Source organism: Durio zibethinus, chromosome 7 (genome assembly GCF_047325235.1).
Source record: "Durio zibethinus cultivar Kanyao isolate XHJ-2024 chromosome 7, ASM4732523v1, whole genome shotgun sequence".
In the NCBI taxonomy this organism is placed as follows: Eukaryota; Viridiplantae; Streptophyta; class Magnoliopsida; order Malvales; family Malvaceae; genus Durio; species Durio zibethinus.
In genome coordinates this window covers 2,889,596-3,033,774 of record NC_143168.1, presented here as the reverse complement: position 1 = coordinate 3,033,774, position 144,179 = coordinate 2,889,596, and positions in this window count along the sequence as shown.

Sequence of the window (144,179 nt, the reverse complement as noted above, 5' to 3'; positions counted from 1 at the left end):
GCGGGACCGACAACACACAGGACCGACAGCACGTAGAGGGGGATCAGGCTGATCTTCGGCTTACGCATTTTGCCTTTCCGACCGGCTCAGCGCCTGCACGCTCATTTCGTGGGTTGACTTAGGCATACGGAGTTCATTCTCGGTCTAAGATCAGACCGGATCGAGGGTTCCGGTAACAGGAACCACATCACATAGGGGAGGAATAGGCCAGTCCCTGACTTACGCATTCTGCCTCTCCGGTCGATTGAACGCCCGCACGCACGCTCGTTTCGTGGGTTGGCTTAGGCATACGGAGTTCATTCCATTTCTAAGCATACGAAGTTCATTCCCAATCTAAGATCAGACCGGATCGAGGGTTGCGATAGTAGGACCAGCTGCAGGATCGACAGCATAAAGGGAGGGACTGGGTCGATCCCCGGCTTGCGCATTCTGCCTCTTCGGTTGGCTGAGCCCCCGCACGCATACGGAGTTCATTCCATGTCTAAGCCCTAGCTAGATCAAGGGGTGCAGTAGCAAGACCAGCAGTGGGATCAGCAGCATGCAGAGAGGGATCGGGCTGATCACTGGCTTGCTCATTATGCCTCTCCGACCGGCTTTTTCGACCGATTGAGCGCCCGCACGCTCGTTTCATGGGTTGACTTAGGCATACGGAGTTCATCCCTAGTCTAAGCATACGGAGTTCATTCCCAGCCTAAGATCAGACCGGACCGAGGGTTGCGGTAGTAGGATTGATAGCACGCAGGGGGGACCAGGCCAATCCTCGACTTACGCATTCTGCCTCTCCGGTCGGCTGAGCGCCCGCAGGCCCGTTTCATAGGTTGCTTAGGCATAGGGAGTTCATTCCATGTCTAAGCCCCAGCAGGACTGAGGGTTGTGGCAGCGGGACCAGTAGCACGTAGAGGGGGACCGAGCCGATCCTCGACTTACGCATTATGCCTCTTCGACTGGCTTAACGCCCGCACGCTCGTTGCGTTGGGGGGGCCGGGGGGTGTGTGCGCATGATGTGCGATGGGTGCTAGTACTTGGCCCTTATATTGGCCCCCTATCCCTCATCAAACCTCGAGAACTCATGCCCCCTTAAAGAGCATTTGAGATTTTATAGGTTTGTTGCCAATAGCCATTAAAGTGTCTGAAATGGGGACACTTTTTTCAAACGGTCACAAAATCTTCTCCACTTCAAGTTTTTAGCTGAATTTTTTTGTGCATGCCAAAAAAAAAAAAAGGATCACCTCTACCAAATTTGAGGAAAAAACTCTTTCTCAAAAAATTTTAAAAAATCCCGAACGGCAAAACATTTCGAAAATCATGAAAAATAGAAAATGGGTCATCTTGCCATGAAACTTCACATGAAGGCTTAGGGGACCATTGTATGAATTTACAAGCCATAAAAAAGGCATTGGCATGGCAGAAATATGAAGATGTGCTTGAACCCACCTACCACCTGTTTGATCCCCGGCTTGCACATCCTGCCTCTCTGGTCTGCTGAGTGCCCGCACGCTCGTTTCATCGGTTGACTTAGGCATACAAAGTTCATCCCCAGTCTAATCATACAGAGTTGATTTCCAGTCTAAGATTTGACTAGACCGAGGGCTGTGGTAGCAGGATCGACAGCACACAGGGGGGACCGGGTCGATCCCCGGCTTGCGTAGTCTGCCTGTCCGATCGGCTGAGCCCCCGCACACCTGTTTCATGGGTTGGCTTAGGCATAGGGAGTTCATTCCATGTCTAAGCCCCAGTCGGATTGAGGGTTGTTGTAGCGGGACCGATAGCACGTATAGGGACTGAGTGCTCATTTCGAATCGTAAAAAGTTTCAAAAATTGTGAAAAATAGAAAACAGGTCGTCTTGCCACTAAACTTCACATGGAGGCTTAAGGGACCATTGTATGAATTACAAGCCATAAAAATGGCATTGGCATGGCAGAAATATGAAGATGTACTTGAACCCACTTACCACCCGTTCGATCCCCGGCTTGCGCATCCTGCCTCTCTGGTCGGCTGAGCGTCTGCACGCTTATTTCGTGCGTTGACTTAGCCATACGGAGTTCATCCCCAGTCTAAGCATATGGAGTTCATTCCCATCTAAGATCAGACCAGACCGAGGGCTGCGGCAGCAGGATCGGTAGCATGCAGGGGGACCGGGCCGATCCCCAGCTTGCGCATTCTGCCTCTCCGATCGGCTGAGTGCCCGTACACCCGTTTCGTGGGTTGGCTTATGCATAGAGGGATTAGGTCGATCCCTGACTTGCGCAGTATGCCTTTCTGGCCGGCTTAGCGCCCGAACGCTCATTTCGTGTGTTGACTTAGGCATATGGAGTTCATTCCCAGTCTAAGCATACGGAGTTCATTCCTAGTCTAAGATCGGACCGGACTGAGGGTTGCGGTAGCAGAACCAGCAACAGGATTGACAACACGTAAGAGGGGATCGGGCTGATCCCGGGCTTGCGCATTCTACCTCTCTGGCCGGCTAAGCACCCGCACACTCGTTTCATGGGTTGGCTTAGGCATACAGAGTTCATTCCATGTCTAAGCCCCAACCGGACCAACGGTTGTGGTGGCAGGACCGGTAGCAGGATCGGCAGCACGTAGAGGCGGATTGGGTTGATCTTCGGCTTACACATTATGCCTCTCCGGTTCGCCTCTCTGATCGACTGAGTGCCCGCATGCTCGTTTCATGGGTTGACTTAGGCATACGAAGTTCATTCCCAGTCTAAGATCAGATCGAAACGAGGGTTATGGTAGCAGGATCGACAGCACGCATGGGGGGGGATCGGATCGGTCCCTGGCTTGCGCATTTTGCCTCTCCGGTCGACTGAGTGCCCACGTGCTCGTTTCGTGGGTTGGCTTAGGCATACGGAGTTCATTCCATGTCTAAGCATACAGAGTTCATTCCCAGTCTAAGATCAGACCGGGCCGAGGGTTGCGGTAGCAGGACCAACAGTAGTATTGGCAGCATGCAGGGGGGACCAAATCGATCCTCAGCTTACGTATTCTGCCTCTCTGATCGGCTGAATGCTCGCACGTTCGTTTCATGGGTTGGCTTAGGCATACGGAGTTCATCCCCAGTCTAAGTATACGGAGTTCATTCCCAATCTATGATCGGAATGGACTGAGGGTTGCGGTAGCAGGGTTGGCAGCACGCAGGGGAGATCGACCCGATCCCCAGCTTGCACATTCTGCCTCTCCGACCGACTGAGCGCCCGCACGCCCTTTTCATGGGTTGGCTTAGGCATAGGGAGTTCATTCCATGTCTAAGCCCCAGCCAGACCGAGGGTTGTGGTAGCTGGACCGACAGCACGCAAAAGGGGACCGGGTCGATCCTCGGCTTCTGCATTATGCCTCTTCGGTCGACCTCTTCGACCGACTGAGCGCCTACATGCTCATTTCATAGGTTGACTTAGGCATATGGAGTTCATCCCCAGTCTAAGCATACAGTGTTCATTCCCAGTCTAAGATCAAATCGGACCATGGGTTACGGTAGCAGGATCAACAGCACGTAGGGGGGACCGAGCCTATCCTCGGTTTACGCATTCTGCCTCTCAGACCGGCAGAGCACCCGAACGCCCGTTTTATGGGTTGGCTTAGGCATAGGGAGTTCATTCCATGTCTAAGCCCCAACCAGACCGAGTGTAGTGGCAGCCAGACCGACAGTACGCAGAGGGGGACCAGGCCAATCCTCAGCTTGCGCATTCTACCTCTCCGGCAAGCTGAGTGCCTGCACGCTCGTTTCATTGGTTGACTTAGGCATACGGAGTTCATTCCATGTCTAAGCATACAGAGTTCATTCTCAGTCTAAAAGATTGTGCCACGGTGCACATACTGGGCTTGGGCATGTGCTGGTGCCGTATTTTTTTTGCCCGGGGCACCATCACCGGAGCATCGTCGGAGAGTCTAACCGGCGGCATTGGGGGTTCCGAGGATTGGGGGGTCGGGGGTGTGCGCACATGATGTGTGATGGATGCTTGTACCTGGCCCTTATATTGGGCCCCTATCCCTCATCAAACCTCAAGAACTTATAGGTTTGCTGCCAATAGCCATTAAAGTGTCTGAAATGGGGACACGTTTTTCAAACGATCACAAAATCTTCTAAACTTCGAGTTTTTAGCTGAATTTTTTTGTGCATGCCAAAAAAATTCAAGGATCACCTATACCAAATTTCGGGACAAAACTCTTTCTAAAAAAATTTTAAAAAATCCCAAACCATAAAAAATTTCAAAATTTGTGAAAAATGGAAAACGGGTTGTCTTGCCACGAAACTTCACATGAAGGCTTAGGGGACCATTGTATGAATTTATAAGCCATAAAAATGGCATTGGCACAACAGAAATATGAAGATGTGCTTGAACCCACCTACCACCTGTTCGATCCCCGGCTTGCGCAACCTGCCTCTTTGGTCGATTGAGCGCCCATACGCGCGTTTCGTGGGTTGACTTAGGCATACGGAGTTCATCCCCAGTCTAAGCATACGGAGTTCATTCCCAGTCTAAGATTGGACCGGACCAAGGGTTGTGGCAGCAAGATCGGCAACAGGCAGGAGGGATCGGGCTGGTCCCCAGCTTACGCATTCTGGCTTTCCGACCGGCTGAGCGCCCGCACGCCCGTTTCGTGGGTTGGCATAGGCATAGGGAGTTCATTTCATGTCTAAGCCCTAACCGGACCGAGGGTTGTGGTAGCGGGATCGACAGCACGCAGAGGGGGATCGGGCCGATCCTCGACTTTCGCATTATGCCTCTTCGATCGGCTCAGCACCCGCACACTCGTTTCGTGTGTTGACTTAGGCATACAGAGTTCGTTCCCAGTCTAAGATTGGACCGAACCGAGGGTTAAGGTAGCAGGATTGACATGATGCAGGGGGGGATCGAGTCGATCCTCGGCTTGCGCATTCTGCCTCTTCGATCGACTTAACGCCCGCACGCACACTCGTTTCATGGGTTGGCTTAGGCATACAGAGTTCATTCCATGTCTAAGCATACGGAGTTCATTTCCAATCTAAGATCAGACCGGACCGAGAGTTACGGCAGTAGGACCAACAGCAGGATCGGCAGCACATAGTGGGGATCGGGCCAATCCACGGCTTTCGCATTCTGCCTCTTCGACCGGTTGAGTGCCCGCACGCTCGTTTCATGGGTTGGCTTAGGCATACGGAGTTCATTCCGTGTCTAAGCCTTAGCCGGACCGAGGGTTGTGGCAGCGGAACCGGCGGCGGGATCGACAGCACGCAGAGGGGGACCGGGCTGATCCCCCACTTGCGCATTATGCCTGTTCGGTCGGCCTCTCCGACTGACTGAACGTCCACACGCTCATTTCATGGGTTGACTTAGGCATACAGAGTTCATCCCCAGTCTAAGCGTACGGAGTTCATTCCCAGTCTAGTATCAGATCGGACCGAGGGTTGGGGCAGCAGGATATGCAGCACGCAAGGGGGATCGAGCCGATCCTCGCCTTGCGCATTCTGCCTCTCTGGCCGACTGAGCGCCTGCACACCCGTTTCATGGGTTGGCTTAGGCATAGGGAGTTCATTCCATGTCTAAGCCCCAGCCAGACTGAGGGTTGTGGCAGCTGGACCAACAGCACGCAGAGGGGGACCGAGGTGATACACGGCTTGCGCATTATGCCTCTTCGATCGGCTCAGTGTCCGCACGCTCATTTCGGGGGTCGACTTATGCATACCGAGTTCATTCCCAATCTAAAATCAGACCAGATCAAGGGTTGTGGCAGCAGGATTGACAGCACGTAAGGGGGGACCGGGCTGATCCCCAGCTTGTGCATTCTGCCTCTCTAGCCGGCTGAGCACCTGTATGCTCGTTTCATGGGTTGGTTTAGGCATACGGAGTTCATTACATGTCTAAGCATACGGAGTTCATTCCCAGTCTAAGATTTTGAGGCACGGTGCACATGTTGGGCTCGGGCATGTGCTGGTGCCACATTTTTTAGCTCGGGTCACCATCGCCAGAGCATCGTCGGAGCATCGCCAGGAGCCTAACCGACGGCATTGGGGGTTCTGGCGATTGGGGGGGCCGGGGGGTGTGCGCACATGATGTGCGATGGGTGCTGGTACTTGGCCCTTATAATGGCCCCATATCCCTCATCAAACTTCGAGAACTCACACCCCCTTAAAGAGCATTTGATATTTTATAGGTTTGCTGCCAGTAGCCATTAAAGTGTCTAAAATGGGGACACTTTTTTCAAACGGTCACAAAATCTTCCACTTCGAGTTTTTAGCTGAATTTTTTTATGCATGCCAAAAAAATATACAAGGATCACCTCTACCAAATTAGGGCACAAAAATCTTTCAAAAAAAATTTTAAAAAATCCCGAGCCGTAAAAAGTTTTGAAAATCGTGAAAAATAGAAAACGGGTCGTCTTGCCACGAAACTTCACATGAAGGCTTAGGGGGCCATTGTATGAATTTACAAGCCATAAAAATGGCATTGCCATGGCAGAAATATGAAGATGTGCTTGAACCCACTTACCACCAGTTTGATCCTCGGCTTGTGCATCCTGCCTCTCTGGTCGGCTGAGCGCTCGCATGCTCATTTCGTGGGTTGACTTAAGCATACAGAGTTCATCCCCAGTCTAAGCATATGGAGTTCATTCCTAGTCTAAGATCGGACTGGATCGAGGGTTGTGGCAGTAGGATCGATAACACGTAGGGGGGATCGGCCCGATCCCCGACTTGCGCATTCTGCCTCTCCAGTCGGTTGAGCGCCCGCACGTCTGTTTCCTGGGTTAGCTTAGGCATAGGGAGTTTATTCCATGTCTAAGCCCCAGCTGGATCGAGGGTTGTGGCAGTGGGATCGACAGCACGCAGAGGGGGACCAGGCCGATCCCCAGCTTGCGCATTATGCCTCTTCGACTGACTCAGCGCCCGCATGCTCGTTTCGTGTGTTGACTTATGCATACGGAGTTAATTCCCAGCCTAAGATCAGACCGGACCGAGGGTTGCAACAGCAGGATCGATAGCAGATAGAGGGGAACCAAGCCGATCCCTGGCTTGTGCATTCTGCCTCTCCGGTTGGCTGAGCGCCCGCACGCTTATTTCATGGGTTGACTTAGGCATACGGAGTTCATTCCATGTCTAAGCATACGAAGTTCATTCCTAGTCTAAGATTTTGAGCCACGGCGCACATGCTGGGCTTGGGCATGTGCTGGTGCTGTATTTTTTTGCCCGGGGCACCATCGTCGGAGCATCGCTGGAGCATCACCGGAGAGCCTAACCAACGGCATCGGGGGTTCCGACGATTGGGGGGTCGGGGGGTGTGCGCACATGATGTGCGATGGGTGCTGGTACTTGGCCCTTATATTGGCCCCCTATCCCTCATCAAACCTCAAAAACTCACACCCCCTTAAAGAGAATTTGACATTTTATAGGTTTGCTACCAGTAGCCATTAAAGTGTCTAAAATGGGGACACTTTTTTCAAACAGTCACAAAATCTTCTCCACTTCGAGTTTTTAGCTGAAATTTTTTGTGCATGCCAACAAAAATACAAGGATCAACTCAACCAAATTTTGCAACAAAACACTTTCTAAAAAAAGTTTAAAAAATCCCGAACCGCAACAAGTTTCAAAAATCATGAAAAATAGAAAACGGGTCGTCTTGCCATGAAACTTCACATGAAGGCTTAGGGGACCATTTTATGAATTTACATGCCATAAAAATGGCATTGGCATGGCAGAAATATGAAGATGTGCTTGAACCCACCTACCACTCGTTTGATCCCCGGCTTGCGCATCCTGCCTCTCTGGTCGTCTGAGCGCTCGCATGCTCGTTTCGTGGGCTGACTTAGGCATATGAAGTTCATCCTCAGTCTCAGCATACGGAGTTCATTCCCATTCTAAGATTGGACTGGACCAAGGGTTGCGATAGCAGGATCAGCAGCACATGGGGGGACCGGGTCGATCCCCGGCTTGCGTATTTTGCCTCTCCGGTCAACTGAGCACCCGCACACCCGTTTTGTGGGTTTGCTTAGGCATAGGGAGTTCTTTCCATGTCTAAGCCCCAGCCAGACCGAGGGTTGTGGCAGTGGGACTGGCAGCACACAGAGGGGGATCGGGCCGATCCCCGGCTTGCGCATCTGCCTCTCCGACCGACTGAGCACCCGTACGCTTGTTTCGTGGGTTGGCTTAGGCATACGGAGTTCATTCCATGTCTAAGCATACGGAGTTCATTCCCAGTCTAAGATTTTGAGCCACAATGAACATGCCAGGCTCGGGCATGTGCTGGTGCCGCATTTATTTCGCTCGGGGCACCATCGTCGGAGCATCGTCGGAGAGCCTAACCGACGACATTGGGGGTTTCGGCGATTGGGGGGTCGAGGGGGTGTGCGCAAATGATGTGTGATGGGTGCTGGTGCTTGGCCCTTATATTGGCCCCATATCCCTCATCAAACCTTGAGAACTCACACCCCCTTAAAGAGCATTTGAGATTTTATAGGTTTGCTGCCAGTAGCCATTAAAGTGTCTGAAATGGGGACACTTTTTTCAAATGATCAAAAAATCTTCTCCACTTCAAGTTTTTAGCCGAATGTTTTTGTGCATACTAATAAAAATACAAGGATCACCTCTACCAAATTTGGGGACAAAAATCTTTCTAAAAAAATTTTAAAAAATCTCGAATCGTAAAAAGTTTCAAAAATCGTGAAAAATAGAAAACAGGTCGTCTTGCCACGAAACTTCACATGAAGGCTTAGAGGACCATTGTATGAATTTACAAGTAGCAAAAATGGCATTGGCAAGGCGGAAATATGAAGATGTGCTTGAACCCACCTACCACCCGTTCGATCCCCAACTTTCGCATCCTACCTCTCTGGTTGGCTGAGCGCCTGTACGCTCATTTCATGGGTTGTCTTAGGCATACGGAGTTCATCCCCAGTCTAAGCATACGAAGTTCATTCCCAGTCTAAGATTGGATCGGACTGAGGGTTGCGGCAGCAGGATCGACAGCACGCAGGGGGGATCGGGCCGATCCCTGACTTGAACATTCTGCCTCTCCGACCGGCTGAGCGCCTACACGCCTGTTTCATGGGTTGGCTTAGGCATAGGGAGTTCATTCCATGTCTAAGCCCCAGCCGGACCGAGGGTTGTGGTAGCAGGACCGACAGCACGCAGAGGGGGACTGAGCCAATCCCCGGCTTGCGCATTATGCCTCTCCGGTCAGCTCAGCGCCTGGACGCTTGCTTCATGGGTTGACTTAGGCATACAGAGTTCATTCACAGTCTAAGATCGAACCGGACCAATAGTTGCGATAGCAGGATCGATAGCACGTAGGGGGGACCGGGTCGATCCCCAGCTTACGCATTCTACCTCTTCGGTCGGCTGAGCACCCGTACGCCATTTCGTGGGTTGGCTTAGGCATACGGAGTTCATCCCATGTCTAAGCCCCAGCCGAATCGAAGGTTGTGGTAGCAGGACCGGCAATGGGATCGGTAGCACATAGAGGCAGACTGAGCTGATGCCCGACTTGGCATTATGCCTCTCCAGTCAGCCTCTCCGATCGACTGAGTGCCCGTACGCTCATTTCGTGGGTTGACTTAGGCATACGGAGTTCATCCCCAGTCTAAGCATACAGAGTTCATTCCCAGTCTAAGATTGAACTAGATCAAAGGTTGCGATAACAGGATTGACAACACGCAGGGGGGACCAAGCCGATCCCCGGCTTGTGCATTCTGCCTCTCCGATCGACTAAGCACCCACACGTCCATTTCGTGGGTTGGCTTAGGCATACGGAGTTCATCCATGTCTAAGCATACGGAGTTCATTCCCAGTCTAAGATTTTGAGCCACGGTGCACTTGCTGGGCTCGGGCATGTGCTGGTGCCGCATTTTTTTCGCTCAAGGCACCATCGAGGAGCATCATCGAGGAGCCTAACCGACGGCATTGGGGGTTTCGACGATTGGGGGGCCGAGGGGGTGTGCGCAAATGATGTGTGATGGGTGCTGGTGCTTGGCCCTTATATTGGCCCCATATCCCTCATCAAACCTTGAGAACTCACACCCCCTTAAAGAGCATTTTAGATTTTATAGGTTTGCTACCAGTAGCCATTAAAGTGTCTGAAATGGGGACACTTTTTTCAAACGATCACAAAATCTTTTCCACTTAGATGTTTTAGCTGAATATTTTTGTGCATGCCAAAAAAAATACAAGGATCACCTCTACCAAATTTGGGGACAAAAATCTTTCTAAAAAAATTTTAAAAAATCCCGAACCGTAAAAAGTTTCCAAAATCATGAAAAATAGAAAACGGGTCGTCTTGCCATGAAACTTCACATGAAGCCTTAGGGGACCATTGTATGAATTTACAAGCCAAAAAATGGCATTGGCGTGGCAGAAATATGAAGATGTGCTTGAACCCACTTACCACCCGTTCGATCCCCTGCTTGTGCATCCTGCCTATCTGGTCGGTTGAGCGCCCGCACGCTCGTTTCATGGGTTGACTTAGGCATATGAAGTTCATCCCCAGTCTAAGCATATGGAGTTCATTCCCAGTCTAAGATCGGATCGGATCGAGGGTTGCGACAGTAGGATCGATAGCACGTAGGGGGGACCAGGTCGATCCCTGGCTTACGCATTCTGCCTCTCCGGCCGGCTGAGCACCCGCACGCCCGTTTCTTAGGTTGGCTTAGGCATAGGGACCTCATTCCATGTCTAAGCCACAGTTCGATCGAGGGTTGTGGTAGCGGGACCGACAGCACGCAGAGGGGGACCGGGCCGATCCCCAGCTTGATTATTATGCCTCTTCGGTTGGCTCAGCGCCTGCACGCTCGTTTCATGGGTTGACTTAGGCTTATAGAGTTCCTTCCCAATCTAAGATCGGATCAGATCGAGGGTTGCGACAGTAGGATCGATAGCACGCAGGGGGGATCGGGCCAATCCCCAGCTTTCGCATTCTGCCTCTCCGATCGACTGAGCGCCTTCACGCTCATTTTGTGGGTTGGCTTAGGCATACAGAGTTAATTCCTTATCTAAGCATATAGAGTTCATTCCCAGTCTAAGATTAGATCGGATCGAGGGTTGTGGCAGTAGGACCAGTAGCAGGATCGACAGTACGCAGGGGGGACTGGGCCGATCCCCGGCTTGCGCATTCTGCCTCTCCGACCGACTGAGTGCCCGTAAGCTCGTTTCGTGGGTTGGCTTAGGCATGCGGAGTTCATTCCATGTCTAAACCCCAGCCGGACCGAGGGTTATGGTAGTAGGACCGGTAGCGAGATCGGCAGCACGTAGAGGAGGACCAGGCTGATCCCCAGCTTGCTCATTATGCCTCTCCGATTGACCTCTCCGGTCGGCTGAGCGCCCGCACGCTCATTTCATGGGTTGACTTAGGCATACGGAGTTCATCCCTAGTCTAAGCATACGGAGTTCATTCCCAGTCTAAGATCAGACCGGCTCAAGGGTTGCAGCAGTAGGATCGGCAGCACGTAGGGGGGATGGGGCTGATCCCTAGCTTGCGCATTCTGCCTCTCCGACCGGTTGAGCACCCGTACGCCCGTTTCGTGGGTTGGTTTCATAGGGAGTTCATTCCATGTCTAAGCCCCAGCCAGATCGAGGGTTGTGGCAGTGGGATCGGTGGCACGTAGAGGGGGACTGGGTCGATCCTCGGCTTGCGCATTATGCCTCTTCGGCCGGCTCAGTTCTCGTACGCTCGTTTCATGGGTTGACTTATGCATACGGAGTTCATTCTTAGTCTAAGATCGGATCAGATTGAGGGTTGCGACAACAGGATAGATAGCTTGTAGGGGGGATCAGGCTGATCCCTAGCTTGAGTATTCTACCTCTCCGGCTGGCTGAACGCCCGCACACTCATTTCGTGGGTTGGCTTAGGCATACAGAGTTCATTCCATGTCTAAGCATATGGTGTTCATTCCCAGTCTAAGATTTTGAGCCATGGTGGACATGCTGGGCTTGGGCATATGCTGGTGTCGCATTTTTTTCACCTGAGGCACCATCGTCGGAGAATCACTGGAGCATCGTCGGAGAGCCTAACCGACGGCATTGGGAGTTTTGACGATTGGGGGGCCGAGGGGTGTGCGCACATGATGTGCGATGGGTGCTGGTACTTTTGTCACGGGCTCTGACCTTAGACTCAAAAATCGTGCGGCCTTAGCCTTGGAATCTCCTCTTTTATGCCTAAGTCAGCCTAAAACACAAGCGTACGGGTACTAGAACAACGGGAAGGGCTGATTACGCAAGTTAAAGAGAAACAGGATAAAAAGGTAGAATTCTGGAAATGCTCTTGTTTTCGCTGAAACGGAAGTGTTTGATGGTGTACAAATGAGGGAGGAGCAGCGCTCTATTTATAGTTGAGACTCCAGCTTACACTTAATGGCAATATCCCTAGAATAAAGGCTAAAATCATAGGATTATATAGATTACAATCAATCAGGATGCTAACTCCTAATTTTCAGTGTCAACCAAATCTGCCAGGATGCTACTGCTGATCCTGCCTGCTTCCAAAAGCTTCCAATTGCGTGTCCAGCACCTGGGGCCGTTCTAGATGTGGTTCAGGTAGCTTGTATGCCAGGCCTTGGTCTCACGGGTTGGCCTGCAAGTTGGACGGGCGTTCTGAACTCGTTTGCTAGGCTTTGTGTGTAGATACCCGCCAGCACGCCTAGTCTACGGGCCTCAACCTCTGGCTCGCCTGTTGGTGTGCCTGATGTGCCTGGCGTGCCCGCCCAGGGCATAACATTCTCCCCCACCTGATTGCACAACACCCTCATTACGTCTTCTACATGGTACTGCCTGATCTGGTCCTCGAACTGCCATAAGTCATCTGCTGGTTCCCAACTTGCCTCACTATCTGGAAGTCCCTTCCAGCGCACCAAGAAATCTTATCTTGGCTGATAGTTCTTCTGTCTTACCTCCCGGTCAGCTATGATGCTGTGGACCTCCTTTTCATATGAGGCCCTTGCTCTTAACGACTCATGCTTTGACTCTACCCATCTTGGATCTCCCTCATCCTCATGGAATGGCTTGAGCATTCTCACATGGAACACCAAGTGTACCCTCGGCTTGGGTGGCATATCTAGGTTATAGGCAACTTTTCTTGACTACTCGAAAAGGTCCCTCATACCTCCGGACTAGGCCTTTGTGCAGCCTCCTATGGTGTACAATGGATGCAGCTTCACCAACACCAAGTCTCCAACCTGAAACTGCACGTCCCGCCTATTCTGGTCTGCCCACTTCTTCGACCTCTTGGCCGCCTTGTGTAGACAAACTCTAGCCAAGTCAGTTTACTCCTACCATGCCTTGGCAAACTTGTATGCTACTGGATTCAGCCATGTATAACCTGCAGCAATCGAACTGGGTGTTCGTGGTTGTTGCCCTGTCATAACCTCAAATGGGCTCTGGTTCATTGCCTCGCTCCTTTGCAAGTTGTAGGAAAACTACGCAATATCTAGCAGCTTTGGCCAGTCTCTTTGTGTGGCACTCACATAGTGCCTGAGGTAGACCTCCAATAGTCCATTCACTCGTTCTGTCTGCCCATTAGTCTGCGGATGCATGCTAGTGGAAAAGTTCAAGTTTGACCCCAACAGTTTGAACAACTCAGTCCAGAACCTGCCCGTGAAACGCCCGGCCCGGTCACTAACAATGGTCTTCGGCACTCCCCAGTAGTTAACCATGTTTTTCAGGAACAATCGAGCTGCCTCATCGGCTGGGCACTCTTTGGTTGCTGGAATGAAGATTCCATACATGGAAAACCTGTTCACCACTACCATGATGCTTCCAAACCCTTCTGCTTTGGTTAGACCGACTATAAAGTCCAGAGAAACACTCTCCCATGGTCGCTCTGGCACTGGCAATGGCTCCAAGAGATCGCTTGGTTTCTTGAGCTCCACCTTGTCCTATTGGCACATAAGACAAGTCTTTACATAGGTCTCCACATCGTCCCTCATGTGTAGCTAGTAGTACCGATCTTCAATTAGTGCCAAGGTATGACTCACTCCGGGGTGGCCAACCCACCTTGAATCAAGATATTCTTGTAAAACTTCCTTACGGAGCTTTCCGTGCTATGGCACAAATAATCTATTGCCCCTGGTGTACAGCAAGCTATCCTGTAACTAAAACTGCCTAGTCTTACCTTGCTGGGCATACTCCATCAAAGCCTTAGCTGTAGGATCATGCGCAAGTCCCTCCTTGATGTGCAGCACCAGTGGCCCCTTTGGTTGGCTAATGGCAGCAAGGTTAGCCTTCCTGCTTAGGGTGTCTACCACAAGGTTCACCTGCCCCGGCTTGTACTCCATCTGGAAATCAAATTCTATAAGAAAACCTTACCATCTCGCCTGCTTGGGGGACAACTTCTTCTGCATCTGAAAGTAGCTGGTCACCACATTGTCTGTCCTAACCACGAACCTCAACCCCAACAGGTAATGGCACCAAGTGTGCAAGCAGTGCACCACTGCAGTCATCTCCTTCTCTTGGACCATGTACTTGCACTCAATCTCGTTCAGCTTCCTGCTCTCGAACATGACTGGACGTCCCTCCTGCATCAACATACCCCCTATGGCAAAGTCTGATGCATTCGTATGCACCTTATACGGCTTGGCATGGTCTGGCAAGGCCAAGACTCACTCCTCAGTCACAGCCCGCTTCAACCTGTCAAAGGCTTCCTGACACCCTGCGCTCCATTCCCATGCTTTCCCTTTCTTGAGCAAGTTAGTCAATGGCGTGGCTATTGCTAAGTGACCTTTGATGAAGCACCTGTAGTAGTTGACCAGCCCAAGGAACGATCTCAACTCAGTGACCTTGGCTGGCAATTGCCACTCTAGGATGGTGTTTATGTTGCCTTCATCCATACGTATCCTGCCACCTCCCACTATGTGGCCAAGGAATGGGATCTCCTGTTGGGCGAATGAGCACTTTTTCCTCTTAACAAATAGCTTGTGCACCCGTAACACCTTGAACACCTGTCTCAAGTGGTCTACATGCTCTCTCAAAGTCTGGCTGTAGATCACAATGTCATCCAAATAAACCACAACAAACTGATTAAATAATGACTGAAGTACCTTGTTCATAAGGATGCAGAATGTTGTTGGGGCATTCATGAGTCCGAAAGGCATCACCAAGAACTCATACGAACCATACCGAGTGACACATGCTATCTTTGGCTCATGTCCCTTCGCGATCTTGACTTAATAGTAACCTGACCTCAAATCCAACTTGGTGAATCACCTGCGCTCCCAAGTTGATCTAACAAGTCCGCAATGAGTGGGATGGGGTACTTGTTCTTGATGGTCAGCTTGTTCAAAGCCCAGTAGTCTATACACAGCCGCAATGACCCATCATGCTTGTACTGAAATAGAACCGATGCACCATAGGGTGCCTTCGATGGCTTGATGAAGCCAGCATCAACTAACTCTTTGAGCTGCTTCCTCAACTCCTCCAACTCTGGTGGAGACATTCGGTAAGGGGCTCTAGCTGGTGGCTTAGCCTCGGACACCATCTCGATCTTGTGGTCCACCTCCCTCTTAGGTGGTAGCTTGCTAGGTAGCTTTATGGGCATCACATCACTAAAGGTCTTCAGCACCTTTAGCACCTCCAAGGGTGACTCGATCTCTTTCTCCCTTGGCTCATCATATTTCAAGGCTACCAAGAAGGTGTCTTCTTGTCTGCTTATCGCCTTGGCAAATTGGATGGCTGACACCACCGCGACCCAACTCCAGACCCTCTCCTCAATGGCACTAGGCATTGGCACCGTGCATCCAAGATGCAAACACAATCGGCAAAAGGCACAAGGAGGGCGTTAATCCAAACAAGGAAATCCAACCCAATCACAAACTCATAGTCATCAAGGGGTATTACCTCAATGGTCTCCTTACCTTTCCAGTCTCCAAGCTGCAACTCCATTCCCTACGCTACTTCAATGGCTGGAACTTCCTTGGAGTTCACCATTTTGATGGTACCAGTCCCTTTCTGCACCTTTAGTCCGAGCTTTCGTGCTCTATCACCTGAAATAAAAAGATGTGAGGCACCTGTGTCCACCAGTGTGCTCACCTTCTGACCTGCAACCATCAGATCTGTAAACATCAAGCCCTTTGGCTTGTGGCTCCTCTTACTCTGGACAGCATTGAGCACCAACGACCTAAGCTTTGCTGCCCCTGACTCTAGCTCCTCGTCAGACTCTTTATCTACAGCAGCCAGCTTGCCCTTCTACGGGAAATTCCACGCTATGTGGCTCCCTCCACATAGGTAGCATGCTAGTGGCTCTCGGTCCCCCTTTGCTTTCCACTTGCCTACTGGTGGCTTCCTCTCGCCATCCTTGGTTGAACGGTCTCGGTCTCCATTCTTGGACTCCTGGTCACGATCCTTCCCCTTGGACTGCTTCTTCTGATCCCTATCATCCTTGCCCTTACCCTTGGGCTTGGTAGACTCGAACTTGTTCAGAGGCTTGAACTCTATCAAGGCCTCGGCAGTAGTCATGGCTTTAGCGAAGTCATGAACTCCTCTCCTTTGTAGCTTATGCTTCACCCATGGCTTCAGCCCATCCATGAAAGCAAATAAGGCATCCTTCTCGCCTAGATCCGAGATCTGTAGCATCAGTTCAGAGAATTTCTGGACATACTCCCTTACGTCCCCTTGCTGGCTCAGCTTGCGTAACTTTGCTAGCGCCTCATCATCGGCATACTCCAGGGAAAATTATTCTCTGAACTCCTTTTAGAACTCTGCCCAGGTTCCAATCTTGGTGCTCCCATGCCTGACATCTTTACACCTGTGCCTCTACCACAATAAGGCTACATCAGTGAGATACATAGCAGCGGTGCTTACCTTTATCACCTCATCTTGCATGCCCATGGCCTGAAAGTACTGCTCCATACCCCAAAGGTAGTTATCTAATTCCTTGGCCGCCCTAGTCCCCTTAAACTCTTTAGGCTCGAGGACATCCAATCTGGACTTGGACACTCCAGCAAACATGCCATTCCCAATGGCAGTCTTGCAAGCAACGAGCTCACTGGTAAGCTCCTCCATCTGCTAGCACATGGCCTCCATGCCATCACGCAAGGTCAACACTTCAGCCTCCAACGTTTGATTCTTTTGGGTGAACACGTCCAAGCCTTTGTTGAGAGCAGCTTGCAGCTCACTTTGGATCTCCTCCCTCATGGAGTCTAGCGATGCAATATGAGTCTCTACCCCTCAAGCTTCTCCCCCATGTCGCCCATGGTCACTTCCACCTTGGCCAGCCTATCATCCATGGTAGACCAGATATCTCTAGAACTGGCTTTCCTCCCTCTTCCACACCCATGCTCCTGGGCCTCTGGTTGTTGGTTAGCAACGTCACTTTGGGATGCCATCTCCTCTATCCTGGACAACACAAACACGTAGAATCAAACTTGCTCTGATACCAACTGTCACGGGCTCTGACCTTAGACTCAGAAACCGTGTGGCCTTAGGCTTGGAATCTCCTCCTTTATGCCTAAGTCAGCCTAAAACACAAGCTTACGGGCACTAAACAACAGGAAGGGCTGATTATGCAAGTTAAAGAGAAACAGGATAAGAAGGCAGAATTCTGGAAATGCTTTTGTATTCACTGAAACAGAAGTGTTTGATGGTGTACAAATGAGGAAGGAGCAACCCTCTATTTATAGTTGAGGCTCCAGCTTACACTTAATGGCAATATCCCTAGAATAAAGGCTAAAATCATGGGATTATACAGATTACAATCAATCAGGATGCTAACTCCTAATTTTCAGGGTCAACCAAATCTGCCAGGATGTTGCTGCTTATCCTACCTGCTTCCAGAAGCTTCCCTTGCGTGTCCAGCACCTTGGGCCATTCTGGATGTGGTGTGGGCAGCTTGTATGCTAGGCATTGGTCTCACGGGCTGGCCTGCAAGTTGGGCAAGTGTTCTGAACTCGTTTGCTAGGCTTTATGTGTAGATACCCGCCAACATGCTTGGTCTGTGGGCCTCAACTTCTGGCTCGCCTGCTGGTGCGCCTGATGTGCCTGGCGCACCCACCCAGGGCATGACACTTGGCCCTTATATTGGCCCCCTATCCCTCTCATCAAACCTCAAGAACTCACACCCCCTTAAAGAGCATTTGAGATTTTATAGGTTTGCTGTCAGTAGCCATTAAAGTGTCTGAAATGGGGACACTTTTTTCAAACGGTCACAAAATCTTCTCCACTTCGAGTTTTTAGCTTGCATGCCAACAAAAATACAAGGATCACCTCTACCTAATTTCGGGACAAAACTCTTTCTAAAAAAATTTTAAAAAATCCCAAACCTTAAAATGTTTCGAAAATCATGAAAAATAGAAAACGGGTCGTCTTGCCATGAAACTTCATTTGAAGGCTTAGGGGACCATTGTATGAATTTACACGCCATAAAAATGGCATTGGCATGGTAGAAATGTGAAGATGTACTTGAACCCACCTACCACCAGTTCGATCCCCGGCTTGCGCATCCTGCCTCTCTGGTCGGCTGAGCACCCGCATGCTCGTTTCGTGGGTTGACTTAGGCCTACGGAGTTCATCCCCAGTTAAGCATACGGAGTTCATTCCCAATCTATGATTGGACCGGACCGAGGGTTGTGACAACAAGATCGACAGCACGCAGGGGGGACCGAGCCAATCCTCGGCTTGCACATTCTACCTCTTCGATCGACTGAGCGCCCGTACGCCCGTTTTGTGGGTTGGCTTAGGCATAGGGAGTTCATTCCATGTCTAAGCCCCAGCCGGATGGAGGGTTATGGCAGTGGGACCAACAGTATGCAGAGGGGGACCAGGCCAAACCCCGGCTTGTGCATTATGCCTCTCTGATCGGCTTAGCACCCGTACGCTCGTTTCACGGGTTGACTTAGGCCTACGGAGTTCATTCTCAGTCTAAGATCAGACCGGACTGAGGGTTGTAGCAGCAGGATTGACAGCACACAGGGGGGACCGGGCTGATCCCTGGCTTGCGTATTCTGCCTCTCTGGCCAGCTGAGTACCCGCACGTTCATTTTGTGGGTTGGCTTAGGCATACGAAGTTCATTCCATGTCTAAGCATACAGAGTTCATTCCCAGTCTAAGATCGGACCGGACCGCGGGTTGAGGCACCAGGACTAGCAGCAGGATCGACAGCACGCAGGGGGGATTGAGCCAATCCCTGGCTTGCGCATTCTGCCTCTACAGCCGACTGAGCGCCCGTACGCTCGTTTCATGGGTTGGCTTAGCCATACGGAGTTCATTCCATGTCTAAGCCCCAGCCGGACCGAGTGTTGTGGTAGCAGGATCGGCAGCACGCAGAGGGGGACCGATTGATCCCCGATTTACGCATTATGGCTCTTCGATCGACCTCTCCGGCCGGTTGAGCGCCCGCTCATTCGTTTCATGGGTTGACTTAGGCATACGAAGTTCATCCCCAATCTAAGCATACGGAGTTCGTTCCCAGTCTAAGATCGGACCGGGACCGAGGGTTACGGCAGCAGGATTGGCAGCACGCAGAGGGGACCAGACCGATCCCCGGCTTGTGCAATCTGCCTCTCTGGCCTACTGAGTGCCCGCACGCCCATTTTGTGGGTTGGCTTAGGCATAGGGAGTTCATTCCATGTCTAAGCCCCAGCTGGACCGAGGGTTGTGGCAGCGGGATCGACAGCACGCAAGGGGGACCGAGCCGATCCCCGACTTGCGCATTCTGCCTCTTCGGCCAGCTGAGCGCCCGCACGCCCATTTCGTGGGTTGGCTTAGGCATAGGTAGTTCATTCCATGTCTAAGCCCCAGCTGGACCGAGGGTTGTGGCAGCAGGACCGGCAGCACGTAGAGGGGGATCGAGCCGATCCCCGACTTGTGCATTATGCCTCTTCGATCGGCTCAGCGCCTGTACGCTCGTTTCGTGGGTTGACTTATGCATACGAAGTTCATTCCGAGTCTAAGATCGGATCGGATCGAGGGTTGTGGTAGCAGGATCGATAGCACGCAGGGAGGGCCGGGCCGATCCCCCACTTGTGCAATCTGCCTCTCCGGTCGGTTGAGCGACCGGACGCTCGTTTCGTAGGTTAGCTTAAGCATACGGAGTTCATTCCTTGTCTAAGCATACGGAGTTCATTCCCAATCTAAGATTTTGAGCCACGGTGCACATTCTGGGCTTGGGCATGTGCTGGTGCCGCATTTTTTTCACCCAGGGCACCATCGCCGGAGCATCGCCAGAGAGCCTAACCAACGACATTGGGGGTTCCGGTGATTGGGGGGCCGGGGGGTTGTGCGCACATGATGTGCAATGGGTGCTGGTACTTGGCCCTTATATTGGCCCCCTATCCCTCATCAAACCTCGAGAACTCACACCCCCTTAAAGAGCATTTGAGATTTTATAGGTTTGCTGCCAGTAGTCATTAAAGTGTCTGAAATGGGGACACTTTTTTCAAACGGTCACAAAATCTTCTCCACTTTGAGTTTTTAGCTGAATTTTTTTGTGCATGCCAACAAAAATACAAGGATCACCTTACCAAATTTGGGGACAAAACTCTTTGTAAAAAAATTTTAAACAATCCCGAACCATAAAATGTTTCAAAAATCATGAAAAATAGAAAACGGGTCGTCTTGCCATGAAACTTCACATGAAGGCTTAGGGGACCATTGTATGAATTTACACACCATAAAAATGGCATTGGCAAGGCAGGAATGTGAAGATGTGCTTGAACCCACCTACCACCCATTCGATCCCCGGCTTGTGCATCCTGCCTCTCTGGTCGGTAGAACGCCCGCACGCTCGTTTTGTGGGTTGACTTAGGCATATGGAGTTCATCCTCAGTCTAAGCATACGGAGTTCATTCCCAATCTAAGATCGGACTAGACCAAGGGTTGCGACAATAGGATCGACAGCACGTAGAAGGGACCGGGCCAATCCCTGGCTTACGTATTCTGCCTCTCCGATTGGCTGAGCGTCCGTACGTTCGTTTCGTGGGTTGGCTTAGGCTTAGGGAGTTCATTCCATGTCTAAGCCCCAACCGGATCGAGGGTTGTGGCAGCAGGATCGATAACCAGATCGACAGCATGCAGAGGGGGACGGGGTTGATCCCCGGCTTGCTCATTATGCCTTTCCGACCGACTGAGCACCTGCACGCTTGTTTCATGGGTTGACATAGGCATACGAAGTTCATCTCCAATCTAAGCATACGGAGTTCATTCCTGGTCTAAGATCGGATCAGACCGAGGGTTGCGGCAACAGGATCGACAGCACGCAGGGGGGACCAGACTGATCCCCGGCTTGCGCATTTTGCCTCTCCGGCCTGCTGAGCACCTGCACGCCCGTTTCGTGGGTTGGCTTAAGCATATGGAGTTCATTTCATGCCTAAGCCCTAGTCGGACCGAGGGTTGTGGTAGTGGGATTGACAGCACGCAGGGGGGACCGAGCCGATCCTCGGCTTGCACAATCTGCCTCTTCGACCGGCTGAGCACCCGCACGCCCGTTTTGTGGGTTGGCTTAGGCATAGGGAGTTCATTCCATGTCTAAGCCCCAGCCGAACCGAGGGTTGTGGTAGTGGGACCAGCAGCATGCAGAGGGGGATCGGGCCAATCCCTGACTTGCGCATTATTCCTCTTCGACCGGCTCAACACCCGTACGCTCGTTTCGTGGGTTGACTTATGCATACGGAGTTCATTCTGAGACTAAGATCAGACCGGACAGAGGGTTACGGCAGTAGGATCGACAGCACGTAGGGGGGATCGAGTCGATCCCTGGCTTGCGCATTCTGTCTCTCTGACCGGCTGAGCGCCCGCACGCTCGTTTCGTAGGTTGGCTTAGGCATACGGAGTTCATTCCACGTCTAAGCATATGGAGTTCATTCCCAATCTAAGATTTTGAGCCACAGTGCATATGCTGGGCTCGGGCATGTGCTGGTGCAGCATTTTTTTTGCTCGGGGCACCATTGCTGGAGCATCGTCGGAGCATCATCGGAGAGCCTAACCGACGGCATTGGGGTTCCGGCGATTGAGGGGGCCGGTGGATTGTGCGCACATGATGTGTGATGGGTGCTGGTACTTGGCCCTTATATTGGCCCCCTATCCCTCATCAAACCTCGAGAACTCACACCCCCTTAAAGAGCATTTGAGATTTTATAGGTTTGCTGCCAGTAGCCATTAAAGTGTCTGAAATGGGGACACTTTTTTCGAACGGTCACAAAATCTTCTCCACTTCGAGTTTTTAGCTGAATTTTTTTGTGCAAGCCAAAAAAAATACAAGCATCACCTCTACCAAATTTGGGGACAAAACTGTTTCTAAAAAAATTTTAAAAAATCCTAAACCACAAAACGTTTCGAAAATCATGAAAAATAGAAAACGGGTTGTCTTGCCAGGAAACTTCACATGAAGGCTTAGGGGACCATTGTATGAATTTACACACCATAAAAATGGCATTGGCATGGCAGAAATATGAAGATGTGCTTGAACCCACCTACCACCCGTTCGATGCTCGACTTGCGCATCCTGCCTCTCTGGTCGGCTGAGCGCCCGCACGCTCGTTTTGTGGGTTGACTTAGGCATACGGAGTTCATCCCCACTCTAAGCATACGAAGTTCATTCCCAGTCTAAGATCAGACCGGACCGAGGGTTTCGGTAACAGGATCGGCAGCACGTAGAGGGGATCGGGCTGATCCCCAGCTTGCGCATTCTGTCTCTTCGGCCGACTGATCGCCCGCACGCCCGTTTCATGGGTTGGCTTAGGCATAGGGAATTCATTCCATGTCTAAGCTCCCATTGGACCGAGGGTTGTGGTAGCGGGACTGGCAGCACACAGAGGGGGACTGGGTCGATCCCCGGCTTGCACATTATGCCTCTCCGACCGGCTCAACGCCTGCACGCTCGTTTCATGGGTTGACTTAGGCATGCGGAGTTCATTCCCAGTCTAAGATTTGGCCAGACTGAGGGTTGTGGCAACAAGATTGAGAGCACATAGTGGGGGACCAGACCGATCCCCAACTTGCGCATTCTGCCTCTTCAGTCGGTTGAACGCCCGCACGCTCGTTTAATGGGTTGGCTCAGGCATACGGAGTTCATTCCACGTCTAAGCATACGGAGTTCATTCCCAGTCTAAGATCAAACTGGACCAAGCATTGCGGCAGTAGGATCGACAGCATGCAGGGGGGACCGGGTTGATCCCTGGCTTGCGCATTCTCCCTCTCCATCCGGTTGAGCGCCCACACGCCCGTTTCGTGGGTTGGCTTAGGCATAGGGAGTTCATTCCATGTCTAAGCCCCAGTCGGACTAAGGGTTGTGGCAGTGGGACCGATAGCACGCAGAGGGGGACCAGGCTGACCTCTGGTTTGCGCGTTATACCTCTCCGGCCGACTGAGCGCCCGCACGCTCGTTTCGTAGGTTGACTTAGGCATACGGAGTTCATTCCCAGTCTAAGATCAGATCGGATCAAGGGTTGCGGTAGTAGGATCAACAGCACACAAGGGGGGATCGGGCCGATCCACAGCTTGTGCATTCCGCCTCTCCGGTTGGCTGAGCGCCTGCACGCTCGTTTCGAGGGTTGTCTTAGGCATACGGAGTTTATTCCATGTCTAAGGATACGGGGTTTATTCCCAGTTTAAGATCGAACCGGGCTGAGGGTTGCGGCAGCAAGATCGATAGCGCACTGGGTGGGATCGAGCCATTCCTCGACTTGCGCATTCTACCTCTTCGGTCGGCTGGGTGCCCGTACGCTCATTTCATGGGTAGGCTTAGGCATACAGAGTTCATTCCATGTCTAAGCCCCAGCCAGACCGAGGGTTGTGGCAACAGGACTGACAGCGGGATCGACAGAACGCAGAGGGGGACTGGGCTGATCCCTGGCTTGCGCATTAAGCCTATCCGACCGGCCTCTCCTGCCGGCTGAGCGACCGTACGCTCGTTTCATGGGTTGACTTAGGCATACAGAGTTCAACCCCAGTCTAAGCATACGGAGTTCATTCCCAGAATAAGATTGGACTAGACCGAGGGCTACGACAGCAGGATTGGCAGCACGTAGGGGGGACCAGGCCGATCCCTAGCCTGTGCATTCTGCCTCTCCGGTTGGCTGAGCGCCCGCACTCCCATTTCATGGGTAGGCTTAGGCATAGGGAGTTCATTCCATGTCTAAGCCCCAACCAGACCGAGGGTTGTGGCAGTGAGACCGGCAGCATGCAACGGGGGATCGGGCTAATCCCCGGCTTGCGCATTATGCCTTTCCGATCGGTTGAGCTCCCACACGCTCATTTTCATGGGTTGACTTACGTATACGGAGTTCATCCCCAGTCTAAGCATACAGAGTTCATTCCCAGTCTAAAATTGAATCGGACCCAAGGTTGCGGCAATAAGATCGACAGCACGTAGGGGGGACTAGGCCGATCCCCAGCTTACACATTCTGCCTTTTCAATCGGTTGAGCACCCGGACACCCGTTTCATGGGTTGGCTTAGGCGTAGGGAGTTCATTCCATCTCTAAGCCCCAGCCAGATCAAGGGTTGTGCCAGTGGGACTGGCAGTACGCAGAGGGGGACCGGGTTGATTCCTGGCTTGCGCATTACGCCTTTTCGGTCGGCTCAACGCCCGCACGCTTGTTTTGTGTGTTGACTTACACATGTGGAGTTCATTCCCAGTCTAAGATCGGACTAGACCGAGGGTTGCGACAGCAAGATCGACAGCACATAGAGGGGACTGGGCCGATCTGCAGCTTGTGCATTCTGCCTTTCCGGTCGGCTGAGCGCCCGCACGCTCGTTTCGTGGGTTGGCTTAGGCATACGGAGTTCATTCCATGTCTAAACATACGGAGTTCATTCCCAGTCTTTGATCAGTTTAGATCGAGGGTTGCGACAGCAAGACAGGCAGTAGGATCAACAGCACGCAGGGGGGACCAGGCCGATCCCCGGCTTGCGCATTCTGCCTCTCCAGCCGACTGAGCGCCCGTACGCTCGTTTCATGGGTTGGCTTAGGCATAGGGAGTTCATTCCAAGACTAAGCCCCAGTCGGACCGAGGGTTGTGGCAGCGAGACCGACAGCACACAGCGGGGGATCGAGCTGATCCTCGGCTTACGCATTATGCCTCTCCGGTCGGCTGAGCACCCACACGCTCGTTTTGTGGGTTGACTTAGGCATACGGAGTTCATCCCCAGTCTAAGCATACGAAGTTCATTCCCAGTCTAAGATCGGACTGGACTGAGGGTTGCGATAGCAGGATCAGCAGCATGCAGGGGGGACAGGGTCGATTCCCGGCTTGCGCATTCTGCCTCTCCGACCGGCTGAGCGCCCGCACACCCGTTTTGTGGGTTAGCTTAGGCATAGGGAGTTCATTCCATGTCTAAGCCCCAGTCGGACCGAGGGTTGTGACAGCGGGACCGACAGCATGCAGTGGGGGACGGAGTTGATCCTCAGCTTGCGCATTGTGCCTCTCCGACCGACTGAGCACCCACACGCTTGTTTCGTGGGTTGACTTAGGCATACTGAGTTCTTCCCCAGTCTAAGCATCCGGAGTTCATTCCCAGTCTAAGATCAAACCGGACCGAAGGTTGCAGCAGCAGGATCGATAGCACGTAAGGGGGACCAAGCCGATCCCTGACTTACGTATTCTGCCTCTCCGGCCGACTGAGCGCCTGTACACCCATTTCGTGGGTTGGCTTAGGCATAGGGAGTTCATTCCATGTCTAAGCCCCAGTCGGACCGAGGGTTGTGGCAGCGGGACCGGTAGCACGCAGCCGGGGATTGGGCTAATCCCCGGCTTGCGCATTATGCCTCTCCGGCCAGCTGAGCGCCCACACACTCGTTTCGTGGGTTGACTTAGGCATACGGAGTTCATCCCTAGTCTAAGCAAATGGAGTTCATTCCTAGTCTAAGATCAGATCGGACCGAGGGTTGCAACAGCAGGATCAGTAGCACGAAGGGGGGACCGAACCGATCCCCGACTTACGCATTCTGCCTCTTCGATCGGCTCAGCGTCGGCATGCCCGTTTCATGGGTTGGCTTAGGCATAGGGAGTTCATTCCATGTCTAAGCCCCAGTCGGACCGAGGGTTGTGGTAGCGGGATCGGCAGCACGCAGCGGGGGATCGGGCTAATCCCTGGCTTGTGCATTATGCCTCTCCGGCCGGCTGAGCGCCCACACACTCGTTTCATGGGTTGACTTAGGCATACGGAGTTCATCCCTAGTCTAAGCAAATGGAGTTCATTCCTAGTCTAAGATCGGATCGGACCGAAGGTTGCGACAGCAGGATCGGCAGCACGAAGGGGGACCAGGTCGATCCCCGTCTTACGCATTCTGCCTTTTCGATCGACTCAATGCCCACACGCCCATTTCGTGGGTTGGCTTAGGCATAGGGAGTTCATTCCATGTCTAAGCCCCAGCCAGACTGAGGGTTGTGGAAGTGGGACCCGTAGCACGCAGAGAGGGACCGGGTCGATCCCTGACTTGCGCATTATGCCTCTTCGGCCGGCTCAGTGCCAGCACGCTCGTTTCATGGGTTGACTTATGCATACGGAGTTCATTCCCAGTCTAAGATCCGATCAGACCGAGGGTTACAGTAGCAGGATCGACAGCATGCAGGGGGGACCAGGTCGATCCTCGACTTGCTCATTCTGCCTCTCCGACCGACTGAGCGCCCGCATGCTAGTTTCATGGGTTGGCTTAGGCATACGGAGTTAATTCCATGTCTAAGCATACAGAGTTCATTCCCAGTCTAAGATTTTGAGCCACGGTGCACATACTGGGCTCGACCATGTGCTGGTGCCACATTTTTTTCGCTCGAGGCACCATTGTCGGAACATCACCGGAGCATCGTCGGAGAGCCTAATCGACAGCAATGAGGGTTCCGGCGATTAGGGGGGCCGGGGTTGTGCGCACATGATGTGCGATGGGTGCTGGTACTTGGCCCTTATATTGGCCCCCTATCGTTCATCAAACCTCGAGAACTCACACCCCCTTAAAGAGCATTTGAGATTTTATAGGTTTGCTGCCAGTAGACATTAAAGTGTCTGAAATGGGGACAATTTTTTCAAACAGTCACAAAATCTTCTCCACTTCGAGTTTTTAGCTGAATTTTTTTGGGCATGCCAACAAAAGTACAAGGATCACCTCTACCTAATTTGGGGACAAAACTCTTTCTAAAAAAAGTTTAAAAAATCCTGAAACGCAAAAAGTTTCAAAAATCGTGAAAAATAGAAAACGGGTCGTCTTCCCACGAAACTTCACATGAAGGCTTAGGGGACCATTCTTTGAGTTTACAACCCATAAAAATGGCATTGGCATGGAAGAAATATGAATATGTGCTTGAACCCACCCACCACTCGTTCGATCCCCGACTTGCGCATCTTGCCTCTCTGGTCGGCTAAACGCCCGCACTCTCGTTTCGTGGGTTGACTTAGGCATATGGAGTTCATCCCCAGTCTAAGCATATGGAGTTCATTCCCAGTCTAAGATCGAACCAGACTAAGGGTTACGGTAGTAGGATCGGCAACACGCAGGGGGGACCAGGCCGATCCCTGATTTACGCATTCTGCCACTCCGACCGGCTTAGTGCCCGCACGTCCGTTTCATGGGTTAGCTTAGGCATAGGGAGTTCATTCCTTGTCTAAGCCCCAGTCAGACCGAGGGTTGTGGCAGTGGGATCGACAGCACATAGAGGGGGACTGGACTGATCCCCAACTTTTGCATTATGCCTCTCCGACCGGCTCAACATCCGTACGCTCATTTCATGGGTTGACTTAGGCATACGGAGTTCATTCTCAGTCTAAGATAGGAATGGACCGAGGGTTGCGGTAGTAGGATCAACAACACATAGGGGAGATCGAGTCGATCCCCCGACTTACGCATTCTGCCTCTCCGGCCAGTTGAGCACCCGCACGCTCGTTTCGTGGGTTGGCTTAGGCATACGGAGTTTAATCCATGTCTAAGCATGCGGAGTTCATTCTCAGTCTAAGATCGGACCGGACTGAGGGTTGCGATAGCAGGACCAACAGCAGGATCGATAGCACGTAGGGGAGGACCGGGTCGATCCTCGACTTGCACATTCTGCCTCTTTGGCCGGCTGAGAGCCCGCATGCTCGTTTCGTGGGTTGGCTTAGGCATACGGAGTTCATTCCATGTCTAAGCCCCAGCCGAATCGAGGGTTGTGGTAGCAAGACCGGCAGTGAGATCGATAGCACGTAAGGGGGACTGGGCTAATCCCCGGCTTACGCATTATGCCTTTTCGACCGACTGAGCACCCGTACGCTCGTTTCGTGGGTTGACTTAGGCATACGGAGTTCATCCCCAGTCTAAGCATACCGAGTTCATTCCCAGTCTAAGTCAGACCAGACCGAGGGTTGCGACAGTAGGATCGGTAGCATGCAGGGGGGATCGGGTCGATCCCCGGCTTGCACATTCTTTCTCTTCGATCGATTGAGCGCCTGGACGCCCGTTTCATGGGTTGGCTTAGGCATAGGGAGTTCATTCCATGTCTAAGTCCCAGTCGGACTGAGGGTTGTGGCAGCGAGATCGGCAGCATGCAGAGGGGGACCTAGCCGATCCACAGCTTGCGCATTATGCCTCTCCGATCGGCTCAAGGCCCGAACGCTCATTTCGTGGGTTGACTTAGGCATACGGAGTTCACTCCCAGTCTATGATCAGATCGGATCGAGGGTTACGGTAGCAGGATCGACAGCACACCGGGGGGGACCGGGCTGATCCCCGACTTGCGCATTTTGCCTCTCTGGCCAGCTGAATGCCCGCACGCTCGTTTCGTGGGTTGGCTTAGGCACAGGGAGTTCATTCCATGTCTAAGCCCCAGTCGAACGGAGGGTTGTGGCAGCGGGACTAGCAGCACGTAGGGGGACAGGGCCAATCCCCGGCCTGCGTATTATGCCTCTTTGGACGATTCAGTGCCCGCACGCCCGTTTCGTGGGTTGACTTACGCATACGGAGTTCATTCCCAGTCAAAATCAAACCGGACTGAGGGTTGCGGCAGCAAGATTGAGAGCATGCAGGAGGGACCGAGCCGATCCTCGGCTTGCACATTTTGCCTCTCCGATTGGTTGAGCGCCCGCACGCTCGTTTCATGGGTTGGCTTAGGCATACAGAGTTCATTCCATGTCTAAGCATAGGAGTTCATTGCCAGTGTAAGATTTTGAGCCACGGTGCACATGCTGGGCTTGGGCATGTGCTGGTGCTGCATTTTTTTTGCCCGGGGCACCATCGCCAGAGCATTGCCGGAGAGCCTAACCGGCGGCATTGGGGGTTTCGACGATTGGGGAGGCCGGGGGTTGTGCGCACATGATGTGCGATGGGTGCTGCTACTTGGCCCTTATATTGGCCCCCTATCCCTCATCAAACCTCGAGGACTCACACCCCCTTAAAGAGCATTTGAGATTTTATAGGTTTGCTGCCAGAAGCCATTAAAGTGTCTGAAATGGGGACACTTTTTTCAAACGGTCACAAAATCTTCTCCACTGCGAGTTTTTAGCTGAATTTTTTTGTGCAGGCCAACAAAAATACAAGGATCACCTCTACTAAATTTGGGGTAAAACTCTTTCTAAAGAAAATTTAAAAAATCCCGAACCGCAAAACTTTTCAAAAATCATGAAAAATAGAAAACGGGTCGTCTTGCCACAAAACTTCACACGAAGGCTTAAGGGACCATTGTATGAATTTACAAGCCATAAATTTGGCATTGGCATGGCAAAAATATGAAGATGTGCTTGAACCCATCTACCACCCGTTCGATCCCCGACTTACGCATCCTGCCTCTCTAGTCGGTTGAGCGCCCGCACGCTCGTTTCGTGGGTTGACTTAGGCATACGGAGTTCATCCCCAGTCTAAGCATATGGATTTCATTCCCAATCTAAGATCAGACCGAACCGAGGGTTGCGGCAGCAGGATCGACAGCACGCAGGAGGGACTGGGTCGATCCCCAGCTTGCGCGTTCTGCCTCTCCGACCGGCTGAGCGTCCGCACGCCCGTTTCGTGGGTTGGCTTAGGCATATGGAGTTAATTCCATGTCTAAGCCCCAGTCGGACCAAGGGTTGTTGTAGCGGGACCGACAGCACGTAGAGAGGGATCGGGTCGGACCCCGACTTGCGCATTATGGCTCTTCGGTTAGCTCAACGCCCATTCGCTCATTTCATGGATTGACTTAGGTATACGGAGTTCATTCCCAGTCTAAGATCAGATCGGACCGAGGGTTGCGGCAACAAGATTGACAGCACACAGGGGGGGACTGGGACAATACCTGGCTTGCGCATTCTGCCTCTCCAACCGGTTGAGTGCCCACACGCTTGTTTCATGGGTTGGCTTAGGCATATGGAGTTCATTCCATGTCTAAGCATACGGAGTTCATTCCCAGTCTAAGATTAGATCGGATCAAGGGTTACAGCAGCAGAACCAACAGCACGATCTGCAGCACGAAAGGGGGGATCGAGCCGATCCCCAGCTTGCCCATTCTACCTCTCCGCCGATTAAGCGCCCGCAGGCTCATTTCGTGGGTTAAGTTAGGCATACGGAGTTCATCCCCAGTCTAAGCATACGAAGTTCATTCCCAGTCTAAGCATACGGAGTTCATTCCCAGTCTAAGATCAGACTGGATCGAGGGATGCGACAGTAGGATCGATAGTACGCAGGGTGGATCGGGCTGATCCCTGGCTTGCATATTCTACTCTCTGGCCAACTGAGAGCCCGCATGCTCATTTCGTGGGTTGGCTTAGGCATAGGGAGTTCATTCCATGTCTAAGCCTCAGCCGGACCGAGGGTTGTGGCAGCGGGACCGGCAGAACACAGAAGGGGACCGGGCTGATCCTTAGTTTATGCATTATGCCTCTTTGGCTGGCTCAGCACCCGCACGCTCGTTTCGTGGGTTGACATATGCATACAGAGTTCATTCCAGTCTAAGATCAGACCGGATAGAGGGTTACGGTAGTAGGATCGATAGCACGTAAGGGGGGACTGGGCCGATCCCTGGCTTGCGCATTCTGCCTCTCCGGTCGGTCGAGCACCCGCACGCTCGTTTCGTGGGTTAGCTTAGGTAAACGGAGTTCTTTCCATGTCTAAGCATACGGAGTTCATTCCCAGTCTAAGAGTTTAAGCCACGGTGCACATGCTAGGCTCAAGCATGTGCTAGTGCCGCATTTTTTTTGCCCGGGGCACCATCACCGGAGAGCCTAACCGACGATATTGGGGGTTCCGACGATTGGGGGGGCAGGGGGTGTGCGCACATGATGTGCGATGGGTGCTGGTACTTGGCCCTTATATTGGCCCCCTATCCCTCATCAAACCTCCAGAACTCACACCCCCTTAAAGAGCATTTGAGATTTTATAGGTTTGTTGCCAGTGGCCATTAAAGTGTCTGAAATGGGCATACTTTTTTCAAACGGTCACAAAATCTTCTCCACTTTGATTTTTTAACTGAATATTTTTGTGCATGCCAATAAAAATACAAGGATCACCTCTACCAAATTTGGGGACAAACTCTTCCCAAAAAAATTTTAAAAAATCCCAAACCCCAAAAAGTTTCAAAAATTGTGAAAAATAGAAATCGGGTCATCTTGCCACGAAACTTCACATGAAGGCTTAGGGGACCATTGTATGAATTTACAAGCCATAAAAATGGCATTGGCATGGCAGAAATATGAAGATGTGCTTGAACCCACCTACCATCCATTCGATCCCTGGCTTGCGCATCCTGCCTCTCTGGTCGGCTGAGCGCCCGCCCGCACGCTCATTTCGTGGGTTGACTTAGGCATACGGAGTTCATCCCCAGTCTTAGCATACGGGGTTCATTCCTAGTGTAAGATCGGACTGGACTGAGGGTTGCGGTAGCAAGATCGACAGCACACAGGGGTGACCGGGCCGATCCCCGGCTTACGCATTCTGCCTCTCTGATCGGCTGAGTGCCCGTACACCCATTTCATGGGTTGGCTTAGGCATAGGGAGTTTATTCCATGTCTAAGCCCCAGTTGAATCGAGGGTTGAGACAGTGGGACCGACAGCACGCAATAGGGGACCGGATCGATCCTCCTCTTGTGCATTATGCCTCTCCAATCGGCTCAGCGCCCGCACGCTCATTTCATGGCTTGACTTAGGCATATGGAGTTCATTCCCAGTCTAAGATCGGATCGAACCGAGGGTTTCAACAATAGGATCAACAGTACATAGGGGGGATCAGGCCTATCCTCGACTTACGCATTCTGCCCCTCTGGCCGGTTGAGCGCTTGCACGCTCGTTTTGTGGGTTGGCTTAGGCATACGGAGTTCATTCCATGTCTAAGCATACGGAGTTCATTTTCAGTCTAAGATCGGATCAGACCAAGGGTTACGACAGCAGGATCAGCAGTAGGATCGATAGCACATAGGGGGGACCGAGCCGATCCCCGGCTTACGCATTCTACCTCTCTAGTTGGCTGAGCGCCCGCACGCTCGTTTCGTGGGTTGACTTAGGCATACAGAGTTAATCCCCAGTCTGAGCATACAGAGTTCATTCCTAGTCTAAGATCAGACCGGACCGAGGGTTGCGACAGCAAGATCGACAGCACGCAGGGGGGATCAGGTCGATCCCCAGCTTGCGAATTCTGCCTCTCCGATCGACTGAGCGCCCGAACGCTCGTTTCGTGGGTTGGCTTAGGCATAGGGAGTTCATTCCATGTCTAAGCCCCTGCCAGACCAAGGGTTGTGGCGACGGGACCGACAGCACGCAGGAAGGGATCGGACCAATCCCTGGCTTACGCATTATGCCTCTTCGGTCAGCTCAGTGCCCGCACGCTCGTTTCGTGGGTTGACTTGTACATACGAAGTTCATTCCCAATCCAAGATTGGACAGGACTGTGGGTTGCGGCAGTAGGATCGACAGCACGTAGGGGGGATCAGGCCGATCCCTGGCTTGCGCATTCTGCCTCTCCAGCTGGCTGAGCACCTGCATGCTCGTTTCATGGGTTGGCTTAGGCATACGGAGTTCATTCCATGTCTAAGCATATGGAGCTCATTCCCAGTCTAAGATTTTGAGCCATGGTGCACATGTTGGGCTCGGGCATGTGCTGGTGCTACATTTTTTTTGCCCGAGGCACCATCGTCGGAGAGCCTAACTAGTGGCATTGTGGGTTCCGGTGATTGGGGGGTCGGGGGGTGTGCGCACATGATGTGCGATGGGTGATGGTACTTGGCCCTTATATTGGCCCCCTATCTCTCATCAAACCTCGAGAACTCACACCCCCTTAAAGAGCATTTGAGATTTTATAGGTTTGCTGCTAGTAGCCATTAAAGTGTTTAAAATGGGGACACTTTTTTCAAACGGTCACAAAATCTTCTCCATTACGAGCTTTTAGCTGAATTGTTTTGTGCATGCCAACAAAATTACAAGGATGACCTCTACCAAATTTAGGGACAAAACTCTTCCTAAAAAAATTTTAAAAATTCCCAAACAGTAAAAAGTTTTGAAAATTGTGAAAAATAGAAAACGGTTCATCTTGCCACGAAACTTCACATGAAGGCTAGGGGACCATTGTATGAATTTACAAGCCATAAAAATGGCATTGGCAATGCAGAAATACAGGGGGGACCAGGCCAGTCCCCGGCTTGCATATTTTGCCTCTCCGGCTGGCTGAGCGCCCACACGTTCGTTTCATTTGTTGGCTTAGGCATACGGAGTTCATTCCATGTCTGAGCCCCAACCAGGCTGAGGGTTGTGGCAGTTGGACCAGCAGCGGGATCGGCAGTGGGATCGACAGCACGCAGAGGGGGACCAGGTTGATCCTCGGCTTGTGCATTATGCCTCTCTAGCTGGCTGAGCGCCCACATGCTCATTTCGTAGGTTGACTTAGGCATATGAAGTTCATTCCCAATCTAAGCATACGGAGTTCATTCCCAGTCTAAGATCAGATCGGACTGAGGGTTGCAACAGCAGGATCGGTAGCACGCAGGGGGGATCAGGTCGATCCCCGGCTTGCACATTCTGCCTTTTCGGTCAGCTGAGCGCCCGCACGCCCGTTTCGTGGGTTGGCTTAGGCATAGGGAGTTCATTCCAAGTCTCAGCCCCAGCCAGACCGAGGGTTGTGGCAGCGGGACCGGCAGCATGCAGAGGGGGATCGGGCCGATCCCCAGCTTACGCGTTATGCCTCTTCGACCGATTCAGCACCCGCACGCTCGTTTCGTAGGTTAACTTATGCATATGGAGTTCATTCCCAGTCTAAGATTGGACCGGACGAAGGGTTGCAGCAGTAGGATCGATAGCATGTCGGGGGGGACTGGGCGGATCCCCGGCTTGCGCATTCTACCTCTCCGGTCGATTGAGCGCCCGCACGCTCATTTCATGGGTTGGCTTAGGCAAACGGAGTTCATTCAATGTCTAAGCATACAGAGTTCATTCCCAGTCTAAGATTTTGAGCCACGGTGCACATGCTAGGCTCGAGTATGTGCTGGTGCCGCATTTTTTTTCCCCGGGGCACCATCGCCGGAGCATCGTCGGAGAGCCTAACCAATGGCATTGGGGGTTTCGACGATTGGGGGGACTGGGGGGTGTGCGCACATGATGTGCGATGGGTACTGGTAATTGGCCCTTACATTTGCCCCCTATCCCTCATCAAACCTCGACTACTCACACCCCTTAAAGAGCATTTGAGATTTTATAGGTTTGCTGCCTGTAGCCATTAAAGTGTCTGAAATGGGGACACTCTTTTGAAACGGTCACAAAATCTTCTCCACTTCGAGTTTTTAGCTGAATTTTTTTATGGATGCCAAAAAAAATAAAAGGATCACCGCTACCAAATTTGGGGACAAAACTCTTTCTAAAAAATTTTTAAAAAATCCCAAACCGCAAAAAGTTTTAAAAATCGTGAAAAATAGAAAATGGGTCATCTTGCCACGAAACTTCACATGAAGGCTTAGGGGACCATTGTATGAATTTACAAGCCATAAAAATGGCATTGGCATGGCAGAAATATGAAGATGTGCTTCAACCCACCTACCACCTGTTCGATCTCCGGCTTGCGCATCCTGCCTCTCTGGTCGGCTGAGCGCCCGCACGCTCGTTTCATGGGTTGACTTAGGCATACGGAGTTCATCCCTAGTCTAAGCATAAGAATTTCATTCCAAGTCTAAGATCAGACCGGACCGAGGGTTACGATAGCAGGATAGACAGCTCGTAAGGGGGGACCGGGCCGATCCCCGGCTTGCGCATTTTGCCTTTTCGGCCAATTGAGAGCCCGTACGCCCATTTCATGGGTTGGCTTAGGCAAGGGAGTTCATTCTATGTCTAAGCCCCAGCCAGACCGAGGGTTATGGCAGCGGGACCGACAGCACGCAGAGGGGGACCGAGCCGATCCCTGGCTTGCGTATTATGCGTCTCTGGCTGGCTCAGCGCCCGCACGCTCATTTCATGGGTTGACTTAGGCATACGGAGTTCATTCCCAATCTAAGATCAGATCGGACCAAGGGTTGCGACAGCAGGATCGATAGCACACAAGCGGGGATCGAGCTGGTCCCCAACTTGCGCATTCTACCTCTCCGATCGGCTGAGCGCCTGCACGCTTGTTTCGTGGGTTGCCTTAGGCATATGAAGTTCATTCCATGTCTAAGCATACGAAGTTCATTCCCAGTCTAAGATTGGACCGGACCGAGGGTTGCGACAATGGGACCGGTAGCAGGATCGACAGTATGCAGGGGGCGATGGGGCCGATCCCCGACTTGCACATTCTGCCTCTCCGACCAGCTGAGCGCCCACACGCTCGTTACATGGGTTGGCTTAGGCATACGGAGTTCATTCCACGTCTAAGCCACAGCCGGACCGAGGGTTGTGGCGGTAGGACCGGTAGCGGGATCAGTAGCACGCAGGGAGGGACTGGGCTGATCCCTGGCTTGCGCATTATACCTCTTCGGTCGGTTGAGCACTCGCATTCTTGTTTCATGGGTTGACTTAGACATATGGAGTACATCGCCAGTTTAACCATACAGAGTTTATTCCTAGTCTAAGATCAGACCGGACCGAGGGCTGTGACAGTAGGATCAGTAGCACGTAGGGGGGATCGGGCCGATCCCCGACTTATGCATTCTGCCTCTCCGGCCGGCTGAGCGTCCGCACGCCCGTTTCGTGCATTGGCTTAGGCATAGGGAGTTCATTCCATGTCTAAGCCCTAGCCGAACCAAGGGTTGTGGTAACAAGACTGAGAGCATGCAGAGGGGGACCGGGCCGATCCCCGGCTTGCACATTATGCCTCTTCGGTCGGTTCAGGACCCGCATGCTCATTTCGTGGGTTGACTTATGCGTACGGAGTTCATTCCCAATCTAAGATTGGATCAGACTGAGGGTTGTGACAGCAGGATTGATAGCTTGCAGGGGGGATCGGGCCGATCCTCGGCTTGCGCATTCTGCCTCTCCGACTGGCTGAGCACCCGTACGCTCGTTTCATGGGTTAGCTTAGGCATACGGAGTTCATTCCATGTCTAGGCATACGGAGTTCTTTCCTAGTCTAAGATTTTGAGCCACGGTGCACATGCTGGGCTCAGGCATGTGCTGGTGCCACATTTTTTTTGCCCGGGGCACCATCACCGGAGCATCACCAAAGAGGCTAACCGGCGATATTGGGAGTTTCGGCGATTGGGGGGGCCGGGGGGTGTGCACACATGATGTGCGATGGGTGTTGGTACTTGGCCCTTATATTGGCCCCCTGTCCCTCATCAAACCTCGAGAATTCACACCCCCTTAAAGAGCATTTCAGATTTTATAGGTTTGCTACCAGTAGCCATTAAAGTGTCTGAAATGGGGACACTTTTTTCAAACGATCACAAAATCTTCTCCACTACAAGCTTTTAGCTGAATTGTTTTGTGCATGCCAACAAAATTACAAGGATCACCTCTACCAAATTTGGGGACAAAACTCTTCCTACAAAAATTTTAAAAAACCTCGAACCGCAAAAAGTTTTGAAAATTGTGAAAAATAGAAAACGGTTCATCTTGCCACGAAACTTCACATGAAGGCCTAGGGGACCATTGTATGAATTTACAAGCCATAAAAATGGCATTGGCATGGCAGAAATATGAAGATGTGCTTGAACCCACCTACCACCCGTTCGATTCCCGGCTTGTGCATCCTACCTTTCTGGTCGGCTGAGCGTCCGCACGCTCGTTTCGTGGGTTGACTTAGGCATATAGAGTTCATCCCCATCTAAGCATACAGAGTTCATTCCCAGTCTAAGATCAGATCGGACAGAGGGTTGCGGCAGCAGGATCGATAGCACATAAGGGGATCGGGCCAGTCCCTGGCTTACGCATTCTGCCTCTCCGACTGACTGAGTGCCCGTACGCCCGTTTCGTGGGTTGGCTTAGGCATAGGGAGTTCATTCCATGTCTAAGCCCCAGCCAGACCAAGGGTTGTGGCAGCGGGACCGGCAGTACGTAGAAGGGGATCGGGCCGATCCCCGGCTTGGACATTATGCCTCTCCGACCAGCTCAACACCCGCACGCTCGTTTCGTAGGTTGACTTAGGCATACGAAGTTCATTCCCAGTCTAAGATTGGATCGGGTCGAGGGTTGTGGCAGCAGGATCGACAGCACGCAAGCGGGGATCAGGTCGGTCCTTGGCTTGCGCATTCTGCCTCTCTAGCCGACTGAGCACCCGCACGCCCGTTTCGTGGGTTGGCTTAGGCATATAGAGTTCATTCCATGTCTAAGCCCCAGTCGGACCAAGGGTTGTGGCAACGGGACTGACAGCACGCAGAGGGGGACCAGGCTGATCCCCGGCTTGCACATTATGCCTCTCCGATTGGCTCAGCACCCGCACGCTCATTTTGTGGGTTGACTTAGGCATAAAGAGTTCATTCCCAATCTAAGATCAGATAAGATCGAGGGTTGTGACAGCAGGATTGACAGCACGCAAGGTGGACCGGGCCGATCCCCGGCTTGCGCATTCTGCCTCTTCGGTTGGCTGAGTGCCCGCACGCTCGTTTTGTGGGTTGGCTTAGGCGTAGGAAGTTCATTCCATGTCTAAGCCCCAGCCTGACCGAGGATTGTGGCAGCGGGACTGATAGCATGCAGAAGGGGACTGGGTCAACCCCCGGCTTGCAAATTATGCCTCTCCGATCGGCTCAACGCTCGAACGCTCGTTTCGTGGGTTGACTTAGGCATATAGAGTTCATTCCCAATATAAGATCAGACCGGACCGACAGTTGTGGCCGCAGGATCGACAGCACACAGAGGGGGACCGGGCAGGTCCCCGGCTTGTACATTCTACCTCTCCGGTCGGCTGAGTGCCCGCACGCTCATTTCGTAGGTTGGCTTAGGCATACGGACTTCATTCCAAGTGTAAGCTTAAAGAGTTCATTCCCAGGCTAAGATCAGACTGGACCGAGGGTTGCGGCAGCTGGACTAGCAGCAGGATCGGCAACATGTAGGGGGGACCGGGGTGAGCCCTGGCTTGCGTATTTTTCCTCTCCGGTCGGCCTCTCCGGCCGGCTGAGCGCCTGCACGCTCGTTTCATGGGTTGACTTAGGCATACGGAGTTCATCCCCAGTCTAAGCATTCAGAGTTCATTCCTAGTCTAAGATTGAACTGGATCGAGGGTTGCGGTAGCAGGATCGACAGCACGCAAGGGGGACTGGGTCGATCCCCGGCTTACGCATTTTGCCTCTCTGGCCGGCTGAGCACCCGCACGCCCATTTCATGGGTTGGCTTAGGCATAGGGAGTTCATTCCATGTCTAAGACCCAGCCAGATCAAGGGTTGTGGTAGCAAGACCCGCAGCACACAGAGGGGGATCAGGCTGATCCCCGGCTTGCACATTCTGCCTCTCCGGTTGGTGAGTGCCCGTTTCTTGGGTTAGCTTAGGCATGCAGAGTTGATTCATATCTAAGCATACGGAGTTCATTCCCAGTCTAAGAGTTTGAGCCACGGTGCACAAGCTAGGCTCGGGCATGTGCTGTTGCCTCATTTTTTTTGCTCGGGGCACCATCGCCGGAGCATCGTCGGAGAGCCTAACCGGCGGCATTGGGGGTTCCGACGATTGGGGGGGCCGGGGGTGTGTGCACATGATGTGCGATGGGTGCTGGTACTTGGCCCTTATATTGGCCCCCTATCCCTCATCAAACCTCGAGAACTCACACCCCCTTAAAGAGCATTTGAGATTTTATAGGTTTGCTGCAAGTAGCCATTAAAGTGTCTGAAATGGGGCCACTTTTTTCAAACGGTCACAAAATCTTCTCCACTTCAAGTTTTTAGCTGAATTTTTTTGTGCATGCCAAAAAAAATACAAGGATCACCTCTACTAAATTTGGGGACAAAACTCTTTCTAAAAAAATTTAAAAAAAAGCCCAAACCGTAAAAAGTTTTGAAAATCGTGAAAAATAGAAAACGGGTCATCTTGCCACGAAACTTCACATGAAGGCATAGGGGCCCATTGTATGAATTTACAAGTCATAAAAATGGCATTGGCATGGTAGAAATATGAAGATGTGCTTGAACCCACCTACCACCCGTTCGATCCCCGGCTTGCGCATCCTGCCTCTCTGGTCGGTTGAGCGTCGGCATGCTATTTTTTTGGGTTGACTTAGGCATACGGAGTTCATCCCCAGTCTAAGCATATGCAGTTCATTCCCAGTCTAAGATTGGACCGGACCGACGGTTGCGCCAATAGGATCGACAGTACGCAGGGGGGACCAGATCGATCCCTGGCTTGCGCATTCTACCTCTCCTACCGGCTGAGCACCCGTACGCCCATTTCATGGGTTGGCTTTGGCATAGGGAGTTCATTCGATGTCTAAGCCCCAGCCGGACCGAGGGTTGTGGCAGCGGGACTGACAGCACGCAGAGGGGGATCGAGCCGATCCCCGGCTTGCGCATTATGCCTCTCCGATCGGCTCAGCGCCCGTACGCTCATTTTTTAGGTTGACTTAGGCATATGGAGTTTATTCCCAATCTAACATTGAACTAGACTGAGGGTTGCAGCAGCAAGATCGACAGTACGCAAGGGGGATTGGGCCGATCCTCGGCTTGTGTATTCTGTCTCTCCGATCGGCTGAGTGCCCGTACGCTTGTTTCGTGGGTTGACTTAGGCATAGGGAGTTCATTCCATGTCTAAGCCCCAGTCGGACCGAAGGTTACGATAGTGGGACTAGCAGCACGCAGAGAGGGACTGGGCGGATCCCTGACTTGTGCATTCTACCTCTCTGGCCGGTTGAGCGCCCGCACGCTTGTTTCATGAGTTGGCTTAGGCATACGGAGTTCATTCCATGTCTAAGTATATCGAGTTCATCCGCAGTCTAAGAGTTTGAGCCACGGTGCACATGCTGGGCACGGGCATGTGCTGGTGCTGCACTTTTTTTGCTCGGGGCACCATCGTCGGAGCATCGCCGAGAGCTTAACCGACAGCATTGGGGGTTCTGACGATTGGGGGGGCCGAGGGGTGTGCGCACATGATGTGCGATGGGTGCTGGTACCTGGCCCTTATATTGGCCCCCTATCCCTCATCAAACCTCGAGAACTCACGCCGCCTTAAAGAGCATTTGAGATTTTATAGGTTTGTTGCCAATAGCCATTAAAGTGTTTGAAATGGGGACACTTTTTTCAAACGGTCACAAAATCTTCTCCACTTCGAGTTTTTAGCTGAATTTTTTTGTGCATGCCAGAAAAAAAATACAAGGATTACCTCTACCAAATTTTGGGACAAAACTCTTTCTAAAAAAATTTTAAAAAATCCCGAATCGTAAAAAGTTTTGAAAATCGTGAAAAATAGAAAACGGGTCGTCCTGCCATGAAACTTCACATGAAGGCTTAGGGGACCATTGTATGAATTTACAAGCCATAAAAATGGCATTGGCATGGCATAAATATGAAGATGTGCTTGAACCCACCTACCACCCGTTCGATCCCCGGCTTGCGCGTCTTGCCTCTCTGGTCGGTTGAGCGTCCGCACACTCATTTTGTGGGTTGACTTAGGCATATGGAGTTCATCCCCAGTCTAAGCATACCGAGTTAATTCCCAGTCTAGGATCAGATCGGACCGAGCACTGCGGTAGTAGGATGGACAGCACGCAGAGGGGGACCGGGTCGGTGCCCGACTTGCGCATTCTGCCTCTCCGACCAACTGAGCGCCCGTACGCTTGTTTCATGGGTTGGCTTACGCATACAGAGTTCAATCCATGTCTAAGCATATAGAGTTCATTCCCAGTCTAAGATCAGACCGGACTGAGGGTTACGGTAGCAGGACCAGTAGCAGGATCGATCGCACGCAGGGGGGGACCGGGCTGATCCCTGGCTTACGCATTCTGCCTCTCCAATCGGCTGAGCACCCACGCGCTCATTTTGTGGGTTGACTTAGGCATACAGAGTTCATCCCCAGTCTAATATCAGATCAGATCGAGGGTTGAGGTAGCAGGATCGGCAGCACGTAGGGGGGATCGGACCGATCCTTGGCTTGCACATTTTGCCTCTCCGATCGACCGAGCGCTCACACGCCCGTTTCGTGGGTTTGCTTAGGCATAGGGAGTTCATTCCATGTCTAAGCTCTAGCCAGACTGAGGGTTGTCGCAGCAGGACCGGCAGCACGTAGAGGGGGATCGGGTCGATCCCCGGCTTGCGCATTCTACCTTTCTGACTGGCTGAGCGCCCGCACGCTCTTTTCATGGGTTGGCTTAGGAATACGGAGTTCTTTCCATGTCTAAGCATACGGAGTTCATTTTTAGTCTAAGAGTTTGAGCCATGGTGCACATGTTGGACTCGGGCATGTGCTGGTGCCGCACTTTTTTCACCCAGGGCACCATCGCCGGAGCATCGCCGGAGCATCGCCGGAGCATCGCCGGAGAGCCTAACTGGTGGCATTGGGGGTTCCGGCGAATGGGGGGCCGGGGGGGTGTACGCACATGATGTGCCATGGGTGCTGGTACTTGGCCCTTATATTGGCCCCCTATCCCTCATCAAACCTCAAGAACTCACACCCCCTTAAAGAACATTTGAGATTTTATAGGTTTGCTGCCAGTAGCCATTAAAGTGTCTGAAATGGGGACACTTTTTTCAAATGGTCACAAAATCTTCTCCACTTTGAGTTTTTAGCTGAATGTTTTTGTGCATGGTAACAAAATTACAAGGATCACGTCTACCAAATTTGAGGACAAAACTCTTTCTAAAAAAATTTTAAAAAATCCTGAACCGCAAAAAGTTTCAAAAATCATGAAAAATAGAAAACGGGTCGTCTTGCCACGAAACTTCACATGAAGGCTTAGGGGACCATTGTACGAATTTACAAGCCATAAAAATGACATTGGAATGATAGAAATATGAAGATGTGCTTGAACCCACCTACCACCCGTTCAATCTCTGGCTTACGCATCCCACCTCTCTGGTCCACTGAGCGTCTGCACTCTCGTTTCGTGGGTTGACTTACGCATACGGAGTTCATCCCCAGTCTAAGCATACGAAGTTCATTCCCAGACTAAGATCAGACCAGACCGAGGGTTACGACAGCAAGATCGATAGCATACAGGGGGACCAGGTCGATCCCCGGCTTGAACATTCTACCTCTCTGGCCAGCTGAGCACCCGCACGTCCGTTTCGTGGGTTGGCTTAGGCATAGGGAGTTCATTCCATGTCTAAGCCCCAGTCATATCGAGGATTGTGGCAGCAGGACCGGCAGCACGCAGAGGGGGACCGGATCGGTCCCTGACTTGCGCATTATGCCTTTCCGGCCGGCTCAGTGCCCGAACGCTCGTTTCGTGGGTTGACTTAGGCATACGGAGTTCTTCCCCAGTCTAAGGATATGGAGTTCATTCCCAGTCTAAGATAAGATCAGATCAGATCGAGGGTTGTGACAGTAGGATCGGTAGCACGCAGGGGGACCGAGCTGATCCCCGGCTTGCGCATTGTGCCTCTTCGATCGACTGAGCGCCCGTACACCCATTTCGTGGGTTGGCTTAGGCATAGGGAGTTCATTCCATGTCTAAGCCCCAGTGGGACTGAGGGTTGTGGCAGCGGGACTGACAGCATGCAAAAGGGGACCGGGCCGATCCCTGGCTTGCGCATTATGCCTCTCCGACCGGCTCAGCACCCGTATGCTCATTTAGTGGGTTTACTGAGGCATACGGAGTTCATTCCCAGTCTTAGATCGGACCAAACTGAGGGTTGCGGGAGCAGGATCGATAGCACGCAGGGGGGACCAGGCCGGTCCCCGGCTTGCACATTCTGCCTCTCCGGTTAGCTAAGCGCCCGCACGCTCATTTCATGGGTTGGCGTAGGCATACGGAGTTCATTCCGTGTCTAAGCATACGGAGTTCATTCCCAGTCTAAGATTGAGCCAGATCGAGGGTTGCGGTAGCAGAACCAGCAGCAGGATCGGCAGCACGCAGGGGGGATTGGGCCGATCCCTAGCTTGAGCATTCTGGCTCTCCGGCTGGCAGAGCGCCCGCTCGCTCATTTCATGGGTTGGCTTAGGCATACGAAGTTCATTCCATGTCTAAGCCCCAGTCGGACCGAGGGTTGTGGCAGTAGGACCAACAGCAGGATCAGCAGCACGGAAAGGTGGACCGGGTTGATCCTCAACTTACGCATTATGTCTCTCCGGTCGGCCTCTCCGGTCGACTGAGCGCTCGCATACTCGTTTCGTGGGTTGACCTAGGCATACGGAGTTCATCCCCAGTTTAAGCATACGGAGTTCTTTCCTAGTCTAAGATCGGACCGGACCGAGGGTTGCGACAGCAGGATCGACAGCACATAGGGGTACCAGGCCGATCCCCGGCTTGCGTATTTTGCGTCTTCGACCGACTGAGCGCCCGCACGCCCGTTTCGTGGGTTGGCTTAGGCATAGGGAGTTCATTCCATGTCTAAGCCCCAGCCGGACAGAGGGTTGTGGCAGCAGGACCGGACGTACACAGAGGGGGACTGGGCCGATCACAGACTTGCGCATTTTGCCTCTTCGATCGGCTCAATGCCCGCACACTTGTTTTGTGGGTTGACTTATGCATACGAAGTTCATTCCTAGTCTAAGATTGAACTGGACCGAGGGTTACGGCAGTAGGATCGACAGCACGTAGGGTGGGACCAAGCTGATCCCCGACTTGCGCATTCTGCCTATCCGGTCGGCTGAGCTCCCGCATGCTTTCGTGGGTTGGCTTAGGCATACGGAGTTCATTCCATGTCTAAGCATACGGAGTTCATTCCCAGTCTAAGATTTTGAGCCACGGTGCACATGCTGGGCTCGGGCATGTGCTGGTGCCACATTTTTTTTACCCGAGGCACCATCACCGGAGCATCATCGGAGCATCATCGGAGAGCCTAACCGACGGCATTTGGGGTTCCGACGATTGGGGGCCGGGGTGGTGTGTGCACATGATGTGCGATGGCTGCTGGTACTTGGCCCTTATATTGGCCCCCTATCACTCATCAAACCTCGAGAACTCACACCCCCATAAAGAGCATTTGAGATTTTATAGGTTTGCTGGCAGTAGCCATTAAAGTGTTTGATATGGGGACACTTTTTTCAAACGGTCACAAAATCTTCTCCACTTCAGGTTTTTCGCTGAATTATTTTGTGCATGCCAACAAAAATACGAGGATCACCTCTACCAAATTCAGGGACAAAAATCTTTCTAAAAAAATTTTAGAAAAACCTGAACCACAAAAAGTTTTGAAAGTCGTGAAAAATAGAAAACGGGTCGTCTTGCCACGAAACTTCACATGAAGGCTTAGGGGACCATTGTATGAATTTACAAGCCATAAAAATGGCATTGGCATGATAGAAATATGAAGATGTGCTTGAACCCACCTACCATTCGTTCGATCCTCGGCTTCCGCATCCTGCCTCTCTGGTCGGCTGAGCGTCCGCACGCTCGTGTCATGGGTTGACATTGGCATACGGAGTTCATCCCCAGTCTAAGCATATGGAGTTCATTCCTAGTCTAAGATCAGACTAGACTGAGCGTTGCGACAGCAGGATCGACAGCATGCAGGGGGGACCGAGCTGATCCCTGACTTGCGCATTTTGCCTCTCTGATCGGTTGAGGCCCCGCACGCCCATTTTGTGGGTTGGCTTAGGCATAGGGAGTTCATTCGATGTATAAGCCCCAGTCAGACCGAGGGTTGTGGCAGCGGGACCGACAACACATAGAGGGGGACCGGGCCAATCCCCAGCTTGCACATTATGCCTCTCCGGTCTGCTCAGCACCCGCACGTTCCTTTCGTGGGTTGACTTAGGCATACGGAGTTCATTCCCTATCTCAAGTCATATCAGATGGAGGGTTGCGGTAGTAAGATCGACAACACGTAGGGGTGGACCAGGTCGATCCCCGGCTTGGGCATTCTACCTCTCTGGTCGGTTGAGCACCCGCACGCACTCTCGTTTCGTGGGTTGGCTTAGGCATACAGAGTTCATTCCATGTCTAAGCATACGGAGTTCATTCCTAGTCTAAGATTGGATCAGACCGAGGGTTGCAGCAGCAGGACCAGCATCAGGATCGACAGCACATAGGGGGGACAGGGCCGATCCTTGACCTGCACATTCTACATCTCCGGTCGGCTGAGCACCCACACGCTCGTTTTGTGGGTTGGCTTAGGCATACGGAGTTCATTCCATGTCTAAGCCCCAGCTGGACTGAGGGTTGTGGTAGCAGGATCGATAGCATGAAGAGGGGGACCGAGTTGATCCCCGACTTACGCATTATGCCTCTCCGGTCGGCTGAACGCCTGGACGCTCATTTTATGGGTTGACTTAGGCGTACAGAGTTCATCCCCAGTCTAAGCTTATGGAGTTCATTCCCAGTCTAAGATCAGACCAGACTGATGGTTACGACAGCAGGATCGATATCACGCAGAGGGGATCGGGCAGATCCCGGCTTAAGCATTCTACCTCTCTGGCAAGCGAACGCCCGCACGTTCGTTTTATGGGTTGGCTTCGGCATAGGGAGTTCATTCCATGTCTAAGCCCCAGCCAAAATGAGGGTTATGGCAGCATAACCAACAGCGGGATCGACAGCACGTAGAGGGGGATCGGGCTGATCCCCGGCTTGCGCATTATGCCTCTCCGGTTGGCCTCTCCGATCGACTGGGCACCCACACGCTCGTTTCGTGGGTTGACTTAGGCATACGGAGTTCATCCCCAGTCTAAGCATACGGAGTTCATTCCCAATCTAAGATCGGACCGGATCAAGGATTGCGACAGTAGGATCGACAACACGCAGGGGGGATCGGGTCGGTCCCCGATTTATGCATTCTGCCTCTCCGACCGACTGAGCGCCTGCACGTCCGTTTCATGGGTTGGCTTAGGCATAGGGAGTTCATTCCATGTCTAAGCCCCAGTCAGGCCGAGGGTTGTGGCAGCGGGATCGATAGCACGCAGAGGGTGACCAGACTGATCCCCGACTTACTCATTCTGCCTCTCCGATCGGCTCAGCGCTCGCACGCTCATTTCGTGGGTTAACTTAGGCATACGTTGTTCATTCCCAATCTAAGATCAAACCAGACCGAGGGTTGTGGCAGCAAGATCAACAGCACGCAGGGGGGGATGGGCCAGTCCCCGGCTTACACATTCTGACTCTCCGACGGGCTGAGTGCCCGCATGCACGCTCGTTTCATGGGTTGGCTTAGGTATATAGAGTTCATTCCATGTCTAAGCATACGGAGTTCATTCCCAGTCTAAGATTGGATTGGACTGAGGGTTGCGATAGCAGGACCAGCAGCAGGATCAACAGCACGTAGGGGGGATCGGGCTGATCCTCGACTTGCGCATTCTGCCTCTCTGGCCGACTGAGCGCCCGCACGCTCGTTTCGTGGGTTGGCTTAGGCATACAGAGTTCATTCCATGTCTAAGCCCCAACCGGATCGAGGGTTGTGGTAGCAGGACTGGCAGTGGGATCGACAGCACGTAGAGAGGGATCGAGCTGATCCCGGCTTACGTATTATGCCTTTCTGATCGACTTCTCCGGCCAGTTGAGCGCTTGCATGCTCGTTTCGTGGGTTGACTTAGGCATACGGAGTTCATCCCCAGTCTAAGCATACGGAGTTCATTCCCACTCTCAGATTAGATTGGATCGAGCGTTACGACAGCAAGAGCGATAGCACGCAGGGGGGACTGGGCTGATCCCCGGCTTGCGCATTCTACCTCTCCGACCGGCTGAGCCATTAAAGTGTCTGGAATGAGGATACTTTTTTCAAATAGTCACAAAATCTTCTCCACTTCGAGTTTTTAGGATAATTGTTTTGTGCATGCCAACAAAAATATAAGGATTACCTCTACCAAATTTGGGGACAAAACTCTTTCTAATAAAATTTTAAAAAATCCGAAACTATAAAAAGTTTCAAAAATCGTGAAAAATAAAAAACAGGTCGTCTTGCCGTGAAACTTCAAACGAAGGCATTGGGGACCATTGTATGAATTTACAAGCCATAAAAATGGCATTGGCATGGCAGAAATATGAAGATGTGCTTGAACCCACCTACCACCCGTTCGATCCCCGGCTTACGCATCCTACCTCTCTGGTCGGCTGAGCGTCTGCACGCTCGTTTCTTGGGTTGACTTAGGCATACGGAGTTCATCCCCAGTCTAAGCATACGGAGTTCATTCTGAGTCTAAGATCAGACCAGACCAAGGGTTACGACAACAGGATCGACAGCACGCAGGGGGGACCAGGCCGATCCCCGGCTTACGCATTCTGCCTCTCCAACCGACAGAGTGCCGCACACATGTTTCTTTGGTTGGCTTAGGCATAGGGGGTTCATTCCATGTCTAAGCCTCAGTGGGACCGAGGGTTGTGGCAGCAGGACCAGTAGCACGTAGAGGGGGACCGGGCTGATCTCCGGCTCGTGCATTTTGCCTCTCCGACCGGCTGAGCGCCCGCACACTCGTTTCGTGGGTTGGCTTAGGCATACGGAGTTCATTCCATGTCTAAGCATACGGAGTTCATTCCCAGTCTAAGAGTTTGAGCCACGGTGCACATGTTGAGCTCAGGCATGTGCTGGTGCCGCATTTTTTTCACTCGGGGCACCATCGTTGGAGCGTCGCTAGAGAGCCTAACCGACGGCATTGGGGGTTTCGGTGATTGGGGGGGCCGGGGGGTGTGCGCACATGATGTGCAATGGGTGCTGGTACTTGGCCCTTATATTGGCCCCCTATCCCTCATCAAACCTCGAGAACTCACACCCCCTTAAAGAGCATTTGAGATTTTATAGGTTTGCTGCCAGTAGCCATTAAAGTGTCACAAATGGGGACATTTTTTTCAAACGGTCACAAAATCTTCTCCACTTCAAGTATTTAGCTGAATTTTTTTATGCATGCCAACAAAAATACATGGATCACCTCTAAAATATTTGGGGACAAAAATCTTTCTAAAAATATTTTTAAAAATCCCGAACCGCAAAAAGTTTCAAAAATCGTGAAAAATAGAAGACGGGTCGTCTTGCAATGAAACTTCACATGAAGGTGTAGGGGACCATTGTATGAATTTACAAGCCATAAAAATGGCATTGGCATGGCAGAAATATGAAGATGTGCTTGAACCCACCTACCACCCGTTCGATCCTCGGCTTGTGCATCCTGCCTCTCTAGTCGACTGAACGTCCGAATGCTCATTTCGTGGGTTAACTTAGGCATACGGAGTTCATCCCCAGTCTAAGCATACAGAGTTCATTCCCAGTCTAAGATCAAATCGGATCGCGGGTTGCATCAGCAGGATCTGTAGCATGCAGGCGGGACCGGGTTGATCCCCGGCTTACGCGTTCTGCCTCTTCGACCTGTTGAGTATCCGCACGCCCGTTTCATTGGTTGGCTTAGGCATAGGGAGTTCATTCCATGTCTAAGCCCCAGCAAGACCGAGGGTTGTGGCAGTGGGACCAGCAGCACGCAGAGGGTTATGCCTCTCCGACTGGCTCAGTGCCCGCATGCTCATTTTGTGGGTTGACTTAGGCATACGAAGTTCATTCCCAGTCTAAGATCAGACCAAATCGAGGGTTGTGGTAGCAGGATCGACAGCACGTAGGGGGTATCAGGTCGGTCCCCAACTTACACATTCTACCTTTTCGATCGGCTGAGCACCCGTACGCTCGTTACATGGGTTGGCTTAGCATACAGAGTTCATTCCATGTCTAAGCATACAAAGTTCATTCCCAGTCTAAGATCAGACTAGACCGAGGGTTGTAGCAGTAGGACCAGCAGCAGGATCGACAGCACGTAGGGGGGACTGGGCTGATCCTCGGCTTACGCATTCTACCTTTCCAGCCGGTTGAGCACCCGTATGCTCATTTCATGGGTTGGCTTAGGCATACAGAGTTCATTCCATGTCTAAGCCCCAGTCAGACCATGGGTTGTGGTAGCAGGATCGGTAGTGAGATCGACAGCATGCAGTGGAGGACCGAGCTGATCCCCAGCTTGCGCATTCTGCCTTTCTGACCGGTTGAGCACCCGCACCCCAATTTCATGGGTTGGCTTAGGGATAGAGAGTTCATTCCATGTCTAAGCCATAGCCAAACCGAGGGTTGTGGCAGCGGGACCGGCAGCACGTAGAGAGGGATCGGGCCGATCCTTGGCTTGCGCATTATGCCTCTTCGGTCGGCTCAACACCCACACGCTCGTTTTGTAGGTTGACTTAGGCATACGAAGTTCATTCCCAATCTAAGATCGAACCGGACCGAGGGTTGCGACAGTAAGATCGACAGCACGAAGGGTATGACCAGGCTAATACTCGGTTTGCCCATTCTGCCTTCCGGGCTGGTTGAGCCCCCGCATGCCTGTTTCGTGGGTTGGCTTAGGCATAGGGAGTTCATTCCATGTTTAAGCCCCAGTCAGACCAAGGGTTGTGGCAGTGAGACTGATAGCACGCAGAGGGGTATCGAGTCGATCCCCGACTTACGCATTATGCCTTTTTGGCCGGCTCAACGCCCGAACACTCGTTTCGTGGGTTAACTTAGGCATACGGAGTTCATTCCCAATCTAAGATTAGATTAAACCGAGGGTTGTGGTACCAGGATCGACAGCACGTAGGGGGACCGAGTCGATCCGTGACTTGCACATTCTACTTCTCCAGTCGGTTGGGTGCCCGCACGCTCGTTTCATGGGTTGGCTTAAGCATATAGAGTTCATTCCATGTCTAAGCATACAGAGTTCATTCCTAGTCTAAGATCGGACTGGATCGAGGGTTACGATAGCAGGAACAACAGCAGGATCGGTAGCATGCAGGGGGGGACCGATCGATCCCCAGATTACACATTCTGCCTGTCCGACTGGCCTCTCTGGTTGGTTGAGCACCCACACGCTTGTTTCGTGGGTTGACTTAGGCATACGGAGTTCATCCCCAGTCTAAGAATATGAAGTTCATTCCCAGTCTAAGATCAGACCAAACCGAGGGTTGTAGTAGCAGGATCGACAACACGCAAGGGGGACCGAGCTAATCCACGACTTTCGCATTCTGCTTCTTCAGTCAGCTGAGCGCCCGCACGCCTGTTTCATGGGTTGGCTTAGGTATAGGGAGTTCATTCCATGTCTAAGCCCCAGCCAGATCGAGGGTTGTGGTAACGGGACCGACAGACACAGAGGGGGATCGAGTCGATCCCCGGCTTACGCATTCTGCCTCTCCGGTCGGTTGAGCGCCTGAACGCTCATTCCGTGGGTTGGCTTAGGCATATGGAGTTCATTCCAAGTCTAAGCATATGGAGTTCATTCCCAGTCTAAGAGCTTGAGCCACGGTTCACATGCTGGGCTCGGGCTTGTGCTGGTGCCGCATTTTTTTTGACCTAGGCACCATCGTCGGAGCATCACCGGAGAGCCTAACCGGCGGCATTGGGGGTTCCGACGATTGGGGTGGCCGGGGGGTGTCTGCACGTGATGTGCGATGGGTGCTGGTACTTGGCCCTTATATTGGCCCCCTATCCCTCATCAAACCTCAAGAACTCACACCCCCTTAAAGAACATTTGAGATTTTATAGGTTTGCTGCCAGTAGCCATTAAAGTGTCTGAAATGGGGACACTTTTTTCAAATGGTCACAAAATCTTCTCCACTTTGAGTTTTTAGCTGAATGTTTTTGTGCATGGTAACAAAATTACAAGGATCACGTCTACCAAATTTGAGGACAAAACTCTTTCTAAAAAAATTTTAAAAAATCCTGAACCGCAAAAAGTTTCAAAAATCATGAAAAATAGAAAACGGGTCGTCTTGCCACGAAACTTCACATGAAGGCTTAGGGGACCATTGTACGAATTTACAAGCCATAAAAATGACATTGGAATGATAGAAATATGAAGATGTGCTTGAACCCACCTACCACCCGTTCAATCTCTGGCTTACGCATCCCACCTCTCTGGTCCACTGAGCGTCTGCACTCTCGTTTCGTGGGTTGACTTACGCATACGGAGTTCATCCCCAGTCTAAGCATACGAAGTTCATTCCCAGACTAAGATCAGACCAGACCGAGGGTTACGACAGCAAGATCGATAGCATACAGGGGGACCAGGTCGATCCCCGGCTTGAACATTCTACCTCTCTGGCCAGCTGAGCACCCGCACGTCCGTTTCGTGGGTTGGCTTAGGCATAGGGAGTTCATTCCATGTCTAAGCCCCAGTCATATCGAGGATTGTGGCAGCAGGACCGGCAGCACGCAGAGGGGGACCGGATCGGTCCCTGACTTGCGCATTATGCCTTTCCGGCCGGCTCAGTGCCCGAACGCTCGTTTCGTGGGTTGACTTAGGCATACGGAGTTCTTCCCCAGTCTAAGGATATGGAGTTCATTCCCAGTCTAAGATAAGATCAGATCAGATCGAGGGTTGTGACAGTAGGATCGGTAGCACGCAGGGGGACCGAGCTGATCCCCGGCTTGCGCATTGTGCCTCTTCGATCGACTGAGCGCCCGTACACCCATTTCGTGGGTTGGCTTAGGCATAGGGAGTTCATTCCATGTCTAAGCCCCAGTGGGACTGAGGGTTGTGGCAGCGGGACTGACAGCATGCAAAAGGGGACCGGGCCGATCCCTGGCTTGCGCATTATGCCTCTCCGACCGGCTCAGCACCCGTATGCTCATTTAGTGGGTTTACTGAGGCATACGGAGTTCATTCCCAGTCTTAGATCGGACCAAACTGAGGGTTGCGGGAGCAGGATCGATAGCACGCAGGGGGGACCAGGCCGGTCCCCGGCTTGCACATTCTGCCTCTCCGGTTAGCTAAGCGCCCGCACGCTCATTTCATGGGTTGGCGTAGGCATACAGAGTTCATTCCGTGTCTAAGCATACGGAGTTCATTCCCAGTCTAAGATTGAGCCAGATCGAGGGTTGCGGTAGCAGAACCAGCAGCAGGATCGGCAGCACGCAGGGGGGATTGGGCCGATCCCTAGCTTGAGCATTCTGGCTCTCCGGCTGGCAGAGCGCCCGCTCGCTCATTTCATGGGTTGGCTTAGGCATACGAAGTTCATTCCATGTCTAAGCCCCAGTCGGACCGAGGGTTGTGGCAGTAGGACCAACAGCAGGATCAGCAGCACGGAAAGGTGGACCGGGTTGATCCTCAACTTACGCATTATGTCTCTCCGGTCGGCCTCTCCGGTCGACTGAGCGCTCGCATACTCGTTTCGTGGGTTGACCTAGGCATACGGAGTTCATCCCCAGTTTAAGCATACGGAGTTCTTTCCTAGTCTAAGATCGGACCGGACCGAGGGTTGCGACAGCAGGATCGACAGCACATAGGGGTACCAGGCCGATCCCCGGCTTGCGTATTTTGCGTCTTCGACCGACTGAGCGCCCGCACGCCCGTTTCGTGGGTTGGCTTAGGCATAGGGAGTTCATTCCATGTCTAAGCCCCAGCCGGACAGAGGGTTGTGGCAGCAGGACCGGACGTACACAGAGGGGGACTGGGCCGATCACAGACTTGCGCATTTTGCCTCTTCGATCGGCTCAATGCCCGCACACTTGTTTTGTGGGTTGACTTATGCATACGAAGTTCATTCCTAGTCTAAGATTGAACTGGACCGAGGGTTACGGCAGTAGGATCGACAGCACGTAGGGTGGGACCAAGCTGATCCCCGACTTGCGCATTCTGCCTATCCGGTCGGCTGAGCTCCCGCATGCTTTCGTGGGTTGGCTTAGGCATACGGAGTTCATTCCATGTCTAAGCATACGGAGTTCATTCCCAGTCTAAGATTTTGAGCCACGGTGCACATGCTGGGCTCGGGCATGTGCTGGTGCCACATTTTTTTTACCCGAGGCACCATCACCGGAGCATCATCGGAGCATCATCGGAGAGCCTAACCGACGGCATTTGGGGTTCCGACGATTGGGGGCCGGGGTGGTGTGTGCACATGATGTGCGATGGCTGCTGGTACTTGGCCCTTATATTGGCCCCCTATCACTCATCAAACCTCGAGAACTCACACCCCCATAAAGAGCATTTGAGATTTTATAGGTTTGCTGGCAGTAGCCATTAAAGTGTTTGATATGGGGACACTTTTTTCAAACGGTCACAAAATCTTCTCCACTTCAGGTTTTTCGCTGAATTATTTTGTGCATGCCAACAAAAATACGAGGATCACCTCTACCAAATTCAGGGACAAAAATCTTTCTAAAAAAATTTTAGAAAAACCTGAACCACAAAAAGTTTTGAAAGTCGTGAAAAATAGAAAACGGGTCGTCTTGCCACGAAACTTCACATGAAGGCTTAGGGGACCATTGTATGAATTTACAAGCCATAAAAATGGCATTGGCATGATAGAAATATGAAGATGTGCTTGAACCCACCTACCATTCGTTCGATCCTCGGCTTCCGCATCCTGCCTCTCTGGTCGGCTGAGCGTCCGCACGCTCGTGTCATGGGTTGACATTGGCATACGGAGTTCATCCCCAGTCTAAGCATATGGAGTTCATTCCTAGTCTAAGATCAGACTAGACTGAGCGTTGCGACAGCAGGATCGACAGCATGCAGGGGGGACCGAGCTGATCCCTGACTTGCGCATTTTGCCTCTCTGATCGGTTGAGGCCCCGCACGCCCATTTTGTGGGTTGGCTTAGGCATAGGGAGTTCATTCGATGTATAAGCCCCAGTCAGACCGAGGGTTGTGGCAGCGGGACCGACAACACATAGAGGGGGACCGGGCCAATCCCCAGCTTGCACATTATGCCTCTCCGGTCTGCTCAGCACCCGCACGTTCCTTTCGTGGGTTGACTTAGGCATACGGAGTTCATTCCCTATCTCAAGTCATATCAGATGGAGGGTTGCGGTAGTAAGATCGACAACACGTAGGGGTGGACCAGGTCGATCCCCGGCTTGGGCATTCTACCTCTCTGGTCGGTTGAGCACCCGCACGCACTCTCGTTTCGTGGGTTGGCTTAGGCATACAGAGTTCATTCCATGTCTAAGCATACGGAGTTCATTCCTAGTCTAAGATTGGATCAGACCGAGGGTTGCAGCAGCAGGACCAGCATCAGGATCGACAGCACATAGGGGGGACAGGGCCGATCCTTGACCTGCACATTCTACATCTCCGGTCGGCTGAGCACCCACACGCTCGTTTTGTGGGTTGGCTTAGGCATACGGAGTTCATTCCATGTCTAAGCCCCAGCTGGACTGAGGGTTGTGGTAGCAGGATCGATAGCATGAAGAGGGGGACCGAGTTGATCCCCGACTTACGCATTATGCCTCTCCGGTCGGCTGAACGCCTGGACGCTCATTTTATGGGTTGACTTAGGCGTACAGAGTTCATCCCCAGTCTAAGCTTATGGAGTTCATTCCCAGTCTAAGATCAGACCAGACTGATGGTTACGACAGCAGGATCGATATCACGCAGAGGGGATCGGGCAGATCCCGGCTTAAGCATTCTACCTCTCTGGCAAGCGAACGCCCGCACGTTCGTTTTATAGGTTGGCTTCGGCATAGGGAGTTCATTCCATGTCTAAGCCCCAGCCAAAATGAGGGTTATGGCAGCATAACCAACAGCGGGATCGACAGCACGTAGAGGGGGATCGGGCTGATCCCCGGCTTGCGCATTATGCCTCTCCGGTTGGCCTCTCCGATCGACTGGGCACCCACACGCTCGTTTCGTGGGTTGACTTAGGCATACGGAGTTCATCCCCAGTCTAAGCATACGGAGTTCATTCCCAATCTAAGATCGGACCGGATCAAGGATTGCGACAGTAGGATCGACAACACGCAGGGGGGATCGGGTCGGTCCCCGATTTATGCATTCTGCCTCTCCGACCGACTGAGCGCCTGCACGTCCGTTTCATGGGTTGGCTTAGGCATAGGGAGTTCATTCCATGTCTAAGCCCCAGTCAGGCCGAGGGTTGTGGCAGCGGGATCGATAGCACGCAGAGGGTGACCAGACTGATCCCCGACTTACTCATTCTGCCTCTCCGATCGGCTCAGCGCTCGCACGCTCATTTCGTGGGTTAACTTAGGCATACGTTGTTCATTCCCAATCTAAGATCAAACCAGACCGAGGGTTGTGGCAGCAAGATCAACAGCACGCAGGGGGGGATGGGCCAGTCCCCGGCTTACACATTCTGACTCTCCGACGGGCTGAGTGCCCGCATGCACGCTCGTTTCATGGGTTGGCTTAGGTATATAGAGTTCATTCCATGTCTAAGCATACGGAGTTCATTCCCAGTCTAAGATTGGATCGGACTGAGGGTTGCGATAGCAGGACCAGCAGCAGGATCAACAGCACGTAGGGGGGATCGGGCTGATCCTCGACTTGCGCATTCTGCCTCTCTGGCCGACTGAGCGCCCGCACGCTCGTTTCGTGGGTTGGCTTAGGCATACAGAGTTCATTCCATGTCTAAGCCCCAACCGGATCGAGGGTTGTGGTAGCAGGACTGGCAGTGGGATCGACAGCACGTAGAGAGGGATCGAGCTGATCCCGGCTTACGTATTATACCTTTCTGATCGACTTCTCCGGCCAGTTGAGCGCTTGCATGCTCGTTTCGTGGGTTGACTTAGGCATACGGAGTTCATCCCCAGTCTAAGCATACGGAGTTCATTCCCACTCTCAGATTAGATTGGATCGAGCGTTACGACAGCAAGAGCGATAGCACGCAGGGGGGACTGGGCTGATCCCCGGCTTGCGCATTCTACCTCTCCGACCGGCTGAGCCATTAAAGTGTCTGGAATGAGGATACTTTTTTCAAATAGTCACAAAATCTTCTCCACTTCGAGTTTTTAGGATAATTGTTTTGTGCATGCCAACAAAAATATAAGGATTACCTCTACCAAATTTGGGGACAAAACTCTTTCTAATAAAATTTTAAAAAATCCGAAACTATAAAAAGTTTCAAAAATCGTGAAAAATAAAAAACAGGTCGTCTTGCCATGAAACTTCAAACGAAGGCATTGGGGACCATTGTATGAATTTACAAGCCATAAAAATGGCATTGGCATGGCAGAAATATGAAGATGTGCTTGAACCCACCTACCACCCGTTCGATCCCCGGCTTACGCATCCTACCTCTCTGGTCGGCTGAGCGTCTGCACGCTCGTTTCTTGGGTTGACTTAGGCATACGGAGTTCATCCCCAGTCTAAGCATACGGAGTTCATTCTGAGTCTAAGATCAGACCAGACCAAGGGTTACGACAACAGGATCGACAGCACGCAGGGGGGACCAGGCCGATCCCCGGCTTACGCATTCTGCCTCTCCAACCGACAGAGTGCCGCACACATGTTTCTTTGGTTGGCTTAGGCATAGGGGGTTCATTCCATGTCTAAGCCTCAGTGGGACCGAGGGTTGTGGCAGCAGGACCAGTAGCACGTAGAGGGGGACCGGGCTGATCTCCGGCTCGTGCATTTTGCCTCTCCGACCGGCTGAGCGCCCGCACACTCGTTTCGTGGGTTGGCTTAGGCATACGGAGTTCATTCCATGTCTAAGCATACGGAGTTCATTCCCAGTCTAAGAGTTTGAGCCACGGTGCACATGTTGAGCTCAGGCATGTGCTGGTGCCGCATTTTTTTCACTCGGGGCACCATCATTGGAGCGTCGCTAGAGAGCCTAACCGACGGCATTGGGGGTTTCGGTGATTGGGGGGGCCGGGGGGTGTGCGCACATGATGTGCAATGGGTGCTGGTACTTGGCCCTTATATTGGCCCCCTATCCCTCATCAAACCTCGAGAACTCACACCCCCTTAAAGAGCATTTGAGATTTTATAGGTTTGCTGCCAGTAGCCATTAAAGTGTCACAAATGGGGACATTTTTTTCAAACGGTCACAAAATCTTCTCCACTTCAAGTATTTAGCTGAATTTTTTTATGCATGCCAACAAAAATACATGGATCACCTCTAAAATATTTGGGGACAAAAATCTTTCTAAAAATATTTTTAAAAATCCCGAACCGCAAAAAGTTTCAAAAATCGTGAAAAATAGAAGACGGGTCGTCTTGCAATGAAACTTCACATGAAGGTGTAGGGGACCATTGTATGAATTTACAAGCCATAAAATTGGCATTGGCATGGCAGAAATATGAAGATGTGCTTGAACCCACCTACCACCCGTTCGATCCTCGGCTTGTGCATCCTGCCTCTCTAGTCGACTGAACGTCCGAATGCTCATTTCATGGGTTAACTTAGGCATACGGAGTTCATCCCCAGTCTAAGCATACAGAGTTCATTCCCAGTCTAAGATCAAATCGGATCGCGGGTTGCATCAGCAGGATCTGTAGCATGCAGGCGGGACCGGGTTGATCCCCGGCTTACGCGTTCTGCCTCTTCGACCTGTTGAGTATCCGCACGCCCGTTTCATTGGTTGGCTTAGGCATAGGGAGTTCATTCCATGTCTAAGCCCCAGCAAGACCGAGGGTTGTGGCAGTGGGACCAGCAGCACGCAGAGGGTTATGCCTCTCCGACTGGCTCAGTGCCCGCATGCTCATTTTGTGGGTTGACTTAGGCATACGAAGTTCATTCCCAGTCTAAGATCAGACCAAATCGAGGGTTGTGGTAGCAGGATCGACAGCACGTAGGGGGTATCAGGTCGGTCCCCAACTTACACATTCTACCTTTTCGATCGGCTGAGCACCCGTACGCTCGTTACATGGGTTGGCTTAGCATACAGAGTTCATTCCATGTCTAAGCATACAAAGTTCATTCCCAGTCTAAGATCAGACTAGACCGAGGGTTGTAGCAGTAGGACCAGCAGCAGGATCGACAGCACGTAGGGGGGACTGGGCTGATCCTCGGCTTACGCATTCTACCTTTCCAGCCGGTTGAGCACCCGTATGCTCATTTCATGGGTTGGCTTAGGCATACAGAGTTCATTCCATGTCTAAGCCCCAGTCAGACCATGGGTTGTGGTAGCAGGATCGGTAGTGAGATCGACAGCATGCAGTGGAGGACCGAGCTGATCCCCAGCTTGCGCATTCTGCCTTTCTGACCGGTTGAGCACCCGCACCCCAATTTCATGGGTTGGCTTAGGGATAGAGAGTTCATTCCATGTCTAAGCCATAGCCAAACCGAGGGTTGTGGCAGCGGGACCGGCAGCACGTAGAGAGGGATCGGGCCGATCCTTGGCTTGCGCATTATGCCTCTTCGGTCGGCTCAACACCCACACGCTCGTTTTGTAGGTTGACTTAGGCATACGAAGTTCATTCCCAATCTAAGATCGAACCGGACCGAGGGTTGCGACAGTAAGATCGACAGCACGAAGGGTATGACCAGGCTAATACTCGGTTTGCCCATTCTGCCTTCCGGGCTGGTTGAGCCCCCGCATGCCTGTTTCGTGGGTTGGCTTAGGCATAGGGAGTTCATTCCATGTTTAAGCCCCAGTCAGACCAAGGGTTGTGGCAGTGAGACTGATAGCACGCAGAGGGGTATCGAGTCGATCCCCGACTTACGCATTATGCCTTTTTGGCCGGCTCAACGCCCGAACACTCGTTTCGTGGGTTAACTTAGGCATACGGAGTTCATTCCCAATCTAAGATTAGATTAAACCGAGGGTTGTGGTACCAGGATCGACAGCACGTAGGGGGACCGAGTCGATCCGTGACTTGCACATTCTACTTCTCCAGTCGGTTGGGTGCCCGCACGCTCGTTTCATGGGTTGGCTTAAGCATATAGAGTTCATTCCATGTCTAAGCATACAGAGTTCATTCCTAGTCTAAGATCGGACTGGATCGAGGGTTACGATAGCAGGAACAACAGCAGGATCGGTAGCATGCAGGGGGGGACCGATCGATCCCCAGATTACACATTCTGCCTGTCCGACTGGCCTCTCTGGTTGGTTGAGCACCCACACGCTTGTTTCGTGGGTTGACTTAGGCATACGGAGTTCATCCCCAGTCTAAGAATATGAAGTTCATTCCCAGTCTAAGATCAGACCAAACCGAGGGTTGTAGTAGCAGGATCGACAACACGCAAGGGGGACCGAGCTAATCCACGACTTTCGCATTCTGCTTCTTCAGTCGGCTGAGCGCCCGCACGCCTGTTTCATGGGTTGGCTTAGGTATAGGGAGTTCATTCCATGTCTAAGCCCCAGCCAGATCGAGGGTTGTGGTAACGGGACCGACAGACACAGAGGGGGATCGAGTCGATCCCCGGCTTACGCATTCTGCCTCTCCGGTCGGTTGAGCGCCTGAACGCTCATTCCGTGGGTTGGCTTAGGCATATGGAGTTCATTCCAAGTCTAAGCATATGGAGTTCATTCCCAGTCTAAGAGCTTGAGCCACGGTTCACATGCTGGGCTCGGGCTTGTGCTGGTGCCGCATTTTTTTTGACCTAGGCACCATCGTCGGAGCATCACCGGAGAGCCTAACCGGCGGCATTGGGGGTTCCGACGATTGGGGTGGCCGGGGGGTGTCTGCACGTGATGTGCGATGGGTGCTGGTACTTGGCCCTTATATTGGCCCCCTATCCCTCATCAAACCTCGAGAACTCACACCCCTTAAAGAGCATTTGAGATTTTATAGGTTTGCTGCCAGTAGCCATTAAAGTGTTTGAAATGGGGACACTTTTTTCAAACGGTCACAAAATCTTCTCCACTTTGAGTTTTTAGCTGAATTTTTTTGTGCATGTCAATAAAAATACAAGGATCACCTCTACCAAATTTGGGGACAAACTCTTTCTAAAAAAATTTTAAAAAATCCCGAATCGTAAAAAGTTTCAAAAATCGTGAAAAATAGAAAACGGGTCGTCTTGCCACGAAACTTCACATGAAGGCTTAAGGGACCATTGTATGAATTTACAAGCCATAAAAATGGCATTGGCATGGAAGAAATATGAAGACGTGCTTGAACCCACCTACCACCCATTCGATCCCCGGCTTGCGCATCCTGCCTTTCTGGTCGGTTGAGCATCCACATGCTTGTTTCGTGGGTTGACTTAGGCATACAGAGTTCATCCCCAGTCTAAGCATACAGAGTTCATTCCCAATCTAAGATCAGACCAGACCGAGGGTTGCAGCAGTAAGATCAGCAACACGCAGTGGGATCGGGCTGATCCCCGACTTACGCATTCTGCCTCTTCGACCGGCTGAGTGCCCGCATGCCCATTTCGTGGGTTGGCTTAGGCATAGGGAGTTCATTCCATGTCTAAGCCCCTGCGGGATCGAGGGTTGTGGTAGCGGGACCGGCAGCACACAGAAGGGGATCAGGTCGATCCCCGACATGTGCATTTTGCTCTCCGATCGGCTCAGCGCCCGTACGGTCGTTTCGTGGGTTGACTTAGGCATACAGAGTTCATTCCAATCTATGATCAGATTGGATCGAGGGTTGCGATAGTAGGATCGATAGCATGCAGGTGGGGATCGGGTCGGTCCCCAGCTTGTGCATTCTGCCTCTCCGGTCAGCTGAGCGACCGCACGCTCATTTCATGGGTTGGCTTAGGCATACAGATTTCATTCCATGTCTAAGCATAGGGAGTTCATTCCCAGTCTAAGATTGGACTGGACCGAGGGTTGCAGCAGCACGCGGGGAGGGACCAGGTCGATACTCAGCTTGCGCATTCTACCTCTCTGATCAGCTGAGCACCCGCACGCTCGTTTTGTGGGTAGGTTTAGGCATACAGAGTTCATTCCATGTCTAAGCATACGGAATTCATTCCCAATCTAAGATCAGACCGGACTGAGGGTTGCTGCAGTAGGATCGGTAGCACGTAATGGGGATCGGGTCGATCTTCGGCTTGCGAACTCTGCCTTTTCGGCCAGTGGAGCACCCGCACAATCGTTTCATGGGTTGACTTAGGCATACAGAGTTCATCCCTAGTCTATGTATACAGAGTTCATTCTCAGTCTAAGATCAGACTGGATCGAAGGTTGCGATAGCACGCAGAGGGGACCAGGCCAATCCCCAGCTTACGCATTCTACCCTTTCGGCCGGTTGAGCACCCGCACGCCCGTTTCGTGGGTTGGCTTAGGCATAGGGAGTTCATTCCACATCTAAGCCCCAACCGGATCGAGGGTTGTGGCTGCGGGACCGGTAGCACGCAGAGGAGGATCGGGTCGATCCCCAGCTTGTGCATTCTGACTCTTCGACCGGCCTCTCCGATCGACTGATCGCCCGTATACTCGTTTCATGGGTTGACTTAGGCATACAGAGTTCATCCCCAGTCTAAGCATACGGAGTTCATTCCCAGTCTAAGATTGAACCGGACCGAGGGTTGCGACAGAAGATCGGCAACACGTAAGGGGGACCGGGTCGATCCCCGACTTGCACATTCTGCCTCTCCAACTGGCTGAGTGCCTGTACGCCCATTTCGTGGGTTGGCTTAGGCATAGGGAGTTCATTCCATGTCTAAGCCCCAGCCGGATCGAGGGTTGTGACAGCGAGACCGATAGCACATAGAGGGGGATCGGGCAGATCCCCGACTTGCGTATTATGCCTCTCCGGCCAGCACAATGCCTGCACCCTCGTTTCGTGGGTTGACTTAGGCAAACGGAGTTCATTCCCAGTCTAAGATCGGACCGGACCGAGGGTTGTAGTAGCAGGATCGACAGCACACCGGAGGGATCGGATCGATCCCCGACTTGTGCATTCTGCCTCTCTGGCCAGCTGAGCACCCGCACGCTCATTTCGTGAGTTGGCTTAGGCATATGTAGTTCATTCCCAGTCTAAGATCAGACCGGACTGAGGGTTGCGGTAGCAAGACCAGTAGCGGGATTGGCAGCACGCAGGGGGGGATCGGGCCGATCCCCGACTTGCGCATTCTGCCTCTCTGGCCAGCTGAGCTCCCGCATGCTCGTTTCATGGGTTGGCTTAGGCATACGGAGTTCATTCCATGTCTAAAGATACGGAGTTCATTCCCAGTCTAAGATCGGATCGGATCGAGGGTTGTGATAGCAGGACCAGCAGCAAGATTGGTAGCACGTAGGGGGGATCGAGCCAATCCCTGACTTGTGCATTCTGCCTCTCCGGTTGGCTGAGCGCTCACACGCTCGTTTCGTGTGTTGGCTTAGGCATACGGAGTTCATTCCCTGTCTAAGCCCTAGCCGGACCGAGGGTTGTGGCAGTAGGACCGACAGTGGGATCGACAGCACGCAGACAGGGACTGGGCTAATCCTTGGCTTACACATTATGCCTCTCCGGCCGACTGAGCGCCCGTACGCTTGTTTCATGGGTTGGCTTAGGCATACGGAGTTCATCCCCAGTCTAAGCATACGGAGTTCATTCCCAATCTAAGATCGGACCGAACCGAGGGTTGCGGTAGTAGGATCAATAGCATGCAGGGGGGACCGGGCTGATCCCCAGCTTGCGCATTTTGCCTTTTCGGTCGGCTGAGTGCCCGCACGCCCATTTTGTGGGTTGGCTTAGGCATAGGGTGTTCATTACATGTCTAAGCCCTAGCCAGATCGAGCATTGTGGCAGTGGGACTGGCAGCACGTAGACGGGGATCGGGTTGATCCTTGGCTTATGCATTATACCTCTCCGATCGGCTCAACGCCCGCACGCTTGTTTTGTGGGTTGACTTAGGCATACGGGATTCATTCCTGATCTAAGATTGGACCGAACCGAGGGTTAGGGTAGCAGGATCGACAGCACGCAGGGGGCACCGGGTCGATCCCCGACTTACGCATTCTACCTCTCTGGTCGGCTAAGCGCCCGTACGCTCGTTACGTGGGTTGGCTTAGGCATACAGAGTTCATTCCATGTCTAAGCATATGGAGTTCATTCCATGTCTAAGCATATGGAGTTCATTCCCAGTCTATGATCGGACCGGACTGAGGGTTACGGTAGCAGTATCGACAGAACGCATGGGTGGACCTGGCCGGTCCCCGGCTTGTGAATTCTGCCTCTCCGATCGGCTGAGCGCCCTCACGCTTGTTTCGTGGGTTGGCTTAGGCATACGGAGTTGATTCCATGTCTAAGCATACGGAGTTCATTTCCAGTCTAAGATTAGACCGAACCAAGGGTTACGATAGCAGGACCAGCAACAGGACCGACAGCATGCAAGAGGAGACCGGGTCGATCCCCGGCTTGCCCATTCTGCCTCTCCGACTGGCTGAATGCTCGCACGCTCGTTTTGTGGGTTGGCTTAGGCATACGGAGTTCATTCCACGTCTAAGACCCAGTCGAACCGAGGGTGGTGGCAGCAGGACCGGCAGCGAGATCGATAACACGTAGAGAGGGACCAGACTGATCCCCGACTTACGCATTATGCCTTTCCAAACAGCCTCTCCAGTTGGTTGAGCGCCCGCACGCTCGTTTCATGGGTTGACTTAGGCATACGGAGTTCATCCCCAGTCTAAGCATATGGAGTTCATTCCTACTCTAAGATCGGACCGGATCGAGGGTTACGACAGCAGGATCGTCAGTACGTAAGGGGGACCGGGCTGATCCTCGGCTTGTAAATTTTGCATCTCTGGCCGACTGAGTGCCCACACGCCCGTTTTATGGGTTGGCTTAGGCATAGGGAGTTCATTCCATGTCTAAGCCCCAGTCGGACCGAGGGTTGTGGCAGCGAGATCGGTAGCATGCAAAGGGGGATCGGACCGATCCCTGGCTTACACGTTACGCCTCTTCAACTGGCTCAGCGCTTGCATGCTCGTTTTGTGGGTTAACTTAGGCATACAGAGTTCATTCCCAGTCTAAGATCAGACCAGACTGAAGGTTATGGTAGCAGGATCGACAGCACATAGAGGGGGATCGGGCCGATCCCCGGCTTACAGATTCTGCCTCTCTGGCCAGTTGAGCACCTGCACGCTCGTTTCATGGGTTGGCTTAGGCATACGTAGTTCATTCACAGTCTAAGATCAGATCAGACTGAGGGTTGTAGTAGCAGGACCAGTAGCAGGATCGATAGCACACAGGAAGGGACCAGGCCGGTCTTCGGCTTGCGCATTTTGCCTCTCCGACCGGCTGAGCTCCTGCACGCTCATTTCTTGGGTTGGCTTAGGTATACGGAGTTTATTCCATGTCTAACCCCAGTCAGATCGAGGGTTGTGGTAGCAGGACCGGCAGCGAGATCGACAGCATGCAGAGGGGGACCGATGCATCCCCGACTTGTGCATTATGCTTCTCCGACCGGCTGAGCGCCTGCACACTCGTTTTATTGGTTTACTTAGGCATACGGAGTTCATCCCCAGTCTAAGCATACGGAGTTCATTCCCAGTCTAAGATCAGATCGAACTGAGGGTTACGGCAGCAGGATCGACAGCACGCAAGGGGATCGAGTTGGTCCTCAGTTTACGCATTCTGCCTCTTCGTTCGACTGAGCGCTCGTACGCTCGTTTCATGGGTAGGCTTAGGCATATGGAGTTCATTCCTTGTCTAAGCATACGGAGTTCATTCCCAGTCTAAGATCAGACCAGACCGAGAGTTACGGTAGTAGGACCAGCAACAGGATCGACAGCACGCAGGAGGTGACCGGGCTGATCCCCGACTTGCACATTCTGCCACTCCGATAGGCCTCTCCGATCGGTTGAGCACCCACACTCCCGTTTAGTGGGTTGGCTTAGGCATAGGGAGTTCATTCCATGTCTATGCCCCAGTCGGACCGAGGGTTGTGGCAGCGAGATCGGTAGCACGTAGAGAGGGATTGGGCAGATCTTGGCTTGTGCATTATGCCTGTCCAACTGGCTCAGTGCCTGCACACTCGTTCCATGGGTTGACTTAAGCATACGGAGTTTATTCCCAGTCTAAGATCAGACCGGATTAAAGGTTGCGACAGCAGGATCGACAGCATGAAGGAGGGGACCGGGTCTGTCCTTGGCTTGCACCTTCTGCCTCTCTGGCCGGTTGAGTGCCCGTATGCTCATTTTGTGGGTTACCTTAGGCATATGGAGTTCATTCCCAATCTAAGATTGGACTGGATCGAGGGTTACGATAGCAGGACCAACAGCAGGATCGGCAGCACGCAGGGAGGGATCGGGCCGATCCCCAGCTTGCGCATTCTGCCTCTCCGATCGGTTGAGCGCCCGCATGCTCATATCATGGGTTGGCTTAGGAATACAAAGTTCATTCCATGTCTAGGCCCCAACTGGACCGAGGGTTGTGGCTGTAGGATCGGCAGCAGGATCAATAGCATGCAGAGGGGGACCAGGCTGATCCTCGGCTCGTTTCGTGGGTTGACTTAGGCATACGGAGTTCATCCCCAGTCTAAGCATACGGAGTTCATCCCCAGTCGAAGCATATGGAGTTCATTCCCAGTCTAAGATCAGACCAAACCGAGGGTTGTGGTAGCAAGACTAGCAGCGGGATCAGCAGCACACAGGGGGGGACCGAGCCGATCCTCGACTTGCGTATTCTGCCTTTCGACCGGCTGAGAGCTCGCAAGCTCGGTTCATGGGTTGACTTAGGCATACGGAGTTCAATCCCAGTCTAAGATTTTGAGCCACGGTGCACATGCTGGGCTCGGGCATGTGCTGGTGCCGCATTTTTTTTGCCCAGGGCACCATCGCCGGAGCATCGCCAGAGAGCCTAACCGGCGGCATTGGTGGTTTTGACGATTGGGGGGGCCGGGGGGTGCGCGCACATCATGTGCGATGGGTGCTGGTACTTGGCCCTTATATTGGCCCCCTATCCCTCATCAAAACTTGAGAACTCACACCCCTTTAAAGAGCATTTGAGATTTTATAGGTTTGCTTCCAGTAGCCATTAAAGTGTCTGGAATGGGGACACTTTTTTCAAACAGTAACAAAATCTTCTCCACTTTGATCTTTTAGCTGAATTTTTTGTACATGCTGACAAAAATACAAGGATCACCTCTACCAAATTTAGGGGCCAAACTCTTTCTAAAAAAATTTTAAAAAATCCCGAACCGTAAAAAGTTTTGAAAATCATGAAAAATAGAAAATGGGTCGTCTTGCCACGAAACTTCACATGAAGGCATAGGGGACCATTGTATGAATTTACAAGCCATAAAAATGGCATTGGCAGGATAGAAATATGAAGATGTGCTTAAACCCACCTACCACCCGTTCGATCCCTGGCTTGCACATCCTGCCTCTCGGTTGACTGAGCGTCCGCACGCTCGTTTTGTGGGTTGACTTAGGCATACGGAGTTCATCCCCAGTCTAAGCAAATGGCATTCACTCTCAGTCTAAGATCGAACCAGACCGAGGGTTGCGACAGCAGGATCGACAGCACACGGGAGGGACCGGGCCGATCCCCTACTTGCGAATTCTGCCTCTCCGGTCGGCTAAGTGCCTGCACGTCTGTTTCATGGGTTGGCTTAGGCATAGGGAGGTCATTCCATGTCTAAGACCCAACCGGAGCTAGGGTTATGGCAGCGGGATCGATAGCACGCAGAGGGGGACCAGGCTGATCCCCTGCTTGCGCATTATGCCTCTCCGATCGGCTCAGTGCCCGCATGCTCATTTCGTGGGTTGACTTAGGCATACGAAGTTCATTCCTAGTCTAAGATCAGATCGGATAGAGGGTTGCGGCACCAGGATCGACAGCACGTAGGAGGCGTCGGGTCGGTCCCCAGCTTGTGCATTCTGCCTCTCTAACTGGCTGAGCACCCGCACGCTCCTTTTATGGGTTGGCTTAGGCATACGGAGTTCATTCCATGTCTAAGCATACGGAGTTCATTCCCAGTCTAAGATCGGACCAGACCGAGGGTTGCAGTAGCAGGACCAGTAGCAGGATCGGTAGCATACAGGGGGGACCAGGTCGATCCCCGGCTTGCACATTCTACCTCTCCGATCGACTGAGCATCTACAGGCTTGTTTCACGGGTTGGCTTAGGTATACGGAGTTCATTCCATGTCTAAGCCCCAGTCGGATCGAGGGTTGTGGCAGCAGGACCGACAGTGGAATCGGCAGCATGCAGATCGCTTGTTTCGTGGGTTGACTTAGGCATACAGAGTTCATCCCTAGTCTAAGCATACAGAGTTCATTCCCAGTCTAAGATCAGACCAGACCGAGGGTTGTGGTAGTAGGATCGACAGCACGTAGGGGGGATTGGGTCGATCCTCGACTTACGTATTATGCCTCTCCGATCGGCTGAGCACCGACACGCCTGTTTCATGGGTTGGCTTAGGCATAGGGAGTTCATTCCATGTCTAAGCCCTAACCGAACTGAGGGTTGTGGTAACAGGATCGACAGCACGCAGAAGGGGACCGGGTCGATCCTTGGCTTGCGCATTATGCCTCTCCAGCCGACTTAGCACCCGAACGCTCGTTTCATGGGTTGACTTAGGCATACGGAGTTCATTCCCAGTCTAAGATCGGATCAGACCAAAGATTGCGGCAACAGGATCGATAGCACGTATGGGGGATCTGGTCGGTCCCCGGCTTACGCTTTCTGCCTCTCCGATCGGCTGAGCGCTCGCATGCTCGTTTCGTGGGTTGGCTTAGGCATACGAAGTTCATTCCATGTCTCAGCATACGGAGTTCATTCCCAGTCTAAGATCAAACCAAACCGAGGGTTACGATAGTAAGATCGATAGCATACAGGGGAGATCGAGCCGATCCTCGGCTTACACGTTCTGCCTCTCCAGCCGGCTGAGCACCTGCACATTCGTTTCATGGGTTGGCTTAGGCATACGGAGTTCATTCCATGTTTAAGCCCCAGCCAGACCGAGGGGTCTGGTAGTAGGATCGACAACTGGATCGGTAGCACGTAAAGGGGGATCGGACTGATCCCTGACTTACGCATTATGCCTCTTTGGCCAGCCTCTCCGATAGGCTGAGTGCCCGTACGCTCCTTTCATGGGTTGACTTAGGCATATGGAGTTCATCCCCAGTCTAAGCATACGGAGTTCAGTCCCAGTCTAAGATCGGACCGGACCGAGGGTTGCGATAGCAAGATCGATAGTACGCAGGAGGGACTATGCCGTTCCTCGGCTTGTACATTTTGCCTCTCCGGTTGGTTGAGCGCCCGCATGCCCATTTCGTGGGTTGGCTTAGGCATAGGGAGTTTATTCCATGTCTAAGCCCCAGCTGGACCGAGGGTTGTGGCAGCGAGACTGACAGCACACAGAATGGGACCGGGTCGATCCTCGGCTTGTGCATTATGCCTCTTCGATCGGCTCTGTGCCCGAATGCTCATTTCGTGGGTTGACTAAGGCATGCGAAGTTCATTCCCAGTCTAGGATCGGACTGGACCGAGCGTTGTGGTAGCAGAATTGATAGCATGCAGGGGGGATCGGGTCGGTCCCCGGCTTGCGCATTCTGCCTCTCTATGGGTTGGCTTAGGCATATGGAGTTCATTCCATGTCTAATCATATGGAGTTTATTCCCAGTCCAAGATCAGATCGGATCGAGGGTTGTGGTAGTAGGACCAGCAGCAAGATCGACAGCACGCAAGGGGGGAGAGGGCCGATCCACGGCTTGCGCATTATGCCTCTCCGACTGGCTGAGCACCCGTACGGAGTTCATTCCATGTCTAAGCCCCAGCCAGACCAAGGGTTGTGGTAGCAGGACCGGCAGTGGGATCGGCAGCACGCAGAGGGGGACCGAGCTGATCCCCAGCTTACGCATTACGCCTCTTCGGTCGGCCTCTCCGGTCAACTGAGCGCCCGTATGCTCATTTCGTGGGTTGAGTTAGGCATACAAAGTTCATCCCCGGTCTAAGCATACAGGGTTCATTCCCAGTCTAAGATCGAACTGGATCGAGGGTTGTGACTGTAGGATCGACAGCATGCAGGGGGGACCAGGCTGATCCCTGGCTTGCGCATTCTGCCTCTTCGGCCGACTGAGCACCCGTAAGCCCGTTGCATGGGTTGGCTTAGGCAGAGGGAGTTCATTCCATGTCTAAGCCCCAACCAGACTAAGGGTTGTGGGAGTGGGATCGACAACACGCAGAGGGGGACCAGGCCTATCCTCGGTTTACGCTTTCTGCCTCTCCAGCTGGCTGAGCGGCCATACGCTCATTGCATGGGTTAGCTTAGGCATATGGATTTCATTCCATGTCTAAGCATACGGAGTTCATTCGCAGTCTAAGAGTTTGAGCCACAGTGCACATCCTGGGCTCGGGCATATGTTGGTGCCATATTTTTTTATGCCCGGGGCACCATCACCGGAGCATCGTCGGAGAGCTTAACCGGTGGCATTGGGGGTTTCGGCGATTGGGGGGGCCGAGGGGGTGTGCGCACATGATGTGCGATGGGTGCTGGTACTTGGCCCTTATATTGGCCCCCTATCCCTCATCAAACCTCAAGAACTAACACCCCCTTAAAGAGCATTTGAGATTTTATAGGTTTGCTGCCAGTAGCCATTAAAGTGTCTGAAATGGGGACACTTTTTTCAAACGGTCACAAAATCTTCTCCACTTTGAGTTTTTAGCCGAATTGTTTTGTGCATGCCAACAAAAATACAAGGATCACCTCTACCAAATTTGGGGACAAAACTCTTTCTAAAAAAATTTTAAAAAATCTCAAACCGCAAAAAGTTTTGAAAATCGTGAACAATAGAAAATGGGTCATCTTGCCACGAAACTTCACATGAAGGCGTAAGAGACCATTGTATGAATTTGCAAGCCATAAAAATGGCATTGGCATGGTAGAAATATGAAGATGTGGTTGAACCCACCTACCACCCGTTCGATCCCCGGCTTACGCATCCTGCCTCTCTAGTCGACTGAGCGTTTGCATGATTGTTTCGTGGGTTGACTTAGGCATATGGAGCTCATCCCTAGTCTAAGCATACAGAGTTCATATCCAGTCTAAGATCGGATCGGATCGAGGGTTACGACAGCAGGATCGGCAGCATGCAGGAGGGATTGGGCCAATCCCCGGCTTGCGCATTCTGCCTCTCTGGCCGGCTGAGCGCCCGCACGCCCGTTTCATGGGTTGGCTTAGGCATAATGAGTTCATTCCATGTCTAAGCCCCAGCCAGACCGAGGGTTGTGGCAGCGGGACCGGCAGCACGCAGAGGGGGATCGGGCCGATCTTCGGCTTGCGCATTACACCTCTCTGGTCGGCTCAGCACCCGCACACTCGTTTCCTGGGTTGACTTAGGCATACAGAGTTCATTCCCAGTCTAAGATTGGACCAGACCAAGGGTTGCGGTAGCAGGATCGACAGCACGCATGGGGGGACTAGGTCGATCCCCGACTTGCGCATTCTGCCTTTCCGATCAGCTGAGCACCCGTACGCTCGTTTCATGGGTTGGCTTAGGCATACGGAGTTCATTCCCAGCCTAAGATCAGACCAAACCGAGGGTTGGGGCAACAGGATTGACAGCATGCAGAGGGGGACCAGGTCGATCCCCAGCTTGTGCATTCAGCCTCTCCGACAGGCCTCTCTAGCTGGTTGAGCATCCATATTCTCGTTTCATGTGTTGACTTAGGCATATGTAGTTCATCCCTAGTCTAAGCATACAGAGTTCATTCCTAGTCTAAGATCGAACCGGACCAAGGGTGTGGTAGCAGGATTGGCAGCACGCAGGGGGGACCAGGCTGATCCCTGACTTGCGCATTCTGCCTTTCCAGTCGGCTGAGTGCCCGCACACCCGTTTCGTGGGTTGGCTTAGGCATAGGGAGTTCATTCCCTGTCTAAGCCCCAACCGAACTGAAGGTTGTGGTAGCAGGATCGACAGCACACAGAGGGGGACCGTGCCAATCCTCGGCTTGCGCATTCTGCCTCTCCGGCTAGCTGAGCGTCCGCACGCTCGTTTCGTGGGTAGGCTTAGGCATACGGAGCTCATTCCATGTCTAAGCGTACGGAGTTCATTCCCAGTCTAAGAGTTTGAGCCACGGTGCACATGCTGGGCTCGGGCATGTGCTGGTGCCATAGTTTTTTTGCCCGAGGCACCATCACTAGAGCATCATCGGAGCATCACCAGAGAGCCTAACCGACGGCATTTGGGGTTCCGATGATTGGGGGGCCCCGGGGGGGTGTACGCACATAATGTGCGATAGGTGCTGGTACTTGGCCCTTATATTGGCCCCCTATCCCTCATCAAACCTCGAGAACTCACACCCCCTTAAAAAGTTTTTGAGATTCTATAGGTTTGCTACCAGTAACCATTAAAGTGTCTGAAATAGGGACACTTTTTTCAAATGATCACAAAATCCTCTCCACTCCGAGTTTCTTGCTGAATTGTTTTGTGCATGCCAACAAAAATACAAGGATCACCTCTACCAAATTTGGGGACAAAACTCTTTCTAAAAAAATTTCAAAAAATCCTGAACCGTAAAAAGTTTCGAAAATCATGAAAAATAGAAAATGGGTCGTCTTGCCACGAAACTTCACATGAAGGCTTAGGGAACCATTGTATGAATTTACATGCCATAAAAATGGCATTGGCATGGCAGAAATATGAAGATGTGCTTGAACCCACCTACCACCAATTCGATCCCCGGCTTGCGCATCCTGCCTTTCTGGTCGACTGAGCACCCGCACGCTCGTTTTGTGGGTTGACTTAGGCATACGGAGTTCATCCACAGTCTAAGCAAACAGAGTTCATTCCCATTCTATGATCGGATTGGACCGAGAGTTACGGTAGCAGGATCGATAGCACGCAGAGGGGACCGGGCTGATCCCCGGCTTGCGTATTTTGCCTCTCCGATCGTTGAGCACCCGCATGCTCCTGTCGTGGGTTGGCTTAGGCATAGGGAGTTCATTCCATGTCTAAGCCCCAGTCGGACTGAGTCGATCCCCGGCTTGCGCATTATGCCTCTCCGGTCGGCTCAGCACCCGTACGCTCGTTTTGTGGGTTAACTTAGGCATACGGAGTTCATTCCCAGTCTAAGATCAGATCGAACTGAGGGTTCTGACAGCAGGATCGACAACATGTAGGTGGGGACCAGGCCAATCCCTGGCATGCTCATTCTGCCTCTCCGACCGGCTCAGCGCCCGCATGCTCGTTTCGTGGGCTGGCTTAGGCATACGGAGTTCATTCCATGTCTAAGCATACGGAGTTCATTCCCGATCTAAGATCGGATCAGACTAAGGGTTGCGGTAGCAGGACCAGTCACAGGATAGGCAGCACGCAGGGGGGACCGGGCCGATCCTCAGCTTGCGCATCTGCCTTTCCGACCGGCTGAGCGCCCGTACGCTCGTTTCAGGGGTTGACTTAGGCATACGGAGTTCATCCCTAGTCTAAGCATACAGAGTTCATTCCCAGTCTAAGATTAGAGTGGATCGAGGGTTGTGGCAGCAGGATTGGCAGCACGCAAGGGGGACCGGGCCGATCCTCGGCTTACGCATTCTGCCTCTTCGACCGACTGAGCGCCCGCATGCCCATTTCGTGGGTTGGCTTAGGCATAGGGAGTTCATTACATGTCTAAGCCCCAGCCGGACCGAGGGTTGTGGTAGCGGGATTACAAGTACGTAGAGGGGGACCGAGCCGATCCCTGGCTTGTGCATTCTGCCTCTCTGACCGGCTGAGCGCCTGCACGTTCGTTTCATGGGTTAGCTTAGGCATACGGAGTTCATTCCTTGTCTAAGCATACAGAGTTCATTCCAGTCTAAGAGTTTGAGCCATGGTGCACATGCTGGTTTCGGGCCTGTGCTGATGCCGCATTTTTTTCGCACAGGGCACCATCGTTGGAGCATCACCGGAAAGCCTAACCGACGGCATAGGGGGTTCCGACGATTGGGGAGGCCGGGGGGTGTGCGCACATGATGTGCGATGGGTGCTGGTACTTGACCCTTATATTGGCCCCCTATCCCTCATCAAACCTTGAGAACTCACACCCCCTTAAAGAGCGTTTGAGATTTTATAGTTTTGCTACCAGTAGCCATTAAAGTGTCTGAAATGGGGACATTTTTTTCAAACGATCACAAAATCTTCTCCACTTCGAATTTTTAGCTGAATTTTTTTGGGCATGCCAACAAAAATACAAGGATCACCTTTAATAAATTTGGGGACAAAAATCTTTCTAAAAAAATTTTAAAAAATCTCGAACCGCAAAAAGTTTTAAAAATCGTGAAAAATAGAAAACGGGTCATCTTGCCACGAAACTTCACATGAAGGCTTAGGGGACCATTGTATGAATTTACAAGCCATAAAAATGGCACTGGCATGGCAGAAATATGAAGATGTGCTTGAACCCACATACCACCCATTCGATCCCCGGCTTACGCATCCTGCCTCTCTGGTCGGCTGAGCACCCGCACGCTCGTTTAGTGGGTTGACTTAGGCATACGGGGTTTATCCCCAATCTAAGCATACAGAGTTCATTCCCAATCTAAGATTGGACCAGACCAAGGGTTGCAGTAGTAGGATTGACAGCACCTAGGGGGGACCGGGCTGATCCCCGGCTTACGCATCTGCCTCTCCGGCCAACTGACTGCCCGTATGCCCATTTCGTGGGTTGGCTTAGGCATAGGGAGTTAATTCCATGTCTAAACCCCAGTCAGATCGAGGGTTGTGGCAGCGAGACCGACAGCACGTAGAGAGGGACCGAGCTGATCCTCGGCTTGCGCATTATGCCTCTCCGATAGGTTCAATGCCCACACGCTCGTTCGTGGGTTGACTTTGGCATACGAAGTGCATTCCCAGTCTAAGATCGGACTGGACCGAAGGTTGCAGCAGCAGGATCAACACCATGCAGGGGGGACCGAGTCGGTCCCCGGCTTGCGCATTCTACCTCTTCGACTGCCTGAGCGTCTGCACGCTCATTTCGTTGGTTGGCTTAGGCATACAGAGTTCATTCCATGTCTAAGCATATAGAGTTCATTCCTAGTCTAAGATCAGACCGGACCGAGGGTTGCGACAGTAGGTCCAACATAGGATCGACAGCACGCAGGGGGGACCGACCGGATCCACGGCTTGTGCATTCTGCCTCTCCGACCGGTTGAGCGCCCGCACGCTTGTTTCATGGATTAGCTTAGGCATGCAGAGTTCATTCCATGTCTAAGCCCCAGCCGGACCGAGGGTTGTGGCAGCAGGATCGGTAGCAAGATCGGCAGTGAGATTGGCAGCACGTAGAGGGGGACCGAGCTGATCCTCGACTTACGCATTATGCCTCTTCAGCTGGCCTCTCCGACCGGCTGAGAACCCGTACGCTCGTTTCATGGGTTGACTTAGGCATACGGAGTTCATCCCCAGTTTAAGAATATAGAGTTCATTCCCAGTCTAAGATCAGATCGAACTGAAAGTTGCGATAGCAGAACCAGCAGCAAGATCGACAGCACGCAGTAGGGATTGGGCCGATCCCCGGCTTGTGCATTCTGCCTCTCCGGCCGACTGAGCACCCACATGCTTGTTTCATGGGTTGGCTTTGGTATACGGAGTTCATTCCTTGTCTAAGCATACAGAGTTCATTCCCAGTCTAAGATTTTGAGCCACGGTGCACATGCTAGGCTCGGGCATGTGCTGGTGTCACTTTTTTTTGGCCTAGGGCACCATCGACGGAGCATCGCCAGAGCATTGCCGGAGAGCCTAATCGACAGTATTGGGGGTTTCGATGATTGGAGGGGTCGGGGGGTGTGCACACATGATGTGCAATGGGTGCTGGTTCTTATGTCACGAGCTCCGACCTTAGACTTAAAAATTGTATGGCCTTAGGCTTGGAATCTCCTCCTTTATGCCTAAGTCAGCTTAAAACACAAGCATACAAGCACTAGAACAATGGGAATTGTTGATTACACAAGTTAAAGAGAAACAGGATAAGAAGGTAGAATTCTGGAAATGCTCTTGTATTCACTGAAATGGAAGTGTTTAATGGCGTACAAATGAGGAAGATGCAGCCCTCTATTTATAGTTGAGGCTCCAGCTTACACTTAATGGTAATATCCCTAGAATAAAGGCTAAAATCATGGGATTATATAGATTACAATCAATCAGGATACTAACTCTTGATTTTCAGGGTTAACCAAATCTGCTAGGATGCTGCTGCTGATCCTGCCTACTTTCAGAAGCTTCCCTTGCATGTCCAGCACCTTGGGCCCTTCTGGATGTGGTACGGGTAGCTTGTATGCCAGGCCTTGGTCTCACGGGCTAGCCTGCAAGTTGGGCGGGTGTTCTGAACTCGTTTGCTAGGCTTTACGTGCAGATACCCGCCAGCACGCCTGGTCTGCGGGCCTCAACCTCTAGCTCACCTGCTGGTGCGCCTGATGTGCCTGGCGTGCTCGTCCAGGGCGTGACATTCTCCCCCACCTGATTACATAACACCCTCGTTGTGTCTTCTGCATCGTACTGCCTGATCTGGTCCCTGAACTGCCATAAGTCATTTACTGGTTCCCAGCTCGCCTCACTGTCTGAAAGTCCCTTCTAGCACACCAAGTACTCTTGTCTTGGCTGATAGTTCTTCCATCTCACCTCTCAGTCAGCTATGATGCTGTGGACCTCCTTCTCATATGAGGCCCTTGCTCCCAATGGCACATGCTTTGACTCTGCCCGTCCTGGATCTCCCTCATCCTCATGGAACGACTTGAGCATGCTCTCATGGAACACCAGGTGTACCCTCAGCTTGGGTGGCATATCCAGCTTGTAGGCAACCTTGCCTACCCTTTTGACTACTCGGAAAAGGTCCCTCATACCTCTGGACTAGGCCTTCGTGCAGCCCCCTATGGCGCACAATGAGATGCAACTTCACCAACACCAAGTTTCCAACCTAGAACTGCACGTCCCGCCTATTCTGGTCTACCCACTTCTTCGACCTCTTGGCCGCCTTGTGTAGACAAACTCTGGCCAAGTCAGTTTGCTCCTGCCATGCCTTGGCAAACTTGTATGTTGCTGGATTCGACCCTGTATAACCTGCAGCAATCGAATCGGGTGTTAGTTGTTGTTGCCCTATCACAACCTCAAATGGGCTCTGGTTCGTTGCCTCGCTCCTTTGCAAGTTGTAGGAAAACTGTGCAATATCTAGCAGCTTTGGCCAGTCCCTTTGTGTGGCACTCACATAGTGCCTGAGGTAGACCTCTAATAGTCCATTCACTCGTTTTGTCTGCCCATCGGTCTGCGGATGCATGCTAGTGAAAAAATTCAAGTCTGACCCCAACAACTTGAACAACTCAGTCCAGAACCTGCCCGTGAAATGCCCGTCCCGATCACTAACAATGGTCTTCGGCACTCCCTAGTACTTAACCATGTTCTTCAGGAACAATCGAGCTGCCTCCTTGGCTGGGCACTCATTGGTTGCTAGAATGAAGATTCCATACTTGGAAAACCTGTCCACCACTACCATGACGCTTCTAAACTTTTCTGCTTTGGGTAGACTAACTATAAAGTCTAGAGAAACACTCTCCCATGGTCGTTCTAGCACTGGCAATGGATCCATAAGACCGCCTGGTTTCTTGAGCTCCACCTTGTCCTGTTGGCACACAAGACAAGTCTTCACATAGGCCTCCACATCGTCCCTCATGTGCGGCCAGTAGTATCGGTCCTCGATCAACGCCAAGGTACGACTCACTTCGGGGTGTCCAGCCCACCTTGAATCATGGCATTCTTGCAAAACTTCCTTGCAGAGCTTCCCATCCTACGATACAAATAGTCTACTTCCCATGGTGTACAGCAAGCCATCCTGTAACCAAAACTGCCTAGTCTTACCTTGCTGGGCGTACTCCATCAAAGCCTTGGCTGTAGGATCATGCGCAAGTCCCTCCTTGATGCGCGGCACCAGTGACCCCTCTAGTTGGCTAATGGCAGCAAGGTTAGCCTTCCTGCTCAGGGCATCTGCCACTAGGTTCACCCACCCCAGCTTGTACTCCATCTGGAAATCAAATTTCGTAAGAAAATCTTGCCATCTTGCCTACTTGTGGGATAGCTTCTTCTACGTCTGGAAGTAGCTGGTCGCCACATTGTCCATCCTAACCATGAACCTCGACCCCAACAGGTAATGGGGCTAAGTGCGCAAGCAGTGCACCACTACAGTCATCTCATTCGCTTGGACTGTGTACTTGCGCTCAGTCTCATTCAGCTTTCTGCTCTCGAACACGACTGGACGTCCCTCCTGCATCAACATGCCCCCTATGGAAAAGTCTGATGCATCCGTATGCACCTCATACGGCTTGGCATGGTCTGGCAAGGCCAAGACTGGCTCCTCGGTCACAGCTCGCTTCAACCTGTCAAAGGCTTCCTGGCACCCTGCGCTCCACTCCTATGCTTTCCCTTTCTTGAGCAAGTCAGTCAATGGTGTGGCTATTGCTGAGTTGCCTTTGATGAAGCGCCTGTAGTAGTTGACCAGCCCAAGGAACGATCTCAACTCAGTGACCTTGGCTGGCGATTGCCGCTCCAGGATGGCGTGTATCTTACCTTCATCCATGCGTATCCTGCCACCTCCCACTATGTGGCCAAGGAACAAGATCTCCTACTAGGCAAATGAGCACTTCTCCTTCTTGACAAATGGCTTGTGCACCCGCAACACCTCGAACACCTGTCTCAAGTGGTCTACATGCTCTCCCAAAGTCTGGCTGTAGATCACAATGTAATCCAAATAAACCACAATAAATCGATCAAGGAATGACTGAAGTACCTTGTTCATAAAGGTGCAGAATGTTGCTGGGGCGTTCGTGAGTCTGAAAGGCATCACCAAGAACTCATACGAACCATACCAAGTGACACATGCTATCTTTGGCTCATCTCCCTCCGTGATCCTGACTTGATAGTAGCCTGACCTCAAATCCAGCTTGGTGAACCACCTTACGCTCCCAAGTTGATCGAACAAGTTCGCAATGAATGGGATGGGGTACTTGTTCTTGATGGTCAACTTGTTCAAAGCCCGGTAGTCTATGCACATCCGCAATGACCCATCATGCTTGCGCTAAAATAGAATCGGTGCACCATAGGGTGCCTTCGATGGCCTGATGAAGCCAGCATCAACTAACTTTTTGAGCTACTTCCTTAACTCTTCTAACTCTGGTGGAGACATTTGGTAAGGGGCTCTAGCTAGTGGCTTGGCCTCAGACACCAACTGGATCTTATGGTCCACCTTCCTCTTAGGTGGTAGCTTGCTAGGTAGCTTTACGAGCATCACATCACTAAAGGTCTTTAGCACCTTTAGCACCTCCAAGGGTGACTCGATCTCCTTCTCCCTTGGCTTATCATATTTCAGGGCTGCCAAGAAGGTGTCTTCTTGTCTGCTTACCGTCTTGGCAAATTGGATGGTTGACACCACCCGCGACCCAACTCCAGACCCTCTTCTCAATGGCACTAGGCATTGGCACCGTACATCCAAGATGCAAACACAATCGACAAAAGGCACAAGGAAGGCATTAATCCGAACAAGAAAATCCAACCCAATCACAAACTCATAGTCATCAAGGGGTATTACCTCAATGGTCTCCTTGCCTTTCTAGTTTCCAAGCTGCAACTCCACTCCCCGCACTACTCCAATGGCTGGAACTTTCTTAGAGTTCACCGTTTTGATGGTACCAGTCCCTTTCTGCACTTTTAGTCTGACCTTCTGGGCTCTATCACCTGAAATAAAAAGATGTAAGGCACCATGTCCACCAGTGCACTCACCTTCTGACCCGCAACCATCAGATCCGTAAACATCAAGCCCTTTGGCTTGCTGCTCCCCTTACTCTGGACAGCATTGAGCACCAATGACCCAAGCTTTGCTACCCCTGACTCTGGCTCCTCATCAGACTCCTTGTCTACAGCAGCCAGCTTGCCCTTCTATGGGTAATTGCATGCTATGTGGCTCCCTCCACATAGGTAGCATGCTAGTGGCTCTCGGTCCCCTTTTGCTTTCCACTTGCCTGCTGGTGGCTTCCTCTTGCCATCTTTGGTTGAACGGTCTTGATCTCTATCCTTGGACTCTCGGTCACGGTCTTTCCCCTTGGACTGCTTCTTTCGGTCCCTATCATCCCTATCCTTACCCTTGGGCTTGGTAGACTGGAACTTGTTCAGAGGCTTGAACTCTATCAAGGCCTCAGCAGTAGTCATGGCTTTAGCCAAGTCATGAACTCCTCTCCTTTATAGCTCATGCTTCACCCATGGCTTCAGCCCATCCATGAAAGTAAATAAGGAGTCCTTCTCGTCTAGATCCGAGATCTATAGCATCAGTTCAGAGATTTTCTGGACATACTCCCTTATGTCCCCTTGCTGGCTCAGCCTACACAACTTTGCCTGCGCCTCATCATCGACATACTCTAGGTAAAATTATTCTCTAAACTCTTTTTAGAACTCTGCCCAAGTTCCAATCTTGGCACTTCCACGCCTGACATCATCACACCTATGCCTCTACCACAATAAGGCTACATCAGTGAGATACATAGCAGCGGTGCTTACCTTTATCGCCTCGTCTTGCATGCCCATGGCCTGGAAGTACTGCTCCATACCCTAAAGGTAGTTATCTACTTCCTTGGCCGCCCTAGTCCCCTTAAACTCTTTAGGCTTGGGGACATCCAATCTGGACTTGGACACTCCAGCAAACAAGCCATTCCTAATGGCAATCTTGCAAGCAACGAGCTCACTAGTAAGCTTCTCCATCCGCTGGCGCATGGCCTCCATGCCATCACGCAAGGTCAGCACTTCAGCCTCCAAGGTCTGATTCTTTTGGGTGAACACATCCAAGCCTTTGTTGAGAGCAGCTTGCAGCTCACTTTGGATCCCCCCCATGGAGTCTAGCGATGCAATGTGAGTCTCTACCCCCTTAAGCTTCTCCTCCATGTCGCCCATGGTCACCTCCACCTTGGCCAACCTACCGTCCATGGTAGACCAGATATCTCTAGAACTAGCTTTCCTCCCTCTTCCATGCCCATGCTCCTGGGCCTCTGGTTGTTGGTTAGCAGCATCACTTTGGGATGCCATCTCCTCTAACCTACACACACAAACACGTAGAATCGAACTTCCTCTGATACCAACTGTCACGGGCTCCGACCTTTGACTTAAAAATTGTGCAGCCTTAGGCTTGGAATCTCCTCTTTTAAGCCTAAGTTAGCCTAAAACACAAGCGTACGAGCACTAGAACAATAGGAAGGGCTGATTACGCAAGTTAAAGAGAATTAGGATAAGAAGGTAGAATTCTAGAAATGCTCTTGTATTCACTGAAACAGAAGTGTTTGATGGTGTACAAATGAGGGAGGAGTAGCCCTCTATTTATAGTTAAGGCTCCAGCTTACACTTAATGGAAATATCCCTAGAATAAAGGCTAAAATCATGGGATTATATAGATTATAATCAATCAGGATGGTAACTCCTGATTTTCAGGGTCAACCAAATCTGCCTAGATGCTGCTGCTGATCCTACTTGCTTCCAAAAGCTTCCCTTGCATGTCCAGCACCTTGGGCCTTTCTGGATGTGGTGCAGGCAGCTTGTATGCCAGGCCTTGGTCTCACGGGCTGGCCTGCAATTTGGGCGGGCATTCTGAACTCATTTGCTAGGCTTTGCGTGCATACCCGCCAGCACACCTGGTCTGCGAGCCTCAACCTCTGGCTCTCCTGCTGGTGCGCCTGATGTGCCTGGCGTGCCCGCCCAGGGCATGAAACTTGGCCCTATATTGGCCCTCTATCCCTCATCAAACCTCGAGAACTCACACCCCCTTAAAGAGCATTTGAGATTTTATAGGTTTGCTGCCAGTAGCCATTAAAGTGTCCGAAATGGGGACACTTTTTTCAAACGGTCACAAAATCTTCTCCACTTTGAGTTTTTAGTTGAAGTTTTTTGTGCATGCCAAAAAAAATACAAGGATCACCTCTACCAAATTTGGGGACAAAACGCTTTCTAAAAAAATTCTAAAAAATCTCGAACCGCAAAATGTTTCAAAAATCATGAAAAATAGAAAACGGGTCGTCTTGCCACGAAACTTCACATGAAGGCTTAGGGGACCATTGTATGAATTTACAAGCCATAAAAATGGCATTGGCATGGCAGAAATATGAAGATGTGCTTGAACCCACCTACCACCCGTTCGATCCTCGGCTTACGCAACCTACCTCCTTGGTCGGCTGAGCGCCCGCACGCTCGTTTTGTGGGTTGACTTAAGCATACGGAGTTCATCCCCAGTCTAAACATATGGAGTTCATTCCCAGTCTAAGATCAGATTGGATCGAAGGTTGTGGCAGCAAGATCGGCAGCACGCAGGGGGGACCGGGCCAATCCCCAGCTTGCACATTCTGCCTCTCCGACCGGCTAAGCACCTGCACGCCTGTTTCGTGGGCTAGCTTAGACATAGGGAGTTCATTCCATGTCTAAGCCCCAGCCGGACCAAGGGTTGTGGCAGCGGAACCGACAGCACGCAAAGGGGGACCGGGCCGATCCCTGGTTTACGCGTTATGCCTCCTCGACCGGCTCAGTGCCTGCACGTTCATTTCATGGGTTGACTTAGGCATACAGAGTTCCCTCCATGTCTAAGCATACAGAGTTCATTCCCAGTCTAAGATCAGACGGATCGAAGGTTGCAGCAGCAGGACTAGTAGCAGGATCGACAGCACGAAGGGGGGGATCGAGCCGATCCCCGATTTGCACATTCTGCCTCTCCAATCGGCTGAGCACCCGCACGCTCATTTCATGGGTTGACTTTGGCATACGAAGTTCATTCCCAGTCTAAGATCGGACTGGATCAAGGGTTACGGTAGCAGGATCGACAGCACGGAGGGGGGACAGGGTTGATCCTCGGCTTGCGCATTCTGCCTCTCCAGTCGGCTAAGCACCTGCACGCCCGTTTCATGGGTTGGCTTAGGCATAAGGAGTTCATTCCATGTCTAAGCCCTAGCCAGATCGAGTATGTGGCAGCGGGACTGACAGCACGTAGAGGGGGACCAGGGGGTCCTCAGCTTGCGCATTATGCCTCTTCGGCCGGCTTAGCGCCCGTACGCTCGTTTCGTGGGTTGACTTATGCGTACAAAGTTCAATCCCAATCTAAGATCGGACTGGACAGAGGGTTGTGGTAGCAAGATCGACAGCACACAGGGGGCGACCGAACCGATACCCTGCTTGTGCATTCTGCCTCTCCGGCCGACTGAGGACCCGCACGCTCGTTTCATGGGTTAGCTTAGGCATAGGAGTTCATTCCATGTCTAAGCATACGGAGTTCTTTCCCAGTCTAAGATTTTGAGCCACGGTGCACATGCTGGGCTCGAGCATGTGCTGGTGGTGCATTTTTTTTGCCCGGGGCACCATCGTCGGAGCATCGCCTAAGCATCGCCAGAGAGCCTAACCGACGGCATTAGGGCTTTCGACGGTTGGGGGGGCCAGGGGGTGTGCGCACATGATGTGCGAAGGGTGCTGGTACTTGGCCCTTATATTGGCCCCCTATCCCTCATCAAACCTTGACAACTCACACCCCCTTAAAGAGCATTTGAGATTTTATAGGTTTGCTACCAGTAGCCATTAAAGTGTCTAAAATGGGGACACTTTTTTCTAACAGTCACAAAATCTTCTCCACTTCGAGTTTTTAGCTGAATTGTTTTGTGCATGCCAAAAAAAATACAAGGATCACCTCTACCAAATTTGGGGACAAAACTCTTTCTAAAAAAATTTTAAAAAATCTCGAACCGTAAAAAGTTTCAAAAATCACGAAAAATAGAAAATCGGTCATCTTGCCACGAAACTTCACATGAAGGCTTAGGGGACCATTGCATGAATTGACAAGCCATAAAAATGGCATTGGCATGGCAGAAATATGAAGATGTACTTGAACCCACCTACCACCCGTTTGATTCTCGGCTTGCACATCCTGCCTCTCTGGTCGGCTGAGCACCCACACGCTCGTTTCCTGGGTGGACTTATGCATACGGAGTTCATTCCCAGTCTAAGATTGGACCAGATCAAAGGTTACAGTAGCAGGATCAACAGCATGTAGGGGGGACCGGGTCAATCCCTGGCTTGTGCATTCTGCCTCTCCGGTCGACTGAGCGCCCGCATGCTCGTTTCGTGGGTTGGCTTAGGCATACAGAGTTCATTCCATGTCTAACCATACGGAGCTCATTCCCAGTCTAAGATTTTGAGGCACAGTGCACATGCTGGGCTTGGGCATGTGCTGGTGCCACATTTTTTTCTCCCGGGGCACCATCTTCGGATCATCGTCGGAGAGCCTAACCGACGGCATTGGGGGTTCTGGTGATTTGGGGGCCGGGGGGTGTGCGCACATGATGTGCGATGGGTGCTGGTACTTGGCCCTTATATTGGCCCCCTATCCCTCATCAAACCTCGAGAACTCACACCCCCTTAAAGATCATTTGAGATTTTATAGGTTTGCTGCCAGTAGCCATTAAAGTGTTTGACATGGGGGACACTTTTTTCAAACGGTCACAAAATCTTCTCCACTTCGAGTTTTTAGCTGAATTTTTTTGTGCATGCCAAAAAAAATGCAAGGATCACCTCTACCAAATTTGGGGACAAAAATCTTTCTAAAAAATTTTTAAAAAATCCCGAACCGCAAAAAGTTTCAAAAATCATGAAAAATAGAAAACGGGTCGTCTTGCCACGAAACTTCACATGAAGGCTTAGGGGACCATTGCATGAATTTACAAGCCATAAAAATGGCATTGGCATGGTAGAAATATGAAGATGTGCTTGAACCCACCTACCACCCGTTCGATCCCCGGCTTGCGCATCCTGCCTCTTTGGTCAGCTGAGCACCCGCACACTCGTTTCGTGGGTTGACTTAGGCATACGGAGTTCATCCCTAGTCTAAGCGTATGGAGTTCATTCCCAGTCTAAGATTTTAAGCCATGGTGCACATGCTGGGCTAGGGCATGTGCTGGTGCTACTTTTTTTTCGCCCGGGGCACCATCGCCAGAGCGTCGCCAGAGCATTGTCGGAGAGCCTAACCGATAGCATTTGGGGTTCCGACGATTGGGGGGGTCAAGGGGGTGTGCGCACATGATCTGCGATGGGTGCTGGTACTTGGCCCTTATATTGGCCCCCTATCCCTCATCAAACCTTGAAAACTCACACCCCCTTAAAGAGCATTTGAGATTTTATAGGTTTGCTGCCAATAGCCATTAAAGTGTCTGAAATGGGGACACTTTTTTCAAACGGTCACAAAATCTTCTCCACTTTGAGTTTTTAGCTGAATTCTTTTGTGCATGCCAACAAAAATACAAGAATCACCTCTACCAAATTTGGATACAAAATACTGTTTAAAAGAATTTTAAAAAATCTCGAACCGTAAAAAGTTTCAAAAATAATGAGAAATAGAAAATGGTTCGTCTTGCCATGAAACTTCACTTGAAGGCTTAGGGGACCATTGTATGAATTTTCAAGCCATAAAAAGGGCATTGGCATGGCAGAAATATGAAGATGTGCTTGAACCCACCTACCACCCGCTCGATCCCCGGCTTACGCATCCTACCTCTCTGGCCGGCTGAGTGCTCGCACGCTCGTTTTATGGGTTGACTTAGGCATACAGAGTTCATCCCGAGTCTAAGCATACAGAGTTCATTCCCCGTCTAAGATCGGACCGGACCGAGGGTTGCGACAGCAGGATCGACAGCACGCAGGGGGGACCGGGCCGATCCCAGGCTTGCGCATTCTGCCTCTCCGATCGGCTGAGCGCCTGCACGCCCATTTTGTGGGTTGGCTTAGGCATAGGGAGTTCATTCCTTGTCTAAGCCCCAGCGGGACCGAGGGTTGTTACAGCGGGACCGACAGCACGCAGAGGGGGACCGATCCGATCCTCAGCTTGCGCATTATGCCTCTCCGGTCGGCTCAGCGCCCGCACGCTCGTTTCGTGGGTTGACCTAGGCATACGGAGTTCATTCCTAGTCTAAGATCAGACCGGACCGAGGGTTACGATAGCAGGACCAGTAGCAGGATCGACAGCACGCAGGAGGGACCAGGCCGATCTTCGGCTTACGCATTCTATCTGTCCGGCCAGCTGAGAACCCGCACTTTCATTTCGTGGGTTGACTTAGGCATACGGAGTTCATTCTATGTCTAAGCCCCAGCCAGACTGAGGGTTGTGGTAGTAGGACCAACAACGGGATCGATAGCACGCAGAGGGAGATCGAGCTGATCCCCGGCTTATTGATTATGCCTCTCCGGCCGACCTCTCCGGCTGGTTAAGTGCCCGCACACTCGTTTCATGGGTTGACTTAGGCATACAGAGTTCATCCCTAGTCTAAGCATACAGAGTTCATTCCCAGTCTAACATCAGACCAGACCGAGGGTTGCGACAATAGGATCGGCAGCACGCAGGGGGGATCAAGCTGATCCTCAGCTTATGCATTCTGCCTCTCCGACCGGCTGAGCACCCGTACACATGTTTCATGGGTTAGCTTAGGCATAGGGAGTTCATTCCATGTCTAAGCCCCAGTCAGACCGAGAGTTGTGGTAGTGGTACCGACAACACACAGAGGGGGACTGGGCTGATCCTCGGCTTGCGCATTATGCCTCTTCGGCTGGTTCAGCGCCCACACGCTCTTTTCGTGGGTTGACTTATGCATACGGAGTTCATTCCCAATCTAAGATCAGATCGGACTAAGGGTTGTGTCAGTAGGATTGAGAGCACGTAGGGGGGGATCGGGCCGATCCCCAGCTTACGCATTCTGCCTCTTCGGTCGGTTGAGCACCCGCACGCTCGTTTCGTGGGTTGGCGTAGGCATACGGAGTTCATTCCATGTCTAAGCATATGGAGTTCATTCCCAGTCTAAGATTTTGAGCCACGGTGCACATGCTGGGCTCGGGCATGTATTGGTGCCGCATTTTTTTTGCCCGGGGCACCATCGTCGGAGAGCCTAATCGACGGCATTGGGGGTTCCGGCGATTGGGAGGGCCGGGGGGGTGTGCGTAAATGATGTGCGATGGGTGCTGGTACCTGGCCCTTATATTGGGCCCCTATCCCTCATCAAACCTCGAGAACTCACACCCCCTTAAGGAGCATTTGAGATTTTATAGGTTTGCTGCCAGTAGCCACTAAAGTGTTTGGAATGGGGACACTTTTTTCAAACGGTCACAAAATCTTGTCCACTTCAAGTTTTTAGCTGAATTTTTTTGTGCATCCCAACAAAAATTCAAGGATCACCTCTACCAAATTTAGGGACAAAAATCTTTCTAAAAAAATTTTAAAAAATCTCGAACCGTAAAAAGCTTTGAAAATCATGGAAAATAGAGAATAGGTCGTCTTGCCACGACACTTCATATGAAGGCTCAGGGGACCATTGTATGAATTTGCAAGCCATAAAAATGGCATTGGAATGGCAGAAATATGAAGATGTGCTTGAACCCACCTACCACCTGTTCGATCCCCGGCTTGCGCATCCTGCCTCTCTGGTCGGCTGAGCGCCCACACACTCATTTCGTGGGTAGACTTAGGCATACGGAGTCCATCCCCAGTCTAAGTATACAGAGTTTATTCCCAGTCTAAGATCGGATCGGATCGAGGGTTACGGTAGCAGAACCAGCAGTAGGATCGGTAGCACGTAGGGGGGGACCAGGTCGATCCCTGGCTTGCGCATTCTACCTCTTCGACCAGCTGAGCGCCTGCACGTTCGTTTCATGGATTGGCTTAGGCATATTGAGTTCATTCCATGTCTAAGCCCTAGCCAGACCGAGGGTTAGGGCAGCAGGACTGGCAGTGGGATCGACAGCACGTAGAGAGGGATCGGGCTGATCTACGACTTGTGCATTATGCCTCTTCGGTCGGCTCAGTGCCCGTATGCTCATTTCATGGGATGACTTATGCATACGGAGTTCATCCCCAGTCTAAGATCGGACCAAACCAAGGGTTGTGATAGCAAGATCGACAACACGTAGGGGGGACCAGGCTGACCCTCAGTTTGCGTATTCTACCTCTTCGATCGACTAAGCAGCCGCACGCTCGTTTCGTGGGTTGGCGTAGGCATACGGAGTTCATTCCATGTCTAAGCATACGGAGTTCATTCCATGTCTAACCTACGGCATTGTGGGTTCTGGCGATTGGGGGGGCTGGGGGGTGTGCGCACATGATGTACGATGGGTGCTGGTACTTGGCCCTTATATTGACCCCCTATCCCTCATCAAACCTTGAGAACTCATACCCCCTTAAATAGCATTTGAGATTTTATAGGTTTGCTGCCAGTAGCCATTAATGTGTCTGAAATGGGGACACTTTTTTCAAACGGTCACAAAATCTTCTCCACTTCGAGTTTTTAGCTGAATTTTTTTGTGCACGCCAACAAAAATAAAAGGATCACCTCTACCACATTTTGGGACAAAACTCTTTCTAAAAAAATTTTAAAAAATCCCAAACCGTAAAAAGTTTCTAAAATCATGAAAAATAGAAAACGGGTCATCTTACCACGAAACTTCACATGAAGGCTTTGGGGACCATTGTATGAATTTACAAGCCATAAAAATTTCATTGGTAGGGCAGAAATATGAAGATGTGCTTGAACACACCTACCACCCGTTCGATCCCCGGCTTGCGCATCCTGCCTCTCTGGTCGATTGAGCGCCTGCATGCTCGTTTCGTGGGTTGACTTAGGCATATGGAGTTCCTCCCCAGTCTAAGCATACGGAGTTCATTCCTAGTCTAAGATTTGATCAGATCGAGGGTTGCGGCAGCAGGATCGACAGCACGTAGGGGGGACTAGGCCGATCCTCGGCATGCGCATTCTGCCTTTTCGGTTGGCTGAGCGCCCGTACACCCGTTTCGTGGGTTGGCTTAGGCATAGGGAGTTCATTCCATGTCTAAGCATACAGAGGTCATTCCCAGTCTAAGATTTTGAGCCACGGTGCAAATGCTGGGCTCGGGCAAGTGCTGGTGCCTCATTTTTTTTGCTTGGGGCACCATCACCGGAGCACCATCGAAGCATCGTCGAAGCATCACTGGAGAGCCTAACAGGTGGTATTGGGGGTTCTGATGATAGGGGGGCCGGGAGGTGTGTGCACTTGATGTGCGATGGGTGCTGTTACTTGGCCCGTATATTGGCCCCTTATCCCTCATCAAACCTCGAGACATTTTTTTCAAACGGTCACAAAATCTTCTCCACTTCAAGTTTTTAGCTGAATTTTTTTGTGCATGCCAACAAAAATACAAGGATCACCTCTACCAATTTTGGGGACAAAACGCTTTCTAAAAAAATTAAAAAAAATCTCGAGCCGTAAAAAGTTTTGAAAATTGTGAAAAATAGAAAACGGGTCGTCTTGCCACGAAACTTCACATGAAGGCTTAGGGGACCATTGTATGAATTTAAAATCCATAAAAATGGCATTGGCATGGCAGAAATATGAAGATGTGCTTGAACCCACCTACCACCCGTTCGATCCCCAGCTGGTGCATCCTATCCCTCTGGTTGACTGAGCGACCGCAGCTCGTTTCGTGGGTTGACTTTGGCATACGGAGTTCATCCCCAGTCTAAGCATACAGAGTTCATTCCCAGTCTAAGATCAAACCGGACTGAGAGTTGTGATAGCAGGATCGACAGCACACAGGGGGATCGAGCTTATCTCCGACTTGTGCATTCTGCCTCTCCAGCTGGCTAAGTGCCCGTACGCCCGTTTCGTGGGTTGGCTTAGGCATAAGGACTTCATTCCATGTCTAAGCCCCAGTTGGACCGAGGGTTGTGGCAGCGGGATCGGTAGCACGCAGAGGGGGATCGGGTCGATCCCCGATTTACGCATTATGCCTCTCCAGCTAGCTCAGCGCCCGCACGCTCATTTTGTGGGTTGACTTAGGCATATGGAGTTCATTCCCAGTCTAAGATTAGACCAAATCGAGAGTTGCGGTAGTAGGATCGACAGCACGCAGGGGGGACCGAGCCGATCCCCGACTTATGCATTCTGCCTCTCCGTTCGGTTGAGTGCCCGCACGTTTGTTTCACGGGTTGGGTTAGGCATACGGAGTTCATTCCATGTCTAAGCATACGAAGTTAATTCCCAGTTTAAGATCAGACTGGATCGAGGGTAGTGGCAGCAGGACCAGTAGCAGGATCGACAGCACGTAAGGGGGGATCGGGCCGATCCCCGGCTTGTGCGTTCTGCCTTTCCGATCGGCTGAACGCCCGTATGCTCGTTTCGTGGGTGGCTAAGGCATACGGAGTTGATTCCATGTCTAAGCCCCAGCCGGATCGAGGGTTGTGGTAGTAGGACCGACAGTGGGATCGACATCTGTAGAGGGAGACCGAGCTGATCCCCGGCTTGTGCAATATGCCTCTCCGATCGGCCTTTCCGGTCGGTTGAGCGCCCGTACACTCGTTTCATGGGCTGACTTAGGCATACGGAGTTCATCCCCAGTCTAAGCATATGGAGTTCATTCCCAATCTAAGATCGGATCAAACCGAGGGTTGCGACAGTAGGATCGACAGCACGCAAAGGGGACTGGGTCGATCCCCAGCTTGTGCATTCTGCCTCTCCGTCCGGCTGAACGCCCCCACGCCTGTTTCGTGGGTTGGCTTAGGCATAGGGAGTTCATTCCATGTCTAAACCCTAGCCAGACCGAGGGTTGTGGCAGTGGGACCGACAGCACACAGAGGGGGACTGGGCCGATCCTCTGCTTGTGCATTATGCCTCTCCGGCCAGCTCTGCACCCGCATGCTCGTTTCGTGGGTTAGCTTAGGCATACGAAGTTAATTCCAGTCTAAGATCAGATCAGACCAAGGGTTGTGGCAGCAGGATCGACAGCACGTAGGGGGGATCAGGCTGGTCCCCGACTTGCGTATTCTACCTCTCCGATCGACTGAGCACCCGCACGCTCGTTCTGTGGGTTGGCTTAGGCACATAGAGTTCATTCCATGTATAACCGAACGTAGTTCATTCCCAGTCTAAGATCGGATCGGATCGAGGGTTACGGCAGTGGGACCAGCAGTAGGATCGATAGCACGTAAGGAGGGACCAAGCCGATCCCCGGCTTACACATTCTGCCTCTCTGATCGGCCGAGTGCCCATACGCTCGTTTCGTGGGTTGACTTAGGCATACGGAGTTCATCCCCAGCCTAAGCATATGGAGATCATTCCCAATCTAAGATCAGACTGAACCGAGGGTTACGGTAGTAGGATCGACAGCACGCAGGGGGACCGGGCCGATCCTCAGCTTGTGCATTTTGCCTCTCCGGCTGGCTGAGCACCCGCACACCCGTTTCATGGGTCGACTTAGGCATAGGGAGTTCATTCCATGTCTAAGCCCCAGCCAGACCGAGGGTTGTGGCGACAAGACCGGTAGCAAGCAAAGGGGGACCAGGCTGATCCCCGACTTGCGCATTATGCCTCTCCGACCGGCTCAGCGCTCGTACGCTCGTTTCGTGGGTTGACTTAGGCATACAGAGTTCATTCCCAGTCTAAGATCTGATCGGACCAAGGGTTACGGTAGCAGGATCGATAGCATGCAGGGGGGACCGGACCGGTCCCCGGCTTACGCATTCTGCCTCTCCGACCGGTTGAGCACTCACACGCTCGTTTTATGGGTTGGCTTAGGCATACGGAGTTCATTCCATGTCTAAGCATATGGAGCTCATTCCTAGTCTAAGATCAGACCAGACTGAGGGTTGCAGTAGTAGGAACAGTAGCAGGATCGGTAGCACGCAGCGAGGGATCAGGTCGATCCCCAGCTTACGCCTTCTGCCTCTCCGGTCGACTAAGCGCCCGCACGCTCATTTCATGGGTTGACTTAGGCATACGGAGTTCATCCCCAGTCTAAGCATATGAAGTTCATTCCCAGTCTAAGATCGGTCTGGACCGAGGGTTGTGACAGTAGGATTGGTAGCACGCAGGGGGGACAGGGCCGATCCCCGGCTTGCGCATTTTGCCTCTCCGACCGGTTGAGCACCCGCATGCCCGTTTCATGGGTTGGCTTAGGCATACGGAGTTCATTCCATGTCTAAGCCCCAGCCGGACCGAGGGTTGTTTTAGCGGGACTGGCAGCACACAGAGGGGGACCGGGTTGATCCCCGGCTTGCACATTATGCCTCTTCGACCGTCTCAGCACCTGCACGCTCGTTTCATGGGTTGACTTATGCATACGGAGTTCATTCCCAGTCTAAGATCGAACCGGACTGAGGGTTACGACAGCAGGATTGATAGCACGTAGGGGGGACTGGGTCGATCCCCAGCTTGCTCATTCTGCCTTTCCGACAGGCTGAGCGCCCGCACGCTCGTTTCGTGCGTTGGCTTAGGCATACGGTGTTCATTCCATGTCTAAGCATACGAAGTTCATTCCCAGTCTAAGATTTTGAGCCACGGTGCACATGCTGGGCTCAGGCATGTGCTAGTGCCATATTTTTTTTGCCCGGGGCACCATCGTCGGAGCATCGTCGGAGAGCCTAACCGGGGGCATTGGGGGTTCTGACGATTGGGGGGGCCGGGGGGATGTGCGCACATGATGTGCGATGGGTGCTGGTACTTGGCCCTTATAATGGCCCCCTAACTCTCATCAAACCTCAAGAACTCACACCTTCTTAAAGAGAATTTGAGATTTTATAGGTTTCCTGCCAGTAGCCATTAAAGTGTCTGAAATGGGGACAATTTTTTCAAACGATCACAAAATCTTCTCCACTTCGAGTTTTTAGTTGAATTTTTTTGTGCAAGCCAACAAAAATACAAGGATCACCTCTACCAAATTTGGGGACAAAACTCTTTGTAAAAAAATTTTGAACAATCCCGAACCGTAAAAAGTTTTAAAAATCATGAAAAATAGAAAATGGGTCGTCTTGCCATGAAACTTCACATGAAGGCTTAGGGGACCATTGTATGAATTTACAAGCCATAAAAATGGCATTGTCATGTCAAAAATATGAAGATGTGCTTGAACCCACCTACCACCCGTTCGATCCCCAGCTTGCGTATCCTGCCTCTCTGGTCGGCTGAGCGCCCGCACGCTCGTTTCGTGGGTTGACTTAGGCATACAGAGTTCATCCCCAGTCTAATCATATGGAGTTCATTCCCAATCTAAGATCAGACTGGATCGAGGGTTGCGGTAGTAGGATCGGCAGCACGTAGGGGGGATCGGGCCGATCCTCGGCTTGCGCATTCTGTCTCTCCGATCGACTGAGTACCCACACGTCCGTTTCATGGGTTGGCTTAGGCATAGGGAGTTCATTCCATGTCTAACCCCCAACTGGACCGAGGGTTGTGGCAGCAGGACCAGCAGCACACAAAGGGGGACCGGGCCGATCCCCAGCTTGCGCATTATGCCTCTTTGGCTGGCTCAGCACCCACACGCTTGTTTCATGGGTTGACTTAGGCATACGGAGTTCATTCCCAGTTAAGATTGGACTAGATCAAAGGTTATGGTAGCAGGATCGACAGCACACAGGGGGGACCCGGTCGGTCCCCGACTTGTGCATTCTGCCTCTCCGATCGGCTGAGCGCCTGCATGCTCATTTCGTGGGTTGGCTTAGGCATACGGAGTTCATTCCATGTCTAAGCATACAGAGTTCATTCCCAGTCTAAGATCAGATCAGACCAAGGGTTACGGTAACAGGACCAGCAGCAGGATCAGCAGCACGTAAGGAGGGACCGAGCCGATCCCCGACATGCACATTCTACCTCTCCGGTCGGTTGAGCACCTGTACGCTCAATTCATGGGTTGGCTTAGGCATACGGAGTTCATTCCATATCTAAGCCCCAGCCAGACCGAGGGTTGTGGCAGCAGGACCGGCAGTGGGATCGACAGCATGTAGAGGGGGACCGGGTTGATCCCCGACTTACGCATTATGCCTATCCGGCCGGGTGAGCCCCCACACGCTCGTTTTGTGGGTTGACTTAGGCATATGGAGTTCATCCCCAGTCTAAGCATATGGAGTTCATTCCCAATCTAAGATCAAACCAAATCGAGGGTTGCAACAGCAGGATCGACAGCACGTAGGAGGGACCGGGCCGGTCCCCAGCTTGCGCATTCTGCCTCTCCGACCGGCTGAGCGCCCGCATGCCCATTTTGTGGGTTGGCTTAGGCATAGGGAGTTCATTCCATGTCTAAGCCCCAGCCAGATCGAGGGTTGTGGCAGCAAGACCGGCAGCACGCAGAGGGGGACCGGCCCGATCCTCGGCTTACGTATTATGCCTCTTTGGCCGGCTCAGCGCCTGCATGCTCGTTTCCTGGGTTAACTTATGCATACAGAGTTCATTCCCAGTGTAAGATCAAATCAGATCAAGGGTTATGGTAGCAATATTGATAGCACGCGGGGGGGGGACCGGGCCGATGCCCGGCTTGAGCATTATGCCTCTCCGACCAGCTGAGCGCCTGCACGCTAGTTTCGTGGGTTGTCTTAGGCATACGGAGTTCACTCCATGTCTAAGCATACAGAGTTCATTCCCAGTCTAAGATTTTGAGCCATGGTGCACATGCTGGGCTTGGGCATGTGCTGGTACCGCATATTTTTCACCTGGGGCACCATCGTCAGAGCATCGTCGGAGCATAGCCGGAGAGCCTAACCGATGACATTGTGGGTTCTGGCGATTGGGGGGGACGGGGGGTGTGCGCACATGATGTGCGATGGGTGCTGGTACTTGGCCCTTATATTGGCCCCCTAACCCTCATCAAACCTCGAGAACTCACACCCCCTTAAAGAGCATTTGAGATTTTATAGGTTTGCTGCCAGTAGCCATTAAAGTGTCTGAAATGGGGACATTTTTTTCAAATGATCACAAAATCTTCTCCACTTCGAATTTTTAGCTGAATTTTTTTGAGCATGCCAAGAAAAATACAAGGATCACCTCTACCAAATTTGGGGACAAAACTCTTTCTAAAAAAATTTTAAAAAAATCCCGAACCGTAAAAAGTTTCAAAAATCGTGAAAAATAGAAAACGGGTCATCTTTCCACGAAACTTCACATGAAGGCTTAGGGGACCATTGCATGAATTTACAAACCATAAAAATGGCATTGGCATGGCATAAATATGAAGATGTGCTTGAACCCACCTACCACCCATTCGATCCCCGACTTGCGCATCCTGCCTCTCTGGTCGGCTGAGCGCCCGTACGCTCGTTTCGTGGGTTAACTTAGGCATACAGAGTTCATCCCCAATCTAAGCATACAGAGTTCATTCCCAGTCTAAGATTGGACCGGACCAAGGGTTGCGGTAGCAAGATCGACAGCACGCAGAGGGGGACCAGGCCGATCCCCGACTTGCGCATTCTGCCTCTCCGACCGGCTGAGCGCCCGCACTCTCATTTCATGGGTTGGCTTAGGCATATGGAGTTCATTCCTAGTCTAAGATTTTGAGCCACAGTGCACATGCTGGGCTTGGGCATGTGCTGGTGCCGTATTTTTTTCGCTCGGGGCACCATCACTAGAGCATCGTCGGAGAGCCTAGCCAGCATTAGGGGTTCCGACGATTAGGGGGCCAGGGTGGTGTGCGCACATGATGTGGGATGGGTGCTGGTACTTGGCCCTTATATTGGTGCCCTATCCCTCATCAAACCTAGAGAACTCACACCCCCTTAAAGAGCATTTGAGATTTTATAGGTTTGCTGCCAGTAGCTATTAAAGTGTCTGAAATGGGGACACTTTTTTCAAAGGGTCACAAAATCTTCTCCACTTCGAGTTTTAGCTGGATTTTTTTGTGCATGCCAACAAAAATACAAGGATCACCTCTACCAAATTTGGGGACAAAACTCTTTCTAAAAAAATTTAAAAAAATCTCGAGCCGTAAAAAGTTTCAAAAATCGTGAAAAATAGAAAACGGGTCGTCTTGCCACGAAACTTCACATGAAGGCCTATGGGACCATTGTATGAATTTACAAGCCATAAAAATGGCATTGGCATGGCAGAAATATGAAGATGTGCTTGAACCCACCTACCATCCGTTCGATCCCCGGCTTGCGCATTTTACCTCTCCGATCGGCTAAGCACCCGTACGCTCGTTTCATTGGTTGACTTAGGCATACAGAGTTCATCCCTAGTCTAAGCATACGAAGTTCATTCCCAGTCTAAGATCAAATCGGATCGAGGGTTGCAGTAGCAGGATCGACAGCACACTGAGGGGACCGGACCGATCGTCGGATTGCGCATTCTCCCTCTCCGACCGGCTGAGTGCCCCCACGCCCATTTCCTGGGTTGGCTTAGGCATATGTAGTTCATTCCATGTCTAAGCCCTAGGCAAACCAAGGGTTGTGGCAGTGGGACCGGCAGCACGCAGAGGGGACCGAGTCGATCCTCGGCTTGTGCATTATGCCTCTCTGGTCGGCTCAGCGCCCGCATGCTCATTTCATCGATTGACTTAGGCATACAGAGTTAATGCCCAATCTAAGATCGAACCAGACTAAAGGTTGCGGCAGCAGGATTGACAGCATGCAGGGGGGACCGAGCTGATCCCCGACTTGCGCATTTTGCCTCTCCGATCGGTTAAGCGCCCGTACGCTCATTTCGTGGGTTGGCTTAGGCATACGGAGTTCATTCCATGTCTAAGCATACAGAGTTCATTCCCAGTCTAAGATCGGACCAGACCAAGGGTTGCAGCAGTAGGTCCAGCAGTAGGATCGATAGCACGCAGGGGGGACCGGGCCGATCCTCGACTTGCGCATTTTGCCTCTTCGGTCGGCTGAGCACCCGTACGTTCATTTCATGGGTTGGCTTAGGCATACGAAGTTCATTCCATGTCTAAGCCACAGTCGGACCGAGGGTTGTGGCAGCAGGACCAATAGCGAGATCGATAGTATGTAGAAGGGAACCGGGCTGATCCTCGGCTTACGTATTATGCCTCTCCGGGTGACCTCTCCAGCCGGTTGAGTGCCTGCACGCTCGTTTCATGGGTTGACTTAGGCATATGGAGTTCATCCCTAGTCTAAGCAAATGAAGTTCATTCCCAGTCTAAGATCGGACCGGACCGAGGGTTGCGGCAGCAGGATCGATAGCATGCAGGGGGGACCGGGCCGATCCTCGGCTTGTGTATTCTGCCTCTTCGATCGGTTGAGCGCCCGCACATCCATTTCATGGGTTGGCTTAGGCATAGGGAGTTCATTCCATGTCTAAGCCCTAACCGGACCAAGTGTTGTGGCAGCGGGACCGGCAACACGCAAAGGGGGACTGGGTCGATTCTCGGATTGCGCATTATGCCTTTTTGGCCAGCTCAGCGTCGGCACGCTCGTTTCGTGGGTTGACTTATCCATACGAAGTTCATTCCTAGTCTAAGATCAGACCAGATCGAGGGTTGCGGCAGAAAGATTGACAACACGTAGGGGGGACTGGGTCGATCCCCGGCTTGCGCATTTTACCTCTCCGGCTGGCTGAGTGCCCGCACGCTCATTTCGTGGGTTGGCTTAGGCATACAGAGTTCATTCCATGTCTAAGCATACGGAGTTCATTCCCAGTCTAAGATTTTGAGCCACGGTGCACATGCTGGGCTCGGGCATGTGCTGGTGCCACATTTTTTTCACCCGAGCCACCATCGCCAGAGCATCGTCGGAGAGCCTAATCGGCGGTATTGGGGGTTCCGGCGATTGAGGGGCCGGGGGGGTGTGGCACATGATGTGCTATGGGTGCTGGCACTTGGCCCTTATATTGGCCCCCTATCCTTCATCAAACCTCAAGAACTCACACCCCCTTAAAGAGCATTTGAGATTTTATAGGTTTGCTACCAGTAGCAATTAAAGTATCTGAAATGGGGACACTTTTTTCAAACGGTCACAAAATCTTCTCCACTTCGAGTTTTTAGCTGAATTTTTTTATGCATGCCAAAAAAAATACAAGGATCACCTCTACCATATTTGGAGAGAAAACTCTTTCTAAAAATATTTTAAAAAATCCTGAACAGAAAAAAGTTTCAAAAATTGTGAAAAATAGAAAACAGGTCGTCTTGCCACGAAACTTAACATTAATGCTTAGGGACCATTGTATGAATTTACAAGCCATAAAAATGGCATTGGTATGGCAAAAATATGAAGATGTGCTTGAACCCACCTACCACCCGTTCGATCCCCGGCTTGCACATCTTACCTCTCTGGTAGGCTGAGCGTCCGCACTTTCGTTTCATGAGTTAACTTAGGCATACGGAGTTCATCCCCAGTCTAAGCATATGAAGTTCATTCCCAGTCTAAGATCAAACCGGATCAAGGGTTGCGACAGCAGGAGCAGCGGCATGCAGGGGGGACCGGGCCGATCCTCGGCATGCGCATTCTGTCTCTCTAGCCGACTGAGCGCCCGCACACCCTTTTTGTGGGTTGGCTTAGGCATAGGGAGTTTATTCCATGTCTAAGCCCCAACCAGACTGAGGGTTGTGGCAGCGAGATCGGCAGCACGCAGAGGGGGACCGGGTCAATCCTCGATGTCATGAACTAAGCTTTCTCTCAGCAAGTAATAGATCGTGCGGCACTTGAATAGGCACTCCCAACCAAGTCAGCCTTCAATAGATCGATATCTGAACAAATAACCATAAACCATGGTTAGTCCCAAGCATTCACAATAGGACACAATATATCGAGATCGATCTCAAGCACACACACAAGAAGGCATATTCGCATCGAGAAAAAGAAAAACACATCAAGGCAACAATCGAGACATTCAATCGAGGTGAGTTTTATTATAGTCGGGAATCATACATCGAGACCTCCCACCATCACCAGGGCCAGGGGGCAGCCCTTGGTGGGTGGCCTAGGCTCGCATAGCAACCGATGAGACAGCCCAACACTACGCTACCGGCTCACCCCCCTAAAAAGCCTTAGAGATTTTAGAGCTATGCTACTAGTAACCATTACAATGTTTGAAATGGGGACACTTTTCCTAGCACAAGGGATCTACCCAACCATGGCCCTATACATGGGTGGCTTATGGCAACCTAAGTCCCAGTCATGACCCTATACAAGGTTGGCTCATGACATCCTCCTCCACCTATTCTATCGACGTCCTCATCGACTTGCTGGCTTGAAATTCTTTGATCTTCCTTTGAAATCTTCGGAGGTCATGTTCTCTCTCCCAACTGGTTTTTTCTAGTCATAATCCCTTCCACTTCACTAAGTACTCCCGAACTAGTCTTCAAGATATCTTGGTTTCCCTATCAACTAAGACCTCTTTGACTAGATGCTTTGAGGGTGGCTTCATGGTGATGGTGGCTCTGGTTGGCTCCTTTTGGCTAGCATCTATAGGATCTGCATGGAAAGGTTTCAGGTTACTCATATGAAATACTGGGTGCACCTTCATCCACTTTAGTGGGTCAATTTTGTAAAAAGCATTCCCCACCTTGGAAAGGACCCTTACTGGACCTTTATATTTATGCACCAATCTATGATCTCTCTTTCTTAAGAACCTGGTTTGTTCAGGAACTAGTCAGACAAGAACCAAATCACCAACTTGAAATTGTTGAGCCCTACGACCCTTGTCTGCCCATTTCTTCATCCGTTTTGATGCTTTCTCCAGGTAGGCTTATGCAATCTCTGTGTTTTATTTCCACTCCTTGCTGAGATTGAAGGCTCTTAGATTTTTTCCTCCATATTGTTCCAAAGAAGTGTGGGGTAGCCTTGGTAATTGTCTGGTGACCACCTCAAATGGGCTCTTATTGGTGGAAGAGCTTTTGTTGGAATTAAAGCAGAGTTGAGCCATGTCCAATAATGAAGGCCAGTCTTTCTGATTAGCTTGAAAAAAGTGCCTCAAGTATTCCTCTAATAATCTATTGAACCATTCCATTTGACCATCGTTTGAGGGTGATAGCTTGAGGAGATGTTGAGTTGGGACCCTAATATCTTGAAAAGTTATCTCCAGAAGGACCCCGTGAATCTCGGATCTCGATCGCTGATAATGTTTTGAGGGAGGCCCTAGTATTTGACCACATGTTTGAACAATAGTCGAGCTGTGTCTTCCACTGTGCAATACTTATGAGCGGGAATGAATGTAGCATACTTAGAGAACCGGTCAATCACCACCAAAATAGCTCCAAGGTCACCAACCTTGGGTAGGCTCGAAATTAAATCGAGGGAGATGCTTTCCCACGGTTTGGCAGGTACTAGTAGTGGTTCAAGCATGCCTGCAGGTTTCCTCCTTTCAACCTTATCTTGTTGGCAAATAAGGCAAGTCTTCGTATAGTCCATCACATCTTGTCGCATGTGAGGCCAATAGTATCTTTGTTTCAATAAGGCCAAAGTGCATTGCTAGCCCGGGTGTCCCGCCTATGGTATGTCATGACATTCCCTCATCAGCATCTGTCTCAGACCTTCTACTCTCGGCACAAACACTCGAGGCCCCTTGGTTCATAAGATCCCATTTTCTTGCCAGAAGTACTTGGACTTCCCTTATTCCACTAGCTTTAGGATGGCACAAGCTTACGGGTCCTTTCCTAAATGATCTCCAATCAACTTGTGAATGTCTATAGTGGCTCTGCTAGCCGCCATTGGGGTAATTCTTCTAAGGGCCACTAAATTTGCTTGCCTGCTCAATGCATCAGCCACTTGATTGGTCTTTCCAACAGTGTGCTCAAAACAAAAGTCAAACTCCACTAAAAATTCCTGCCACCTACCTTGTTTTACCGTAAGCCTTGGTTGGGTGAGAAAATGGCTAACGGTCGCATTGTCTATCTTCACGACAAAGTGTGAACCCAACAAGTAATGTCGCCAAGCCCTCAAGCAATGAACCACCGCTAGGAGTTCTTTTTCTTGGGCCGTATATTTCCTTTCAGCTTCACTTAGCTTCTTACTTTTAAATGCTACCGGTTGATGTTGTTGCAAAAGCACTCTTCCAATAGCAAAATTAGATGCATCCGTCTGAACTTCGAAAGGCTTTTCAATATCAGGGAGAGCTAAGATGGGATCCTTCATAATAGCATCTTTCAATCCCTCGAAGGCCTTTTGGCACTCACTCGTCCAACACCATTTATGCTCCTTTTTCAATAGCTCCGTGAGGGCTGTGGTCTTGTGAGAGTACCCTTCCACAAACCTTCTATAATAGTTGGCTAGTCCCAAAAATGAGCGGAGCTCACTAACGTTCTTCGGTGTTGTCGACTCCTTGATGGCCCTAACCTTTTCCATGTCAATTCGAATGTGGCCACGTTTAACAATGTGATCGAGAAAATGGATTTGGGTCTGAGCAAATGCACACTTCTCCCTTTTTACGTATAACTGGTGGTCCTGTAATCTTTAAAGTACCTGGCACAGGTGTTCTTGATGTTCTTCCTAGGTGGAGCTATATACCACTATATCGTCTAAATAGATGACTACAAATTTGTTTAGGTAGTCATGGAATACCTGATTCATCAATGTACAAAATGTGGCAGGAGCATTGGTCAGTCCAAAGGGCATAACAAGAAATTCAAATGCACCATACCATGTCACACAAGTGGTCTTTGGCTCATCTCCTTCAACGATTCTGACCTGATGGTAGCTAAATCTTAGGTCCAATTTGGAGAAGTACTTGGCCCGGCTCAATTGATCAAACAAGTCTGCTATAAAGGGGATGGGATATTTGTTTTTTACGGTGACTTTGTTCAGGGCCCTGTAGTCAACACATAACCACAAACTTCCATCATGCTTCTTCTGAAATAGCACTGGCACTCCGAAAGGAGCCTTTAATGGTCTGATGAACCCGACTTTTAGCAGCTCATCTAACTATTTTCTTAGTTCAGCCAACTCTGGCGGGGCCATGCGGTAAGGAGCTCTAGCAGGGGGTTTCACTCCTAGGAGGAGCTCAATTTCATGGTCCACTACTCGTCAAGGGGGTAGAACCTTAGGCAACATCTCTGGCATCACCTCTTCGAATTCTTCCAACACTTTTCCCACACCATCAGGTATTGGTTCTACTTTCGACCCTTCTTTGTAGATCAGCATAGCCACAAAGAAGGGTTCCCCTCTTTTTACCCCTTTTCTTGAACTGCAAAGTTGAAATCATTTTCTTCCCACTCTTTGGTAAGATGTTGGCTGGCACCACACATGGGTTTTCCCCTAAGAACAACAAGCAGCTAGCGACAGGGATAGGGATGACCTGAGCCAACATCATGAAGTCCAATCCGAGAATAACATCAAAGTCATCCATGGGGGAAACTGTAAAGTCTAACTTCCCTTCCCATGGCCCCAATCGGGTTGTCACACTCTTGGAGCTTCCACTGATCGTAAAGGCTGATGAGTTGACTACTTTCATTTGTCCATAGTCTTTACTAATCTGAAGACCACACCTTTTTGCTTCTTCTGGTATGATGAAAGTGTCGGTTGCACCCGTATCCACCATAGCCTTAGTGGCTTTCTCATTAATCGTCAAGTTCACATACATCAAGCTTCTACTCTAGTCTTTCTTTATAGTGTTCAATTGGGTGCGAAGGGCATTGAGGAGCCTTATTGAACCTATCCTGGCTGGCTCCTCTTCAGCTTTTTCAATGTTTTCTAGTGCTTTTATGGACTCTTGAGATGAGGTCTTTAAGGAATTAAGGGCTCCCCTGTGCAGGCATTCAGCCACCCGATGCGGCCCCTTGTAAAAAAAGCAAGCTAGTGGTTGCCTAGGCTTGAAAATCCCTGTGTTGCTTGTCTTGGGTTGGGTGCTATCTTGACTAAAGAACCTCCTGTCTGATCCCCCACTGAAGGGTTGATCCAACCTAGTCATCTTTCCCCCACTCCCAAAGTTGAAGCTACTGCCAGCTGATGGAGGATTTTTTCATTTTGAAGAGCCATCATTGTAATCATGGAGACGTTCAGCTGCAGCCGTGGCCGTGGCCACATCTTGCACTTTCTGCCTTTGTAGTTCTATCCTCGCCCAAGGCTTGAGGCACTCAAGAAAATAGAACATCTTGTCCTTTTCAGACATGTCTCGAATATCCAACATCAGGGTAGAAAAACTCTTTACAAACTCTCGCACCATTCCTGTTTGCACCAATTCTCGAAGTCTCTTTCGAGCCATATACTCCACATTCTTAGGGAAAAACTGGTTTTTCAATTCTCGCTTTAGATCTGTCCAAGTCTTAATCAGGCACTTGTTATCGACAAACTTGGAGCGCCACCACAGCTTGGCATCCTTTGCGAGGTACATCGACGCCATTGCTACCTTGTCTTCCTCTGAATCCGTGTGTACAGCTCGAAAGTACTACTCCATGTCAAACAAGAAATTTTCAAGTTCCTTAGCATCCCTTGCCCCCTCATAGCATCGAGGCTCCGGCACCTTGGGCCTTTTTCCTCTTTTCATCGAGCTCAAACCCGATCTGGCCATAGCCATTTGTAGGATGCTCACCTGTGCTCTGAGCTCCTCAAACTCCTTTTGGAGAATGTTCAAGGCATCTCTAGCCTCTTCGCTCACATTGTGGAGAGTATCGGATAACTCCCGCTGGGTTGTCTCGATCTTCCTCACTCGGTCTTTAGTCGCCATATGAGCTTTCATTGCGGCCACTGCGGCCTCAAGTTCTTCAATTCTCTGTTGATGATTGAGTCCACCACTTGTGGCCATCTCATCCATTTTTCTAGCACTTCTCAACCGTGCTCTGATACCACATGTCACGAACTAAGCTTTCTCTCAGCAAGCAATAGACTATGCGGCACTTGAATGGGTGCTCCCAACCAAGTCAACCTTTAATAGATCGATATCTGAACAAATAACCATAAGCCATGGTTAGTCCCAAGCATTCACAATAAGACACAATATATCGAGATCGATCTCAAGCACACACACAAGAAGGCATATTCGCATCGAGAAAAAGAAAAACACATCGAGGCAACAATCGGGACATTCAATCGGGGTGAGTTTTATTATAGTTGGGAATCATACATCGGGACCTCCCACCATCACCAGGGCCGGGGGGGCAGCCCTTGGTGGGTGGCTTAGGCTCGCATAACAATCGGTGAGACAGCCCAACACTATGCTACCGGCTCACCCCCCTAAAGAGCCTTAGAGATTTTAGAGCTATGCTACCAGCAATCATTACAATGTTTGAAATGGGGACACTTTTCCTAGCATAAGGGATCTACCCAGCCATGGCCCTATACATGGGTGGCTTATGGCAACCTAAGTCCCGGTCATGGCCCAATACAAGGTTGGCTCATGACACCAGGCTTACGTATTATGCCTCTTCGGCCGGCTCAGCGCCCGCACGCTCATTTTGTGGGTTGACTTAGGCATACGGAGTTCATTCTCAGTCTAAGATTGGACCAGACCGAGGGTTACGGTAGCAGGATCGATAGCACGTAAGGGGGACCGGGCCGATCCCCGACTTGCGCATTCTACCTCTCCGGCCGGCTGAGCGCCGCACCCTCGTTTTGTGGGTTGGCTTAGGCATATAGAGTTCATTTCATGTCTAAGCATACGGAGTTCATTCTCAGTCTAAGATTGGACCGGACCGAGGGTTGCGACAGTAGGACTAGTAGTAGGATTGGTAGCATGTAGGGGGGATCGGGTTGATCCCCGGCTTGCGTATTCTGCCTCTCCGGCCGGCTGAGTGCCCGCATGCTCGTTTCATGGGTTGACTTAGCCATACGAAGTTCATCCCCAGTCTAAGCATACGGGGTTCATTCCCAGTCCAAGATCGAAATGGACCGAGGGTTGCGATAGTAGGATTGGTAGCACGCAGCGGGGATTGGGCCGATCCCCAGCTTACGCATTCTGCCTCTCCGGTCGGCTGAGCGCCCGTACGCCTGTTTTGTGGGTTGGCTTAGGCATAGGGAGTTCATTCCATGTCTAAGCCCTAGCCGGACTGAGGGTTGTGGTAGCGGAACTGGCAGCACGCAGAGGGGGATCGGGTCGATCCTTGGCCTGCGCATTATGCCTCTTCGACCGGCTCAACGCCCGTACGCTTGTTTCGTGGGTTGAGTTATGCATACGGAGTTCATTCTCAGTCTAAGATTGGATCGGACCGAGGGTTGTGACAGTAGGACTAGCAGCAGGATTGGCAGCATGCAGGGGGGATCGGGTCGATCCCCGACTTGCGCATTTTGCTTCTCCGGCTGGCTGAGTGCCCGCATGCTCATTTTGTGGGTTGACTTAGCCATATGGAGTTCATCCCCAGTCTAAGCATATGGGGTTCATTTCCAGTCTAAGATCGAATCGGACCGAGGGTTGCGGTAGCAGGATTGGCAGCACGCAGTGGGGATCGGGCCGATCTCCAGTTTACGCATTCTGCCTCTCCGGCCGGCTGAGCGCCCGTAAGCCTGTTTTGTGGGTTGGCTTAGGCATAGGGAGTTCATTCCATGTCTAAGCCCTAGTCGGACTGAGGGTTGTGGTAGCAAAACTGGCAGCACGCAGAGGGGGATCGGGTCGATCCTTGGCCTGCGCATTATGCCTCTTCGGCCGGCTCAGCGCCCGTACGCTCGTTTCGTGGATTGACTTATGCATACGGAGTTCATTCCCAGTCTAAGATCGGACCGGACCGAGGGTTACGGCAGCAGGATCAACAGGACACAGGGGGGGACCGGGTCGATCCCCGGCTAGCGCATTTTGCGTCTCCGGTCGGTTGAGCGCCCGCATGCTCGTTTCGTTGGTTGGCTTAGGCATACGGAGTTCATTCCATGTCTAAGCATACGAAGTTCATTCCCAGTCTAAGATTTTGAGCCAAGGTGCACATGCTGGGCTCAGGCATGTGCTGGTGCCGCATTTTTTTCACCTGGGGCACCATCGCTGGAGCATCGCCGGAGCGTCGTCGGAGAGCCTAACTGATGGCATTGGGGGTTCCGACGATTGGGCGGCCGGGGGGTGTACGCACATGATGTGTGATGGGTGATAGTACTTGGCCCTTATATTGGCCCCCTATCCCTCATCAAACCTCGAGAACTGACACCCCCTTAAAGAGCATTTGAGATTTTATAGGTTTGCTGCCAGTAGCCATTAAAGTGTCTGAAATGGGGACACTTTTTTCAAACGGTCACAAAATCTTCTCCACTTCGAGTTTTTAGCTGAAGTTTTTTGTGCATACCAAAAAAAATAAAGGATCACCTCTACCAAATTTGGAGAAAAAACTATTTCTAAAAAAATTTTAAAAAATCCCGAACCGCTAAAAGTTTCAAAAATCGTGAAAAATAGAAAACAGGTTGTCTTGCCACGAAACTTCACATGAAGGCTTAGGGAACCATTGTATGAATTTAAAAGCCATAAAAATGGCATTGGCATGGCAGAAATATGAAGACATGCTTGAACCCACCTATCACCCATTCGATCCCCGGCTTGCGCATCCTGTCTCTCTGGTCGGCTGAGCGCCTACACGCTCGTTTCATGGGTTGACTTAGGCATACGAAGTTCATCCCCAGTCTAAGCATACGGAGTTCATTCCCAGTCTAAGATCAGACTGAACCGAGGGTTGCGACAGCAGGATCGGCAGCACGCAGGGGGGATCGGGCTGATCCCTAGCTTGCGCATTCTGCCTCTCCGATCGGCTGAGTGCCCGAACGCCTGTTTCATGGGTTGGCTTAGGCATAGGTCTTTCATTCCATGTCTAAGCCCCAATCGGACCGAAGGTTGTGGCAGCAGGACCGACAGCACGCACAAGGGGATCGAGCTGATCCCCGGCTTGTGCATTATGCCTCTCCAGCCGGCTCAGTGCCCGAACCCTCATTTTGTGGGTTGACCTAGGCATACAGAGTTCATTCCCAGTCTAAGATCAGACCAAACTGAGGGTTGCAGTAGTAGGATCGACAGCACATAGGGGGGAATCGGGTCGATCCCCGGCTTGCACATTCTGCCTCTTCGATCAGTTGAATGCCCGCATGCTCATTTCATGGGTTGGCTTAGGCATACGAAATTCATTCCATGGCTAAGCATACAGAGTTCATTCCCAGTCTAAGATCAGACCAGATCCAGGGTTGCAGCAGTAGGACCAGCAACAGGATCAACAGCACGAAGGGGGACCGAGTCGATCCCCGGCTTGCGCATTCTGCCTTTTCGATCAGCTGAGTGCCTGCACGTTCGTTTTGTGGGTTTACTTAGGCATACGGAGTTCATTCCATTTCTAAGCCCCAGTCGGACCGAGGGTTGTGGCAGCAGGACCGGCAGCGGGATTGACCGTACGTAGAGGGGGGCCGGGCCGATCCTCAGCTTACGCATTCCGCCTCTCTGATCTATTGAGCACCCGCATGCTCGTTCCATGGGTTGGCTTAGGCATACGGAGTTCATTCCATGTCTAAGCCCCAGCCGGACTGAGGGTTGTGGTAGCAGGACCGGCAGCGGGATCAGCAGCACGTAGAAGGGGACTGGGCTGATCCCCAGCTTTCGCAATACGCCTCTCCGACCGGTTGAGCACCCGCACGCTCGTTTCATGGGTTGACTTAGGCATACGGAGTTCATTCCTAGTCTAAGATCGAACTAGACCGAAGGTTGCGACAGTAGGATCAGTAGCACGTAGTGGGGACCGAGCCGATCCCCGGCTTGCGTATTCTGCCTCTTCGGTCGACTGAGCACCCGCACGCCCATTTCGTGGGTTGGCTTAGGCATAGGGAGCTCATTCCATGTCTAAGCCCTAGCCAGATCGAGGGTTGTGGCAGCGGGACTGACAGCACGCAGAGGGGGATCAGGCCGATCCTCGGCTTGCGCATTATGCTTCTTCGGCAGGCTCAACGCCCGTATCCTCGTTTCATGGGTTGACTTTTGCATATCAAGTTCATTCCCAGTCTAAGATCAAATCAGATCAAGGGTTGTGGCAGCAGGATCAACAGCACACAGGGGGGGATCGGGCCGATCCCCGACTTGCGCATTCTGCCTTTTCGACCGACTGAGCACCCGCACGCTTGTTTCGTGGGTTAGCTTAGGCATACGGAGTTCATTCCATGTCTAAGCATACGGAGTTCATTCCCAGTCTAAGAGTTTGAGCCACGGTGCACATGCTGGGCTCTGGCATGTTCTCGTGCCACATTTTTTTCTCTCGGGGCACCATCGTCGGAGCATCGTCGGAGAGCCTAACCGACGGCATTTGGGGTTCCGACGATTGGGGGGCCGGGCGGTGTGCGCACATGATGTGCGATGGGTGCTGGTACTTGGTCCTTATATTGGGCCCCTGTCCCCCATCATACCTCGAGAACTCACACCCCTTTAAAGAGCATTTGAGATTTTATAGGTTTGCTGCCAGTAGCCATTAAAGTGTCTGAAATGGGCACACTTTTTTCAAACGGTCACAAAATCTTCTCCACTTCGATTTTTTGGCTGAATTTTTTTGGCCATACCAACAAAAATACAAGGATCAGCTCTACCAAATTTGGGGACAAAACTCTTTCTAAAAAAATTTTAAAAAATCCTGAACTGCAAAAAGTTTCAAAAATCGTGAAAAATAGAAAATGGGTCATCTTGCCACGAAACTTCACATGAAGGCTTAGGGGACCATTGTATGAATTTACAAGCCATAAAAATGGCATTTCCATGGTAGAAATATGAAGATGTGCTTCAACCCACCTACTACACGTTCAATCCCCGACTTACGCATCCTATCTCTCTGGTCGGCTGAGCGCCCGCACGCTCGTTTCGTGTGTTGACTTAGGCATACAGAGTTCATCCCTAGTCTAAGCATACGGAGTTCATTCCCAGTCTAAGATCAGACTGGACCGTGGGTTACGACAGCAGGATCGAAAGCACACAGGGGGGACCGGATCGATCCTCGACTTGCGCATTCTGCCTCTCTGACCGGCTGAGCACCCGCAAGTCCATTTCATGGGTTGGCTTAGGCATAGGGAGTTCATTCCATGTCTAAGCCCCAGCCGGACCGAGGGTTGTGGCAGCGGGACCGGCAGCACATAGAGGGGGACCGGGCCGATCCCCTGCTTGCGCATTATGCCTCTCCGGTTGGCTCAGCGCCCGAACACTCGTTTAATGGGTTGGCTTAGGCATATGGAGTTCATTTCATGTCTAAGCATACAGAGTTCATTCCTTGTCTAAGATCAGACCGGATCGGACCAAGGGTTGCAACAGTAGGACCAGTAGCAGGATCGACAGCACGCAGGGGGGATCGAGCCGGTCCTTGGCTTACGCATTCTGCCTCTTCGACTGGCTGAGTACCCGCACGCTCGTTTCATGGGTTGGATTAGGCATACGGAGTTTATTCCATGTCTAAGCATACGGAGTTCATTCCCAGTCTAAGATCAGACCGGATCAAGGGCTGCGACAGCAGGATCGACAGCACGTAAGGGGGACTCGGTCGATCCCCGACTTGCGTGTTCTACCTCTTTGATCGGCCGAGCGCTCGTACGCACGTTTGGTGGGTGGGCTTGGGCATACGGAGTTCATTTCATGTCTAAGCATACAAAGTTCATTCCTAGTCTAAGATCAGATCGAACCAAGGGTTACGACAGCAGGACCAGTAGCAGGATCGACAGCAAGTAGGAGGGGAACCGAGCCAATCCTCGGTTTGTGCATTTTACCTCTCTGGCCGACTGAGCACCCGCACTCTTGTTTCATGGGTTGGCTTAGGCATACGGAGTTCATTCCATGTCTATGCATACGGAGTTCATTCCCAGTCTAAGATCAGACCGGACCAAGGCTTACGGTAGCAGGACCAACAGCAGGATCGACAGCACGCAGGGGGGATCAGATCGATCCTCAGCTTACGCATTCTACCTCTCCGGTCGGCTGAGCACCCGCACGCTCGTTTCGTGGGTTGGCTTAGGCATACGGAGTTCATTCCATGTCTAAGCCCCAGCTAGATCGAGGGTTGTGGTAGCAGGATCGGCAGTGGGATCGGCAGCATGTAAAGGGGGATCGAGCTGATCCTTAGCTTACGCATTATGCCTCTCCGACCGACCTTCCGGTCGGTTGAGCGCCCGTACACTCGTTTCATGGGTTGACTTAGGCATACAGAGTTCATCCCCAGTCCAAGTATACAGAGTTCATTCCCAGTCTAAGATCAGACTGGATCAAAGGTTGCCACAGCAGGATCGACAGCACGCAGGGAGGACCAGGCCAATCCCCGACTTATGCATTCTACCTATCTGGCCAGCTGAGCACCCGCACGCCCGTTTCGTGGGTTGGCTTAGGCATAGGGAGTTCATTCCATGTCTAAGCCCCAGTCGGATTGAGGGTTGTGGCAGTAGGACCGGCAGCACATACAGGGGGATCAAGCTGATCCCTGACTTGCGAATTATACCCCTTCGACTGGCTCAGCGCCCGCACGCTTATTTTGTGGGTTGACTTATGCAGACGGAGTTCATTCCCAGTGTAAGATCAGACCGGATTGAGGGTTGCGACAGCAGGATCGACAGCATGTAGGGGGGACCGGGTCGATCCCCAGCTTATGCATTCTGCCTCTCCGGTCGATTGAGCGCCCGTATGCTCGTTTCGTGGGTTGGCTTAGGCATACGGAGTTCAATACATGTCTAAGCATACGGAGTTCATTCCCAGTCTAAGATCGGACCAGATCGAGGGTTGCGGCAGCAGGACCAGTAGTAGGATCGACAGCACGTAGGAGGTATCAAGTCGATCCCCGACTTGCACATTCTGCCTCTCCGATCGGTTGAGCGCCCGCACGCTCATTTCGTGGGTTGGTTTGGGAATACGGAGTTCATTCCATGTCTAAGCCCCAATCGGATCAAGGGTTGTGGCAGCAGGACCGGTAGCGAGATCGACAGCACGTAGAGGGGGACCAGGCTGATCCCCGGCTTACGCATTATGCCTCTCTGACTGGCTGAACGCCCGCACGCTCGTTTTGTGGGTTGACTTAGGCATACAGAGTTCATCCCCAGTCTAAGTATACAAAGTTCATTCCCAGTCTAAGATCAGATCGGACCGAGGGTTGCGACAGCAGGATCGGCAACACGCAGGGAGGATCGGGTCGATACACAGGCCATTCCATGTGGGAGGACCGGCATAGGGAATCGATCGATCCTCGACCGATAGCACGTAGAGTGGGACCGAATCGATCCTCGACCTGTGTACTATGCCTCTCTGATCGACGCAGTGCTCGAGCGCTCGTTTCGTGGGTTAACTTAGGCATACGAAGTTCATTCCCAGTCTAAGATCGGACCAGACCAAGGGTTGCAACTGCAGGATCGATAGCACGCAGGGGGGATCGGGTCAAACCTCGGCTTGCACATTCTGCCTCTCTGATTGGCTAAGCGTCCACACGCTCGTTTCGTGGGTTGGCTTAGGCATACGAAGTTCATTCCATGTCTAAGCATATGTAGTTCATTCCAAGTCTAAGATCAGATCGGACCAAAGGTTGCGGTAGCAGGACCAGTAGTAGGATTGACAGCACGCAGGGGGGATCAAGCTGATCCCCGACTTGCACATTCTGCCTCTCCGGTCGGCTGAGCGCCCGCACGCTCGTTTCATGGGTTGGCTTAGGCATACGAAGTTCATTCCATGTCTAAGCCCCAATCGGATCGAGGGTTATGGCAGCAGGACCGGTAGCGAGATCGGTAGCACGTAGAGAGGGACCGGGCTGATCCCCGACTTACGCATTATGCCTCTCCGACCGATTGAACGCCCGCACGCTCGTTTTGTGGGTTGACTTAGGCATACGGAGTTCATCCCCAGTCTAAATATACAGAGTTCATTCCCTGTCTAAGATCAGAATGGACTGAGGGTTGCGACAGCAGGATCGACAACACGCAGGGAGGACCGGGCCGATCCTTGGCTTGTGCATTCTGCCTATCCGGTTGGCTGAGCACCCGCACACCCGTTTCGTGGGTTGGCTTAGGCATAGGGAGTTCATTCCATGTCTAAGCCCCAGTCGGACCAAGGGTTGTGGTAGCGGGACCGGTAGCACGTAGAGGGGGACCGAGCCGATCCTTGACTTACGTATTATGCCTCTCCGACCTGCTCAGTGCCCGAACGCTCATTTCGTGGGTTAACTTAGGCATACAGAGTTCATTCCCAGTCTAAGATCAGATCAGACCGAGGGTTGTGATTGCAGGATCGACAGCACGTAGGGGGGACCAGACCGATCCTCGGCTTGCACATTCTGCCTCTTCGGCCGGTTGAGTGCCCGTACGCTCATTTTATGGGTTGGCTTAGGCATACGGAGTTCATTCCATGTCTAAGCATACGGAGTTCATTCCCAGTCTAAGATCGGACCGGACCGAGGGTTACGGTAGCAAGACTAGAAGCAGGATCGACAGCACGTAGGGGGGATCGAGCCGATCCCCAGCTTATGCATTCTGCCTCTCTGATCGGTTGAGTGCCCGTATGCTCGTTTTGTGGGTGGACTTAGGCATACGGAGTTCATCCCCAGTCTAAGCATACAGAGTTTATTCCCAGCCTAAGATCGAACTGGACCGAGGGTTATGGTAGCAGGATTGATAGCACGTCGGGGGGATCGGGCCGATCCTCGACTTGCACATTCTACCTCTCCGGTCGACTGAGCGCCCGCACACCCGTTTCGTGGGGTGGGTTAGGCATAGGGAGTTCATTCCATGTCTAAGCCCCAGTCGGACCGAGGGTTATGGCAGCATGCAGAGGGGGATCGAATCATCCCCAGCTTGCACATTCTGCCTCTCCGACCGGCTGAGCACCTGTGTCACGCCCTAGGCAGGCGCGCCAGGCACATCAGGCAGACCAGCAAGTGAGCCAGAGGTTGAGGCCCACAAACAAGGGGTGCTGGTGGGTATCTGTGCGCAAAGCCTAGTAAATGAGTTCAGAACGCCCGCCCAACTTGCAGGCCAGCCCGTGAGACCAAGGCCTCGCATACAAGCTGTCCGCACCACATCCAGAAGGGCCCAAGGTGCTGGACACGCAAGGGAAGCTTCTGGAAGCAGGCAGGATCAGCAGGAGCATCCTGGAAGATTTGGTTGACCCTAAAAATCAGGATTTAGCATCCTGATTGATTGTAATCTGTATAATCCCATGATTTTAGCCTTTATTCTAGGGATATTGCCATTAAGTTGTAGCTGGAGCCTCAACTATAAATAGAGGGCTGCTCCACCCTCATTTGTACACCATCAAACACTTCTATTTCAGTGAATACAAGAGCATTTCTAGAATTTTGTCTTCTTATCCTGTTTCTCTTTAACTTGCATAATCAGCCCTTCCCATTGTTCTAGTGCCCACACGCTTGTGTTTTAGGCTGACTTAGGCATAAAGTTAGAGATTCCAAGCCTAAGGCTGCACGGTTTCTGAGTCTAAGGTCAGAGCCCGTGACAGTTGGTGTCAGAGCAAGTTCGATTCTACGTGTTTGTGTTGTGCAGGTTAGATTGTGATTGAGAAGATGGCATCCCAAAGTGACATTGCTAGCCAACAACCAGAGGCCCAGGAGCATGGGCGTGGAAGAGGCAAGAAAGCCAATTCTAGAGATATCTGGTCTACCATGAATGGTAGGTTGGCCAAGGTGGAGGTGACCGTAGGCAACATGGGGGAGAAGCTTGAGAAGGTAGAGACTCCATGGGGGAAGAGATCCAAAGTGAGCTGGAATCTGCTTTCAACAAAGGCTTGGACGTGTTCACCTGAAAGAATCAGACCTTGGAGGCTGAAGTGCTGACCTTGCGTAATGGCATGGAGGCCATGCACCAGTGGATGGAAGAGCTTGCCAGTGAGCTCATTGCTTGCAAGACTGCCATTGGGAATGGCATGTTTGTTGGAGTGTCCAAATCCAGATTAGATGTCCCAAAGCCTAAGGAGTTCAAGGGGACTAAGGTGGCCAAGGAAGTAGACAACTACCTATGGGGTATGGAGCAGTACTTCCAGGCCATGGGCATGTAAGACGAGGTAATAAAGGTAAGCACCGCTGCTATGTATCTCACTAATGTAGCCTTATTGTGGTGGAGGCGTAGGTGTGATGATGTCAGGTGTGGGAGTGCCAAGATTGGAACCTGGGCAGAGTTCCAAAAGGAGTTCAGAGAACAATTTTACCCGGAGTATGCCAATGATGAGGCGCGGGTGGTGTCAGCCATCCAATTTGCCAAGGCGATAAGCAGACAAGAAGACACCTTCTTGGCAGCCCTGAAATATGATGAGCCAAGGGAGAAAGAGACTGAGTCACCCTTGGAGGTGCTAAAGGTGCTGAAGACCTTTAGTGATGTGATGCCCATAAAGTTGCCTAGCAAGCTACCACCTAAGAGGGAGGTGAACCACAAGATCGAGCTAGTGTCTGAGGCTAACCCACCAGCCAGAGCCCCTTACCGAATGTCTCCACCATAGTTGGAGGAGTTGAGGAAGTAGCTCAAAGAGTTAGTTGATACTGGCTTCATCAGGCCATCGAAGGCACCCTATGGTGCATCGGTTCTATTCCAGCGCAAGCATGATGGGTCGTTGCGGTTGTGCATAGACTACCGGGCTTTGAACAAGCTGACCATCAAGAACAAGTACCCCATCCCATTCATTGCAGACTTGTTCGATCAACTTGGGAGTGCAAGGTGGTTCACCAAGCTGGATTTGAGGTCGGGCTACTATCAAGTCAGGATCGCGGAGGGAGATGAGCCAAAGATAGCATGTGTCACTCGGTATGGTTCATATGAGTTCTTGGTGATGCCTTTCAGACTCACGAACACCCCAGCAACATTCTACACCCTGATAAACAAGGTACTTCAGTCATTCCTTGATCGGTTTGTTGTGGTTTATTTGGATGACATTGTGATCTACAGCCAGACTTTGGGAGAGCATGTAGACCACTTGAGACAGGTGTTCGAGGTGTTGTGGGCGCACAAGCTGTTTGTCAAGAGGGAGAAGTGCTCATTCGCCCAGCAGGAGATCCCATTCCTTGGCCATAAAGTGGGAGGTGGCAAGATACGTATGGATGGAGGCAAGATACACGCCATCCTAGGGTGGTAACCACCAGCCAAGGTTACCGAGTTGAGATCATTCCTTGGGCTGGTTAACTACTATAGGCACTTCATCAAAGGTCACTCAGCAATAGCCATGCCATTGACTGACTTGCTCAAGAAAGGGAGAGCATGGGAGTGGAGCGCAGGGTGCTAGGAAGCCTTTGACAGGTTGAAACGGCCTGTGACCGAGGAGCCAATCTTGGCCTTGCCAGACCATGCCAAGCCGTATGAGGTGCATACGGATGCATCAAACTTTGCCATAGGGGGCGTGTTGATGCAGGAGGGACGTCTAGTCGCATTTGAGAGCAGGAAGCTGAACGAGACTGAGCACAAGTACATGGTCCAAGAGAAGGAGATGACTGCAATGGTGCACTGCTTGCGCACTTGGTGCCATTACCTATTGGGGTAGAGGTTCGTGGTGAGGACAGACAATGTGGCGACCAGCTACTTCCAGACACAGAAGAACCTGTCCCCCAAGTAGGCTAGATGGTAAGATTTTCTTGCAAAATTTGATTTCCAGATGGAATACAAGCCAGGACGGGTGAACCTAGTGGCAGATGCCCTGAGCAGGAAGGCTAACCTTGCTGCCATTAGCCAACCAGAGGGGTAACTGGTGCCGCGCATCAAAGAGGGACTTACGCATGATCCTACAGCGAAGGCTTTGATGGAGTACACCCAGCAAGGTAAGACTAGGCAGTTTTGGTTGTAGGATGGCTTGCTGTACACCGGGGACAGTAGACTATTTGTACCGCAGCATGGGAAGCTTCGCAAGGAAGTTTTGCAAGAATGCCATGATTCAAGATGGGCTGGACACCCCAGAGTGAGCTGTACCTTGGCGCTGATCAAGGACTAATACTATTGGCTGCATATGAGGGACGATGTGGAGGCCTATGTGAAGACTTGTCTTGTGTACCAACAGGACAAGGTGGAGCTCAAGAAACCAGGCGGTCTCTTGGAGCCATTGCCAGTGCCAGAGCGACCATGGGAGAGTGTTTCTCTAGACTTTATAGTCGGTCTACCCAAAGCAGAAGGGTTTGGAAGCATCATGGTAGTGGTGGACAGGTTTTCCAAGTATGGAATCTTCATTCCAGCAACCAAGGAGTGCCCAGCCGAGGAGGTAGCTCGATTATTCTTGAAGAACATGGTTAAGTACTAGGAAGTGCTGAGGACCATTCTTAGTGATCAGGACGGGCGTTTCACGGGCAGGTTCTGGACTGAGTTGTTCAAGCTGTTGGGTCAGACTTGAACTTTTCCACCAGCATGCATCCATAGATCGATGGGCAGACAAAGCGAGTAAATGGACTATTGGAGGTCTACCTCAAGCACTATGTGAGTGCCACACAACTGGCCAAAGCTACTAGACATTACGCAGTTTTCCTACAACTTGCAAAGGAGCGAAGCAACGAACCAGAGCCCATTTGAGGTTGTGACAGGGCAACAACCACTAACACCCAGTTCGATTGCTGTAGGTTATATAGGGCCGAATCCAATAGCATACAAGTTTGCCAAGGCATGGCAGGAGCAAACTGACTTGGCCAGAGTTTGTCTACACAACGCGGCCAAGAGGTCGAAGAAGTGGGCAGACCAGAAGAGTTGGGATGTGCAGTTCCAGGTTGGAGACTTGGTGTTGGTGAAGCTGGATCTCATTGTGCACCATAGGGGGCTGCGCAAAGGCCTAGTCCAGAGGTATGAGGGACCTTTCCGAGTAGTCAAGAGGGTAGGCAAGGTTGCCTACAAGCTGGATATGCCACCCAAGCCGAGGGTACACCCGGTGTTCCATACGAGCATGCTCAAGCCGTTCCATGAGGATGCGGGAGATCCAGGATGGGTAGAGTCAAAACGTGTGCCATTGGGAGCAACGACCTCATATGAGAAGGAGGTCCACAGCATCTGGCTGACCAGGAGGTGAGACGGAAGAACTATCAACCAAGACATGAGTAGTTGGTGCACTGGAAGGGACTTCCAAACAGTGAGACGAGCTGGGAACCAGCAGATGACTTATGGCAATTTAGGGACCAGATCAGGTAGTACCATGCAGAAGATGCAACGAGGGCATTATGCAATTAGGTGGGGGAGAATGTCATGCCCTGGGCGGGCACGCCAGGCACATCAGGTAGACCAGCAGGTGAGCCAGAGGTTATGGCCCACAGACCAGGCATGTTGGCAGGTATCTGTGCGCAAAGCCTAGCAAATGAGTTCAGAACGCCCGTCCAACTTGCAGGCCAGCCCATGAGACCAAGGCCTAGCATACAAGATGCTCGCACCACATCCAGAAGGGCCCAAGGTGCTGGACATGTAAGGGAAGCTTCTGGAAGCAGGCAGGATCAGCAAGAGCATCCTGGCAGATTTGGTTGACCCTAAAAATTAGGAGTTAGCATCCTGATTGATTGTAATCTGTATAATCCCATGATTTTAGCCTCTATTCTAGGGATATTGCCATTAAGTTGTAGCTGGAGCCTCAACTATAAATAAAGGGCTGCTCCACCCTCATTTGTACACCATCAAACACTTCTGTTTCAGTGAATACAAGAGCATTTCCAAAATTCTTTCTTCTTATCCTGTTTCTCTTTAACTTGCGTAATCAGCCCTTCCCATTGTTCTAGTGCCTACACGCTTGTGTTTTAGGCTGACTTAGGCATAAAAGAGGAGATTCCAAGCCTAAGGCCGCTCGGTTTCTAAGTCTAAGGTCGGAGCCCATGACACTTGCACGCTCATTTCATGGGTTGCCTTAGGCATACAGAGTTCATTCCATGTCTAAGCATATGGACTTCATTCCTAGTCTAAGAGTTTGAGCCATGGTGCACATGCTGGGCTAGGGCATGCGCTGGTGCCGCATTTTTTTCGCCAGGGCCACCATCGTCGGAAAGCCTAACCAGCAGCTTTGGGGGTTCCAGCGATTGGGGGGCCGGGGGGTATGCACACATGATGTGCGATGGGTGCTGGTACTTGGCCTTTATATTGGCCCCCTATCCCTCATCAAACCTCGAGAACTCACACCCTCTTAAAGAGCATTTGAGATTTTATAGGTTTTCTGCTAGTAGCCATTAAAGTGGCTAAAATGGGGACACTTTTTTCAAATGGTCACAAAATCTTCTCCACTTCGAGTTTTTAGCTAAATTATTTTGTGCATGCCAAAAAAAATACAAGGATCACCTCTACCAAATTTGGGGACAAAATGCTTTCTAAAAAAATTTAAAAAAATCCCGAACCGTAAAAAGTTTCAAAAATCATGAAAAATAGAAAATGGGTCGTCTTGCCACGAAACTTCACATGAAGGCGTAGGGGACCATTGTATGAATTTACAAGCTATAAAAATGGCATTGGCATGGCAGAAATATGAAGATGTGCCTGAACCCACCTACCACCCATTCGATCCCCGACTTGCGCATCCTGCCCCTCTGGCCGGCTGAGCGTCTGCACGCTCGTTTAATGGGTTGACTTAGGCATACGGAGTTCATCCCTAGTCTAAGCGTATGGAGTTCATTCCCAATCTAAGATTAGACCAGACTGAGGGTTGGGACAGCAAGATCGGCAGCATGTAGGGGGGACCGAGTCGATCCCCGGCTTACTCATTCTGCCTCTCCGGTCGGCTGAGTGCCCACACGCCTGTTTCATGGGTTGGCTTAGGCATAGGGAGTTCATTCCATGTCTAAGCCCTAGCTGGATCAAGGGTTGTGGTAGCGAGATAGGCAGCATGCAGAGGGGGACCGAGCCCATCCCTGGCTTATGCATTATGCCTCTCCGGTCGCTCAGTGCCCGAACGTTCATTTCGTGGGTTGACTTAGGCATACAGAGTTCATTCCCAGTCTAGGATCAGACCGGACCGAGGGTTGTGGTAGTAGGATCGACAGCACGCAGTGGGGGATCGGGTTGGTCCTTGGCTTGCTTATTCTACCTCTCCGGCCGGCTGAGCGCCCGCACGTTCATTTCATGGGTTGGCTTAGGCATACGGAGTTCGTTCCATGTCTAAGTATATGGAGTTCATTAACAGACCGAGGGTTACGGTAGCAGGACCAGTAGCAGGATCGACAGCACGTAGGGGGGACTGAGTCATCCTCGACCTGCACATTCTGCCTCTCTGGTCGGTCGCTCCGATAGGCTGAGTGCCCGCACACTCGTTTCATGGGTTAACTTAGGCATACAGAGTTCATCCCCAGTCTAAGCATATGGAGTTCATTCCCAATCTAAGATCGAACTGGACCGAGGGTTGTGACAGTAGGATCGGTAGCACGCAGGGGGGACCGGGACGATCCTCGGCTTGCGTATTCTGCCTCTCCGGCTGGCTGAGCGCCCGCATGCCCGTTTCATTGGTTGGCTTAGACATAGGGAGTTCATTTCATATCTAAGCCCTAGCCGGACCGAGGGTTGTGGCAACAGGACTGACAGCACATAGAGGGGGACCGGGTCGATCCCCTGCTTGCACATTCTACCTCTCCGGCCGGCTGAGCACCCGCATGCTCGTTTCGTGGGTTGGTTGAGGCATACTGAGTTCATTCCTTGTCTAAGAGTTTAAGCCACGATGCACATTCCCAGTCTAAGAGTTTGAGCCACGATGCACATGCTGGGCTCGAGCATGTGCTGGTGCCGTATTTTTTTCACCCGGGGCACCATCGTCGGAGCATCACCGGAGCATCGTCGAGAGCCTAACTGGCGGCATTGGGGGTTCTGGCGATTGGAGGGTCCGGGGGGCTGTGCGCCCATGATGTGCGATGGGCACTGGTACTTGGCCCTTATATTGGCTCCTATATTGGCCCCTATCCCTCATCAAACCTCGAGAACTCACACCCCCTTAAAGAGCATTTGAGATTTTATAGGTTTGTTGCCAGTAGCCATTAAAGTGTCTGAAATGGGGACATTTTTTTCAAACGGTCACAAAATCTTCTCCACTTTGAGTTTTTAGCTGAATTCTTTTGTGCTTGCCAACAAAAATACAAGAATCACCTCTACCAAATTTGGATACAAAACACTTTTTTAAAAAATTTTAAAAAATCTCGAACCGTAAAAAGTTTCAAAAATAATGAGAAATAGAAACGGTTCGTCTTGCCATGAAGTTTATTCCATATCTAAGCCCCAGCTGGACCGACGGTTGTGGCAGCAGGACTGGCAGCGGGATCGACAGCATGCACAGGGGGACCGAGATGATCCCCGACTTGCGCATTATGCCTCTCCAGCCGGCTGAGTGCTCGTATGCTGATTTCGTGGGTTGGCTTAGGCATACGAAGTTCATCCCCAGTCTAAGCATACGGAGTTTATTCCCAGTTTAAGATCAAATCAGACTGAGGGTTGCGACAGTAGGATCGGTAGCACACAAAAGGGACTAAGCCGATCTCTGACTTACGCATTTTGCCTCTTCGACTGGCTAAGCACCCGTACGCCCATTTCGTGGGTTGGCTTAGGCATAGGGAGTTCATTCCATATCTAAGCGCCAGTTGGACCAAGGGTTGTGGCAGCGGGACCGGTAGCATGCAGAGAGGGACCGAATCGATCCTCGACTTGCGCATTATGCCTCTCCGATCGGCTCAGTGCCCGAACGCTCGTTTCATGGGTTGTCTAAGCATACAGAGTTCATTCGCAGTCTAAGATAAGATCGGACCGAGGGTTAAGTAGCAAGACCAGTAGTAGGATCGGTAGCACACAAAGGGGACCGGGTCGATCCTCGGCTTACGCATTCTGCCTCTCCGGTCGGTCACACCGATAGGCTGAGTGCCCGCAAACTCGTTTCATGGGTTAACTTAGGCATACGGAGTTCATCCCCAGTCTAAGCATACGGAGTTCATTCCCAATCTAAGATCAAACCGAACCGAGGGTTCTGGCAGCAAGATCGATAGCACGCAAGAAGGATCGAGCTGATCCTCGGCTTGCGCATTCTGCCTCTCCAGTCGGCTGAGTGCCCGCACGCCCATTTCATGGGTTGTGGCAGTGGGACCGACAGCATGCAGAGGGGGACCAGGTCGAACCCCGGCTAACATATTCTGCTTCTCCGGCTGGCTGAGCGCCCGTATGCTTGTTTCATGGGTTGGCTGAGGCATATGGATTTCATTCCATGTCTAAGAATACGGAGTTCATTCCCAGTCTAAGAGTTTGAGCCACGGTGCACATGCTGGGCTCAGGCATGTGCTAGTGCCGCATTTTTTTCGCACAAGGCACCATCGTCGGAGCATCGTCTGAGCATCGCTGGAGAGCCTAACCGACGGCATTGGGGGTTCCGACGATTGGGGGGCCGGGGGGTGTGCACACATGATGTACGATGGGTGCTAGTACTTGGCCCTTATTTTGGCCCCCTATCCCTCATCAAACCTCGAGAACTCACACCCCCTTAAAGAGCATTTGAGATTTTATAGGTTTGCTGCCAGTAGCCATTAAAGTGTTTGAAATGGGGACACTTTTCTCAAACAGTCACAAAATCTTCTCCACTTTGAGTTTTTAGCTGAATTTTTTTATGTGTGCCAAAAAAAAATACAAGAATCACCTCTACCAAATTTGGGGACAAAACTCTTTCTAAAAAAATTTTAAAAAATCCCGAACCGTAAAAAGTTTCAAAAATTATGAAAAATAGAAAACGGGTCGTCTTGCCACGAAACTTCACTTGAAGGTGTAGGGGACCATTGTATGAATTTACAAGCCATAAAAATTGCATTGGCATGGTAGAAATATGAAGATGTGCTTGAACCCACTAACCACCCGTTCGATCCCCGGCTAGCGCATCCTACCACTCTGGTCGGCTGAGCGTTCGCATGCTCATTTCATGGGTTGACTTAGGCATATGGAGTTCATCCCTAGTCTAAGCATACGAAGTTCATTCCCAGTCTAAGATCAGACCGGACTGAGGGTTACGGCGATAGGATCGGCAGAATGTATGGGGGATTGGATCGATCCAAGGCTTGGGCATTCTGCCTCTCCGACTGGCTGAATGCCCGCACGCCCGTTTCATGGGTTGGCTTAGGCATAGGAAGTTCATTCCATGTCTAAGCCTCAGCCGAACCGAGGGTTGTGGCAACAGGACTGATAGCATGCAGAGGGGGATCGAGCCGATCCCCGGCTTGCCCATTATGCCTCTCCGATTGGCTCAATGCCCGTACGCTCGTTTCGTGGGTTGACTTAGGCATACGGAGTTCATTCCCAATCTAAGATCAGGTCAGACCGAGGCTTGCGGTAGCAGGATCGACAGCATGTAGGGGAGATCGGGCCGGTTCCCGGCTTGCGCATTCTGCCTCTCCGACTGGTTGAGCGTTGGCACGCTTGTTTCATAGGTTAGCTTAGGCATACAGAGTTCATTCCATGTCTTAGCATATAGAGTTCATTCCCAGTCTAAGATCAGACCAAACTGAGGGTTGCGGTAGTAGGACCAGCAACAGGATCAACAGCATACAGAGGGGGATCAGGCCGATCCTCAGCTTGCGCATTCTGCCTCTCCGACTTCCTGAGCGCTCGCACACTCGTTTTGTGGGTTGGCTTAGGCATACGGAGTTCATTCCATGTCTAAGCCCCAGTCGGATCGAGGGTTGTGGCAGCAAGACCGACAGTGGGATCGACAGCACGTAGAGGGGGATCGGGCTTATCCATGGCTTGGGCATTATGCCTCTCCGATTGACTCAGTGCCTGAACGGTTGTTTTGTGGGTTGACTTAGGCATACAGTGTTCATTCACAGACTAAGATCAGATCGGATTAAGGGTTGCGACAGTAGGATCGACACCACGCTGGGGGGACCGGGCCAATCCATGGCTTGTGCATTCTGCCTCTCCGACCAGCTGAGCACCCGTACGCTCGTTTCGTGGGTTGGCTTAGGCATACGGAGTTCATTCCATGTCTAAGCATATGGAGTTCATTCTCAGTCTAAGATCGGATCGGATCAGGGTTACGGTAGCAGGACCAGCAGCAGGATCGACAGCACGCATTGGACGGATCGGGTCAATCTCTGACTTATGCATTCGACCTCTCCGATCGGCTGAACACCCATACGCTCGTTCTATGGGTTGACTTAGGCATACAGTGTACATCCCCAGTCTAAGCATACGGAGTTCATTCCCAATCTAAGATCGAACCGGACCGAAGGTTGTGGCAGCAGGATTAGTAGCAGGTAGGGGGGATCGGGTCGATCCTCGGCTTGTGATTCTGCCTCTCCGGTCAGCTGAGCACCCGCACACCCATTTTGTGGGTTGGCTTAGGCATAGGGAGTTCATTCCATTTCTAGGCCCCAGCCAGACCGAGGGTTGTGGCAGTCGGACCGACAGCACGTAGAGGGGGACTGGGCCAATCCCCGGCTTGCACATTCTACCTCTCCGACCGACTGAGCGCCCGCACACTCGTTTTGTGGGTTGGCTTAGGCATACGGAGTTCATTCCCAGTCTAAGAGTTTGAGCCAGGGTGCACATGCTGGGCTAGGGCATGTGCTGGTGCCGCATTTTTTTCGCTCGGGGCACCATCACCGGAACATCGTCAGAGAGCCTAACTAGCGGCATTGGAGGTTTCAACGATTAGGGGGTGGGGGGGTGTGCGCACATGATGTGCGATGGGTACTGGTACTTGGCCCTTATATTGGCCCCCTATCCCTCATCAAACCTCAAGAACTCACACCTCCTTAAAGAGCATTTGAGATTTTATAGATTTGCTGCCAGTAGCCATTAAAGTGTCTGAAATAGGGACACTTTTTTCAAACGGTCACAAAATCTTCTCCACTTTGAGTTTTTAGATCAATTTTTTTGTGCATTTCAACAAAAAAACAAGGATCACCTCTACCAAATTTGGGGACAAAACTCTTTCTAAAAAAATTTTAAAAAATCTCGAACTGTAAAAAGTTTTGAAAATCATGAAAAATAGAAAATGGGTCATCTTGCCATGAAACTTCACATGAAGGCATAGGGGACCATTGTATGAATTTACAAGCCATAAAAATGGCATTGGCACAGCAGAAATATGAAGATGTGCTTGAACTCACTTACCACCCGTTCGATCCCCGGCTTACGCAACCTGCCTCTCTGGTCGACTGAGCGCCCGCACGCTTGTTTCATGGGTTGACTTAGGCATACGGAGTTCATCCCTAGTCTAAGCATACGGAGTTCATTTCTAGTCTAAGATCGAACCGGGCCGATCCCCGACTTACGCATTCTGCCTCTCCGACCTGCTGAGCGCCCGCATGCCCGTTTCGTGGGTTAGCTTAGGTATAGGGAGTTTATTCCATGTCTAAGCCCCAACCGGACCGAGGGTTATGGCAGCGAGACCGACAAGCACGTAGAGGGGGATTGAGCTGATCCCCGGCTTGCGCATTATGCCTCTCCGACTGGCTCAGCACCTGCACGCTCGTTTCATGGGTTGACTTAGGTATATGGAGTTCATTCCCAGTCTAAGATCAGACCGGATCGAGGGTTGTGGCAGTAGGATCGACAGCATGCAGGGGGGGATCAGGTCGATCCCCGACTTACGCATTCTATCTCTCCGGTCGGTTGAGCGCCCGTATGCTTGTTTTATGGGTTGGCTTAGGCATACGGAGTTCATTCCATGTCTAAGCATACGGAGTTCATTCCCAGTCTAAGATCGGATCGAACCGAGGGTTGTGGTAGCAGGACCAGTAGCAGGATCGACAGCACGCAAGAGGGGATCGGGCCGATCCCCGGCTTGCGTATTCTGCCTCTCTGACTGGCTGAGCGCCCGCATGCTCGTTTCGTGGGTTGGCTTAGGCATACAGAGTTCATTCCATGTCTAAGCCCCAACCGAACTGAGGGTTGTGGTAGCAGGACCGGCAGCGAGATCGGTAGCACGTAGAGGGGGACTGGGCTAATCCCCAGCTTATGCATTATGCCTCTCCGATCGGCCTCTCCAGTCAACTGAGCTACTGCACGCTCTTTTTATGGGTTGACTTAGGCATACGGAGTTCATCCCCAGTCTAAGTATACAGAGTTCACTCCCAGTCTAAGATCGGATTGGACCGATGGTTGCGGTAGTAGGATCTACAGCATGCAGGGGGGACCGAGCTGATCCTCGGCTTGGGCATTCTGCCTCTCCGGCCGACTGAGAGCCCACACGCTCGTTCCGTGGGTTCGCTTAGGCATAGGGAGTTCATTCCATGTCTAACCCCCAGCCAGATCGAGGGTTGTGGCAGCGGGATCGGCATCACATAGAGAGGGATCGAGCCGGTCCCCGGCTTGCGCATTATGCCTCTTTGGCTAGCTCAGCGCCTAAACGATTGTTTCATGGGTTGACTTAAGCATACGTAGTTCATTCCCAGTCTAAGATCAGACCGGACCGAGGATTGTGGCAGTAGGATCGACAGCACGCAGGAGGGATCGGGTTGGTCCCTGGCTTGCACATTTTGCCTCTCCGGTCGGCTGAGTGCCCACATGCTCGTTTCATGGGTTGGCTTAAGCATACAAAGTTCATTCCATGTCTCAGCATACGGAGTTCATTACCAGTCTAAGATCAGACCGGACGGAGGCTTGCGACAGCAGGACCAACAGCAAGATCGATAACACGCAGAGGGGACCGAGCCGATCCCCGGCTTGCGCATTCTGCCTTTTCGTCCAGCTGAGCGCCCGCACACTCGTTTCATGGGTTGACTTAGGCATACGGAGTTCATCCCCAGTCTAAGCATACGGAGTTCATTCGCAGTCTAAGATCGAACCGGATTGAGGGTTGTGACAGTACGATCGGCAGCACGCAGAGGGGGACCAAACTGATCCCCGGCTTGCTCATTCTACCTCTCTGGCTGAATAAGCACCCGCATGCTCATTTTTTGGGTTGGATTAGGCATACGGAGTTCATTACATGTCTAAGCCCCAGTCGGATCGAGGGTTATGGCAGCAGGACCGGTAGCGGGATCGGTAGCACGTAGAGAGGGATCAGGCTGATCCCCGGCTTGTGCGTTATACCTCTCCGATCGGCCTCTCCGGCCGACAGAGCGCTCGCACGCTCATTTCGTGGGTTGGCTTAGGCATACGAAGTTCATTCCATGTTTAAGCCTCAGCCAGACTGAGGGTTATGGCAGCAGGACCGGCAGCGGGATCGATAGCACACAGAGGGGGACCGAGCTAATCCCCGGCTTGTGCGTTATGCCTTTCCGACTGGTTGAGCGCCCGAATGCTCGTTTCATGGGTTGACTTAGGCATACGAAGTTTATCCCTAGTCTAAGCAAATGGAGTTCATTCCCAGTCTAAGATCGGATCGGATCGAGGGTTGTGGCAGCAGGATCGGTAGCATACAGGGGGGACTGGACCGATCCCCGGCTTACGCATTCTGCCTCTCCGGCCAGTTGAGCGCCCGTATGCCCATTTAGTGGGTTAGCTTAGGCATAGGGAGTTCATTCCATGTCTAAGCCCCAGCGGAACTGAGGGTTGTGGTAGTGGGACCGGTAGCACGTAGAGAGGGACCGAGCCTATCCCTGACTTGCGCATTATGCCTCTTCGGTCGGCTCAACGCCCGAACGCTCGTTTCGTGGGTTGACTTAGGCATACGGAGTTCATTCCCAGTCTAAGATTGGACCAGACTGAGGGTTGCGGTAGCAGGATCGACAGCATGCAGGGGGGATCAGGTCGGTCCCCAGCTTGCACATTCTGCCTCTCCGGCTGGTTGAGCACCCGCACGCTCGTTTCATGGGTTGTCTTAGGCATACGGAGTTCATTCCATGTCTAAGCATATAGAGTTCATTCGTAGTCTAAGATCGGACTGGATCAAGGCTTGCGGTAGTAGGACTAGTAGCAGGATCTGCAACACGCAGAGGGGACCGGGCCGATCCCCGTCTTGCACATTCTGCCTCTCCGGTCGGCTGAGCGCACGCACACTCGTTTCGTGGGTTGACTTAGGCATACGGAATTTATCCCCAGTCTAAGCATATGGAGTTCATTCCTAGTCTAAGATCGAACCAGTCCGAGGGTTGCGACAGCAGGATCGATAGCACGTAGGAGGGACCGGGCCAATCCCCGGCCCGTGCATTCTGCCTCTCCGGTCGGCTGAGCGCCCGAACGCCCGTTTCGTGGGTTCGCTTATGCATAGGGAGTTCATTCCATGTCTAAGCCCCAGCCGGACCGAGGGTTGTGGCAGCAGGATCTGCAGCACACAGAGGGGGATCGGGCCAATCCCCGGCTTGCGCATTCTACCTCTCCGGCTGGCTGAGCGCCCGCACGCTCGTTTAATGGGTTGGCTTAGGCATACGAAGTTCATTCCATGTCTACGCATACGGAGTTCATTCCTAGTCTAAGAGTTTAAGCCACGGTGCACATGCTGGGCTCGAGCATGTGCTGATGCCACATTTTTTTCGCCCGGGGCACCATCGTCGGAGCATCGTCGGAGAGCCTAACTGGCGATATTGGGGGTTCCGGCGATTGGGGGGGCTGGGGGGTGTGCGCACATGATGTGTGATGGGTGCTGGTACTTGGCCCTTCTATTGGCCCCCTATCCCTCATCAAACCTCGAGAACTCACACCCCCTTAAAGAGCATTTGAGATTTTATAGGTTTGCTGCCAGTAGCCATTAAAGTGTCTGAAATGGAGACACTTTTTTCAAATGGTCACAAAATATTCTCCAGTTTGAGTTTTTAGCTGAATTTTTTTATGCATGCCAACAAAAATACAAGGATTATCTTACCAAATTTGGGAACAAAACTCTTTCTAGAAAAATTTTAAAAAATCCCGAACCGAAAAAAGTTTTGAAAATCGTGAAAAATAGAAAATGGGTCGTCATGCCATGAAACTTCACATGAAGGCATAGGGGACCAATGTATGAATTTAAAAGCCATAAAAATGGCATTGGCATGGCAGAAATATGAAGATGGGCATGCACCCTCCTACCACCCGTTCGATCCCCGGCTTGCGCATCCTACCTCTCTTGTCGACTGAGCGTCCGCACGCTCGTTTCATGGGTTGACTTAGGCATATGGAGTTCATCCCCAGTCCCAGCATACGGAGTTCATTCACAGTCTAAGATCAAACCAATCCAAGGGTTACGGCAATAGGATCAGCAGCACGTAGGGGGGGCCGGGTTGATCTCCGACTTACTCATTCTACCTCTCCAGCTGGCTGAGCGCCCGCACGCTTGTTTCGTGGGTTGGCTTAGGCATAGGGGGTTCATTCCATGTCTAAGCTCCAGTCAGACTGAGGGTTGTGGCAGCGGGACTGGCAGCATGCAGAGGGGGATCGGGCCGATCCCTGGCTTGTGCATTATGCCTCTCCGACCGGCTTAGCACCCGTACGCTCGTTTCGTGGGTTGACTTAGGCATACGGAGTTCATTCCCAGTCTAAGATTAGATCAAACTGAGGGTTGCGACAGCAAGATCGACAGCACGCAGGGGGGATCAGACCAGTCCCCGACTAGCGCATTCTACCTTTTCAGTCGGTTGAGCGTCCACATGCTCGTTTCGTGGGTTGGTTTAGGCATACGGAGTTCATTCTCAGTCTAAGATCGGATCAGATCGAGGCTTACGGTAACAAGAACATTAGTAGGATCAGCAGTACGCAGAGGGGATCGGGTATTCTGTCTCTCCGACCGACTGAGTGCCCGTACACTCGTTTCGTGGGGTGGCTTAGGCATACGGTGCTCATTCCATGTCTAAGCCCTAGTCAGACCGAGGGTTATGGCAGCAGGACTGGCAGCAGGATCGGTAGTACGCAGAGAGGGATCGGGCTGATCCTTGGCTTACACATTATGGCTCTTCGATCGGCCTCTCTGGCCAACTGTGTGCCCGCACGCTCGTTTCGTGGGTTGACTTAGGCATACGGAGTTCATCCCTAGTCTAAGCATACAGAGTTTATTCCGAATCTAAGATTGAACCGGATCGAGGGTTGTCGTAGCAGGATTGGTAGCACACAGTGGGGACTGAGCTGATCCCAGGCTTGCGCATTCTGCCTCTCCGGCTGGCTGAGCGCCCGTACGTCCATTTCATGGGTTGGCTTAGGCATAGGGAGCTCATTCCATGTCTAAGCCCCAGCCGGATCGATGGTTGTGGCAGCGGGACTGGCAGCACACAGAGAGGGATCGAGCTGATCCTCAGCTTGTGCATTATCCCTCTCCGACTGACTCAGCACCTGAACGCTCGTTTCATAGGTTGACTTAGGCATACGGAGTTCATTCCCAGTCTAAGATCAAACCAAACCGAGGGTTGCGGTTGTAGGATTGACAACATGCAGGGGCCACTGGACCGGTCCCCAGCTTGCGCATTCTGCCTCTCCGGTCGGTTGAGCACCCGCACGCTCGTTTCGTGGGTTCACTTAGGCATACGGAGTTCATTCCCAATCTAAGATCGGATCGGACTGAGGGTTGCGGTAGCAGGATCGACAGCACGTAGGGGGGATCGGGTCGATCCCTAGCGTGTGCATTCTACCTCTTCATTCGGTTGAGCGCCCGCACGCTTGGTTCATGGGTTGACTTAGGCATACGGAGTTCATTCCCAGTCTAAGATTGGATCAAATTAAGGGTTGGCACAGTAGGATCGGTAGCACGTAGGGGGGATTGGGCCGATCCCCTTATTGCGCATTCTACCTCTCTGATCGGCTGAGCACCCGCACGCCCATTTCATGGGTTGGCTTAGGCACAGGGAGTTCATTCCATGTCTAAGCCCCAGTCGGACTGAGGGTTATGGCAGTGAGACTGGCAGGACATAGAGGGGGATCGGGCCAATCCTCGGCTTACGCATTATGCCTCTTCGACTGACTCAGCACCCGAACGCTCGTTTCATGGGTTGATTTAGGCATACGGAGTTCATTCCTAGTCTAAGATCGGCCTGGACCGAGGGTTGTGGTAGTAGGATTGACAACACGTAGGGGGCACTGGGCCGGTCCTTGACTTGTGCATTCTACCTCTCTGGTCGGCCCAGCGCCCGTACGCTCGTTTCGTGGTTTCGCTTCGACATACGGAGTTCATTCCATGTCTAAGCATACGGAGTTCATTCCTAATCTAAGATCAGATCAGACCGAAGGTTACGGTAGCAGGACCAGCAGCAGGATCGGCAACACGTAGGGGGGATCGGGCTGATCCCCAGCTTGCGCATTCTGCCTCTCCGACCGGCATCTCCGATCAACTGAGCGCCCGCACGCTTGTTTCATGGGTTGACTTAGGCATACAGACTTCATCCCCAGTCTAAGCATACGGAGTTCACTCCCAGTCTAAGATCGAACTGGATCGAGGGTTGCGATAACAAGATCGACAGCACGTAGGGGGGATCGAGCCGATCCCCGGCTTGTGCATTCTGCCTCTCCGGTCAGTTGGCTTAGGCATAGGGAGTTCATTCCATGTCTAAGCCCCAGTCGGACCAAGGGTTGTGGCAGTGGGACCGGTAGCACATAGAGGGGGATCGGGCTGATCCCCAGCTTGTGCATTCTGCATCTCTGACCGGCTGAGCACCCACACACTCGTTTCGTGGGTTGGCTTAGGTATACAGAGTTCATTCCATGTCTAAGCATATGGAGTTCATTCCCAGTCTAAGAGTTTGAGCCACGGTGCACATTCTGGGCTAGGGCATATGCTGGTGCCACATTTTTTTCACCCGGGGCACCATCGTCGGAGCATCGCCGGAGAGCCTAACTGGCAGCATTAGGGGTTCTGACGATTGAGGGGGTCGGGGGGTGTGCGCACATGATCGGACCGGACCGAGGGTTGCGGTAGTAGGATCGAAGCACGTAAGGGGCACCAGGCTGGTCCCCGACTTATGCATTCTGCCTCTGCGGCTGGCTTAGCGCCCGTATGCTTGTTTCGTGGGTTCGCTTAGGCATACGGAGTTCATTCAATGTCTAAGCATATAGAGTTCATTCCCAATCTAAGATCGAATCAGACCGAGGGATGCGACAGCAGGACCAGCAGCAGGGTCAGCAACACGTAGGGGGGACCAGGCCGATCCCCGACTTGCGCATTCTGCCTCTCCGACCGACCTCTCCGACTGGCTGAGCGCCGCACGCTCGTTTCGCGGGTTAACTTAGGCATACAAAGTTCATCCCAGTTTAAGCATACAGAGTTCATTCCCAGTCTAATATCAGACCAGACCGAGGGTTACAGCAGTATGATCGGTAGCACGTAGGGGGGACCGGATCGATCCCTGACTTGTGCATTCTACCTTTCCGATCGGTTGAGCGCTCACTCACCCGTTTCGTATGTTGGCTTAGGCATAGGGAGTTCATTCCATGTCTAAGCCCCAGTCGAACAGAGGGCTGTGGCAGTGGGACCAGCAGCACGTAGAGGGGGACCGGGCCGATCCCTGGCTTTCACATTATGCCTCTCCGACTGGTTCAGCGCCCGCACGCTTGTTTCGTGGGTTGACTTAGGCATACGGAGTTAATTCTCAGTCTAAGATTGGGTCGGATTGAAGGTTGCAACAGCAAGATCGACAGTACGTAGGGAGGGACCAGTCGATCCTCGACTTGCGCATTCTGCCTCCCCGACCGGCTGAGCGCCCACACGCGCATTTCATGGGTTGGCTTAGGTATATAGAGTTCATTCCATGTCTAAGCATACAGAGTTCATTCCCAGTCTAAGATCGGACCAGACCGAGGGTTACGGCAGCAGGACCAGTAGCAGGATCGGCAGCACGTAGGGGGGATCGGGTCGATCCCTAGCTTTCGCATTTTGCCTCTCTGACCGGCTGAGCGCCAGCACGTTCGTTTCATGGGTTGGCTTAGGCATACGGAGTTCATTCCATGTCTAAGCCCCAGTCGGATTGAGGGTTGTGGTAGCAAGACTGGTAATGAGATCGGTAGCACACAAAAGAGGATCGGGCTAATCCCTAGCTTGCGCATTATGCCTCTTCGGTCGACCTCTCTGGTCGACTCAGCGCTCACACGCTCGTTTCATGGGTTGACTTAGGCATATGGAGTTCATCCCCAGTCTAAGCATACGGAGTTCATTCCCAGTTTAAGATTGAACTGGACCGAGGGTTGTGGCAGCAGGATCGACAGCATGCAGGGGGGACCAGGCAGATCCCCAGCTTGCTTATTCTGCCTCTCCGACAGGCTAAGTGCCCGCACGCTCGTTTTGTGGGTTGGCTTAGGCATACGGAGTTCATTCCATGTCTAACATACGGAGTTCATTCCCAGTCTAAGATTTTGAGCCACGATGCACATACTAGGCTCGGGCATGTGCTGGTGCCGCATTTTTTTTGCCCGGGGCACCATCGTCAGAGTATCACCGGAGAGCCAAACCGACGACATTGGGGGTTCCGGCGATTGGGGGGGCTGGGGGGTGTGCGCACAAGATGTGCGATGGGTGCTGGTACTTGGCCCTTATATTGGCCCCTTATCCCTCATCAAACCTCGAGAACTCACACCCCCTTATGGCAGCAAGACCGACAGTGGGATTGGCAGCACGCAGAGGGGGACCGAGCCGATCCCCGGCTTGCGCATTATGCCTCTCCGGTCGGCTCAGTGCCCGCACGCTCGTTTTGTGGGTTGACTTATGCATACGGAGTTCATTCTCAGTCTAAGATCAGATCGAATTGATGGTTACAGTAGCAGGATTGACAGCACGCAGGGGGGATCGGGCCGATCCCCGGCTTGCGCATTCTGCCTCTCTGGTCGACTGAGTGCCCGCACGCTCATTTTGTGAGTTGGCTTAGGCATACGGAGTTCATTCCATGTCTAAGCCCCAGTCGAATCGAGGGTTGTGGTGGCAGGACCGATAGCAGGATCAGCAGCACGTCGAAGGGGACCGAGCTGATCCCCGGCTTGCGCATTATGCCTCTCTGATCGGCCTCTACGGTCGACTGAGCGCTCGTACGCTCGTTTCGTGGGTTGACTTAGGCATACGGAGTTCATCCCCAGTCTAAGCATACAGAGTTCATTCCAGTCTAAGATCGGACGAGACTGAGGGTTGCGGCAGCAGGATCCGCAGCACGCAAGGGGGATCAGGCCGATCCCTGGCTTGTGCATTCTGCCTCTCCGACCGGTTGAGCACTTGCACGCTTGTTTCGTGGGTTGGCTTAGTATAGGGAGTTCATTCCATGTGTATTCCCCAGTCGGACCGAGGGTTGTGGCAACGAGACTGGCAGCATGCAAAGAGGGACCGGGTCGATCTTCGGCTTGCGTGTTATGCCTCATCAGCTGACTCAATGCCCGCATGCTCATTTCGTGGGTTGACTTATGCATACGGAGTTCATTCCCAGTCTAAGATGAGACCGAACTGAGGGTTACGGTAGCAGGATCGACAGCACGCAGAGGGGGATCGGGTCGATCCCCGACTTGCGCATTCTACCTCTCTGACCGTCTCAGCGCCCGCACGCTCATTTCGTGGGTTGGCTTAGTCATACAGAGTTCATTCCATGTCTAAGCATACGGAGTTCATTCCCAGCCTAAGATTTTGAGCCACAGTGCACATGCTGGGCTCGGGCATGTTTTGGTGCCGTATTTTTTTTGCCTGTGGTACCATCATCGGAGCATCACCGAAGCATCACCGGAGAGCCTAACCGACGGCATTGGGGGTTCCGATGATTGGGGGGGCCGGGGGGTGTGCGTACATGATGTGCGATGGGTGCTGGTACTTGCATCATGGGCTCCGACCTTAGAGTCAGAAACCGTGTGGCCTTAGGCTTGGAATCTCCTCCTTTATGCCTAAGTCAGCCTAAAACACAAGCGTATGGGCACTAGAACAACGGGAAGGGTTGATTACGTAAGTTAAAGAGAAACAAGATATGAAGGTAGAATTCTGGAAATACTCTTGTATTCATTGAAACGAAAGTGTTTGATGGTGTACAAATGAGGGAGGAGCAGCCCTCTATTTATAGTTGAGGCTCCAGCTTACACTTAATGGCAATATCCCTAGAATAAAGGCTAAAATCATGGGATTATACAGATTACAATCAATCAGGATGCTAACTCCTGATTTTTAGGGTCAACCAAATCTGCCAGGATACTGCTACTGATCCTGCCTGCTTCCAGAAGCTTCCCTTGCGTGTCCAGCACCTTGGGCCCTTCTGATGTGGTGCGGGCAGCTTGTATGCCAGGCCTTGGTCTCATGGGCTAGCTGGCAAGTTTGGCGGGCATTCTGAACTTGTTTGCTAGGCTTTGCGCGTAGATACCCGCCAGCACGCCTGGTCTGCGGGCCTGAACCTCTGGCTCACCTGCTGGTGTGCCTGATGTGCCTAGCGTGCCCGCCCAGGGTGTGACATTCTCCCCCACCTGATTGTGCAACGCCTTCATTGCATCTTCTACATGGTATTACCTGATCTTGTCCCCGAACTGCCATAAGTCATCTGCTGGTTCCCAACTTGCCTCACTATCTGGAAGTCCCTTCCAGTGCACCAAGTACTCTTGTCTTGGCTAATAGTTCTTCCGTCTCACCTCCCGGTCAGCTATGATGCTGTGGACCTCCTTCTCATATGAGTCCCTTGCTCCCAATGGCGCACGCTTTGACTCTGCCCATCCTGGATCTCCGTCATCCTTATGGAATGGCTTGAGCATGCTCACATGGAACATCGGGTGTACCCTTGGCTTGGGTGGCATATCAGCTTGTAGGCAACCTTGCCTACCCTCTTGACTACTCGGAAAGGTCCCTTATACCTCCAAACTAGGCCTATGGGCAGCCCCCTATGGCGCACAATGGGATGCAGCTTCACCAATACCAAGTCTCCAACATGGAACTGCATGTTCCGCCCATTCTGGTCTGCCCACTTCTTCGACCTCTTGGCTGCCTTGTGTAGACAAACTCTGGCCAAGTTAGTTTGCTCCTGCCATGCCTTGGCAAACTTGTATGCTACTGGATTCGCCCCTATATAACCTACAGCAATCAAACCGGGTGCTAGTGGTTGTTGCCCTGTCATAACCTCAAATGGGCTTTGGTTCGTTACCTCGCTCCTTTGCAAGTTGTAGGAAAATTGCACAATATCTAGCAGCTTTGGCCAGTCCCTTTGTATGGCACTCACATAGTGCCTGAGGTAGACCTTCAATAGTCCATTCACTCGTTCTGTCTGCCCATTGGTTTGTGGATGCATGCTGGTGGAAAAGTTCAAGTCTGACCCCAACAGCTTGAACAACTCAGTCCAGAACCTACTCGTGAAACGCCCATCCCGATCACTAACAATGGTCATCGGCACTCCCCAATACTTAACCATGTTCTTCAGGAACAATCGAGCTACCTCCTCAGCTGGGCACTCCTTGGTTGCTGGAATGAAGATTCCATACTTGGAAAACCTGTCCACCACTACCATGATGCTTCCAAACCCTTCTACTTTGGGTAGACCGACTATAAAGTCTAGAGAAACACTCTCCCATGGTCGCTCTGGCACTGGCAATGGCTCCAAGAGACTGCCTGGTTTCTTGAGCTCTACCTTGTCCTGTTGGCACATAAGACAAGTCTTCACATAGGCCTCCACATCGTCCCTTATGTGCGGCCAGTAGTACCAGTCCTTGATCAACACCAAGGTACGGCTCACTCCGGGGTGTCCAGCCCACCTTGAATCATGGCATTCTTGCAAAACTTCCTTGCAGAGCTTCCCGTGCTACGACACAATCAGTCTACTTCCCCTGGTGTACAGTAAGCCAACCTGTAACCAAAATCGCCTAGTCTTACCTTGCTGGGCGTACTCCATCAAAGCCTTCGCTGTAGGATCTGCACAAGTCCCTCCTTGATGTGCGGCACCAGTGACCCCTCTAGTTGGCTAATGGCAGCAAGGTTAGCCTTCTTGCTCAGGGCATCTGCCACTAGGTTCACCCGCCCTAAATTGTACTTTATCTGGAAATCAAATTTCGTAAGAAAATCTTGCCATCTCGTCTGCTTAGGGGATAACTTCTTCTACGTCTGGAAGTAGCTGGTCGCCACATTGTCCGTCCTAACCATGAACCTCGACCCCAATAGGTAATGGCACCAAGTGCGCAAGCAGTGCACCACTACAGTCATCTCCTTCTCTTGGACCATGTACTTGCACTCAGTCTCATTCAGCTTCCTACTCTTGAACGCGACTGAACGTCCCTCCTGCATCAACACGCCCCCTATGGCAAAGTTTGATGCATCCGTATGCACCTTATACGGCTTGGCATGGTCTGGTAAGGCCCAGACTGGCTCTTCGATCACAGCCCGCTTCAACTTGTCAAAGGCTTCCTGGCACCCTGCGCTCCACTCCCATGCTTTCCCTTTCTTTAGCAAGTCAGTCAATGGCATGGCTATCGCTGAGTGACCTTTGATGAAGCACTTGTAGTAGTTGACCAGCCCAAGGAATGATCTCAACTCAGTGACCTTGGCTGGCGGTTGCCACTCCAGGATAGCATGTATCTTGCCTTCATCCATGCGTATCTTGCCACCTCCCACTATGTGGCCAAGGAACGGGATCTCTTACTGGGTGAATGAGCACTTCTCCCTCTTGACAAACAGCTTGTGCGCCTGCAACACCTCGAACACCTGTCTCAAGTGGTCTACATGCTCTCCCAAAGTCTGGCTGTAGATCACAATGTCATCCAAATAAACCATAACAAACCGATCAAGGAATGACTGAAGTACCTTGTTCATAAGGGTGCAGAATGTTGCTGGGGCATTCATGAGTCTGAAAGGCGTCACCAAGAACTCATACGAACCATACCAAGTGACACATGCTATCTTTGGCTCATCTCCCTCTGCGATCCTGACTTGATAGTAGCCTGACCTCAAATCCAACTTGGTGAACCACCTTGCGCTCCCAAGTTGATCGAACAAGTCCGCAATGAGTGGGATAGGATACTTGTTCTTAATGGTTAGCTTGTTCAAAGCTTGGTAGTCTATGCACAGCTGCAACAACCCATCATGCTTGTGTTGAAATAGAACCGATGCACCATAGGGTGCCTTCGATGGCCTGATGAAGCCAGCATCAACTAACTCTTTGAGCTGCTTCCTCAACTCCTCCAACTCTGGTGGAGACATTTGGTAAGGGGCTCTAGCTGGTGGCTTGGCCTCGAACACCAGCTCGATCTTGTGGTCCACCTCCCTCTTAGGTGGTAGCTTGCTAGGTAGCTTTGCGAGCATCACATCACTAAAGGTGTTCAGCACCTTTAGCACCTCCAAGGGTGACTCGATCTCTTTCTCCCTTGGCTCATCATATTTCAGGGCTGCCAAGAAGGTGTCTTCTTGTTTGCTTACCACCTTGGCAAATTGGTTGGTTGACACCACCCACGACCCAACTCCAGACCCTCTCTTTAATGGCACTAGGCATTGGCATCGTGCATCCAAGATGAAGACACAATCGGTAAAAGGCACAAGGAGGGCGTTAATCCGAACAAGGAAATCCAACCCAATCATAAACTCATAGTCATCAAGGGGGATTACTTCAATGGTCTCCTTGCCTTTCCAATCTCCAAGCTACAACTCCACTCCCCGCGCTACTCCAATGGCTGGAACTTCCTTGGAGTTCACCGTTTTGATGGTACCAGTCCCTTTCTGCACCTTTAGTCAGAGCTTCCGGGCTTTATCACCTGAAATAAAAAGATGTGAGGCACCTGTGTCCACCAGTGCACTCACCTTTTGACCTGTAACCATTAGATCCGTAAACATCAAGCCCTTTGGCTTACGGCTCCCCTTACTCTGGACAGCATTGAGCACCAACGACCCAAGCTTTGCTACCCCTGACTCTGGCTCCTCGTCAAACTCCTTGTCTACAGCAACCTGCTTGCCCTTCTGCTGGTAATTGCATGCTATGTGGCTCCCTCCACATAGGTAGCATGCTAGTGGCTCTCGGTTTCCTTTTGCTTTCCACTTAACTGCTAGTGGCTTTCTTTCACCATCCTTGGTTGAATGGTCTCGGTCTCCATCCTTGGACTCCCGATCATGGTCTTTCCCTTTAGACTGCTTCTTTTGATCTTTATCATCCCTTCCCTTACCCTTGGGCTTGGTATACTCGAACTTGTTCAGAGACTTAAACTCTATCAAGGCCTCGACAGTAGTTATGGCTTTAACCAAGTCATGAACTCCTCTCTTTTGTAGCTCATGCTTCACCCACGGCTTCAGCCCATCCATGAAAGCAAATAAGGCATCCTTCTTACCTAGCTATAAGATCTATAGCATCAGTTCAGAGAATTTCTGGACATACTCCCTTATGTCCCTTTACTGGCTCAGCCTGCACAACTTTGCCCGCGCCTCATCATCGGCATACTCTGGGCACTCCTTGGTTGCTGCAATGAAGATTCCATACTTGGAAAACCTGTCCACCACTACCATGATGCTTCCAAACCCTTTTGCTTTGGGTAGACCGACTATAAAGTCCAGAGAAACACTCTCCCATGGTCACTCTGGCACTGGCAATGGCTCCAAGAGATCGCCTGGTTTCTTGAGCTCCACCTTGTCTTGTTGGCACACAAGACAAGTCTTCACATAGGCCTCCACATCGTCCCTCATGTGCGGCCAGTAGTATCGATCCTCGATCAGTGCCAAGGTACGGCTCACTCTGGGTGTCCAGCCCACCTTGAATCATGGCATTCTTACAAAACTTCCTTGCGGAGCTTCCTGTGCTATGGCACAAACGGTCTACTGCCCCTGGTGTACAGCAAGCCATCCTGTAACCAAAACTGCCTAGTCTTACCTTACAGGGCGTACTCCATCAAAGCCTTGGCTATAGGATCATGCGCAAGCCCCTTCTTAATGCGTGGCACCAGTGACCCCTCTGGTTGGCTAATGGCAGCAAGGTTAGCCTTCGTGCTCAGGGCATCTGCCACTAGGTTCACCCGCCCCGGCTTGTACACCATCTGGAAATCAAATTCTGTAAGAAAATCTTGCCATCTCGCCTACTTGAGGGATAGCTTCTTTTGCGTCTGAAAGTAGCTGGTCGCCACATTGTCCGTCCTAACCATGAACCTCGACCCCAACAGGTAATGGTGCCAAGTGCGCAAGCAGTGCACCACTGCAGTCATCTCTTTCTCTTGGACCGTGTATTTGCGCTCAGTCTCATTCAGCTTCCTGCTCTCGAACGCGATTGGACGTCCCTCCTGCATCAACATGCCCCTTATGGCAAAGTCTGATGCATCCGTATGCACCTCATACGACTTGGCATGGTCTGGCCAGGCCAAGACTAGCTCCACGATCACAGCCCGCTTCAACTTGTCAAGGCTTCCTGGCACCCTGCGCTCCACTCCCATGCTTTCCCTTTCTTTAGCAAGTCAGTCAATGACGTGGCTATTACTGAGTGACCTTTGATAAAGCACCTGTAATAGTTGACCAGCCTAAGGAACGATCTCAACTCAATGACCTTGGTTGGCGGTTGCCACTCCAGGATGGCGTGTATCTTGCCTTCATCCATGCGTATCCTGCCACCTCCCACTATGTGGCCAAGGAACGGGATCTCCTGCTGGGTGAATGAGCACTTCTCCCTCTTGACAAATAGCTTGTGTGCCCGCAACACCTCAAACACCTGTCTCAAGTGGTCTACATGCTCTCCCAAAGTCTGGCTGTAGATCATAATGTCATCCAAATAAACCACAACAAACCGATCAAGGAATGACTGAATTACCTTGTTCATAAGGGTGTAAAATGTTGCTGGGGCGTTCGTGAGTTCGAAAGGCATCACCAAGAACTCATACGAACCATACCGAGTGACACATGCTGTCTTTGGCTCATCTCCTTCCATGATCCTGACTTAATAGTAGCCTAACCTCAAATCCAGCTTGGTGAACCACCTTGCGCTCCCAAGTTGATCGAACTAGTCCACAATCAGTGGGATGGGGTACTTGTTCTTGATGGTCAGCTTGTTCAAAGCCTGGTAGTCTCTGCACAGCCACAACGACCCATCATGCTTGTGCTGAAATAGAATCGATGCACCATAAGGTACCTTCAATGGCCTGATGAAGCCAGCATCAACTAACTCTTTGAGCTGCTTCCTCAACTCTTCCAACTCTGGTGGAGACATTCGGTAAGGGGCTCTAGCTGGTGGCTTGGCCTCGAACACTAGCTCGATCTTGTGGTCCACCTCCCTCTTAGGTGGTAGCTTGCTAGGTAGCTTTGCGGGCATCACATCACTAAAGGTCTTCAGCACCTTTAGCACCTCAAAGCATGACTTGGTCTCCTTCTCCCTTGGCTCATCATATTTCAGGGCTGCCAAGAAGGTGTCTTCTTGTCTGCTTACCGCCTTGGCAAATTGGATGGCTGACACCACCTGTGACCCAACTCCAGACCCTCTCTTCAATGGCACTAGGCATTGGCACTGTGCATCCAAGATGCAAACACAATCGGTAAAAGGCACAAGGAGGGCGTTAATCTGAACAAGGAAATCCAACCCAATCACAAACTCATAGTCGTCAAGGGGTATTACCTCAATGGTCTCCTTGCCTTTCCAGTCTCCAAGCTGCAACTCCACTCCTTACGCTACTCCAATGGCTGGAACTTCATTGGAGTTCACTGTTTTGATGGTACCAGTCCCTTTTTGCACCTTTAGTCATAGCTTTCGGGCTCTATCACCTAAAATAAAAAGATGTGAGGCACCTGTGTCCACCAGTGCACTCACCTTCTGACCCGCAACCATCAGATCCGTAAACATCAAGCCTTTTGGCTTGCGGCTCCTCTTACTCTAGACAACATTGAGCACCAACGACCCAAGCTTTGCTGCCCCTAACTCTGGCTTCTCGTCAGACTCCTTGTCTACAGCAGCCAGCTTGCCCTTTTACAGTAATTGCGCGTTACGTGGCTTCCTCCATATAGGTAGCATGCTAGTGGCTCTCAATCCCCTTTTGCTTTCCACTTGCCTGCTGGTGGCTTCCTCTCGCCATCCTTGGTTGAACAGTCTCGGTCTCGATCCTTGGACTCCTGATCATGGTCTTTCCCCTTGGACTGCTTCTTTTGGTCCCTATCATCCCTGCCCTTAACCTTGGGCTTGGTAGACTCAAACTTGTTCAGAGGCTTGAACTCTATCAAAGCCTCGGCAGTAGTCATGGCTTTAGCCAAGTCATGAACTCCTCTCCTTTGTAGCTCATGCTTCACCCATGGCTTCAGCCCATCCATGAAAGCAAATAAGGCGGCTTTCTCACCTAGATCCGAGATCTGTAGCATCAGTTCAAAGAATTTCTGGACATACTCCCTTATGTCCCCTTGCTGGCTCAGCCTGCGCAACTTTGCCCGCGCCTCATCATCGGTATACTCCGGGTAAAATTGTTCTCTGAACTCCTTTTGGAACTCTGCCCAGGTTCCAATCTTGGTGTGCCCACACCTGACATCATCACACCTGTGCCTCTACCACAATAAGGCTACATCAGTGAGATACATAGTAGCGGTGCTTACCTTTATTGCCTCATCTTGCGTGCCCATGGCCTGGAAGTACTGCCCCATACCCCAAAGGTAGTTAGGTACTTCCTTGGCCTCCCTAGTCCCCTTGAACTCCTTAGGCTTGGGGACATCCAATTTGGACTTGGACACTCCAGAAAACATGCCATTCCCAATGGCATCTTGTAAGCAACGAGCTCACTGGTAAGCTCCTCCATCCGTTGGCGCATGGCCTCTATGCCATCACGTAAGGTCAATATTTCAGCCTCCAAGGTCTGATTCTTTTGGGTGAACATGTCCAAGCCTTTGTTGAGAGTAGCTTGCAGCTCACTGTGGAACTCCTCCCTCATGGAGTCTAGCGATGCAATGTGAGTCTCTACCCCCTCAAGCTTCTCCCCCATGTCGTCCATGGTCACCTCCACTTTGGCCAGCCTACCATCCATGGTAGACCAGATATCTCTAGAACTGGCTTTCCTCCCTCTTCCACACCAATGCTCCTAGGCCTCTGGTTGTTGGTTAGTAGCATCACTTTGGGATGCCATCTCCTATAACTTGTACAACACAAACACGTAGAATCAAACTTGCTCTGATACCAACTGTCACGGGCTCTGACCATAGACTCAGAAACTGTGCCGTACGGCCTTAGGCTTGGAATCTCCTTCTTTATGCCTAAGTCAACCTAAAACACAAGTGTACGGGCACTAGAACAATAGGAAGGGCTGATTACCCAAGTTAAAGAGAAACATGATAAGAAGGCAGAATTCTGAAAATGCTCTTGTATTCACTGAAACATAAGTGTTTGATGGTGTACAAATGAGGGAGGAGCAGCCCTCAATTTATAGTTAAGGCTCTAGCTTACACTTAATGGCAATATCCCTAGAATAAAGGCTAAAATCATGGGATTATATAGATTACAATCAATCAGGATGCTAACTCCTGATTTTTAGGGTCAACCAAATCTGCCAGGATGCTACTGCTGATCCTGCCTGCTTCCAGAAACTTCCCTTGCATGTCCAGCACTTTGGGCCCTTCTAGATGTAGTGCGGGTAGCTTGTATGCTTGGCCTTGGTCTCATGGGCTAGCCTGCAAGTTGGGCGGGCGTTCTAAACTCGTTTACTCGGCTTTGCATGCAGATACCCGCCAGCATGCCTCGTTTATGGACCTCAACCTCTGGCTCGCCTGCTGGTGCGCCTGATGTGCCTGGCGCGCCCCTCTTAGGGTGTGACACTTGGCCCTTATATTGGCCCCCTATCCCTCATTAAACCTCAAGAACTCACAACCCCTTAGAGAGCATTTGAGATTTTATAGGTTTGCTGCCAGTAGCCATTAAAATGTCTGAAATGGGGACACTTTTTTCAAATGGTCACAAAATCTTCTCCACTTTGATTTTTTAGCTGAATTTTTTTGTGCATGCCAACATAAATACAAGGATCACCTCTACCAAATTTGGGGACAAAACTCTTTCTAAAATAAGTTTAAAAAATCTCAAACTGTAAAATGTTTCAAAAATAAAAAATGAGTCGTCTTGCCACGAAACTTCACATGAAGGCTTAGGGGACCATTGTATGAATTTACAAGCCATAAAAATGGCATTGGCATGGCAGAAATATGAAAATGTGCTTGAACCCACCTACCACCCATTCGATCCCTGATTTACGCATCCTGCCTCTCTGGTCGACTGAGCGCCCGTACCCTCATTTCGTGGGTTGACTTAGGCATACGGAGTTCATCCCCAGTCTAAGCATACGGAGTTCATTCCGAGTCTAAGATCAGACCGAACTGAGGGTTGCGGCAGCAGGATCGATAGCACGCAGGGGTGACCGGCTTGCGCATTCTACCTCTCCGACCGGCTGAGCACCCGCATGTCCATTCATGGGTTGGCTTAGGCATAGGGAGTTCATTCCATGTCTAAGCCCCAATCGGACCGAGGGTTGTGGCAGTGGGACCAGCAGCATGCAGAGGGGGGCTAGGCCAATCCTTGACTTGCGCATTATGCCTCTCCGGTCAGCTCAACGCTCGAATGCTCGTTTTGTCAGTTGACTCAGGCATACAGAGTTCATTCCTAGTCTAAGATCAAACCAGACCGAGGGTTGCGGTAGCAGGATCGACAGCTCGTAGGAGGGACCGGGCCGATCCTCAACTTACGTTTTCTACCTCTCCGGCTGGTTGAGTTCCTACACGCTCATTTCGTGGGTGGGCTTAGGCATACGGAGTTCATTCCATGTCTAAGCATACGGAGTTCATTCCTAGTCTAAGATCAGACCAGACCAAGGATTGTGGTAGTAGGACCAGCAGAAGGATTGACAGCACGCAGGAGGGACCAGGTCGATCCTTGGATTACGCATTCTGCCTCTCCAGTCGGCTGACTGCCAGCACATTCCTTTCGTGGGTTGGCTTAGGCATACGAAGTTCATTCCATGTCTAAGCCCCAGTTGGACTGAGGGTTGTGGTCGTAGGACCGGCACCGGGATCGACAGCACGTAGAGGGGGATCGGCCTGATCCTCGACTTACACATTATGCCTCTCCGATCGACCTCTCCGGTCGGCTGAGAGCCCTCACCCTCGTTTCGTGGGTTGACTTAGGCATATGAAGTTCATCCGTAATCTAAGCATACAGAGTTCATTCCCAGTCTAAGATCAGACCGGATCAAGGGTTTCGACAGCAGGATCGGTAGCACGCTAGGCTTTGCACGTAGATACCCACCAGCACGCTTGGTCTGTGGGCCTCAACCTATGGCTTGCCTGTTGATACGCCTGATGTGCCTGGCGAGCCCCTCCCAGGGTGTGACACTTGGCCCTTATATTGGCCCCCATCCCTCAACAAACCTCGAGAACTCACACCCCCTTAAACAACATTTGAGATTTTATAGGTTTGCTGCCAGTAGCCATCGAAGTGTCTAAAATGGGGACACTTTTTTCAAATGGTCACAAAATCTTCTCCACTTTGAGTTTTTAGCTGAATTGTTTTGTGCATGCCAACAAAAATACAAGGATCACCTCTACCAAATTTGGGGACAAAACTCTTTCTAAAAAAATTTTAAAAAATCCCGAACCGCAAAAGTTTGGAAAATCATGAAAAATAGAAAACGGGTTGTCTTGCCATGAAACTTCACATGAAGGCTTAGGGGACCATTGTATGAATTTAAAAAACATAAAAATGGCATTGCCATGATAGAAATATGAAGATGTGTTTGAACCCACCTACCACCCGTTCATTCCCCAGCTTGTGCATCCTGCCTCTCTGGTCGACTGAGCGCCCACACACTCGTTTCGTGGGTTGACTTAGGCATACGGAGTTCATCCCCAGTCTAAGCATACGGAGTTCATTCCCAGTCTCTGATCAGACCAAACCGAAGGTTGCGGCAACAGGATCGATAGCACATAAGGGGGACTAGGCCCATCCCTGGCTTGCGCTTTCTGCCTCTCCGACCGGCTGAGCACCCGCACGCCCGTTTCGTGGGTTGGCTTAGGCATAGGGAGTTCATTCCATGTCTAAGCCCTAGCCGGACCGAGGGTTATGGCAGTGGGACTGGCAGCATGCAGAGAGGGACCAAGTTGATCCCCGACTTGCGCATTATGCCTCTCCGACCGGCTCAACGCCCGTACGCTCGTTTCATGGGTTGACTTATGCATATGGAGTTCATTCCTAGTCTAAGATTGGACCGGACTGAGGGTTAAGGCAGCAGGATCAACAACACATAGAGGGGATTGGGTCGGTCCTCAGCTTGTGCATTCTACCTCTCCGATCGGTTGAGCACCCGAACGCTAGTTTCGTGGCTTGGCTTAGGCATACGGAGTTCATTCCATGTCTAAGCATACGAAGTTCATTCCCAGTCTAAGATCAGATCGGATCGAGGGTTACGGCAGCAGGACTAGCACAGGATTGATAGCATGCAGGGGGGATCGGGCCGATCCGCGGCTTGCGCATTCTGCCTCTCCGGTCGGTTGAGTGCCCGCACGCTCATTTTGTGGGTTGGCTTAGGCATACAAAGTTCATTCCATGTCTAAGCCCCAACCAGACCGAGGGTTGTGGCAGTAGGATCGGCAACGGGATCGGCAGCACACAGAGGGGGATCGGGTTGATCCTCGGCTTACGCATTATGCCTCTTCGATCGGCCTCTCCGGTCGGCTGAGCATCTGCACGCTCATTTCATGGGTTGACTTAGGCATACGGAGTTCATCCCCAGTCTAAGCATACGGAGTTCATTCTCAGTCTAAGATCAGACCGGACCAAGTGTTGCGGCAGCAGGATCGATAGCACGGAAGGGGGACCGAGCCATTCCCTAGCTTACGCATTCTGCCTCTCTGGTCGGCTGAGCACCAGCATGCCCGTTTCGTGGGTTGGCTTAGGCATAGGGAGTTCATTCCATGTCTAAGCCCCAGCTGGATCGAGGGTTGTGGCAGCGGGGCTAACAGCACGCAAAGGGGGATCGGGTCGATCCTCGGCTTGCGTATTATGCCTCTCCAGCCAGTTCAGCACCCGCACGCTCTTTTTGTGGGTTGACTTAGGCATACGGAGTTCATTCCTAGTCAAAGATCAGATCGGAGCAAGGGTTACGGTAGCAGGATCGATAGCACGCAGGGGGGATCGGGTCGATCCTCGGCTTACGCATTCTGCCTCTCCGACCGACTGAGTGCCCGCACGCTCGTT